This window comes from Glycine max, chromosome 5 (genome assembly GCF_000004515.6).
Source record: "Glycine max cultivar Williams 82 chromosome 5, Glycine_max_v4.0, whole genome shotgun sequence".
Lineage (NCBI taxonomy): Eukaryota > Viridiplantae > Streptophyta > Magnoliopsida > Fabales > Fabaceae > Glycine > Glycine max.
Window position 1 is genome coordinate 34629468 of NC_038241.2, and position 118348 is coordinate 34747815.

At 31.3% G+C, this 118348-nt stretch overlaps 10 protein-coding genes, 1 non-coding gene and 1 pseudogene across 17 annotated transcripts; 7 read left to right on the forward strand and 5 right to left on the reverse strand.

The window, feature by feature from the left end:
• The first annotated feature begins 508 nt into the window (after positions 1 to 508).
• Positions 509 to 2389, forward strand: LOC100818071 (UDP-glucuronate 4-epimerase 6). Its single transcript, XM_003524882.4, has one exon. The coding sequence runs from the start codon at positions 689 to 691 to the stop codon at positions 1937 to 1939; it is 1251 nt and encodes a 416-aa protein (XP_003524930.1). The 5' UTR covers positions 509 to 688; the 3' UTR covers positions 1940 to 2389.
• A 2575-nt stretch (positions 2390 to 4964) lies between these two features.
• On the forward strand, positions 4965 to 102532 carry CHS2 (chalcone synthase 2). 3 transcript variants are annotated; one of them, XM_041015245.1, is made up of 2 exons: positions 4965 to 4981; positions 101385 to 102532. In XM_041015245.1, exons 1-2 carry the CDS (start codon positions 4978 to 4980, stop codon positions 102371 to 102373), a joined length of 993 nt encoding a protein of 330 aa, XP_040871179.1. In that variant the 5' UTR covers positions 4965 to 4977; the 3' UTR covers positions 102374 to 102532. The 3 variants fall into 3 exon arrangements, with proteins under 3 accessions (XP_040871179.1, XP_006580152.1, NP_001347353.1); XM_006580089.3 differs by lacking the exons at positions 4965 to 4981; positions 101385 to 102532 and adding exons at positions 96391 to 96865; positions 96943 to 98780; NM_001360424.1 differs by lacking the exon at positions 4965 to 4981 and adding an exon at positions 101014 to 101247 and having other exon boundaries at positions 101385 to 102373.
• Positions 19126 to 29121, forward strand: LOC102669001 (myb-like protein X). Of its 2 annotated transcripts, none has more exons than XM_006580086.4 (4): positions 19126 to 19440; positions 19903 to 20872; positions 26648 to 27770; positions 28078 to 29121. In XM_006580086.4, exons 2-4 carry the CDS (start codon positions 20795 to 20797, stop codon positions 28560 to 28562), a joined length of 1686 nt encoding a protein of 561 aa, XP_006580149.2. In that variant the 5' UTR covers positions 19126 to 19440; positions 19903 to 20794; the 3' UTR covers positions 28563 to 29121. The 2 variants fall into 2 exon arrangements, with proteins under 2 accessions (XP_006580149.2, XP_014631168.1); XM_014775682.3 differs by lacking the exon at positions 19126 to 19440 and adding an exon at positions 19485 to 19735.
• On the forward strand, positions 25233 to 25319 carry MIR9764 (microRNA MIR9764). The gene has a single exon (NR_126818.1). It is a non-coding gene; the product is annotated as a microRNA MIR9764 (primary transcript).
• LOC100819144 (HXXXD-type acyl-transferase family protein) lies at positions 45150 to 50213 on the forward strand. Its single transcript, NM_001254409.2, has 2 exons — positions 45150 to 45623; positions 49134 to 50213. Exons 1-2 carry the CDS (start codon positions 45201 to 45203, stop codon positions 50013 to 50015), a joined length of 1305 nt encoding a protein of 434 aa, NP_001241338.1. The 5' UTR covers positions 45150 to 45200; the 3' UTR covers positions 50016 to 50213.
• LOC100796392 (cytochrome P450 71D10-like) lies at positions 53595 to 57095 on the reverse strand (annotated as a pseudogene).
• Positions 63096 to 65554, reverse strand: LOC100819682 (chaperone protein dnaJ 20, chloroplastic). The gene is made up of 2 exons (XM_003524885.5): positions 65065 to 65554; positions 63096 to 63361 (listed from the first exon to the last, which is right to left on the reverse strand). The coding sequence occupies exons 1-2, from the start codon at positions 65467 to 65469 to the stop codon at positions 63212 to 63214; spliced, it is 555 nt and encodes a 184-aa protein (XP_003524933.1). The 5' UTR covers positions 65470 to 65554; the 3' UTR covers positions 63096 to 63211.
• LOC100796921 (uncharacterized) lies at positions 73438 to 80444 on the reverse strand. Of its 4 annotated transcripts, none has more exons than XM_041015519.1 (9): positions 79642 to 80444; positions 78751 to 79185; positions 78006 to 78525; positions 75681 to 77053; positions 75544 to 75598; positions 74950 to 75458; positions 74460 to 74533; positions 74087 to 74227; positions 73438 to 73680 (listed from the first exon to the last, which is right to left on the reverse strand). In XM_041015519.1, exons 1-5 carry the CDS (start codon positions 80180 to 80182, stop codon positions 75558 to 75560), a joined length of 2910 nt encoding a protein of 969 aa, XP_040871453.1. In that variant the 5' UTR covers positions 80183 to 80444; the 3' UTR covers positions 73438 to 73680; positions 74087 to 74227; positions 74460 to 74533; positions 74950 to 75458; positions 75544 to 75557. The 4 variants fall into 4 exon arrangements, with proteins under 4 accessions (XP_040871453.1, XP_014631171.1, XP_006580150.1 ...); XM_014775685.3 differs by having other exon boundaries at positions 73438 to 73733; XM_006580087.4 differs by having other exon boundaries at positions 73438 to 73733; positions 74905 to 75458.
• Positions 84275 to 89031, forward strand: LOC100820218 (probable magnesium transporter NIPA1). Its single transcript, XM_003524886.5, has 9 exons — positions 84275 to 84526; positions 84651 to 84868; positions 84969 to 85025; positions 85822 to 85912; positions 86061 to 86221; positions 86396 to 86523; positions 86616 to 86753; positions 87372 to 87464; positions 88472 to 89031. The coding sequence occupies exons 2-9, from the start codon at positions 84742 to 84744 to the stop codon at positions 88640 to 88642; spliced, it is 966 nt and encodes a 321-aa protein (XP_003524934.1). The 5' UTR covers positions 84275 to 84526; positions 84651 to 84741; the 3' UTR covers positions 88643 to 89031.
• Positions 93004 to 94037, reverse strand: LOC102663074 (chalcone synthase 3). The gene is given in 1 exon segment (XM_006580795.3): positions 93004 to 94037. A coding segment is annotated over 1 exon segment (702 nt). The 5' UTR covers positions 93768 to 94037; the 3' UTR covers positions 93004 to 93065.
• Positions 102533 to 104995: 2463 nt separating the features above from the next.
• Positions 104996 to 113309, reverse strand: LOC100776393 (eEF1A lysine and N-terminal methyltransferase). Its single transcript, XM_003524890.5, has 15 exons — positions 112845 to 113309; positions 112707 to 112773; positions 112044 to 112225; positions 111478 to 111726; positions 110785 to 110868; positions 110636 to 110683; positions 110475 to 110539; positions 110087 to 110135; positions 109384 to 109642; positions 108709 to 108830; positions 108445 to 108525; positions 108245 to 108319; positions 107630 to 107820; positions 107330 to 107480; positions 104996 to 105511 (listed from the first exon to the last, which is right to left on the reverse strand). The coding sequence occupies exons 1-15, from the start codon at positions 113307 to 113309 to the stop codon at positions 105314 to 105316; spliced, it is 2286 nt and encodes a 761-aa protein (XP_003524938.1). The 3' UTR covers positions 104996 to 105313.
• A 540-nt stretch (positions 113310 to 113849) lies between these two features.
• On the forward strand, positions 113850 to 117544 carry LOC100777273 (geranylgeranyl transferase type-2 subunit beta 1). The gene is made up of 10 exons (XM_041015532.1): positions 113850 to 114695; positions 114779 to 114929; positions 115018 to 115134; positions 115429 to 115495; positions 115583 to 115679; positions 115830 to 115902; positions 116337 to 116470; positions 116546 to 116644; positions 116763 to 116838; positions 117322 to 117544. The coding sequence occupies exons 1-10, from the start codon at positions 114642 to 114644 to the stop codon at positions 117414 to 117416; spliced, it is 963 nt and encodes a 320-aa protein (XP_040871466.1). The 5' UTR covers positions 113850 to 114641; the 3' UTR covers positions 117417 to 117544.
• The last annotated feature ends 804 nt before the right edge of the window (positions 117545 to 118348 follow it).

Consider the following 118348-nt stretch of genomic DNA (forward strand, 5'->3'; position numbering starts at 1 on the left):
GCTTAAAAACTTAATTTTGTAAAAATAAGATTTGGATTGCTTCACTAATTAATTAACCATTGAGTATTATTCCATTCTTTGATCACTATTCCAACACCAAGGTTTTTCATACACCTTAGTAGATATTGTAGCAGCCACATTTGCCTTGTAAACATCGATCAAAAGAAAGGCTTAACCACCTATGTAATCTCATATGCTTCAAATGATCGAACAATTTTAAATAAAAATAAAACTATAAAAAAAGTTACAAATATTTTGAAAGAATCATTTGTAGAGTATTCACAGTTTAAGAATTACTCATATTTTAGACAAAAAAGTAAGCATATTAATATAAATAAATGTCAAAAGCAAGTAAATTTAAAATTGGAGATTTTGTAATCTTAACATAAAAGAAGTTTAATAGTATAAAAAATAAAGCTCAACATAAAAAGAAATACTGAAAATAATTTATAATTCTTAATATATATATATATAAAGTAGTTTAGAAGCATATTATATATAGAGCACTTAATTAAATGTCCATGCATGTGTGTGGTAGTGAGAAGGATTGAGAAAAAGAAAGTGGTGTCCAAGCAATGGCAATTATCTCTGGTATCCCTTAATTTATATGAATGTTGTCACAGAGGCCTTTCTTTTCCTTATGATGTTGCTCTTGTTCCTACCAAAGCAGCAACATTAAAATTAAAACATGGCATCTTCACCGGACACCAGCAAAACCATAAAGCTGGTGCGTAACAACAGCTACCTCCGCAGACTCAACATATCCTTCAAAATCCTCTTCCTCCTCCTCGCCCTCCTCCTCCTTTACACTCTTTCCACCCACCACCACCACCTCCCCCTCTCCTCCGCCTGGGAGAATCAGGTCCGCCACTCCGCCCTCCCTCGCCGCCCCAACGGCATGTCGGTGCTTGTCACCGGCGCCGCGGGCTTCGTCGGCTCCCACTGCTCCCTCGCCCTCAAGAAGCGCGGCGACGGCGTCCTCGGCCTCGACAACTTTAACCCCTACTACGACCCCTCCCTAAAACGCGCCCGCCAACACCTCCTGGCGAAACACCGAATCCTCATCATCGAAGCCGACCTAAACGACGCGCCGTTGCTCGCCAAGCTCTTCGACGTCGTTTCCTTCTCCCACGTCCTCCACCTCGCAGCACAAGCGGGCGTCCGCTACGCCATGCAGAACCCCCAGTCCTACGTGGCATCCAACATCGCCGGCTTCGTCACCCTTCTAGAAGCTTCCAAAACCTCCAACCCCCAGCCCGCCATCGTTTGGGCCTCTTCCAGTTCCGTCTATGGGCTCAATAATGAAAGCCCATTCTCCGAACTCCACCGTACGGACCAGCCCGCGAGCCTCTACGCCGCAACTAAAAAAGCCGGCGAGGCCATCGCGCATACCTACAATCATATCTATGGACTCTCCCTCACCGGATTGCGCTTCTTCACTGTTTACGGGCCCTGGGGAAGGCCCGACATGGCTTACTTTTTCTTCACTAAGTCCATCCTCCAGGGAAAGCCCATTGACGTGTACCAGACGCAGGACGAAAGAGAAGTGGCGCGCGACTTCACTTACATCGACGACGTCGTCAAGGGCTGCCTCGGCGCTCTAGACACGGCGGAGAAGAGCACCGGCGGCGGCGGGAAGAAGCACGGCGCCGCGCAGCTCAGGGTTTACAATCTCGGCAACACCTCGCCGGTGCCGGTGGGGAAACTCGTTTCCGTGTTGGAGACGTTGCTCAGGGTGAAGGCGAAGAAGCACGTGATCAAAATGCCGCGAAACGGCGACGTTCCATTCACGCATGCTAACGTGAGCCTGGCGTGGAGGGACTTCGGGTACAAGCCCACCACTGATCTCGCCACTGGTCTCAGAAAGTTCGTGCAGTGGTACGTTGGGTATTACGGGGTTCGCTTAGGGGTAGAAAAGGAAAAGATTTCGCTTGATTGATCCTTACCGTGCCACTCCATTCATTTTCACATGGGTTTTCTTTTCTTCTTTTTTTGTGAATAATTATTATTATTATTATTATCTACTCTTTTTTTTTTTTGAGTGGTGCTGGTGGTTATAGTTGTGGCGGCCCATGTGAGAATGCATAATCATGACATGACCCGGTGGATGGAAGGACATGAATATGAAGATGAACCTAGGAATATAAACGTGGTAGAGAAGGAAGAGACAAATGTTGAAGAAATAGAAAGTAATAAAAGCAAGGACAAGAGCAAGTGTATATATCTAATCTATGTGTGAAGTGGTGGAGGGGAACTGAGCTGTAATAATGATGGGTGGGCTCTACTTTAAGCTTTTGGAACTTATTCAATTTATTATGGTATTTTCAAAGTTAAGTAAAATTGTGTATAAACAATAATTATATGATATAGACATGCAATTTTCTTACAATTACATTATTATATTAATTTTCTGTTTATCTCATGTGTTGTTGCTATTAGCTTTTTTAATTTATTTTTAGAAATATATTAATTCGAGTTACATTCAATATTTGAGCTTTTTTTTATTAAATGGGGATAATAATTTTTTTCAAAATTATCAAAAAGAGGATAGATTTTGAAAACTTATCGAGTCAGGATATAAGTGGTGACCGAGAGACATAACTTTATGAGAGATTGCACAGATGTATATATATGACTAACAACAATGGTTCACAAGAAAGAGAAACTAATGTCATAGCTGCATTCTCAATCAAAGGTTCACATTTCATCTGCAAGTAGGTTTGAGAGATGGATTGCCTGGAACATGAAAAAGAAAACCAACAACTACGTAGATAATGAGAAACCGCATGCATGCTTGTCAGCAATGACTAAAACTCCATGTGGAACAACTGGCATGTCAATTGAAACCTTCGTTTCACTGATGAGCAGAAGATTTTGAACAATAATAACATGAGCATGCAAAAATCCGCACGCCCGTGCAAGTCTAAAAAAATTCCTCTACTTATATGCTAGTTGAATTCCGCACGAGTGTACAAAATTCCGTCTCCTCTCTTTGATCGTGGTTAGTTTCCATACAGAGAAAGAGAGATTCAAAGGTCAGTTGCAGTACACTTTTGCAACTGTGACAAATCCGTCTCCTTGGCATTATTACAAACTCGTAATAAGAAACTATATATGCAAAAAATAAAATTAAGAACGATGAAGTATTTAGATTTTAAGTTAGAAAAGATCCACCTTGGGACAAGTTTGTATTCCCCGAGCCATGACAGAATGGCGTATATTATCAAAGGATGTCATATTAATCATTGTTTATTCATAACCATGATAATTCAAATAAATACACAAACATAACATCAACGAGGAATCCAACAAATTTTAGTTATGTGATAATATTTATATATAAAAATCAATATTTTAGTTTATGGATTATACATAATAAATGTTTATTTTTATATAATTAAAATTCAAATAATAAATAATTTTTAATATATAAATTATATTGTAATGAAAATTCAAACAAATGTATAATTTATATTTTGAATTTCCAATGAACAATTTAAATTGTGCGATAAGATTTTTAACTATTTATAATTTATTTTTGAAAAAATAGTAAAAATTAATTTAAAGATGAAAATAAAAGAAGATAAATTGAGAATGATAGAGGATTAAAACATCCAAATTGCAAAAATAATAGTGTGTATAATACACATAAATAAAAGAATTAAATAATATTATAAAAAAATGTTATCTATTTATAATATAAAATAACTTTATATTATCATCTAATTATAAATGTTGAGAGAATAAAAAAGAAAACAAAAGAAAATAAAGGTGTCACTCTAATAAAGAGAAAGATGCCAGAATAAAAAAGAAAAGAGAAAGAATGCTTTCCATTTTTTTTTTAAAGAGAAGGAATATTTTTTTAATCCGTGTTCACCTAAACAATGTTACGAACAATCTGCAGTTGAGTCGTGATCTGGTTAATGGTGTGCACTGTCGTCCATGGAAGCATTTGTTGTTTCGAGCCTTCCATATGGTCCAACATCAGATACAGCATTATGACTTATGAGGATGAGAGTGAAGTTGTTGCCAAATAATATCAGCTCACGGGCTGGGCAGTCCCTGAGCATATGAATCCAAGTTTCACTTCCTCTGCTGCATTACACCTGCGACAAAAAAAAGAATGAATATTAAGGAGATGAAAAGAAATAGAAATATTCATGTCTACTTATAATGATCACGTGTAAAAACAATTTTATTTAAAATAATTATTTTTTGTTGAAATGTTTTCTTATTTATTCTTTCATGTGTCATTGTGTTGAGTTTGAAAAGTTTGAAAAATGTATTCTTTCTCTTTTGCTTTTTTCCCCTGCTTTACTCCCATGCTTCTTTTTTTTTTTTATACCAGTAAATAAGAACCTATCATATTATTATTAAATCTATTAAGCTTACACACAATTTATCTATATATACAGTTTTGGACCAAAAGTCAATAATTTTTTTATTAGAAACTAAATATAAAGTTCAAAAATTAATTTTAATTTTTAGGAAATTAAAATATATTTAAGCCTTTAAAATTTATTATCACAAAAAAAGAAGTTTACTTTTCCTTTTAAGAATGAAATATTATGACTAAACATTGGTCAAGACCTGCACATCAAAGTCAATAAAAGAAAGTAATTGATTAGAAAACTCCTGTATCCAATCCATGTCATGAAAAGTGACACTACAAATTTCTCGCTATTTCGGTGAGTTTGTTACAGTGGGCTACAATAATGTCATGAAATTTTAATTTAGCTCAACAATCCACAATTCTATTGTAGGTATGCTTTGTGTGAGTAAGACCACTTAATGTCATGAAAATAGCTTTTTATTCCTTGGTATGTCTTAGACCATGCTTCTTGCACTGATTTGCAATCCATTACAAAATTCACTCCTGTAAAACACATATCAGCAAACACTTGTATTGCCATCTAAGAATCCATTGCTTTAAACTTTAAAAAAAAGTGAGAGAGATCAAAAGAAAAGTTCAAGCGCATGTGTAAGATAAAACTTTGAATAAATCTCCCTTGGTGACTTCATTAAAGTCCTTTTTGTCTCCCTCCCCTTTTCTCTCAAGACTACAAACAACCTTGCAATACAATATACTCACTGTATCTCTCTCATGACTCCTATGTAAGTGTGTCCAAATCACCTTAACTGATTTTCTATTATTCTTCTCTCAATTGGTAATGCACCAATCTTATGGTATGTATAATCATTTCACATTGTTTCCGTCACATGACATTCTCATTTTTTTATTTCTCACCTTCCTTTCTCTCGAGTGTGCCTTTCTTGTATTGGTGCCTTTCTATTATTCTTCTCTCAATTGGTGATGCACCAATCTTATGACATGTATAATCATCATTTCACATTGTTTCCTTCCTAGGAACCCATACAGTGTAAACGAGATGAATATGTTTATGCTACTCAAATAGGGCCACACACAACTTATGTCATATCTCACATCTTTTAATGCTTATTCCACTTCAAAATACTAACTCTCAAAATAGAGGAATGAACTAGTCACTTGATACAAAAGCTCAACTTATGCATCATGACATTAAAGAAAATTCATAACTCTTGCGAGCCCGTGTTTTTAACATCCCTTTAAAGAATAATTAAAATCAAAATTATAAAAGATTTATTTTTTCATTATGATAATCTCTATCATGATGATCGGTCTCTAATTTTAATCAAAGACATGTCAAATTAATAATTTAATAAAATAATAAATATGATAATAAATAAAAAATAATTATTGTTGACTAAAATTGATAACTTTGAACATACGTAAAGGACTGTATCTGAATAAATATCTTTAATATATCATCAGCCTCTAAGCAATATTGACCAAAGAGAATTGTTGTACTTACCACTGAATCCCACGAGTCCAAGAATAATTTTAAAACGGGATCAAACTGCAGTTTAAGAAATAAAATAAACATATTATTTATTTTTCTAAGAAAATGCATACACATTTTCATAAAATACATGACAATTATATGACTTATTTGAATTACAAGAAACTCAAATTATAACAAACAACTATAAAAATATATATAAAGATAATTTATATTTATTCACATCTCAAATCTAAGATGATAAATGAATATAAATATAATTTACACTAATACTCCTACACCTTAGAACAGATCACAATCTCTGCCTAAAGAATCATACTATGGTGAAATTCCAAAAACAGAATAGATAAAAGTAGTGAATCAACATCACACTTAATCACAATTTTGCTGGGTGAAAAAATAGCCGAGTTTGTGGCAAGCCCTATGTTCCAATGTTTGGTGGATTCAGATGTAACATTTGTTGTATTTTTGAACTTGATGAATTTCAGAATCTGAACAAAATAATGAATACCAGTGAAAACACCCCATTAAAAGAAGTTGATATATAACCAATGAAAACAATGATCAAATAGACAATGTGGGCTTTTTCATAGGATATTCATAAATCAGTCCAATCTAATCAAATTAAAACAGAAAAAAAAAATTAAAGAAAACAAAATTATGTATTAGATTGGATTTGATTTCAGAATTTATTTTAAAAATTAATTCATTTATTATATTTAATATGTATTTTTATAAAGAAAGTAAAAATATAATTACAAATTGATCCGATATCATCCAAAAATTACAACAACGTTAAAAGTGTACCTGTGTTCTTCTACAGTCCATGCCTCCCCTCTCCCTCTCTTGGGCCGAACCGATGGTTCACGTGGTCGAGCAATGTCTGCTGGAGCAATGTCTGTGTTATAAATAGTGTGTTGGGGAGTATATATATTAACATTTCTCTAAATAATGTACGTACATAATATATTATTATATAAATTTTATTATGATCTGCTCAAATTATATGTTTATTAATTTATTAAAGTTTAAATTTAGATAATTATATCAATTAACTTATTTATAAGTAATTTCATAATTTTATTTATTAATATTATTACTAAAAAGTGAGATTTTAAATAAGTTTTTAAGAAGTATAAGACGACTTTGAAAAAGTTAAACTAAATTTTGAAATAATTTGTATAAGATAATTAAACCAAAATTAACTCTTGTATTTCAATTAGCAGACTCGCTAGTAAAAAATCTTTCAAAATCGAGTCCACCAAAGTTGTTTTTCCTTCCTACCCTTATAGACTTATAAACGCACTATATTCATCAACATTCACCTATTTTTATTTGAAAATCTCAAAGTTGACAAAAAAATAGATTTAAACCAATTAAAATATTTCGAATGATTGAATATAATAATATTTTTAGATATTTCAAAATTAATAAGTCCAAAAAAATTAGATTGATTTAACTAAGTAATTGGATATAATTTTTTTAATTTTTAAACAAAATATATTTTAGAAGTTATTTAAAAGATAAATGAAATATTAAAAAGTCACCAATATTATTATAAAAAAAATAGAGAGGGAAAAGGATGGTTTGGTAGATTTGGATCAATTGGATTGAAGATATATGTGTGTGTGTGAGAGATGTTTTATATATCAAGAATAATCATTATTATCTGTTAGATTAACATAAAATGTAAAATTTAAAATATTTTAAATTCAAATTAAAATCTTGTTTAATTATAAGATTTTTATAAAATTTATCAAATAAAAAATCAAATATTATCGAGAGCAGAATTTTATGGTACGATCAATAATAATCTTACCTTGTTCAAATCAAATTTATCTTTTATTTTAAATGTTTTTATTTAAATTTATATAATATTTTATATTTAATTCTTTAATAAACGTTAATATATATATATATATATATATATATATATATATACACACACAAAATACTCATGAATTGAAATTAATATGTAGCATTTCAAACTTAACATAAACTATTTAATTAACTACTCAATTCGAATTAATTATATATTAGTTAACTTATCAAGAGTAATTAAGGTTGTATCATATGGCAAAGTCATTGCACAACTTTTCCTATCAAGACTCTGCTCCAAAATTACTTTTTCCGTATAGAATATAAAAAATATATAAAAACTCAAACAACGTTAATACAATCGATCGTACGCTAACTCCCATGACCAAAACAACGTTAAAAAGCAAAATACAACACAAGAAAATGTAGGTCTCCGTAGAGAGCAAGACATGCATGCTTAATTATAATCTTTTTCATAATCTATATAGAAGAAATATATATGCAGCAATACTTGCAACATTGTTTGTGACTGGGAAGATGAATGTTAAAGTTGTTAGTAATTAGCACCTTACTTTAGAGCGCTCAACTGTCAACTTGCAACTTCCAAGGTTTTATTGATTATCATGGCTGTGAGGATTGTGTGGCATAATGTGGCGACACAAGTGTTATGTTGTTGGTCTAGTAAATTACTTGCTAATCAACTATAGTTGGCATGAAACATCTTATAGCCTTATAGGTGCCGCAGGTTCTAACATGTCATAGCCTAGTCATGACTAACAAAGATCAATAACATGAAATCATTCCTACCATTCATCATCATGCAAGACCACTTCTTTTTTTTTTTTTTAACAAGTACAAGATAACCAAGTCATATCAGTATGTTTATACTACTACACTTGGATCAAGACTTCTGCACTAGGACAAGATCTCACCTTATTCCAGTTCTATATATACTGTTCTATAAAACAAGAGAAATGAAACACACATATTAATACTCAAATCATAAGTAATCACTTTATAAGCTAAGCAAAATTATAGAAACTTAAAAGACCCTCAAATTAAAGTCTTATATGAGTCACAGCTAAATAACCCTACTCTAACAATTTTCTAAAACTATATCAATTTTGCTGCAAACAAAGAACATAGTCATAATCACAAATAACCCTCAAAATAAAGAACATAATCATAATTAAGTTTGATCTAATTAACCTAACTTTACAATAGTCAAATTTATTAATGAGAAGGAATCAAATTACATCATTATAACATTAGCAACTGTTTTGTGATTCTTTAACTTTTAATTGAATAATATTTTATTAAAACTCATCGTTAAATTAGAAGTTTTTTTCACATAAATTTCATATACAAAATTTTATATTAATCTAAAATCATTTGTTATCTCATTTATATAAATTAAAATCAACATAATATAAATATTTTAAAATATACTTAAATATGAATCATTTGATTATTTTTTTGTTGTTCAATTTTGACAAGATTTAACACAAACGATATTAATAATATATAAATATAATTCAATAGTTGGATCAATAAAAATCATATTTTATATCAAGTTATAAAAATGATGTAATAATTATTAAAATTACATCGATGTAATTTGATCTCTTGTTTCTATTATTAAATATTATTTTTTAAAATAACTTTGAATTTTTTTTTTAATTTGAAAAAACAATACATAAATTCTCGTCATATAGATAAATGAATTTTATATTCAAACAAATTATTTTTATGTATGGTATTTTAAATTCACTTAAAATTTAAAATACCTCTCTCCTCTGTCCAAAAGTTTTAAAACCAACGTCATTAATATGATTTTTAAAAGTGATTACTATAAAGTTAATAAATTTATCTCTGTATCAATTTATTAAAAATTATCATTAGTATGATTTTTAAACTGAATATGGTAGACAACAAATTTATCACTATTATCTTTCAAGCATATAGGTTATATTTTAAGTTTATGATAAATAATAATAAAAAGGTTATTTTTAATATTGATAGCTTCTTCTAAAAATATTGAAATTCAATTTAAAAATAAAAATAAAAATAACGTATTGAAAGAGATAAGACATTAATAAAAACTCCTATAAACACTATCCTTCAAGAAATTGTTTATATCACAATATATATTATTTATCATAAATTTAAAATGTAATTTGTAGGTTACTATCTATTAATTAACAACTAATAAATTTTAAACTATTTTTACTAAAATAGAATAATTATTAACAATTTTTAATATAAATATTTTAATATTATCTAGAGACATGGAATTTTATTATAACCGAGTGAGAATAAAAATCTTCACCATTAAATCAAATCATGAAATATTAGAACTAAAAAATAAAAGTTGTGTAATTTTATTTTAAGTGGTGCTGTAATTATTAAATTTTTAATATTAATCATTCATGTATGATTGTATATTTTTAATTTACTCTTTCACTCTCTTATAGAATACAAGCACTCATTTAACTTGATATATTATCAATATAGTGAGAAAGGGGCCGGGAGAGATCTTAAACTAAAAAATAAGATAAATGTTAACCAGTGACATAAAGAAATAGAGAAAAAGATTTTTGTATTAGGATACATAGAAAAATATTTTCCTACAAATTTTAAATGAGTTTTCATATAATTTTTAATAAAAAAATCCTTTTAATGTCATAATTAGTACCGGAAAGTAAGACCGAAAAATTAATAAAGACCCTGCAAAAAAGAGGAGGCCAACAGCATCTTTTGGTAACCTCTTCCTTGAACCAACGGTGGCCTCATGCAATTTTATTCAAAGGAATTCCATTCTCATTTATTTCAAAGCTTTAGTGGCTTGAAAGCTGAAATCACTATAAAATTAACAAGCTAAGCATAGGTAAATGAATATATACACACACGCGTGCACGCAAAAGAACAAAATTGCCGTGCTTGAATAATGGGAATGTTCACCACTACCCATTAACTTATTCATGGGTCATGGCGTCCCCGCTAGATTTTAATTCGATCTAATCATAATTTCCAAAAAGTGATTTTGTGTGCTTTTATGCCTTTATCCTATAGTATATCAACATAAATGGTTACAAGTCGGATCAATTATGGAGGACGTGCAAGACTCTTGTCCACTAAAAAAAATGAAAATAAGTCAACTCATCCTAGTGTACTACAAGGTTAAGGTTGGGGCCTCGTAAAATCCAACCCACCTATGTTAAATTCATTTATCTTTTGAATGGATTTATTTGATTGTTCATACAGGAACAAGAGAATGCGTGCAAGCTATATTAACACTCCCTTTTGGGATTCAACTTTGGAAGCTTCCTCTAACTATTTGTAGTAACTCAAATGGACAAGAAAATTAATTACTGGGCTTCTACCACTGGTTAAGCTAAGTTCGATTCTTTGAACCTGGGAGCTGCAATGGGTTATAGTAGTACATGCTTTTTTGCCTCATATTAAAAGGGAGAGGGGATGCGTGAATGTTACATATATATAGTTGCTTCAGTGACAACGATTGTATATATATATATATATATATAGCTGCTTTATGACAACGTTTTTCATGTTCATTTCCCTTATGAGAGGTTACCATCCTTTGACTGAGATGAACAGCCTAAAACATAATTCTTCAATGGTTTAGGACATGATGAACACAATAGATACTCTGCAGCTTGAGCTTTCCCATCATGAGATGGAGAGATTCTTGACTTTTGAAAAATTATACGGTTAGCTAGTTCTACATGAGGAATGTCTCAACGGGATGATTTTTCATAACAAGTTGGCGCTACTACCCATTTGAACACAAAGCACGAGGTCTCAAAATATTTTTCCATAATTTCAAAAATAAAAATAGTATTTATAATTTGAAAAACATCAATAATTTTGTAATAAAAAACTTCATTATCAATAATTTTGGCATAAAAGGAGTAATTTCTTATGACTAAAAACTGTCTAGTGTGGGACATCATGGGGATTGAAGGCAACACTTAAACATGCAGTATTATATTAGTTTAACACCGTTAATTGGAAGTTGAAAACACGCTTATGATATTTTTTAGGATAAATAGTCACTTTTATCTCCGAATGTGAAATTTACTTATAAATATATGTTTGAAAGATGAAAATATAAAATTTAATCTCTGAAAGTATAAAAAGTGCGATAAATATATTCGGTCATTAACTTTCGTCTGTCACCATTAATAAATAGTCTACGTGGCACAGAGAGACAAATTTGTCACTTAAATGATAGTCGATGTGATCATCTCTAATTGTTAGCATATGTACATATTTGTCATATAATATTTTTTTTTACTTATCATTTTTCCACTTCACTAATAAATGCGTCTCTGAAAGATGAAAATACAAAATTTAGTTTCCGAAAGTGTAAAGGTGCAACAAATGTATCAAAACATTAAGAGTAGATTGTGACTAATTAATATAATTTTTAAAAAAATTATAATGATTGCGACAGTTTTTTTAACAAACTCGTAAATTAAATTGAGTCTAAAATAAAAAAGAATACTCATTTTATAAACTATAAATAATTTTTTTACACTCTCATGCTTGATGAAAGGTAAAGGTTCAAGTAAAAAAAATTGTTTATTGTAAAACATTGTAGTTAAATTAGATCCATGAATAATTTTTAGGAAAAATTACAATTGTAATTACATTTTAATTTGTAAAAAACATTCACCTCCTTTGAAATGATTTTTTTAAGGTTATGATTTTTTAAATGATTAGCCAATAAAAAATAATTGTATATGATTTAAAAAATAATAATTTAAAAATCAACAAACTTTTGTAATTTGATGTTATTGCATATACTATTAGACATCTATATTTTATTATGAAAAAATTATAAAAAAATAATTAAATAAATAGTGTTTGATTAAACAAAAACAATGGTTTTCTTATCGTTTTATAATAAAAAATAATAATTTCTTGTGTTAATAACATTTATTCAAGAATTAACAACTAAATGATTTACATTTTTTTTGTAGTTGAAGAAAATTAAGAAGAATTCCCCAAAGCAATAAAATTTCACTTTCATTGGTAATATTTATGTACTTCGCATTTTTTACACTTTCAGGAACTAAATTTTATATTTTTATCTTTCAATGACACATTTGTCAGCGGAGTGAAAAGACAAAAAATAATATATATATATATATATATATATATATATATATATATATATATATATATATATATATATATATAACAAATATGTCCATATGCTCGCAATTAAAAAAGATCACGTTGATTATCATTTCAGTGATAAATTCGTCTTTCTGTACCATGTAGACTATTTTATTAACGATGACATATGGAAGTTAATGTTCGGATGTGTATATCGTACTTTTTACACTTTTGGAGATTAAATTTTATATTTTTATTTGTCAGGGACATATTTATCGATGAATTACATCAGAAATAAAAGTGGTTTTTTATCCTATTTTTTAATCATATTAAAGTTTGATGCATCAGTAATTTTATTGATCAATAATATATAAAAATAAATAAATAATTGGTTGACCTTTACGGAATTTAAAACAATTGTTTAAAAATTTAAATAAGTTTAAAGATTTAATTAATAATGTTTTTCATTTCATATATTGAAAATATGATCAAATACAACTGTATATTAGAAGTTAAAAATTGACATCTAAAAAAATTTCACTTGTCAGTCCACACAAACAACCACTCAATCAGCTTTCTCCATTGATAAGTCCTTGGATTCACAGGTCCTAATAAAAAGACAAAAAATCCAAATTAAAAATATTAACAGATACGTGTTTTTTTTTCAATATGCAATAATGTTATGTGAAGTACTGAAAATGATAAATAAAATAAAATAAAATATAAATATTTTACAAACCGTGTCTCACTAGAAATTTGACACGTAGGTGGATAGGTAGAAGTAGTGACAAGCTGGGGTGGCGCCACCTGGAATTGTCGCAGTGGTAATGGGAACCAATGCACATGCAAGTGCTTTTCATGCATTTTTCTTCTTAACTCTGTAATGCACTTGTTCACTTGGCGCGTGTTTTCACGTTAGACTAACTTTACTGGGTCTGGAGTGTGATTAGTTTAATATTAGATAATAATTTATTTCAAGTCTAAAATTATATTTAGATGATTTTTTATATATTTAATTTTATGTTGGACAAAAATTTAAAATTAATTCATGTTTATAATTAATTTTAAAATAAATTAAACATGTCTAAAATTATTTTAAAATTTTTTTTCTCTCTTTATTAGACTTACTCATGTTTTTATGAAATTTATCATGTGTTTGGATGAGATATTAAAATTGGATAATTTATTTTGTAAAGAAAATGTAAATTCTTTTGAGTGAAATGACTTGTTTGTCTAAAATATTTAAAATGAAATTTAAATGATGGTATTTTTATCGGGCAATTTAATTACACTAAATAAGTAGAATTTAAAATACTGCCAAAAAATAAAAAATTTGATTTTTTTTTTTTTTAAAGATGTTCTCTCTCAATTCTCACCCTATCTGGTAACTTCATAGAGGAATGACAATGACATGATGTCGAGCATAGAAGAGAGAGAAAGATGGTGACATTAGTGTCACACATGGTGGAGAGAGAATGACTCTAACAATGATGTCACATGCGAAGGAGAGAGAGAGAATGTCGATGATGTTGGTGGCGGGACGTGACAATGACAATGGTGATTGAAGGTGGCGGCATGAAGATAGTTATGGTGGTGGTTTTGATTAATGAACTGATGCATGTTGTAAGGAAGGAGGAATCAAAAAAGAAAGGTTATCAAGTGTTTTTTTTTTATTTTTGAAAAACTATTATGATAACTTATTTTTTTAAAAAAATATATGAATTTCATTTTGATTGATGAATATCATAAAAAATAAATCTTCATTTTATCTTAATTTAAGAAAATAAATTTGTATTTATCCTCGTACTCTTGGAAAAATATGAATTTAAAAATAAAATGTTGCATGTAGAAGTATTGAATTATCCCATAAAAACTAAGAATAAAATAAGTCATTTATAAAATAAAATAATTATAAATAAGAGCAATTCAAATATATGATATTTCAAATTCTTTAGAATTTGGAAATCTTTCATCCAAATATAAGATTAAGAAAATTATACATGTTTCTTTTCTATTTTAAAAATTTACACAAATCCCCTAAATGCTATTTAAATATTTTTTGACAATAACAAGTTATATGTGTTGACAATTTGATAAAAAATTACTAAAATATATTTTTTCGTCTTCATAAATATAAAAATATTTGAAATCCGTCACTTAAAAAATTATCTATTTTTATACTTGCAAAATTAATTTTTGTTATTTTTTATTCGAAATTAGGTTTGGATATATCGAAACCTACATGTATGTTGGGTAAAAATGTAAGGTTTTTAATTTTTTTTACATGGTTTTTAACTTTTTTTAATTAAGATTGTCAATAGATATAACTTATTATTGTCAAATGCTTAAACAATATTTATAAAATTTGTGTAAGTTTTAAAAAAAAAACATATGTAATTTACATAAACCTTAATAGATAAATATGTAATTTTTTAAAACCTTAAAAGAGACGTGTATTTTTTTCAAAAGGTGGAAATATATAATAATTTTCTTAAACTTGAAGAAGGTACGTGTAATTTAGTCTTTAATTTAAATTAAGATAAATTTAGATAGTTTTATATTAAATAAAAAATATATCAAGTTTTATTTATAAACTATTTTTATAATAAAATTATTTAAATATAAATTACATCGATCACTTTAAAATTAATTGTATTCAAAACTTATTTTATAACGCTCATCAAACATGCACTCGCTCGTATTGTATCCCACATCTTGAGGGGAACATGTTTAACCATCTCATAAAAAAGCTTCCAAACGAATTTTGATTAGGAATAAAACACATATAAAATAAATAAATAAAATTATTTTATTTAGATAAATTAAAAAATGGAGAAACTCTTTCCCATATAATTTGATGAATAAAAAATAAATTATATTAAAAATATGTATATGTAGTTAAAAATATTTTAATATTATTTTTAAATTTGTATGTTATAAAAATCATTTAATTTTTTAGGAAATTAAAAAAACTACAAGTGAAAAAAGAGATAATTTCCCTCGTTTCGTATCGATTTAAGGGGAAAGTTTCTTTTGTGAATTTCACAAAAATAATTACCACTTTCTTATTTATTTTTTCTCAAACAAGCAGTAAAATTTATTATTTCTATCCTATTTTATTTATTTTCATTTTCTTCTACTTCATATATATTAAAACGGACACAATGTAAAGTAAATTAGTTTAATTTTTTATATTGCATAGAATGTGAAAATTATTAAATATTTTTTAAAATAAATATTACAAATAATATACTATCAAGAAAAATTTTATATAAATTTAGTGAATATTTAACTTAAAAAATAATTTTATATATTAAAATTTACATAAGTTGTCCTTTAAAAAAAAAGAACACAAATTTTATATATGGAAATTAATTTATCAATAAAAATAACACTGAAAAATAATACTAAACTTACATAACTTTTATGTATAGAAATTAATGCATCAATAGTAATAAACATTGAAAAATATGAAAAATTACAAATAACATTAAACAAATATCCTCTCTCTCTCTCTGTATCTACACAAACACACACATAACTATACAATCTCACAACTTAAACTTCATATAAGTGAAAACTGTATAAATAAACGGAAACAAATAAGAAAAAGATAATTCAGATGTATAATTAAAACAAGAATAAAAGTCATGTAATCAAATGAGTAGGAATTTTTTTTAAAAGATTGAGGAAAGTGGATAGAAAAAATACACAAATGAGAAGAAAATATATTCCAAGAAAAAATCATGTATAATAGATACATGCTCTATTTAATTTGTTAAAAACTATAATACTGACTAATAATACATAATACATATAAAGTAAAAAAGAAAATATTTTAACTTATACATAATACATATTGTTGTTATCAAGTTCACTTATTAACCAATACGATCTTATTCGTTGTCTAAGGTTGATATAATCTTTAAAATTCTTCTTTGGTGTGCAATAAGATACCTGTATAAATGACTCAACGATGAAGTCAATTAGGTTTGGAATGTTTATGTGTTTTGGATGAGTCAATATGTAACTTCCTTCTTTGGTTCTTGGTATATATATTGAGGGAGAGAGAAGTTAGTTCTTCCCATTAACCATCCTTTGCTAAATGGTCTTGTTTTTCATGGTGGAGATCGTGCCTAGACGTGCACGAACATGGGACATACGTCTGCATGGAAAATACTAGGCTAATTATATACCGAGCTCTTGTTTAAGCTATGTTGTTGAGTATATACAGAGTTCATCATTACCGTACTGTACACACATTGTTGACTAAAAACTAAATGTTGCTAGCTTACCAGAACTATGAAGAGGATTTGACTATAAGTTCATGTACTCACTACTAAAAAAATAGTTTTTTATGACACCTACTCTACGATGATTGTATAGGAACCGACTTAGAAAATGATATGGTGACATCTTTGTAATTGTTGTAAGGATCAGAGCACTTTACCACATACATGTTATTGAAAATCGCCTTAGAATGTTATATGTAATTAAATTTACTGAGGGTTTTAGTAAAAAATCGTTGTAGTTCAAGAAATATACACATTCTAAGATGGTCATTGTAACCGTCGTAGAATAAGCTATCCCTTTTTGCGACATTGTCTACAACGACGACCGTCAACTGATGTAGAATACCCCCGATAACCAATGTAAAATCCATGTTTTTCTAATAGTGACTATCATTTTGAATTTGAAGGAAATAAATAGAGATTTGAAATCGAAATACAAATCAAACTTACAAATCCTCGGAAAATAATCCACTCTCAAAAAAAAAAACCAGAGAATAAATTATAACAGGAAAACTCAAAAATACTTATATTTCCGAAACGACATTTTCTTCTTTTCTTATTTTGTGACCTGGATTTTAAAAATGTGCATTAGAATCATGTTTTCAACTTTTATCCAAGCATAACCGTAAATTTTAGTCTAACGAATTTATAAACTAGACAAATAAATGAAAAATTATCCATTACTTGACATTTTCTTAATGCAAGGAATCACATATGAGAGTTAGCAATTAATCTCTTTGGGTGTGTTTGATATAATTTATGTGAATCATAATTTTTAAGAATAATAAAAATATGTGTGATTGAGATTTTTTTTTGAGAATATTTATATATATTTCTTAAGAACAAAAGATTTTCATGTTAATTTTTAATATAAACTTATAAACTTTAATTATTTATCACATTAAATGATATAATAACAGTAATATGATATTTTTATCATAATATTTATTTTTTCAGCATAGGAAACTTAGGACTGGTTTGCTTTTATTATTTTTTGTTTTATTTTCAATAAAAATAAAAAATAAGTGAACAAATATATTTGGTTAGATATTTTCATTTTCAATTTTAGAAAACAAATTCCGTATTTTAGAAAATTCCGAAAACGAAAAAAAGTCATTTTCTGCATTTGCACTAATCATGCATGACACTTATGAAATTTTTTAGATTTTCTTTCCATTTGCATCATACTTTTCTTTCTCTTCGAAGCTAGTAACCGTCAATGACAATAACATGACCGTGCACTCAAACTTGCAATCTCTCCCAACTAGTGAATGCCATTGGATAAAGTTTCACAGTAATGAGAGTGGAAAATAATTATTGAAGAAAATCAGATAATAAAAATGAAAATGAAAAGAAAACCAACAACCATATTTTTCTAAATGCTGAAAACTTGAAAATGAAAATATTTTTCATAAAATAAAAATAAGAAATGAAAATAGCTAGAAAATATTTTCTCAAACCAAACACATCCTTAATTTCCCAACTTTCCCATCAAAATAATTTTATGGAAAACCTATGTAAAAACATTATCAGAAAGCAATGTTTATTGAAAATGTTATTTTTTAAATAATAAACCAAACACAAAAATTAAACATCTCCAAATTCAAATTCTTAGAAAAATTTAAAAATTCTTATATCAAATGTTCTCTTAAATATTCATATAAAATAAAATAAAAAAATATAACTCAATTGACAAATAAATTTTAAATGTGATTAAATCTTTTATTTAGGATTAGTCTTATAATTAATCCAAAGAATCAAAACTTGTAAAAAAATATTGAATCGGACAGAGAAATAAAAAGTTGTTGATTAATGTGTTTAAAAAAAATATTCATTTAAGAAATTATATCTCAAACAAATTTTTCTCATAGAAATAGACTTGTCCACTTGACATGTTAAATACACATACACTAGTACTAGTACATACATGGCGTGTGATGGCTTTGGAAGGCATTCCATTGTTTCCCTTCCTTTTTGTTCTGGTTTCGGCATTTGGGTTTTCAATTAATTTTCATCCTCGCGTGTAACTTCCGAACGGAAAAACAGCACATGAGCCCCCTTACTTAGGAATAGAGAGAAAGAGCAGAGAAAGTGAGAAAATAAAAATAAAAAATAAAGAAAAAGAAACACATGACCAATAATGATGAGATATATTGGGGACAACACACAACTCAAGCACAGAAACGCAAACAAATACCCATAACAAGAGAGAGAAAAGAAACCAAGCAGAGTGGTAAACAAAGGAACAAAACCCAGAATCTAGAGAGCAATAACGGCTCTAGCTTTGTGAATAGCATACCATAGCAACAACAACAACAACACACAGAACACACAAAGAAAAAGTACTTCCCCCAAAACCATATATTATATTATGATATGTACGTATAGATATACATAGTTTTGTGTATATTGAGATGAGATTTTTGTTCTCTCTTTCTTCTATTTATTCATGTGTGTGTGAGAGAGAGAGAGAGATCTTGTCCTCCTACAATAGTCACTTTGTAGCGGACTAGGTGATCTTATGCAACAAATTTCACTTGGACTCCTTCATCAATCGACGTTTCACTTTTTTTTCCCGTTAACGCTTCGAATCAGAGCTTATTTTTCCCCTTTTGATCGATACCCATTATTGCTTAGGTTTCAAAAAGTGTTTGATTCTCTTTATCCTCTTCAATTTTGCTGCTTTATGCTCCTCTTTTTTTGGGTGTTTAATCAACAAAATTTTCGGAATTGGGATTAGGGTTTTCATTCGTTGTGGGTATTTTCCGGGTATGTGTACTCAGCCTGTTTGTGTGTTTTTTTAGGGTTTCATTGGATCGTAACCGGGGGGCACTTGTCCAAATTGGAAATTTCCCGAGTGATTAGGGTTTTGATTGGAGGGTGTGATTGAAAGGAAGACTGTGCTTGTTCATTCTCTGCGTGGGGTTGCGTGAAATGGGCATGGTCTCTGGTCTTTTCAGGGGTTCATATTTTGGATTTAGAGTTACTGTGGTTGAGCATTTGCACTTGGAGATTGCTTAAGATGGTGTTTGACATTGCTTCTTTGAGCATGGAAGAAGATTGTCTATATTAATATCAGTGAATCAGTGATCAGGATTTGGAGAACCGTTTTTGGACACACTACAAAAAGCTGGGCCTTCTGGGTCTTCATTTTTGGTGTTTTTCTTCTTTGTCTTTTTTGTCTTTGCTGGGGGATCATTTTGGTTTAGGGATTTGACACAAAGAAAAAGCTGTTGATTCTTAGTTGGCTCACAAGGAAACTAGAGTATCCGATTTCAGTGGTCCTTTTTGGTTTCTGAAGCAGCCCTTTGAATTGATATAGTTAGTCTGAGCTTAACACTAGTGTAGGAAGCATATACTGATTGGAATTGTGTTGAACCATTTGTCGACTTTAAGTAGTTAGAACAAGTGGTTGCTGTGCTGTGCATTGATTTTGCATCAGTTTTTAGTTGTATAGTTTGAGCTGTTTGAATATTTTGGTGAAGGGTAGTAAACGTTGGTGGTTTCCACAATTTGTGTTTGTAGTAAGAGGCTTATGGAGGAATATTAAAGCTGGAAATGAATGCGGTGACATGGTGCATGGACAGGAGCATAGTTGCTGGTTCGTTCCCTTTCTGGAACAGGGCTACTGGAAACTAATTCAAGCACTCTCAAATTTAGAAGAATTTTACACTAGGCGTATTTGGATTTTGTGCAATGTCGCGCTGTTTTCCATTTCCACCACCAGGATATGGAAAGAAGGCTATAACAGATGAAGTGGACTTATTAAAAAAGGTTAATATACTTTTCCTACACTCACATTGTACATATAATTTGACATAGATTTAATTGTGATGCAAAATGGAGTTCTTTGTGAATTGCATAACGTTAAATGTATATTGATAGACTTCATTTTCTGAATGGAACATATAAAGTGCTGAATTCATTCATGTTCGAATTAATTTTGTACTCCTTAATTTTTCATCTGTTTCTTAATAATATAAATTCAATTTGTTTGGAGTTCATTGTAAAATTCTTGCTTGAAACATTTTAATTGGCCTCTTTTGTACTATCACAAATTATGAAAGTATCAGATATTCTTCTGTATGGGTGCAAATGAAGATGATTGGAGGCTTACATAGTTACATTACAGTATCTGTTTTGGCCTACAGTTATTAGTAGGGGTTGTGCACTTTGTTGATGGAAGTTGGTTCACGTGATTTACTGGAGTTTATCTGTCTTATATGTTTATAAGATGTTAGGTTTCCAGTGCTGTGTCCAAAATTTTGATTTTTGGACTGTTATGGTATGTACTCCTGAATATATAAGTTTCAAGAGGATTTAGTGGAGAAATTATGTCATTACTGGTGATCAGTGTTATCAATGGCAGATGGTGGAAGGCCAAAATTCTGCCATATAAACACGCCATTGCGCCTTATGGCGCTGCCATGGAGGGCGTCCCTTCACAAATTGAATATGGCGGTTGGTAAGAAATCTGCCACGCCATTCCGCCATGGCCGCTATTTAACAACACTGCTGGTGATGAGGAAGGGATATTATGATGATTAAAAGTGTATGTGTTCTGCTTGTTCTATGCCTGTTGTTGGCAATTTTATATATTTTTTTTGACAGCAGGTCATAGGATTTTAGTTTTTGAAGTGAATTTGATTTGTACTTTCATGTTAAAACTTAGAAGTGGAGGTATCATTTACATATCTATATTATTTTGGCATGCCTGTCAAAGTAAATACATAGTTACATTCCAGTGCAATCCGTTTCTCATAATATATGATTTTGTTATGGATTGTTTTGCTTGTTTTGTAGGAGTATGGGCTCTTCCAAACATTAGCCTGTGATTAATATTGTATAAGTAATCATTGGTAATCAAGTTAGGAGTCCTTTTGTTGTAAAATGATGAACTTTGTGCTTGATGGTGTGCCTTGGCACCTTAGGTATTGAAGCAAAAATTTAGTATTAGTAGAGATTGTCCATTTATATTTGGGTTTTGGAGATTCTTCTAATATTCTTTGTAATAATTGCTGATTTTTTTTTTTTTTTGAAAGCAACATCTTTGAATATCCTTGATATTGTCAGTCATAGAACAAAGCATTTCACTTCATCTAAAATGGATTTAGGGTAAGGTCATAGAATTATAATCATTTTTGGGGTTCAAATTGACTTAAGCAAGTTGTGGGAAATTGCTTGTTCTATGTCTTTGTTGAAATAATAGCTGTGAAGAATAAGGACAGTCCATGGTTAGATATATTATGCTTGTATACTCAATGGGAGGCTAATCAGATGCATACTCTAAGTTAATTACACTGGTGAAAATTGGTTCTAGATATTCTTGGGCCCAACCCAACCAATTGATTTTACACAGGTGGGACTGACTCGACTGAGAAGATGAAGATCAAGAATTCACATTAATTTGATTGTAAATAGTTGGGTGTGTGATTTTGTATAAATAATTCTGACTATTTTTAGTTTCTTGTTTTTGGCTTTTCTACCTGAACATACTTTGTTGTGATTACCAAGGAAAATTTAAGTAAAACCATTACAAAATACCTTGATCTAAAAATAGCCTTGGCAAAAGCTGGGTTTTTGACGTAGTACAATGGCATGGTTTGATTCTTGTAGCAGATTCCAACTATTGGGAAAAGGCTTTTGTTGTTGTATTCTTAGATGATCCTATAGGAAATTCTGAGGGTTTGATATATGTAAAATATACGAACTGTTTAATCTCTGGTTAGTTGGCTACCATGACTTCTTGAATCAAACATGACTTTTTTTCCCCTTTTTTTGAGCTCCATTATACTAATTTTATTCAAATCTCTTGATTTAAGCTATCTATCTGCACAATTCAGGAGACTTCTCATTCTTTCTGTTCAAAGAAGAAAGAGAAAAAGGAAAAAAATATCATTCTATTACTCAGCGTAGTTTTTTTTTTTGCCTTTTCTTCTCCTGTGATTTTAATGGATTTTAATCAATCATGAACCATTTATTGAATGGTAGAAGATTTTCTGCTATAAGTCATATCAGTGAAATTGTGCTAGTTTATTTTCTCCAAACATTTAAAAGTGTTCAAGTTTATTTTGTGGTGAAACTAGAGGTTGCTACAATGTGGTGATCAAGGTGGGAAATTTTGTATAATGTTCTTGTATAAATTTTTCTGGTTACATCAATTTATGTGCCCCTTGAGTTTGTGTTATGTTTACATTGATTAGATTAATAAGTTATATATTTTCAGGGCCAACTATGATTTACTAATGAAATCATCATTTAAGTTAGGGATGGCAATCAATTACTTCAGGTTGATTTTATATTAGAAAGAAATGAACTGATTAATATTTTGTGAAGTATCTGCATTAAATTCTCAATTTGACTGACAATGATGCTAGTCAACTCTTCCCCTTATCATTCTTCTTGTTAGGTGACATTCAAAATTGTTAGTGTAGCTTTTCTTTTTGGTTGATATGGTGTACGTTTTTACCCTATCATAACATTATTGATTATCCTGATACTTTTGCTGATAAAAAAAAAAATTATTGATTATCCTGTGTTGTCAATTCAGGATCTTAGTTATTTATAATGAGCCAGCTATGGTGCTCTCAAGATACTTCTTCTCCACTATTGTATTGCAAGTTTCATGAAGTGCTACTATATAAAAACGCAATGGGTGCCCTAAAATTTCTGATTGTGTATTGATGCGAGCCCCCCTTCTCCCCTGGTCCCCCCCTTTTTTTTTGTCTGTGATGCTTCTCTGAGTTCAGCAGTGACCTCTGGGCCTCTTCATGGGTAGTGACTCTGTCTCTTTGATCCATGCTTTATCTCCTGTTCCCCCACAATGCCTCTCTTTTCCTTGCTGGACTGGACTTCCACCAACCCATTGATATTTGACTATCTGGAGAGACTGGCTAGTGGCCATGTCTCTTTTTCTGATAATTTTTTTATTTGTTTCTTTCTATTAGACCATTTCTTTGTTTCAACTTTTAATTGGATTCTGTTAGCAGTAGCATCTCTTATAGGTAGCTGAGCTTTCCTATAAGAAGGAATTTAGAATTTGAAAATTTTGAGGAGAAAGAGAAAATAATAAAGCAGCATCTGTTTTGTTGGATAAGGATGTTTGAGTATAGAGGTTGAAGTTATGTAGATCAGCTAGATTTATTGCATTGGATGATTCATTAAAGGGAGTACATTATGCAGTACATTTACTTTTGTGGAGCAGGCTGTTAGCTTATATTTTTAGTTGATGGGAGTTTTAAGTATGATTAAGCCTTTAAGGTGATAGGAACTAACTTGAACTACATAATATGAATTGCATGATAATAATTACTGCGTGATAATAATTACTTTAGCATTTTGGTTTGATAATTTTTTCCAGAGTAGAGTCCTTCAATTGGTCCTCTATTTTTCTAATTTTTGTAATTTCTTCCTTCTGTTATTGAAGCCTCAACCAACCACCATTGTATATAGTGGGCAGTTTTCAAGTTTGTGAAAAAAAGTGAGGAAAATCCAGGGAAGATAATGTGGGCAGTTTTCATGTTGGTATGTGTACATTGCAGGGACATTCGTATGCATTTGGAAATAGAATGGATTATGGAGGTTAAAGTGTTTCACTTTGTACAAATATTTTCCTAATCAGGTTCTAATATTTGGAGAATTGCTAGTTTCTCCTCATTTACAAAGACCAAACCTGCTATGCTTTGTTCCCATTTTGTTTAGATCCTGTTTCAATATCGATTTAATGCTTATATAAGAAGTTTTGGTGATAAAATTGGTTGTTTAATGGATACAAAAAGTGAATTTAATGAAGTTTTAAACATTCTGCATGTGGGAGATCATGACTGCATTCAGTTGCAACCCATTCCTTATTTAAATGATTACATTTCAATAGTTTTATTTAGTCTTTCCTATTACTTTTTTGTAAGTCTCTCCTTTTACTAAGCATTATAATATAATTATTTTTGAACATTAGCAGTTTGTTGCTAACATTAAATTCATCAAATCCACCATGTAGGAGTTGGCCTGTAGAGCATATTCTTGAATCAGGTCGATGTCTTTAAAATCAAATTGGAGGTTGAGCCAGTGAGACCTGGTGTAGATTAATAAGCCTAGAGTACTCTGTGTAGAATGATGAGCCGGGGTTTTACTCCTTTAAAATGAGAAAGTTAGTGTGTATCCACTCTTGATTTGAATTATCCATTTCAAATCAAGGGTGGATACACTCTTACTTTCTCTCTTTAGAGGAGAGTCATGAAAGTACTTCTAAGTTTTCACCAAAAAAAAAAAAGATACTTGTCCTTACTAGAATTTCTTATGTTCTAATGACAGGAAGTATCTATATTACAATGCTGCATAAGGTCAAAATAACGTAAGTCAACTAAAAGGCACTTATAACCAAAGAATAAAAATCTTAGATGAATTATAATTTCTAAGAATATAAACTTTAAGTATAAAATCTTAGTAATAAGGTCTTGAAAGTGTTTGAATTAGAGACATAGCTGGTTCATGGTCAGACCAGTTCAAGTGATCAATCTAGTCTGTTTATTCAAACATTTCATCACACTGCATTGTAATGGGTGTTCAAAAACTAAATGGGGATAATTTCACACAAGAGGAAGATCCTAGAGTCTCATCTGTTTTGCTTAGGATGCTCCTATACAAGGAGTATCCTAATGAAGCTCAGTATTGTTATGACTTTGGTCCTGTTTGGTATGCTATTGTATTGACTATGGTGTATTGGATTACTTCTTGTTACTTAGAAGATGAAGAGCAGTGGCTTTGTTGTTTGTTCTTTGCCTTCATTTTTTTCAGGAATAAAATGATCAAGGTTTGTTCTATTTGCATTCATTTTGATTCAACCATCGGAACATAGAAGGGTATTTTCCTTGGTATCATTGAGGTTTCCTGGTCGTTCATCTATGGGTTATAACTGGACATGCATATTTTATTTTCTGGAGTTTTATTTCTAGTCCTTAACAAAACATGTCAGTTGCACTTCTCTGATCTTTTTATTTCAATGTGAGGTGTAGAATACAGAACTTCCGTTGAAAGTGTCATAGCATATCTTATTTGTAATATGTGCCAAAAGCCTTAAAAGAAAGAAAATAGGGATCAGAATGGTTGGCAGTATAAGAATGAAATTGTTTCTGTTGGGTTTAAAGAATCTAATAATTGGGAATGTTTAATAAGGCATCAAATTGAATTGCTATACTTTTATTTTTGACTTCAATGGAATTGTGTTTTCCCTCTTAGTATGGTTATAGTTGTCTGAAATGTTCTCTCCTAGAATCTAGAATACTTTGTCAGTAGACAGTGTGGATTGATGGACTTTGATCCTGTTGTTATTGTTGCGGCTTCTTCCTTGGATATATATGATTGCCAAGGAGACAGGTGCCTTTTTTTCTTTTTTTGCATGTTTTACTATTGATACTCTGGGCAATGGGGTACAAAGTTTTTATTCTTTTTTTTTCTTTGGTTGCTGTTGGGTGAAGAGGTTGTGAAGCCATTTTGGTTGATTCCTTATTTGATTATTGTTCTTAAAATCTCTTCTCACCATATGACTTGCAGGAAAAGCAGAAAGAAAAAAAACATAAGAAAGATAAGAAGGACAAAGAGAAGAGGGAAAGCAAGGAAAAGAGAGAGAAAGAAGGAAGAGATGGAAAGCATAAGGAAAAGAAGGACAAAAAAGAAAAACACAGAGAGAAAAAGAAAGATAAGGATAAGGACAAGGACAAGAGCAAAGATAGAGATAAAAGTAAAAGCAGTTCTGCAGATGACAAAGGGTTCCCAAGACAAGCCGAGGGTCTCAACGCAGGTAAACCCCATCAAAAGGAAATTAAGCAAGATGATAAGAAGGGTATCTTGTTTGAGAACAGACTCACCAAACAGTATGCTGGTAACAATGGGGAGAAGGCAAGAGAGAAAAATCATCTGGCTGAAGAGAACAAGGATTCAAAGTTCCTCCTGGAGTTGGACCGGAGGATTAGGGATGATGATGGAGGAGCTGACAATCAATTGGTTCATAAATTTACCAATACAAACCATAGAAAAGATGAGGGGACTGTTAGGTTGGTGGCTAAAGGTCCAGGTGGCACCAGGTCTGATGGTAATGAAAAACTCAAGGATATGGGTCTTCATGTTAAGAAGATGGATGGGCGAGGAATACAGGATGAGGTCCGGCCAATTGGAAACACACCACCAGTTCAGAATCATGTTGGAAATTTTCATCCTGGAGTTGGTGGAATACCCAAACTTTTGGGAAAGTATTTTGAAAGGAATTTGGAAGCAACAGTTGAAGGTAAAGAAAAGGTTAAGGAAAAGAAAGATGAAAAAAAAAAGGCCAAGGAAAAGACAGAAGAAAGGAAGGTTAAGGAAAATAAAGATGAAGGAAAGGAAAAGGTTAAGGAAAAAAAAGATGATAAACGAAGAGATAAAAGGAAAGATAGAGAGAAGGAGAAGAAAGGGCATGGGAAGGACAAAGACAGGGATAAAGAGAAGAAAAAGGAGGATAAAGCTAAGGAGCATAGTGAACTTAAAACAACAGAGCAAAATAAATTAAAAGAAAGCAACAAAGTTGGAATTATAAATTCAAATTCTTTCACACAGCCTTTTAGGAACAGCCATGGGAACGCTGTCAGTGGAGAAAATCTCAAGAAGCGGAAGGACATTGAGTCAAATGGAGTTCCACATGGTGAGTGTTACTTATGATGAGTCTTGTTCTCATTTCTACTCAGTGATCCTGTTAAGTTGTATTTAAAAAAGAATAAGATGTTTCTCTTATTGGATTTGGACTAGTATATTGCTGACCTAATAAGCTAATACCAGATACTACGTCCTATGAGATAACGGTGGGTTTTCCCTGATGTCACATGCTTATATTGATATTTCAATTATTGGTATTTTTTCAGTCATATTGACAAGTTTTCTCAAGTTTGTACACATTATTTTGCTGTTGACTGACAGGTTATAATTTTTTTATTTTTAATTTTGTTACCCAGTCAATGACAGTTTGCCCAATAAGTTTCCGAAACTGTCTTCCTCTCATCCATTCACTGAAAACGGAAGGGTATTGGAACCTTGCCAGGTTTCCATTCCAAATGCTTCAGATAGGCCACGAGAAGCCACCAGTGTTAAGGTAGAAAAGAAAGAAAGCAAGATGAATGGCATCATTGAAAGTCAGCCATTTGCAGCTTCTTCAAACAAGACTCAAACTGCCAATGTGTCAGCTGATTTGGTAACTGAAGCATCTGCAAAGCCCCTTCATCCAGATACCAAGTACCTAGGCCAGGTATATTCAGTACCTAAGGTGGAGCAGTGGTCTGATTTTGACGATCAAGAGTGGCTATTTGGCAGCAATGTTTCACAAGAAAGAAAATCTGTGGTGAAATCTTCAGAGGTTTGGGAGACACCTCAGGTATGGGCAGAAGCTCTGCACATAGAGCCAGCAGATGTTTTTGCTCTTCCATATGTCATTCCGTACTGATTAATTATTTAATTGTCACACGATGCTTCAAACAATTATGATGTGTGCACAAGGAACCCTCCTTTGACTTTCCGTGCCGGAGGACTGAAGCATGGGCTGGAAAATGATTCCTATTTTCTTGATGCATTCTTTTGTTAATTGCACACTGGCAGCGAGTAATGAGTGACTCATTGGTTGCCTTGATCTTAAACTGTTTGGATGGTGACTCTTGCTGCAACTGATTGTCTTGATTTTTTACTGATTGGAAGGGGAACATCTGTTGGTACTGCCAGATTGGGGGTGCAGCTCTCACCTTGTGCGTCGTAGTAATTCATTTAGACAACAGAGAATTTGTACAGGTTGTGGAGAGGGGGAGGGGAGAGGTACAAGCTTGTGCAACTTGTTTTTCTTTTTTTGCTGAAAGCTGAGCTGCTCTTTCTAATTGAGAATGGGAATTTGTAAGTGAAACTGTGGTCTTTGCAACTCCACCACAATTTTGATTTGTAACATAGAACTCTTATTTTACGAGAATATGTATGATAGAGAAGGGGAAAAAGAAGTAATCGGATTCATTTATTCAGTTTCCTGTAAATTTTATTGGTCATTGAATCATTTTGCTTTAGTGTTAATGATTATTGAATGGAATTATATCATAGGAGATAATATAACAAGATGGTCAAGCTTTTTCTCTCCAAGTTACTATTTTAATATATATATATATATATATATATATATATATATATATATATATATATATATATATATATATATATATATATATATATAAAGAAATGATGGTTTTAAATTGAGTAGAAGGGGGTGCATGGTTTGGATCTTTTTAATAGATGTTCGGGTTCACTTGTGTAAATTAAAGATGTGAAAGGTGACTTTTCGTTTTGTAAATTTGCTTAGCATATTTTTCTTTTTAAACAAGTTGCAAAATATCCTCTCAAATGACTTTAACAGCTTTCCTTATTAACCATATTTCATTAAGGAGAAGACAAGTCAATGCTATCCCAGTGTCGTGCAATTATTGCAACTAAGCGGTACCATTTATGGTCTTTCTGGGTTGTTGCATTAGATTTCCAATATTTTTTTTACGGTTGGGGCAGGGGTTTATAAATGTGGGTAAGTTACAAAGTACATCTATGCATTAAATGGTCGAACATGTCATAGTTAAGGAGGAATTTAACCTTGTGATTGCATGCCAATTTTGATGCTAAGATCAGCAGCAAAAAGAAGCTATAAGGTACTGACTACTTAGTCTTTTTCAATGTTCAGCTAAGTTTCTATCACTCCAGAGAAATCAAAATAACAACACCACCTAAGCCCAAAATATCTATGCAAAACGTTGAGAACAATTGACTTATCCTAAAATGTTCTTAACGGATGTTTCATTTTATTTTTATTTATTTTTTCTATGTAACACTTTCGCTGAAAGCAATATCGCCTTGCTTTGTGAGACACAAACCTGGTAGTAGAGAGGGTATGGTCCCATATCCTCAGTTAATTATGCTACATTATTATTATTTTTTTAAATCTAAGCTTTCAACAAAATTAAAATAGTGGAGCCTACAACAATTATACAGAGGGACCTGCTCCGTACGTACACACTCAGAAATTTTGTACCTAAATACTATATATTTGATTAAGCATTTGTAAGTGTAGACAACATAGTAAACCCCTATTTGATTTGAATCAATTTTTATGCAAAAAGTTTCTGATAAAAAAACGTTATCTAATTAAATTATAAAAGTGAATTACGGTTTAATTTGAATAAGATGATTTGGTTTTTGTATTTTTATTTCTAAACATTCAGTTGATATTAAATATGTTTACAAGTACATTGTAATCATTGTAACATTGATACCGTAATAAGGCATTCAAGTCAGCAAAAAAAAAAAAAAACGATAATTGAGATAATGAAATTATAAAGAAAACTAATAAATTGATATTGTAATTTTATATTTTTTTTATTGAAACAACTACGGTACTAGTTAATTTAATAGATGAAACTCTTTATGTTTGTTTGTGCGGGGTTTTTTTAACTTTTTGGTTGATTAAGAAAATAGACTTTAAGTAATTTGAAGTTTGACTGGGAAAAAAGTAAGATCTGACCATTATTTCTATCGAGAATTAAACTTAGATATTATCCAAACGATTCAACCTTAGCTTCATTATATTAATATTAATTATTCACATCCAATCACTTTGTTGGTGCTTAAAAAAATTCTGCCTTAGGTATTATAGTAACTTAATATTAGTAAGTCCCATGGTTAGGTAAAAGAGAAAGGTGATGTTGCACCTTCAAGATTTAGCAACAACAACATGGATACATTTAACAATATCTTTCCTTTTCTAATGGCTATCTGAGTTTTTTCTTTCTTTGTTCATCATCATGGGAATCCTCATTTCTTGACCTGATCCTTTCTAGAGATAAAACATTGAACTAAAACTTCCTACACTCTCACTATTGTTTCAAGCTGTGTCCCATTGCATTTTGTAAAGCTCAATCTGAAATGAACCAACATCCCATGTTTATCATATTATTTTTGGGCTTTGGCCCAGTAGAGTTATATCCAGCTTCTATTGTTGTTTTCGTTGATAAAGGAGGGCCAAGCCTAGAACTAAAAATCTAAGAAGATTACAAAGCTAATGAATTGAATAAAAAAAATCACTTTTGTCCACTGTGAATCTTTATGACGAAAATATCATGACAATTGAAAAAGACATAAACATTAATTTTTTTATCAGCCGACATGAACTTTATGATAAATTGTCTAGTCATTATATCTTTCCAAAAAAAAGTTTTAGTTGTGGAGGTAACTGTCAAACCGACGATCTAACAACAAACTTCAAACTTTTCTCTCAATGTCTTAGTCATCATATCAACACCATTATCATTAGTATGAATTTTGGCTAACTCCAACAGCTTAGCATTCAAAGCATCTTATATCCAATGATACCTCACATCAATATGCTTAGACCTTGAATGAAAGGTTGAGTTCTTACCAAGATGAATAACACTCTGATTATCCAAAAATAGTAGATATTTATCCTGAACAAAACCAAGCTCCTGTAAGAATTTCTTCACCCATAGCAACTCCTTACATGCTTCGGTAATGACAATGAATTATGCCTCTGTAGTAGACAAAGCTACACACTTCTGCAACTTGGACTGCCAAGTCATAGCTCCCCTTGCAAATTTAATCAAATAGCCCGAAGTGGACCTCTTGGAATCAATGTCTTTAGCCTTATCTAAGTTTGAGTATCCCACCAAAATAGACTTATCACCACCAAAACAAAGTCTCATATCAACATTACCATGAAAATATCTCAAAATCCGTTTCACAGCATTCCAATGCTCTCTACCTGGGTTTGACAAAAATCTAATGATTGTACCAACAACATGTGTTATATCTGGTCTTGTGCATACCATTGCATACATCAAACTTTCCACCACAAATGCATAAGGAACCCGTTGCATATCTAATTTCTCAACTTCATTTGATGGACTTTGTTTGGAACAAAGCTTAAAATGAGTAGCAAGAAGAGTGCTCACCACCTTAGTCTTTTCCATTTGGAATCTCTGCAACACTCTTTTGATGTAGTGTTCTTGTGACAACCATAACTTCTTCTCCTTTATGTCACGCATGATTGTTATACCAAGAATCTGTTTAGCAACTTCCACGTCCTTCATAGTAAATGACACCCACCTGCTTCTTCAACCTGACAATCCTTGAAACATTTTTCCCAACAATAAGCATGTCATCAGCATACACTAACAAGATAATGAAGTCATCATCAGAAAACTTTCTAACAAAGACACAATAGTCAGAAGTAGTCTTCTTGTAGCCTTGCTCACACATAAAAGACTCAAACTTCTTGTACCACTGCCTCAGAGCTTGCTTCAAACCATATAGGCTCTTTCTCAGCCTACACACATAATCTTATTTCCCTTCAACATGAAAACCATCAGGTTGCTTCATGTTGGTCTCTTCCTCCAAATAACCATGAAGGAAAACAATTTTTACATCCATTTGCTTTACCTCCAAATCAAGAGTAGAAGTCAAACTCAACACGATTCTAATGGATGACATTTTCACCATGGGAGAGAAGATCTCATTAAAATCAACACCCTTCCTTTGACTATAGCCCTTCACCACTAATCTGGCTTTGTACCTTAGAGATGTAGAGTTACTCTATGCTTCACCCTATAGATCCACATGTTATCCAAGGCCCTTTTACCCTTAGGTAACTTCACTAAATCAAAAGTGTGATTATCATGTAAGGATTTCATCTCATCCTTCATTGCATCCAACCACTTTCTTTTTCCTTCACTTTCCATGGCCTCTCTAAAGTACTCTGGTTCTCCATCATATGTTAGGATCACATACTCATTAGGAAAATACCTCCTAGAAGATTGTCTCTCACTGTTGGACCTCCTAAGTTGAACTTGAGGTGGTTTGGTAACATCACCAAGATTTTCATCTTTTGACATGTCATGCTCCTCTTCACCATCATCAGTGGGAACATCTACCTGATCTTGAGGTTGCTGGACACCAACATTATTTTGAAAATCAGTATTCAAATTCTAAATAGGCGGCTGAACTGGTTCAAAATCAGCCACACCATTATCTTCCTTGGGTGTAGACTTCTTCACCTTATCAATGTCTTCAATGGTTTGGTCTTTCATGAATTTTACATCACGACTTTTAACAAGCTTCTTCTCAACATGATCATAGAACCTGTAACCAAATTCATTCTCACCATAACCAATGAATATACATTACCTTGACTTTGCATCCAACTTGGATCTCTTATCCTTTGGAATATGCACAAAATCCTTGCAACCAAAAACTCTTAAGTGATCATACTTCACATTCTTACCAAATCAAATTTTGTTCGGCACCTCACTATTCAAAGCAACATCAGGACTAAGATTGATAACATGCATTGTCGTGTACGATGCCTCACCCCATAAGTGCTTGGGTAACTTTGCTTCAGAGAGCATACATCTCACTTTCTCAATCAATGTCATGTTCATCCTCTCCACCAAACCATTTAGTTAAGGAGTTTTAGGAGGAGTTTCTTATAAGCAATGTCATGCTGCTTGCATTAGACATTAAATGGTCCACAATGCTCACTATCATTGTAAGTACGAATGCGTTTTAGCTTCTTGCATGACTGCCTCTCAACTAAGACATGAAACTCCTTGAACTTCTTGAGAACTTGGTCTGTTGTCTTCAAAGCATAGATCCAAAGTTTCCTGAAACAGTCATCAATGAATGCACCATTAAAGGATTTCACCTTCAAAGGGCCACAAACATCTGAATGCACCAATTCAAGCAACTTAGATTTTCTGGAGCGATGATGCTTCTTGAAGGATACTCTAGTTTGCTTACCAACCATGCAATGAGAACATTTCTCTAAATCTACATTCTTCAATCCTGGAAGCATATCCTTCTTGGCTAAACAATTTAGCCCCTTCTCACTGATATGACTAAGCCTTTGGTGCCACAAAGATGTTTCCATATCCATAGCATTCACACTGTCTCTAGCAATCAAAGCTTTTGTTCAATACAACTTTGAAATTTTCTCCCCCTTGGCCACAACCAAGTTACCCTTGGTGAGTTTCCACTTTCTAGAACCAAACTGGTTATCATAACCAACATCATCAAGTACCTCTCTAGATATCTTTTTTGCAATCCAATCGGATAATTTGGAGTATCATGTGTGTAGAACCTATTGTCTAAAAAGTATCCTGATCTAATGGTGAATGAATCTGAAAAATACTCTCTAGTGGGTGTGTGAAAATCACAATGATTTTTCCTTTTTTTTATCTCTCAATGTTTTGTAACTGTTTTTCTTCACAAATGAGTCTCTCTCATCCTAATATAATCTCTCTCCACTTAAACAAGTGAGACAAAATAAATTTGCTCATTTAAGTCTTTACTTCATATAGAAAAGAAACCCAAAAAATCCAACATTAGTTTATGTCTTTATATGATTATTTTTTCATAAACATTTTTTATTAGTAATTTGTCGTTGTGAGAAAGTTTTTATGACAATTTTATATCATTATAAAATTAAAGTATTCTCCAATGTTAACGACAGGAAACATAGAAGCAAAACTAAAATTTTATGCATTTGTAGGGACTAAGTCACAATTTTTTTATGAGAACAAAGTTAAAATGATAACACTTCAGTGATCAAGTAGTTTAGGCTTATGGCCAAAACTATGATAGAAGTAGAAAATTTAATTAGGAGGCTAAAAAGAAAGTTATTTCACGGATAAAATTTAAAACAATTATATATAGTAATATCTTTAAAAAATAATTAAGGACATGGTTTGGTCCCTCCTTACAAGTCACAATGAATGACGCCCCATCCTTGGCTAGAAGTTAGCAAATGAGCTTATTTATCTATCATGGTTACGTTGTCAGATACAACGTGCCACTTGGCTAGAAATAAAGTCTGACGCAGAACACAAAAGTGGTGATGAAGTCTTCAGTGTTCATTGTTCAGCCTGAAATGATGGTATAAAATCCGATAAAAGAAAAGTTTATTTAAATTTAGTTTTTATACACTATTTATATTTATTTATTAATTAAAAATTACTTTCAAATAAAATTTTTAAATGACTATTACAAAGTTAACTATCTTACGATACTTAAGATTTCATTGTTAAATAATGGTAAAAAATATTTGTTAAAAAATATTTTGTTTTATTTATATGTACGCTTATATGTATTAACCTCTCACGGTGTATATAAAGATTTTGACTAGTTAGTGTTTGGTAGTATTTTTTAACACACGTTCTTAAAGTTCTTAAACACGTTGTTATTTTTAATTGATTAAAATTTATTAAAAATTATAAAATTTGTTAACAAATCTTAATAAAAATTATTTTTATTCTTAAAGTAATAAAATTTTCTTTCTTATACATTAGAATTGAAGAATGCACATTCATATCATATGTAATTTTAATTATTTTTTTTTAAATGTATGCACTTTTAATTATCGACTCAAACTTTCAGCAAATTAAGTTGGTTACTAAGATATGAAATAATATAATACATAATTGATCATGTATTTAATAGAGTATATTGGATCTTGCATATTATTTATTCATTTATTTCTCATTAACGGAATTTAATTTAGTTAATTTAATAAAGTGCGTAAATTATATTTATAAATTTTTTAGAATCTGATTTTAATTTCAACGGAGAAAAAATCATAAAAAATTATGATGGGATGAAGCCTTTTGTCTTTGTTTTTTGTTTAAAAAAAAGACCAAGAATAAAAAAAAAAACAATAAAACACAATCTAAAGGGTAATTTACACAGTAGAATCTTGAATCTAAATAGTACTAATGTAGTTTTCATGACAAGCTGAACCGTTGAACCAATGCTACAAATTCTGCTGGTAACCTCTTTAATTAGCTAGCCACTATATATAGTTAGACAAGTGACAGCGCATCTGCATGTATGCACCACTAAAGCACATCTTAAAACCTAAAATAACAAAACAACCTTCCCGTGCCGGCCTATTATAAACTCTACCTGTCCCAACTCCCTTATGACCCTCAGACCTAATAATTAAGGCTAATACGCTTATTTTTTGTGTTAACTATAAATAATAATTTTTAAATTTTTTTTATATTAAATATAAACAAATCTAGCTAGTTCTTATGTTACAACTGTACCTGTCATTCATAGTGAGAGACACATTACTTTATTTATTTTTTATTAAATGTATGTACATTAATTTTGTATTTTATTGAAGAATCTAGGGGTGAAAATGAGTATGGAAAATTATTTTACTTTGATAAATAAATTTTTTAATCTATTATATAAGAATAGTTGCAGTGTATTAGAAGTATTTTAATAATAAATATCAATTTTTCATTGGAGAAAGCAAATGAACCAACGTGGTGAGTTGGGACCATTCAGATTTGAGGGTCGATCTCCATATATGGCAACAGAATTGGGATAAGAGTGTGATTTCAGATAAATTTCTTCTGACAGTAGAATACACGGCTTGTTTAGCTTACACCAAAAAAGTGATATATAAATCATCATTCTAGTTAATTATAGAGTACTGAGAAACTCCTAGCTAGCAAGCTTCTGTTTTATTGAACATGCACTATATTTTTTTTATTAGACAAATATATATATATATATATATATACATAGAATAGAGTATCAGGGGTACCCCGCCCATATTACACCACTGTGTGTACGTATTTTGCCTGCTGTTGAGCTGTTCCACTACTCCCCTATTTATAATGTCTCCTCTGCTGCTATTTATAGTTTATACACAAATATACCCCAACACGTGGATCATTTATTTATTGCCTTCTAAGTTTGTGGGTCATTTATGTATCACTCTTAAGTCTTAACTACATTTTTTATGCTGAAGTAAGAAATTCTCCTTACTCTTTTTTTAGTATTGAAATCCTCATTAATTACTTTCAATAGTACAAAATTAAGAATCCCTTACTTATTTAGTATAAGGTATGTTCGGATAAATTTATCCAAAAAATGCTTATAGGAGAAAAATATATAAAATAAAATAAGTTTTTCATAAATTAAAAATCATGTTTTAGAACAACTCATGATTTTTATTTTACAAATCAATTCGTGCATGAGTTAATTTTAGTTTATGTAAAATATATTAATTTTTTTAAAAGTGTTTTTAGAGAAGTAAATGAATATGTCCAAACAATTCTGAATAGACGCATTTTTTTTCTTCTTTTAAATCCCAGACGTTGGTTTGGGAAAGCTATTTGCCTATTTCCTAATCGTGTGGTTTGGTGTATGAATGATGCAGCCGCAAACGTGTATCCATTAGTTAATAGAAGAGTTAGCTAGCTATCATAATTAATTATGACTTCGACATTTATATATATATATATATATATATATATATATATATATATATATATATATAAAGACACATATCTAACCCTACTGGTACTCTTCCTGTAATCCATTTTGGTACTTCCGGTGCCCTTAATTAATAATATTATTTGTTTGCTGATAAAAAATCTAACCCTGCTGCTAGCGGCTTGTAAAACGTTTGTTGGGATTCTATAAGTAAAACCTGGTTTCCTGAGTTAGGTTCATGTCGATCTCCCTGTTAGTTGTAGAAGAATATTTGTATCATAGAAAATGACTTAAATGAAATTTTAATCTTGAAAATATATCATTTTTTTTAAATCTTACTGAAATTTTTATCTTTTTTAGGTTTTATATTTAACAAAAATAGTGCATTTTCACCATCCAACATTTGACACGGGAAATTCTTTTTATCTCATGATCTTGGGTAGATCCACCCTTGAATTGAACCGGTCAGAAGCTCTCAATTGGGAGTTTAATTAGGTTCAAGGGAAAGATGATTGAGGGGACCAAGAGACTTTAGAATAGATCTCTATCTTATCTATTCTATGGTGGAAGGCTTATTTTGTATACAGACAAATTGGATTGAGAGGCCATGCTTACTTATTAGTACTAAATGTTGAAGCTAAGGAGATAAAGAGAATTAATTCATGGGATAAAGTATGCCCACTACTTATATTGAAGAGAAATTTTGAATGTCATGTCACCGAGAATAATCCATGCCCATGCTTAATTTCAATGCTATATTCTGGCATTTTTTTTATAAGCTAATTTGTTTGATTAAAAAGTGCTGGTGAATGAAGCAAAAGGAATGCTCAGCCTAGCACCCTATTGAGTGTACAAAATTCAGTATTGTGGCATTGAATCATGCTTATCTTACCTAAACAACCAAATAAATATATTGAAAATCTAACTATAATGATAAAAAAAAATACTAAAAAATAAAAATTAAAAAAAACATCACAAGCACAATATAATTAAATAACAAAAGTTTAGATAAAACTAATTACAAAACTTGAAAAAGCATCTTTAAACCTATTTACACGTAAAATGACCAAACCTTTTAACTTTTTTTTGGATAAGCCAAAAATCAAAATCATAGTAACTGTGAGCATCCAAAACTTTTAACTTGACAGAGACTTCGATCTATGGACAAAAACTAGTTAGCAGACATGTCCTGCACAAAGTTATCAGTTTTACCTTGAGCTCAATGGACAAAATGAAGTGTCTAGGTGTCAGCTATAAACCAATAAAACTACATCGAGTTTAAGACTTTGATGGCATATTAATTTAGCAACCCGGATTTAGTTACCAACATCAACATGAAATGTAGGAGTGTTATCTTCCCTTCAACTACTTTCTCTGACATTATTCATTCTATCAATAGGCAGTTGACACCAGTTTAAACTCGAAGAAGGTTGATGAACATGAAAGTGATGCCTGTGAGATCAGTTGGATACTTGCATGTTGCACCAGTAACACGAACGACAAAAAGGTTGGGTAATGGGGACAATGGAAATACCTTTTCTGATATTTTATTTTGATCCAAAGATATTTATTTGCTGGGGGGTTTCAAATTCCCGAAATTTTGACAAATGGAGTATTGACAACTTGCAATAAAGAATTTAACTTAATTGGTTGAATAAAAATATTTTGGTAAATTTTTTGACATTTTTATCGATTCTTATAAATAAACAAAAGATCTTGGATATCATGCTTTAATTTATTTTAAGTAAAAAAAGGTTTTTCTCAATTTTTATTTTTGATCTCACTTTTTGTTAGATCAATAATTGATAATTTGTTAGTTTTTATTTATGAAAGAAAATCATTTCCACCATTGTAGCTTTTTTTTATTCAATCACTAAATCAATTTTATAATTCAATACATATAATATCTATAAGAAGTGGTACTTTTATTTTTCATTATATGCATTATATCGTGTTTATTAATTAGTTGCATATTTTACTTTCCTATAAGTGAATTTTGCGTGTACTTTATTTATTCCAACTACTTATCATATGTTCATTATAGTACGTATAATTCCGCTACATAAATACTATTTTCTTAAATTGGAATTAAAAAATAATTTTGATATATTGTTACTGTAAAAGTTGTTGCCCTATATAATGATAGTCAAGATAAATAAATAATGAAGTTAAAAAATTATGATAGTGATATACAAGGACAGATTTAGGAGGGGGGCAAGGCCCCTCATGCTCCTTTATATACATGAAAAGAAAAAGAATAAAATAAAAAATATTAACAAAATAAAATAAATAAGTTAACATAGTAGTGACTAAAAGAAAATAATTAAGTTAACTTAGTGTTAATCAGTGTTATAAATTTTAGAATAATTAGGTTAACAAAGTGGGGATTAAAAATCATTACTATCTTTTTTTATTTAAAAATTAAAAATCACTAAGTAAATGAAAAAAAATTATACATTTGAAATAATGGACAACAACATTCTTTACTCTCATATTATTATTAGAATTATTTTCTTCATTCAATTTAACCATTTAATAATGATAATAATTTTATTCATTAATCATTCTCAATCACAATAGATAAGAGTTCCTTTTCTTTCCGTCACTTTGTCTTTTGTCGTTGACCTAGAATGATTGTTATTCTACCTTGACTTTTGAATCCACTTCAACCTTCGCATATTGAATTTTTGGTAGTTTCAGCAAGATTATGTGTTGATAATGTTCGATCTATACAGTGTTACATATTTTACCTTTTCAGATATGAAAGAAATTAAAAATATATAATTTTTTAATTGATTATTTTTTAAAAATAAAATAAAAATAATAATTATTTTTAGCTGTCAATATATAAAGTTAATTATTTTGAAAATTTTAATGTCATTTTTTGTTTATTATGTTTCACCATTATTTTACTTTAGTATATTAAGTTTTTAAAGTTTTATTGTAATTATTTATATTTTTAAAATATATCATTTTAATAATTTTTAAAATTTAAAAGTTAACAGAATGTTTCTAATAAAATATTAAGAAAAATCAAAACCATATATTTTAAAAACATGAAAAGATCAGAATAAATTTTTTAAAATTTAATGTATCAAAATTGTTAAATATAAAGAATCAAAATAAAGAAAAGGCGTACTTAATGATACTTATAAATAGCGGAGTCGATTGAGATAATAAATAACTTTGATTTTTTAGATGAAACGTAAGATCGAATGTTAAAAATTAGTCAAATGATTAAAAGAAATATTATATGTATTAATGGAATTCCTTGGCCCTCCACATCGAAGTACATATGGCTCTTGTGAGCAAAATAATGGACATTAATTAATTGTAGTTGGCCTCGCCATGCTTGGGTTGAGCATGGTATTCTGCATTCTGAAAGCATGTTCCCCCATATTCAGCCATGCAAGCTGATGATAGACACCAAAATCTGATTTGAACTTGTGAGTATCTATTTGATCTTATCTATTCTGAAAGCATGTTCCCCTTATTCAGCCATACTGATTTTGATAGTCAAACATGAAAACTTACTTTAATCCAGATTGAGGTTGGAGTTGAGTTTTTTTTTTTTTTCAATTTGTTAAAGTGATGGATATAACGACCCTCTACTCTTCCCTCAATATATTAAAAATATAATAATTATTTAATAGGTAAATAATAAAAATTGTTATAATAAAAATTTAATAAAAAGGTAAATTCATATATTTAATTAAAAATGTAATTTAATTGTTAAAATTGTATTCTAAAATTATTTATTATTTATTGATTATATATATTATTTGAGTTAAAATGTAATTAGTATTTTTTATATAATTTAAAAAAATGTTAGATAGATTATCATTAAATTTCTTGAATATAATGAGAATGAAAACTATTCATGTGACGACACTTGTTTAGTATAAGAAATAAGAACAATAAATATGGACCATATCATATGAATGGTCAAGGTTATAAGTAGTTATCAGATTCACACGTAATAAAGTCACGTACATTTTTTTTAAATCTTGATAATACAAATATAATTTAGTGGTCTATATATATATTACTCGAATTTAAACTGCGAGTATACACACCTATCTTAGATTATCATATGATTATATGACTTAGATGATTTATTTTTTCATTCTTACATGGAAAACTCATTATCCCAATGTACATTTTAAACAATATTGGTAGTGTGATAATTTAAAAAATTCATTGGTAGTCACCGACTAACTGGATAAAATAACCAAGGTAATAATATAATTTGGGTAGTAAATAAAATAATTTAAAATTTATAATATTGATTTTTAAAAAGTCACAGTTTGAGTATTTATATACTTTTTACTTCCGAATTTCTGTAAATGCTTCCTACTAGCTTCTAAACCCTATATAGTTTAAGCCAAGAAGTCTTTGATTTCTTTGATTTGAGTTATATTGGATTTGATCTCCTTAAAATAATTAATCAAGTTCTTTAAAAAAAAAAATAGTCATAAATAAAATCGATAGATATTTTGTAATAGTAATATGATTATATATATATATATATATATATATATATATATATATATATATATATATATATATATTATAATTTTAAGCCGGTTCAAACGTTATTGAAAGTTGATGAAACACCTAATTCATAGAAATTATTCAAGTTATTTTGTTATTTAGGATTACAAATATACAGACTGACAGAGAATCCTCTACTGGGTATAAATACGCAGCTGCAAAGCGTAAGAAAGTAATGTGGATGACATGGATCTATTTTCCTCAATGAATCGGTTAGATGTCACCACTCAGCAGGCTATAATATTAATTGCCATGTGAATGTAAAATTGATCGCATTATTAGTAAATGAGTCCGGGCATCAAAGGGAAAGCAAGAATCGTAAAAGAGAATTCTCGCAGTTTTTCCATTCCATAATATCTCTTTTTTCTAAAGAAATTCGACGTAAATAGATGTTCTTCAGCCAACTTTTTCTCTAGCATCTTTTTCTTTTTTAGGTTGACAAAAGTCTCCCAATCTATTAGATAAAAAATTAATTTTACTCACGTTATATATATGATTGCTGTTGACTTAAGAGAGTTGTGAGTGTTGCTGACTTTTTTATACATGAAAAAAATAATACAAATTCTTTTGTTAAATAAATTATTTTTTTCCATATAAATGTAACAAAATTACACTATTGCACCAATCCTATGGGGTATTTGTTTCACAAAATCATCCTGCCTTCCCAAAAATATGAAGATAGGAATGTTTATATAATTGTTAAGAGGTTATCACAAAATATTTTTGAGTATCTTCCATTACCAAGAAAGTTGCATTCGCATGTTTACATAATTTTTATTCACATGATAATGGGACAGAAAAATTAGATTCCCATGAGAATCTAACGAATTATTTTCTAACTCTATTGTAACTTTCATTTTTCATTTATTATTTTAAAACCTCTAAAATATTTCTAGAAATGCTAAAAATTAACCAAACACGATTTTATATATGCTAAGGAATAATATTTCCAACTACAATATTTATAAAGATGTGATTCCTGAAAATATAAAATAAATTAAATAATTTTGTAAAACAAACACTCCCTATCAGTTATTCTTAGTCTCTCTTTATCGAAATCAAACTAGTTGATCGCCTCTAATATATAGTCTTACAATGATTAGTTAATTTAATTGGTTATCAATACATTTATCACTAAATTGATAAATATTAATAAAAATGGATGGATGGCTCTTTACCTAAATGTTTTTGGAGATCGGTTAACCGATTAATCGCTAATTAATAACATTGAATAAAATTTATGCCAGTTAACTAATATGTTAACAAATAACTACTTTTGTGACTATAGTAACTGAGCAAATTGATCATTTTTTATATTTTTATTTTTAGTTTGGAAAGCAAATTGACCAATTATCATGAATGTGAACTTTTAGATGAAATAAATTGATGACTATGATTTGACTAAAGGGAAGATACAGAGAAGTGAGAACTGACTCAACTGAGAAAAAGAGAGTTTTTGTTTTTTCGATTGCAGAAATAGAGAGTTGGAAGGCAAAATTTGAATCAGAATTTGGACAGCTGTGTACTTGTGTATAAAGAATGTATTTTTTCTTCTATAATCGTAATTAAGATATTAGGCTTCTTGCTATAAGATATTCTTATAAACTTTGAGACTAATTTTTTATCAGAATTTAATTATATTTAAAATTTATTCTTCTTCTTTAATAATGTATTTTGTAAGGATGAAATCAAAATAGATTATCTTCCATAAACTCAATGTGTAGAATCAACAGAATAAAGTTATTGCTAATAGAATGTACAATGTTTATAAAATAGGGCATTGTTAATAAGTGTTGTTATGATATTTATTAATAAATTAAAAATATTTTTTTATTAAAAGTTATATGAGAATGTATTTAATAATCAAAGAAAACATGATATCACGTATTTTGATAAAAGCTTCCTTCTTTTATTTTTTAATCAATGTTCTTAGTGTTTGTCTAAAAAATAATTTATTCATTTATTTTTATCTGTCTTGTTTTTATATAAACACAAAAAAATGTAATATTTTTTTATTCAAATAAAATTAGTGTGGACTTTTCTATTATATCCTCTTCAATTCAATTCTATAAATAAATGCATAAGTGTAAAATAATTAAAAATTAAGTTAAAAATAAGAGTATAATTGATAAAATAATAATTAAGATTATCTTGAATTTTAAAAATAACAGTTAGATAGAAACCAAATTTTGTAAAAAATTCAACAATTAAAAAGAAATAGAAGAATATCCTAAAAAAAGAAATAGAGAAAGTATATGGAAAATGCTAACGAAAAGTGGAAAGTTTTTAATAAAAAATGGAATATTACTACTTCTGAATCATAATAAATGTTGTCTAAGAAAAAAAAATTAAAATAAATATTGTGGAAGAATATATTCTTCCAGGATTTCCAATACAAATTTAATAATATATTTTTATTTATTAATTTTTTTAGCAAGTATCTTTAAGATATTTATTACTCTTTTTATCAAAATAATTATCATTTTAATTTATTTTACATTGGTCAAGAAAAAATAATAAATAGATGAGAGAATAGTAATTTTATAAAAATAATCTTATATTATCATTATAATTTATTTATAAATTTTGTTGTTTATTAATATTACAAGGGATACAAGTGAAAAAAAAAATAACTAATGTTACATTAAAAAATAAAAAACAAAAAACTAGCATGATAATTGTTTTGAAATTTTTTTATTACACAATAGTAATGGAATGGATAAAGTAATAATATTTTACTTCTTCCATTCTTATTCTTAAATATAAGACACTTATAACTAATTGACATGTATATTTAAAAAGTTAGTTAATTTTGTAATTGTAATTTAATCTAAAATTACTCTTAAAATTTTCGGACTAATTATGTTACTTTTTTCATCTAAATAATTAATATATGGAGAGAATAATAACAGGGAGTTTCAATTTTTAAACCTAATCTCTTAAATTCTTCAATCCTCGTAAGAGAAAGAAAAAAAAAGATGATTTATAGCATTTATTATTTATGGACTAAAAAAGTTTGTTACTTGAATTACAAAGTCTGCATTTGGTACGAGCCAATGAGAATGAAACGCATAGTAAGTTTGCATTAAATGTCGAACCAGCCATTCCATGGTCCTTCACTCCATCACTCTATATATGATGGTAGGCAAAGACTGAGTTGAGTACTAGAAGCAATTAAAGCCTCTTTTACAGTTCAGTCTCTTGTTAAAGCAAAATGGTCTTAGAAGAGTGTGTAGTGCATGATGTGAGGCTATCCTCAGTTGGGCCAGGCCGGGCCACCAGGTCGGAGGTGTTCCACAGCCCGGGTGGCTTGGACTTGGCCATGAAGCTTCACTATCTCAGGGTGGTGTACTTCTTTGCTAGTGAGGCTGCACAAGACCTAACCATCATGAAAATTAAGGAGGCCATGTTCACTTTGCTCAACCATTACTTCATCACATGTGGCCGCTTCCGGCGATCGGATTCCGGTAGGCCCTTAATCAAGTGCAATGATTGTGGAGTAAGGTTCATTGAGGCCAAGTGCAGCAAAACCCTAGATGAGTGGCTAGCCATGAAGGATTGGCCCTTGTACAAGTTGCTCGTCTCTCACCAAGTCATTGGCCCAGAACTATCTTTTTCTCCTCCTGTTTTGTTGCAGGTTCTTAGTAATTTCCCTACACATACTATACTAATTTATATATTATGCATCACACGTGACACACACTTATTAGTTATTATTCATTTTTTATGTATGACAAAACCTATAACTACTTTCATAGGAATTTTTTAGTGTTTTTTTAATCAGAAATGGAATATTTCATTTCTATAATTTTCACACTCGAAATCAAAGTACAACCAATTCAAACTAATTGAGATAAAGGTTTTTTAATTGTTAATATTTGAGTAATGAATAAAATTAAAGGAAGATAGAGACAAAAAAGGCCACAATCAAATTAAGTAGGGGAAGATTCTCTGATTCATCTCTAAATTTCTTTTGAAGGTTAGTATTGATTATTCCATCCATTCTAAAATAAGTGTTGTATTTGTGAAACAAAATTTATATCACATTTAATTTTTTAATGTAGTATTAATTCTCTTTTTCACGTAGAAAAATGCTAGCGACGCTCCCTCTAATATTATCTTTTCAACACTATTTTTACTATTGATTGAAACTTGTTAAAAAATGTAAGTTTTGGTGGGTCTCACTTATCTGATTTTTTTTTCAATTTAGATATAAAATCTATCAGAATTGGTAATTTTAAGAAAAATTCAGTCAACCATAAAGAAAATGGTAGAAAGAGAATGACTTTTCATAATACTCCTAATATATGTCACTTTAATTTTTAAATCTAATATTAATATTATTTTTTAACTATTTAATAAGAATAATTTTATAAGATCATTATTCTCCTTCATCTTTTTATTATCTGTATAAAATTATCTAAGATAACACTTATTTTGAATGGAGACTCTAAGTTTTAAATTTAGAGTATATATTTACTTAATATTTCAAGAGATGATCTACTTTGTATACTAGTTTGTAAGCCACGAAGGATTACTAAATACAGTAATCGATGCCTCAATAAAAAAGAGTAGCTATTAGCTGGGGTTTAGTCCTGCTACGCTAGTGACTACACCTCTACAACACGTATTTCTCACTGACTCTTTTATCCAATATTTGATTCAGTAAGAAAATGGAGAAAGATAAATATTTGAAATTTAAATAATATTTTTTTTAAAAGAATAAGAAAATTTGAAAATCATATTTTTCTCTTTAATTTCTATTTCCTAAAAAAATTTAGTTTGTTATAATTTTTTATTAAAAAAAATAACAGCTAGATATATGATAATATACACAAAACAAATCATACAATGGTAAAAAATTATTCTCAACTATAAAATTTTTAATTGACGATTAAAATATTCCCTGTGTACAACATAGTTCCGTAAAACTTGCGTAGGGACCCTACCACTCTATCGGAATTTTGACCAAAACAGATAATTCTATTTAGAATTTATTAAATAAGAGTATTTTTTAACTAATTTTTAAATAAGTATAAGTCGTAGGAATTTTTATAACTTTTGAATATAAAATAATAATAAAAATTACTATTTCATTTTTTTATAATAGTAAAGTCGTAAAAAATTAAATAATTTTATTTTTTTAATTATTAAAGTTTTGATTAATATTTTTATTTTTAAATTATTTTAATTATAATTTTATATTTCATGATTATTTTTTCAATTATTTTAAAATTAAAAATAATTATAATTAGTATTTTTTATAATTTATGACTTTAAACTCGTTGAAATAATAATTATAATTAAAATGATTAATTCTTCTATAATCCATCGAATTTTATTTTTTATTCCTAACCATTAATTATTTTTTAATTAATATTTTATTAATCAATAATAATTAGATAAAATGGACAAAGAATTAATTTTAATTATTTAGGTTCCTTTTCGTTTCTAAATTTAACAAATAATAATTTACAAAAAATATTAAATAAAACCAGTTGTATCATATACTTATCTTCAAAAACAGAGTAGTAGAAACACAATAATATCAGATATAAAAATATAAAAGAAAAGAAACAATGTTCATTATTTGTGTAAATACATTTTTTTATATTGATTGATTAACATATTAAAAATAAGTATGTTAAAAGAAAAAAAAGAGAGAAAAATAAACTTATACAAGAAATTTAACATACACGATGCATGATAGAAAAATAGAGTAGTAGAATCAAAACATAAAATTATAATTAAAATAACTTTAAAATCATTCAAAATTAATCACGACTTTGAAGTGGTGAAAATTTTACAGCTTTATATAAATATTTTTTAAAAAAACTAAAATCATTGGATTTTTTTACCATTTTACTATTAAAAAAACATCAGTTTTTTTATGACTTGATACCTAAAAGTCATAAAAATTCCTACTCTGGGAATTAATTAAAAAATAATTGCATTTAATAAATTTCAAATGAAATTATTAGCTTTTGGTCAAAATCCCCTCTTTATCCTGTCCTGGTTTGGTTGAAATAGTGACCTGCTAATTAGTCGCCATGCTTTTTCTGGTAGAGATGTTAATACCATCCTATCTTCATAAGCTACCATTACATTAATTCACATAGTAGTACGTAGTATAGTATGGTATGGTGGACAATTCCTTTCATAAGAGAGATAAGGTTGATCGTAACTATTCAACAAAAAAAGAAAAAAACCCCTTTTAATTAATATTTCTGTAGACTGTAGGGTAAAAGCCCATTGCTTTCGGTATCATTGATACAGACTCCTATATACTGTTCAAATACATTATTACTTGTTTTTTATATAAAAAAAAATCCGAGGTAATATTTTGATTTTAAGTAATGTTAATCTTCTTATGAATTTTTTAACACTTAATAAATAAATATTGTATGAAAAATTAAATACAATTAATGTCTTATAATTTAAAACATTTAATATTTAATACTACATAGAGTAACAAAGTGGATATTGTAGGAGTATTTAAACCTATCTTTAAATGTTATCATACGCATATTTTTGGTATACAATGAAGTTTATCATTAACACGTTTTTTTAAGGAATCATTAACACGTTTAAATTCGATAAAGACTGTTTTCCTGAGGACTTTTAATATAATTTTACATATTATACACAACAAATTGTCAAATTAAACACAAGTTATCGAAAAGAATAATACGGTAAAATTATTATTGTTTTTATTTTGTAATGCTTAATACACGAACAAGGGAATGACAAGTTCAGAAAGATGTTTTCCTAATTTGCATTAAAAAAAAGATGTTTTAAAAAAAATTGAGAGATGTCATCTTAGGTGAGAGGAGTAATTTTTAATCATTAAATATAACCTAAAGTTATTTAAAAGACGATTACATTAATATCATTGATGTCTGATCTCCATTTTTAAAATGTTCCATCCTTACTACAATGTAACAATGATGGTAATTAGATGCAAGATTTTACATTAAAAAATTAGAAGCAAAAATTTGAAAATCTCATTTAGATAAAAGAGTATAAATACGTTTAATTGTTTCTTTTTACTTGGTAGAAACGAAATATATATAAAAAAAATCTGAAAATTTATTTCTAGGTGGTTATTCCTTCTATCACTATAAATCATAAAGCTTGGCTCTTGCAGGTAACTAAATTTAAGTGCGGTGGAATTTCATTGGGTCTTAGTTGGGCCCATGTATTGGGGGACCCGCTTTCAGCTTCAGAATTCATTAACTCTTGGGGCCTAATATTGAAAAATATGGGCCTACAACAGCTTTTTAACATCCCAAGATCCATCCCAACACCCAGACAACCCGGACCAGAAAAGGATCCAGTTTCAGCAAAACGGGTCGACCCGGTGGGGGATCATTGGATCCCAGCCAACAACAAAAAAATGGACACATTCTCCTTCCACCTAACTAGCTCCCAGTTGAACTACTTGCAAGCACAAATTTGGGGTCCAAGTCTTGACCAAACCCCTCTTTTTGAATCCCTATGTGCCATGATTTGGCGTTGCATGGCCCGGGTTCGATCAGGATCCGAACCCAAAACCGTGACCGTGTGTAGAACCGACCCGTATAAGAGGTCAAATGATATCATTGGTAATAACCAAGTGATATGCAAGGTTGAGGTTGAAAGTGAATGCTCAATTGTAGACACTGATTTGACAATCTTAGCTAGCATGCTTGTGGATCAAGGAGTGGATGAGAGGAAGCAAATTGAGGAAGCCATTGAGAAAGACCAAGGTGTGAGTGATTTCTTTGTGTATGGTGTCAATTTGACATTTCTAGACTTGGAAGACACCAATGTGTATGACTTGCAATTGAAGGGACACACACCAAAGTTTGTTTACTACACCCTTCAAGGGGTTGGAGATGAAGGGATTGTTTTGGTGTATCCGTGGCCAAAAGGTTCTATCGAGAATGGTGTTGATGGGAAGTTTGTGACCATGATTATACCGGAGGATGAAATGGTGAAGCTTAAATCTGAGCTCAAGATAATTGGTCTTCTGCTTGAGGATAATTAAGTTTTAATGAGATTAAGTGTTTATCAACGAATAAATTTCTTTTTTATTAAGTATATTTGTGAGCAAGGGAAACTTTTAGTTTGTAGTACATAGTGTATTACTTTAAAGTCATGTGTGTCTCACGTTAAACGTAAATGTGACATGGTGTGATTCTTCTTCCTGCGTTGTTATTAAATAAATTATTTCCTTTTAAAAAAAGAATTTAATTGCTTTGCTTTACACAAAGAATTACTATTTCTCACCAAACAGGCATTTTAATATAAAATACTAAACTAAAAGTAAGACACGTTTTTTTTACAGCAAAACTAAGAGACACAAAAATTTTAAAAATATCTCTATTAAAATAAATTCTAACTTTAAAACTAAATAGACCTTATTAATAATACAGCTTGGTTCTCTTTTTTTGAATGGCAAGCATGTCCTTTGACTTGCTTGAAAGGATTGTTTTAATTTTGGTGATGCTATGTGATTTGTATCGCGGGTGAGGTCTCTCCTCATAGGGATAAGGCCTTTGGGGTTCTTACTTATTATGCTAGGAATGCCTACTTGAAGGGATTTGTTGGGGTATTCGGTATTCCATGTAACTTCCTGCACTTGTTTTTCTGGTTGATGCAGATTCAATTTCACAGCTAGTGATTTGGATGTCTGCACCTCTTGTTTATTCACCCCTTTATAAAATATACTTCCTCTTCGCCTTTAAAAAATTATTAATGTAAATTATGAGAGTATAGATTATCATGAGTCATGACATTTGTTTAAAATATTCATAAATTTTGTTGATGATTAATTTTTATAAAAAAATCTCTTATCTTAATTATGATCTTTTCATCAACAAGACATGAAATCAAAATTTTGTTTGAGAAAATCGAGTTTAATTTTGTTCAAACTATCACTTATTGACATATATTAATTATGTAAGAATTTATTAATATTATTTTCATAATTTACATTATTTTAAATTCTCATAATAATATAAATTATGATAATAATATCAAATACTTTGTCACAATTAATAAATACTAAGAAATGTTAGTGATATTCTCATAATTTTCATTTTTTTATATTTTTTATTTAATATAAATTAAGAGAGATAATCATTAAATCAAACTGAAAACTTATAAAAATAGTAATTTCTAATAAATCATAATCAATTATAAAAGATACTAAAAAGGGTGTAAAAAAAATATCACCAGCTTATATGATAGCAAATGTTTTGTTAAAAAAACACATTTAGATTATCATTGGAATGTTCAAAAAAGTTAGTCTTTGTCTATGGAAAATTAATTGGAAATGGAATACTTTCAATAAATATAAACCAACAATTGTATTTACTAACGGTGAATTTAGACCACGTGTTACTTTGTTGACTCTTTAAAACATCAATTACTTTGAAGTTTTTTTAGTATAGATTTCTCTAATTTATTGTAAATTGAGAATATGTATATTTAATGTTAATAAAATGGTATAAATGCGGAAATTGTGTTTTTATATATAGAAGAATTTTTAAGTAACTATTATTTATTATTAATTATATTCAGTAAGTTTTTAATTTTCCGTCAAAAAATAAATTTTTAAACATTTATAACAAAAAAAATAATCAACATATATATTTCACCCTCAATAGTCAATTCTTCAAGAAAAAAACATAAAATTAATATAATGAAAAGACAATTCATTAAAATGGTTGTTAGGAGTTCGAGATAAAATAATATGCCAAGTTGTAGATTGCAATTAAAGAGCACAAATCTGCATAAAAAAAATTAAAAAGCACAAATCAATGGTCAATGGTGCAATTAAATGTTTTCATCCTAAGGCTATCTATGAAGTTTCCTTTCATTTTCCATATATTATATGTTTATTTATGAGCATTGAAGATTTAGTTTAAGTCAAGTTGCAAATCTTAAATTGACTTGGAAGGATGTAATTTGTAAGTATAAATCAGCTAGAGTTTACTTTATTTATTTGGATTTAATTTTAATACTAATTGACTTAATATTATGGTAGCTAGCTGCTAGGAATTTATCCTTATGATCGAGACAATGATAAACAAAGACAGCCTCCATTACTTCAGCCACACAATCATACTTGTGTCACCTAATGATGAGTTAAGACAATGAGTTATTAAAATGTTAACTATTTGATTTTATTAAAATTAAATGACTTAAATCTAATTTGACTTTTCATATTTTTTCTTTTCATAACTTTGATTTGTCTATTTTTAAATTGAGATATTTGAATCTTCTATTTTAAAAAATTTATAATTTTAGTTCTCTCATTTTAGAATAGAGACAATTAATCATTCTATTTAAAAAAAAATCACAATAATTCTTTTATTTTAAAAAATTTGTAATTCTTATCAAATTTTTTATTTTATCTCGTTTTATTTCTTTTTTTTTGGCTCAATTAAATCTTAAATCTAATATATTCATTTAAGGTATCATAAAATATAATTTAATTAATTACAAAGTAAAAAATAAAACAAATGAAACATAGGAAAAATTAAAATTAAATCAAAATTGTAGATTTTTTAAAATACGAGAAATACAATTACTAATTTTTTAAAATATAAGAATCAAATGTTTACATTTTGAAATAAGGAGAACAAAATTACGGATCTTTTAAAATAGGAGAACTAAATATCTCAATTTTAAAATAGAGGAATCAAAATTATAAAATAAATAAAAGAAATTTTAAAATTATATTTAGCCCATTATTTACATAATGAAATGTCGCCTATACATATTTATCCTTGACATAGTGATAGAATACAGCCATGTAATTCAAGAGGACACCCATCAATCTTTATCTTTTGCTACATTATTGGTACGAAGTTTAAATCTATCACCTTCACTAATAAAGGAGTACTTCACATAATTGCTCTCTTTGTACATATTTGGAAGTGACTACTTTTTAATCGATTTTTTTTAAAAAAAAATATTAGAAATAATTAATTATTAATAAATGATTACATTTTAAAAATAAATTGAAGAATAAAAAAGATAAACTAATCATATTTTTTATTAAACATACCTAACCGTGTGTTTGTTTCACAAAATGATGTTGTATCAAATTTTTATAAATATTAATGTGTTTGTCTATTTAATATTTATAAATTTTAAAATAATTAAAAAAATAAGAGTTGAAATGAAAGTTATAATTGGGTCAAAACATACATAGCTTCCTACAACCGCCATAGAAATATAACTTTTTCACCTCTTATCACATGAATAGAAATGAATTAAATGATGGTAGGACTATTATTTTAATGTGAATAAACAACCCTCAAGAATATTTTTCAAAATTCACAAACATGAAAATATTTTATTCTCAAATTCACATGGCTGTGAAACAAATAGGCCCGCAATCATTTAAGCATATTCTTGAGATATTTAAAAATGTGTTAGACTAAATGTTAATATTTGTAAATATTTTCAAAATTAAAATAATTAAAATAAAAAATAAGAATTAAAATGTAAGTTATAATTGGATTACAACATAACTTCCTACAATTTCATGGAAATATATTTTTTTCACTCTTCATGAAAATAAAAGTTACTTAAATCATTATAACTATTTTCCTTTAAGGAATATTTTTTTCCAAATTCATAACATACATAAGAATATTATATTCTCATAAATTCATTTTAATTCGTGAAACAAACACGCTGCAAGTCACTTTATCACCCCACGTCGTTCTAATACACTTGATAAAGATAAATAAACACACCTAGCCAGTTTATCATATAGTTTTTATTGATGGCCAAGTTAGGATGTTGGGTGATAAGGAATGGGAATTAAGCAAAGATCATTTGCTCTTTTGACAGTTAGGCCAAAAGACTCATGAGTCATGTCCAATTCTTGGTGTATTGCTCCATTTGGCAGCTCCCAAACAAAATGGTAAAGCAAATTGGCCACTGACAGCAACATGTAAGGCATGGAAAATGCAGCTCCAGGACAAATTCTCCTTCCAGCCCCAAAGGGGATGTATTCAAAGTTTGTGCCACTGAAATCATAAGAGTTTGATTCTCTCCCAATGGCCCAAGCATTGATAATGACTTTGCTCTTTGCAGGGATTTCATATCCATTGATTACACATGCCTCACTGTTTTCTCTTGAGACTAATAATGCCTCAGGAGGTGTAGCCTTTTTGTTTCTTTTATGACTGAATTTAAGTATTGACACTGTCTAAGGCCTGTTTCATCCACATAACCTTTCACATTGAAGACCTTTCTTATCTCAGTATGTGCCTTTTCCATAACCTTAGGATTTTTCATATGTTCTGACATTGCCCATACTGTAACTGCTGTTGGTGCAGCTGTCCCACCAGCAAACATGTCCTGAAATTAATTAACCATCAATCTAATTTAGAACATTAATAATAGAGTAAATTAGATTAATATCTATGACATTGTCAAACTCCTTTTTAATGTTTACAACAATTTTTCTTATGAAAAGCATGATCACAATTAAGGAGTTAGGGTAATATATAAAAAAATATCAAAGTAATATTTTTCAAAAAAATCGAAAGAGCTGAGTTAGTATCGAAATAAAAAATAATTAGGAGAGATTTCAGAAGGGATTTCAAGGAATAGTATAATTTACTCTTAATAATAAAGCTAAATATGTGGTGTAGCACAATCCAAAGCTGATACCTCTTTCCGAAAAATTTAATTACAACTAGTATTAACGTTTCAAATAAAAAAGGTTCAAATAATATTTTAATTTATTAATTTTTAAATATTTATAGGATGAGCAACATAAGAAACTGCAATGTGAGAAGAATAAGAACAGAGAACAAAAGTTGGCGTGAGAGATGTGGGAACATTGTCGTGAACAAAGGTGCGGTGAGAGACGTAGAATGTAACGAAACATATTTTGACAATATTTTAACTATGTATAAATATTTTAAAAAACAATATCATAATTTAGTAACATTTAGTTTTATAAATGTTACAAAACGGTCTTATTCGTAACATTAAGCAGTTAAATGTTGCTAAAAACATATGTAGTAGTGGCTTATACGACATCGCATGGCAATGCCCAAAAATTAAATAAAAACAACGTAGACCTCACTCACGTCTTTGGGAAAGAAACAAGCAAAATGGGCATAGGGTATGGGCACCAGTAAGTTGAAGACTTTTCCAAGAAGGCAATAATTTAGGGACCCCTTTAGAAATTGGCCAAGGAATAAAAAGTGTAGCCAATTAGCAACAGGGGGAGTGATGAGGTGGACCCAAGGGATTAGGGTATAGCCGTATAGTTCGTTCTGTTTTTTCCTGGTATTAATTGGTAAGCTCATTTAGATATTTAAGGATGAACCAATCCAATGAAATATAATAGGGTGAAATAAAAATCCCATTCAATTCCATATCTTTTAATTTAAGAGGAACAAAAAGAAGAAGAATAGAACAAAATGAAATAAAATATATTTCAATACTTCTCTTTCTATTATACTGATAGTCATAAAAAAAATGTCACTTTTGTTTCCAATCTTATTTCACTCTTTATTATCAATTTAAATATATTTTATAAAGAAGGAAAGGAAAAGAGAGAGTTGTTATCCACTTATTTTATAGATAAAGTATTTTAACCGGTTAAACTTTAATTTTCTTGATCAGGGAAGTATATCTTTCTAAAATGCTCCTAAAAAAACGAGTATAGTACACTCACTTATTTGCTTATAAAAAATATTTTAATAACTTGCTACTTCAATTTTCTATATATATATATATATATATATATATATATATATATATATATATATATATATATATAAAGTGTAATTTATTATGTTAGTAATTTAATATCTATGTATATAGTTGTATATATGGGAAATCTTCAAAGTAATCTTAAAGAAAAATGCATACCGACCCAGATGAGTGCTTTGATGTTGTTGTGGGTCATGGGAATTTCCAAGTCATCTCTCTTTTGAGTTTTGAGAAGAATATCAATAAAATCCTCGTGCGTCACTCCATGCTTGTTCCTATTTTCCTGGTGATCCTTGACCATATGTTCTAGGATCTTGTCATTCTCTCTCTGTGCTCTTTCAACTCTAGTTTTCATTCCTGTACGTACGTGAGCAAAGGAAGCACTTTGATTGAAGGGTAGAAATCAGCAATTGAGAAACCTCCCAATAGCACTAGCATTTGCTCCATCGTTGACACGAAAGCTTCTTGGTCTTTGCATTTTGTACCATTAGCTGCCCTTGCAATTATAGCAATTGTCACTGACTCAATTTCCTTAGTAGTAAGATTGATAATTGACCCTTCATTGGCATAGACATTTCTAACAAGTTTAGTTGCCTCTTTTTCTCTTGTGTGCCTTAGTGATTAAACATGCTTTGCATTTAACAACTCTGAAATGCAAAATTTTTTAGTTGCCTCCAAGCTCTTCCGTAAGAAGAGAAGGCTATAAATGTCGCTGCTATCATAGACAAAGAATTTGGAAGCAAGAAGATGGGGCCTATTGGCAAAGATGGCATCATGAGTTTTCATAATCTCTTTGGCAATATCTGCTGAAGAGCTATTATGTGTGGCTTTTCACCAAGTTGTAGGTGCATCAAGGGTCCATGTTGGTTAATTAGCCAAGTTTGCCAAAGTTTGGTGGGGAAGTGGCCCAAGAAATTGGTGAATGTTGCCTAGAAGAGGCAGTTTCCAGGTGGCAAGTTTTTGGAATTTGAACGATTCAGAGTGTTGAACAATGCAAGTAAAATGCAAGCAAAGGTGAATAGGAGAGAGAAGGGAAAAAGAAGCTCCATGTTTAGAAATAAAATGTTGTATATGCATGAACGGGATTGTAAGTTCTTCGGGCTTATAAATAAACGAGTGGTTTATCACGTATTGGAACAAACTCAACGTAGGGGCAGATTCATATATAATTTTGGATGGACCAACACAAAAAAATTGAACGGAGATCCTCCATGTCATTAGACACCTGGTGATTGAAAAAAAAAAAAGAAAAAAAATATAAATATTATAGAACTTATGATATGATAGAAAGATATTAGAAAGGTGTTTAAAATAAATTAAAAAACTGTTCCCTTTTGCGATTTGAAGCAACGCATGAAAAACCACGTACAACACAAACAATTTCGTACCACGTGCTTACTGTTGACAAGATTAATGGAGATCAAAATGGAACATGGTAAAAAAAAATTGCCATGTGGTGCTCCAAGAGATGTTGAGACGTCAAGAGTTATCGTTTTCGATGTATATTTATCGTTTGCCAATCTTTTAAGTTTATTTATTTGATTTAAAAATATATAATTTTTTTAAAAAAATAACCTATTCACAATTATTTTTAATCAAACTATGTGAGTTTTTAGTTCTTTACTACACCGTATGAGTAGGTTTCACCCATGGAATTAAAATTATTTTTCTCTTATTTATGTTAAAATGAGAAAACAAATATTTGTGCAATCAATTGGCATGGTTGATTTTTTCATTAAAAAAAAACTTGGGATGGGTGATTTAGAGAAGACGTGGGGTTTAATTTCCACCCTTCCAATGCACATGCGATACTTAAATTTTAAGATTTTTCATTTTTTCCATATTCCAATAAAATTAGTGGTGACTCACTAAAGAAAATTGCGAAGATCAAACCCATTAAATTAATTGTGACAATCATTTTTATCTTTAATTTGTTGATTTGTTAATATTTGTGTTGTCTTTTAAGTTCTTTTAAATCCATAGACCATAGTGTTGAATTGGTAACTTGGGGCTATTTTTAAGAAAGTTATTGTCATAAAAAAGGTAAATAAACCTGGAGCGATGGTAGGGACCAATACACTTGGGACTATTTTTTAAGGATACGTAATTCTATACATAACAATTAAATTTGAACTCGTAAATACTTATCTGATTCCGATTTGATGTTTACGAGAAAACCTGTTTTAACCATGGTCGAGTTCAGGTTTTTCCTATTTTATAGAAACACCAACGCTTATAGTGTTGATGCTTTTGGCTTTAATACACACATTTATTATAGGGTATAAGTATGAATGAAATGTTGTATATGCATGAATGGAATGGTAAGTTCTGCAGGCTCTATAGATAGATAAATGAGTGCTGTGTGGTCTATCACATTTTGGAACAAACTCAACTTAGGGACAGATTCATATATAATTTTGAACGGAAACGATTTAATGCCATTTATGCAACAATTGTACAAGAAAAATAATTTTGTACATTCACCGCTTGCTTAATTAGAGTAGACAACATTGGAAATCAAAATGAACCGACCGTGGGAGAATGCATCCATCAATTATCAGTCTAAACTTTTAAAAAGAGTTTATGTTTGATATAGTAATTTGATCTTGACATTTTTACAGTCTAAATAAAGAGTTGTAACACTAAATGACGGGGATTTATAGATTTTCCATATTTCAAACCCAAACAAGATTGTTTGCAATAAAAAGATTTTACGTGTTGTTCATATGTTTTTTGTCAGAAGGATTGTTAATGACCAATTTGGTGGAAGATGCTTTGGTTAAGAAGGCTTTGTCCTGCACTAGCTCTTTTATTATGCTGATGTAGCAAGTTTTTTGGTTGCTTAGTCTTAGTTTGTATGTTGGGCTTGAGTCCCTTTTACCCAGTAAAAAAAACTTTAATCAATTAAAGTCAATTTTGACATGTAAGTTTTAAAAATTAAACTCCATATATTTTAAAAATGAATTTGAGTTATCCTCCCTCCATTTGTTTCAAATTATAAGAAATAATTAACTCATTTATGATTAATAAGAATATTAATTAATTTAGTTATTAACATTAAATTTATTTATATTTATTATATTTTTTTAAAAAAATTATCCTTAATTTTATTGAAAATTCATTCGTCTTTTCCAATTTGCATAAGAGAGAAAGAAAGATAATTTAAGGTATTTTAGTCAAAAATAATTTATACACAAGAGATATAAAATGAAGTTTTATAATAAAAAAAATATTAACTATGTCGGACCGGTTAGTTTTGCATGTTGCTCGTGTTAGTTTAAAGATTTTGGGTTGGACCGGTTAAACCAATTGAACCGTGAGTTTTTACCGGATTGTACGGTTTTTGAACGGTCTTTATCCTAATAGTTTTAAGGGTGTGACGGACCGAATAATAGGACCATATTTATTTGAACCGGCCGGTTTGATTTAAAAAACTGTGATTATATTTCATATTGTATCAACTCGATGCAATATTTTATTATATTTAGAACATACGGGTTTTAAAACAAAAATCCTAACAATATATAAATAATACTTTGTATAACGCGAATTTATATTTTATACTGGTATGTTTTAGTACATTCTGGGCTTTCGATATTTACTCTGTCTATTGGTATAATTATATTCACACAAGAATTACTCTCTAATAGAACATTATAATTTTGCCCAACAAGAACGGATTGAAAAATATGTTTGTGACTTTAAAAAATGAAAACAAAATTTTATCAATATTCTTCTCACTTTGAAGAAATTACACATTACTCCCTTAGCTCTTAAAATATACACTGTATTATTCTCTTGAGTGATCAATATATTCACACAATACTCCCGTTTCTTTTGAAAATTACACTTGATTCTCTTTGAGAGAGCAATATATATTACACTAATTTATTTTGATGTTAATCTTAAAGGACTATTTTGGTTCTCTGCAACACTCAACATCATTACTCAGAAAAAAGAAAACACAACACACAGGATACAAAGTGCCACAATAAGCTGTCGATCGTACACAAGAATGCCTCGTTCACTTGTTTCAATGATTTTGGTGAAAGTTATTCTTGCAGTTGCAACCATGATTATTGTTCTATTTTCACATGCTGTGAGCAGCCAACAGATCTGTCTTGGATCATGCGAAGACACTCCAAGCTGTGATGCCCACTGCAAGTTCATAGGCTTTGGGAAAGGGACATGCTTCATAGTCTCACCTGCATATTCCAAGTGTTGTTGCTCCTAAGATGGTGGACAATATTTTTTACTAAGAGTTTTCTTCATATATAGGGTTGCAAGTAAGTAATGTATTTTTTAATAATTATTAGTTTCATTGTTGGAAATAAGAAAGAGGATTGTAAGGAGGGCCATCTCACTGGATTGACCTTTTGTTGATGAAAAACTTACTTTGAAACTATTACATGTGATCAGAAATTAGAATCAAATTCTTCTTTTCCCATTCCCTGTCCCCCAACTGAAATTATTAGTTGTCCTAACTCATGACTCTTAAATGGGAAGAATCCCCCACTCACCCTTAACTTCAAGGTTATCTTAAAGAAAGTTATCTCAAGTTACAAATTTGCAACACTTTGGCATTACAACTTTTATTGATAAAAGCAAATTAATCCTCCTCTTTCTTTCTCTCTCTTTGGTCGGGAGAATGGCATGTGGTGTGGGTATGGGCATGGGAACGGGAAGTACAAGGGTGTCTCATGGGAATTCAAACTCATACAAGACAACATGGTATGTACCATTGACAATGTCAAGTTAATTTTAATTTAAAGTTAAATTAATCAATATCAACCGAATAATTATTGGTACAAGTAAAATTAAATTCATTTTTTTTATACGTAAGATTTCAAATTCAATTTTTATAAACGAAAAAATATATATAATTACCACAAAGAGGTAGTTAATAAAATTTTCACACACAGATTAATTATCAGCCAAAACAGCTAACCATGTACATAGTTTGCATGTTAACCAATATTTAATCGATATCACGATTTACTACCAAAACTTACACGTGTCAGGCACTGAACCAAGCCACAACAATGCTCACAACTCATCACTTGGTGTAACTTTTATGCGTCAATTTTATTCACAACATCTTGAAATATGCTTAGATGCATATTACCTTATTCGTATTCGTATCCATTAGCTTCCGAATCATAATGCTTCATTCTGTATGTTATTTTGCTCATTCAATTTGGCCAATTTCGGCCAGTTTCCTTGTCATTCCTACTTCCAACCACTGCATAATTAATCAAACCAATAGCTTTTTCATTTATGAATGTTGGGATAAATGTGTATGTATAATATCAAATTGATTATGTTATCAATTTTAATAAAAAATTGTTTTTTATTTAATTATAATATTTATTATTTTATTGAATTATTAATTTGACAAATCCTTGATTAAAACTAGAAACTTGTTATTATTATAGAAATTATGATAATAAGAAATAAATTTTTTATAATTTTAATCTAAATTGTTCTTGATAATAAAATTATTGTGAATAGAACATCAACAATCTGAATAGATGATCTTTATTGGATAAAAATTAATAAATCTCATTTATTAAATTACATTTATAGATTATGTACATGTGGATATCATCATTAAACTGACTCAATTAAGAATTCCTAATAATTAATATTACATTGATATGTCAATAGAAAATTTTCAACAAATATAATAGTTTTTTTTGACATGATATTATTCTAGTAATTATAAAAATTATTTGTTATATTTTAACTTGGGACACCTAATGTCTTAGGACACTGGATGAATGAATATTAGATATGATTAAATACTTGTAGAATCAATGAGTAATAAAAAAGAAATCTATCAACTCTAGGTAAACAGTTTGAATTCTATGATAAAACTAAGATGTTGACCAAGACAATTGAATGGAAGGAGAAAAAAATTTCTTAAATCATTTATTGATTAAATATAATGTTTGAATTTATTAGAGTTTGACAGTAATATTATACTCTAAAGACTTTAAATGATGGAAGAAAATATTACACCATTTTTTCTTAACATAACACGTTTGATGAGGGGCTTTCAAATTGTATAATTTGTGTAGTTTAATTCAATCATATTTGACCCTTGACAAACGAAAGTTCCTAACGACCAAAGTCCAAAACATTTCGAAAAGAGAGAAAAAAAAATAAAGTCCGAAAATCTTACACATAAACAGGCACCCCGACAATCTTCTCACGCCAAAAATAACTACCATATGACACGCTTCATGAGGGCCTTTCAAGTTGTATAATTTGTGGAGATTAATTCGATCATATTTGACTCTTGATATTAAACCAAACTTCCTAATCCTACTGGTTGGTAACCAAATATTTTTCCACCTTACACATAAATAGGCAACCCAAAAATCTTCTCAGCCGAAATAAATATCATATAACAGTTTCATGAGGAGCTTCCAAATTGTATAGTTTGTGGAGTTTAATTCGATCATTTTTGGCCGATCAAAAAGAAAATTCAATCACATTTGACCCTTGATACTCGTCCATTTAAATGCATAAACGAAAACCAAAGTTCCTAATCCCACTTGCTGGCAACCAAGGTCCAAACTATTTTTCTTCCTCCCACCCTACACATAGGTAGGCACCCCAAATTCTTCTCACAGCCAAAATAACAACAATACAGAACAATCCATAAATAAAGTATTAAAAAAAATTGTCAAGACATCGCTACATGTCAGTTGAACAGTTTTTCAAGAAAATAATTTCAACTTTTTATTTTACTCTTTTTTATTCTCCCTTTCTCTTTAGTTTTTTTTTCTTAGAAAAAATTGTGCAATACACAGGTCTAGCTGCTAGTTACACTAATAGTGTGTCTAGTTTAAAATCACTTTTAGCAGAATTGATTAAAAAATCAAGAGTGAAGCAATAAATAGTTACATACTAGCTTCAACTTATTTATAAAGTCGCCATGATTTTATGGACTAGACTCAAATCTCACTTGTTATCCTCACTTTATTTGAATCCCCCTTAGAATATTCAAACTTACAATTGAAATACCAACTAACATAATTTTCAATTAATATTCACATTTAATTTTGCATTAAGAAGTTAATTCTAAATCTAATCAATTGAGTTAAAGTAATTATAAATAATTTTTGCATTAAATAAAAAAATTATACTAAATTTTGTTACTAACTTGCTTTTAGAATAAAATCATCTAATGATCTAAATATAAATCACTTAACTTCAAAAGCAATTTTATCTAAAATTAATTTTGTTCAAAATCAATTTTGCAAATGATAACCAAAACACACTAAAATGGCTAGAGACGTTAATTCAGCCGACTATATGGTTAGCACGCTGAAAACTGTGAGTAGAGCAATGGGCCAAGGGCACGTTTTCTCAACATCAATTTTATATCTGATTTGATCTCGAGTAGGAAGATGTACACATTATCTATTATCTATATATACAACTAGTTACATACATATAGAGAACTAAGGAAAATCCAGGTCATGATTCATTTGACAATTCATCCCTCTGCTGGCGCATTCGTGCTGCCCATGACATATTCCCTCCAACATCCTTGCTGTTACTTCTTCTCTTCAGCTCTGACAGTTGAGATTTCCACCTGACTTTCCATTCACTTTTTTGTTCAACCACCTGATTCAAAACCAACAGCTTAGAATCAGTGAGCAAAACAATTATTGTTCTAGCCAAACACCTCTACCCCCTTTTCTTCAATTTAAAATTACAAGGGGAAATAAAGTGAATTAGACAACTGAACAAGCAAATACAATAAATTAACATGTCCCTATCTCTTTAGGATGCATTATTCATGAATTCCCACTTACTCGTTAACACGATAAAAAAAAATGCCGAACAGTAGTATATGAATAAAGAAATAATTAAGATCACACTCAATCTCATTAGCAGACACGTTTCATCATCATTATTGTTAATTGTTAATAATACTAATATTTATATCCTTTCATACTGTTAGCTTGCACAGACTTTTAATGTGTTGAAGAGCCAATTATACATGTTATACAGCAACAACACACTTATTCAGTTTTTACGGTGGTGAGCTGGGATTGAAGTTAACATATTCAAAAAGATTTAATTTTTTTTTTGGAAAAAGAACAAAAGCCGTAATAGAAATCCAGAAACAATGTATTCCTACCAGGAAAACGTCATAAGGAAGTATCTGCCGGAAGCCCTCATAATTTATGAAAATAGAATGATTGGGTGTCTAGGTACAGTGCAGAAGTTAATAGATATTGCATAAAATAACACAACCTCACAGCAGGAAGAATCTGTTATACCATCATGAAAAAGAAATTTAACTTGTACAACAGACTTTCATGTGCTGAAGAGCCAACTACAACACACTTGTTCAGATTTTGGGGCGGAGAGGCTGGGATTCAAGTCGACATATTCAAAAAGGAAAAAAAAAATGGAAAAAGAACAAAAGCCAGAATAGTCCTCATAAATTATAAAAATATCAATTATGGATAGGTGCAGAGCAGAAGTCAAATTTTGTAAGGGACACATTAAATATTAATATAAGTTCACAAACAGCAGGAGGAATCTGTGATACCATCATGAAAAAGAAATTCCAACAGAAGCAAGGTGACCGCTACAACTGTAATTTTTCGAAAACAAAAGGCATAGAACAGAGAAAGAATCAAGTTCCTATTACTAACTTATAAAAAGCACCCTGAAATATAAAATATCAGAATTCAAACGTGCATGATGAAGCAATTCCCATTCCAGGTCAAAGTTACAGTCAATTTCTTTGTTTGCTGACAATATATCAGATTAGATTAAATTCAAATTCAAATTTTGAACCACCGAGCTAATTTTTCAATTGTGAATCCTAACTCATCAAATCATAAGTTTAGATACACAGTGAAAAACAGGCCTAGTATGTCAAATAAACGATGTATAGAGCTCAATGTAATAATTTTAAACAAAGTAAAGGAACAACCAAACAACATGCACTAAGCAGCACTATACCTAATTCCCTGTTCCTTTTTATTTCACAATTTAACCTTATTTTAATTTTCAATATCTTTAACGAGGACTGTTAAAAGAAAAGCCACCCAAAAAAATAGAAAACACAAGAAATCATTGAATCATATCATATAACGAACAATTCAAAGTCATTTGCAATTCATCCTACACTTGCCAAATCATACAATTCAAATGGCGGCAAATGGTAATGGTTAGTTCGTTAGCAGGAGGGAGGGATCAAACCCGCCAACAATCCCTCCTTTCCTTCTTTCTTAACCATCCAACCGACCTTATATCTCCTGAAATGGCGAATCATGTGATTCAAATCAAATGAATGGAATAATTAAAACCTGATCGTGATAATTATAGCGTCGACGAGCGTTGAAGGCCAAGTTAATGCCCCTGGCCATGTCCTTATCGTACATAGCTCTTCGGGAAGGATCAGATAAGGTTTCGTAGGCCTCCTGCACCTGAATAAACCTCTTGGTGTACTCTTCGACCCGACCCGGTGGCGACACGTCAGGGTGGTACTTTCGGGCGAGTTGCTTGTAGGCGTTCTTGATCTCCGTTACCGAAACCGATTCGGGTATGCCCAGAAGCTCGTAGAAGCTCAGCTCCACCACGAAGCCCTGGTTCTTATTCAGGGTCGCCTTGGGAAACGCGATTCGGGTCGCGATAATGGGCCTGTTGGGCCTCAAGAACACTGGAGATACGGTGGGCACGCTTCCCGGTACGGTTAAGCCATAACACTGCATTATCTCTCTCCCTTTCTTCTTCTCTCTTCTCGCTCTTACTACTTGATTTTGTTTGCGTGTGTTTTGCTGCTATTACTCTTTATGACTTATCGATTTTATATGGTTCTCATTTCATTTTTTATTTTATTTAGTTTTGCGTGATTGGATTTCACCAAAAAAAAATAAACAAGTTTTACGTTTGTGGTTAGCTGTTGTTTTAGCCCTAAGTAAACAGTGGGAGGCCAAGGTGTGGCCTTTGTATCATTGGGTGGGTTTTACAAATCTAGATTTTTTTTTTCCAAAAATGATTCTTAAACATCTATCACATATATTTTAAACCAGAGAAAGAAATATGATAGATAATGCATATGATTAATAGGAAGAGGGAGACTGAGAAAACTTAATTATGTGCTTGAATTAGCATTACTAATTAGTAGTATTGCACATCCGTTACTCTTTTAGTTGTTTTTATCGCATGTTTTAATCAACATTACTAAGTAATGAATACAACCATTAAGTTATTAATTGACTAGTTACACATTATTTGTGAAATTTGATATGAATTTTGTATTAACAGATTTTTATATGTAAAGTTTATTTTTAATTGATGTGAAATTTAATTTTTTTTAATACGTTTATAAATAATATGATAGATTACTTTTTTAATATATTTAACACATGTTTTAATACCATATTAGAATGTTAGTTTTGATCCAACATATGTGAGAATTATTCCCACTTTTATATTATATTTTTGTAATATCTTTAGTTGATGTAAAATTCTAATTTTTTCTAATATAATTTTTCACGTCTAATATTTTTAAATTTGATGTATAAATAATATGATAATTGGCCTTTATTTTGATAGTCTACACAAAAAGATATAAAATTTAATTAAAATATATTGATAATGTAAAGTTTTTTATTTAGGTTTTCACAATTATCGTCTTTCCAAGGCAATCCTTTTATCACATTGTAGAAAATTATTAGCCCCTTACATGATCAATTTTTCGATAAAATATAATATATCCAATTTTAAATTTTTATAAAATATTTTATTTGATTTTAAATACGTATATTTATTTATTTAGGTTTCACGTGTCAAATTTAATATTTTTAAATTTTTTCATTGACACCAAAGTCATCAATAATTGATCCACTATTAATTTTAATTAATATTTTTTACGATGTAACATTTAGGATAAATAAAACCCAAATAGATAGTGTTCCAACATTAGTATTATTTCTTTTTATCTTCTATATTATCCATATATGTTTTAGATTTACAACATTCAAATAATACTGCCTTGTTCTACCTCGAGTAAGATTAGCTTTTATGAAAGCTCTATGTAGGAGGGGAAAAAACATTTATGTCAGTAACATCTTTTATTGTTGTGGAAAGTTGTTATCTTACCTAACTTCTTTGTTTAATTTTATTTAGACATGTAGACTCTGTTTCAAACAGTTGACAAATTAATACCATTGCCCACTTTATTAACATGTTTAAGCCCACTTGTTTTCTAATAATTATTAAAAACAATGTTGTTTTAATAATCATAGCAAAAACCAGTTCTATAAGTAACATCTTTTATTATTCTTAAAAGTTGTGATACCTAATTTTCTATATGTAATTCTATTTTGACATGTAGATTATACTTCAGACAGTTGACAAATACCATTTGGCCCACTTTATTAACATGTTTAAGCTCACTTGTATTTTTTAATAGTTATTATTGAGTATTATCCTTCTTTTTAGGAGTTATTGAACCTTGTGCTTAAATATACTTCTCAAATCTACATCACTATTCACTAACATGTTGCCTACAGTTTCGAGTTGCACACGGTTTAAAATCTCCCAAATTGCAACCTTACAAACAATAAAAAACATACGTAACTAAAAACCTTCACCGTTTTTTTTTTTTTTTATAAGCGTATTCGAGGGATTAAAAGTTGATTTCTCACAATAATAAACATGAAAATGTCATATTCTCATTTTTCTTTTGAGTTTTAAAAATTATTTTTGAGAAAGTTATAACTTCTATTTTCACTATCAACATGTTTGTTTCAAGTCATATAAAATTAGTTCCTTGCCGTAATTGTGAATTTAAAAATATAACATTTTCATGTTTGATATAAATTCTAAAAAAGTATTACATTTTCTTATGTGAATATGTGATATTCTCATAAAATGAAAAAAAAAATTAACGTAACTTTTAACTTCTATCTTATTTTACCTCATTTTAAATATACCTAGAAATAACTTTTTGGTTATAATATTTATAAAAATGTAATTCCTGAAAATATAATATCATGCCTAGACATAAGAAAAAGGCAATGAATTATATATCTATAATAATTGATCATAAAATGAAAAAGAAATTGAATCTCTGACATCCAGTTTATTTAAAAATATATCGTAGCAACAAATTTAACGTAAAAAAAAAATCTTTTATTTTTATTTTTTGTGTCAAACAAAACAAATCTTGAGTTGTTTCTGGATGGAATGGAAGATTTGGTTGTTCTTAAATAGCAATCAAGTCCATTATTGACTTACAATACAATATGTTAATAAATCTAAATTAGAGAATAAGCCGTTTTATGTATGCAAAATGGTTAATGACAATTATTATAATAAAAGCATTCTCTACCATAGAATTCGGCGTTGGGGGTCAACCCGGCGGCTTCTATTAAGAAGGCGGCGCAAAGGAGGGGCGGGCGGGCTGCCACGACGAAACAAGGGAATGAAAGGCTATATATCATCCTCAAGAAAAATATTAGTACCAAAATATTAAGTACATAATTTATATATGAAATCTTTTTAATAAAACCTAAAAAATTGAGAGAGAAAAAACAATGAGAGTCATCACCAATACAGATTCAAAATTTCACTAAAAGATGTATCCACAACTAATATCCAATCATATTTTAAACATGATTACCTTTAAAAGGATAACATGTGAAAAAATTAAAACAATCAATCATAAGTACATATTTTGTAAAAAAAAAAACAAAAATTAAAGATATAAATATTTTTAAGTTCTCTCAAGAAATAGAAATAATCTAAAAACAAACAAATTTAATCACGCCTTTTATTTGTTATCTACAATTGCACCTTTAACATTTACATTCAAACAATATTTTGTAACACTTTTCTAATTTAAAATAAGTCATACCTTATGTCTCCCTAGTTTAAACCAAATATGTCAAAAAGAATTTTTTATTAGAACTATTAAAGCGATGAACTTTGATATCAGAGCTATCAATAATTGATTTAGGTCATTTTTGGATTTAAACTTAAATTTTTTCCCCCTCAGGATATGCTTGCGACGATAACTTTAGAAAAACTATATATAATAAACTTTTGAATAAAAGTGCAATTCTTTTAAAAAAATATGGAATATTCTATTTTATTTTGAAATATGTATATTAATATTAATCATACCTAAGGATAAGACTTTAGATGTGAGCTGTTGGTATTATTTTTATTTAAGTTTGAAGTTTCTCTTTGATATATGTTGAGTATTAACATCTCATTGGTTTGAATAGATTTGATTATTGAGTTTGATCTCATTAAACAAGATCTTGATTTGTGGATGAAAAAAATATAATTACGAGAAAAAATTATAACAAAGATTATCAATTAGATTTTTCAATAAAAATTTATTATCAATAAACTTAATAAATATTTTATATCAATATCATGATAGAAAAAAAAATATTAACTATTAATACCATTTTTTATTATATGAACTATGAAGGTTGGATTTTAAATCTAATTGCAAAAATACCAAAACTACAATAAAAAAAACTTAAGTCTTGTTCTATTCGTAAATACAATATTATAACTAATGATTAACACACTATTGCAATTAATAACCTCTTTCAATAATTGTCAATTTTCGGGTTTGAACTTTTCCTATGGGGATAAGCTTTGGAAGATAACTTTAGGGATAAGGGGGGGAGTTATATAATCAATTTTTGTTTGATAAAATATAATACTGTTATAAAATTTTACAAAACATTATATTTTTTAAATGTGTGTATTTATTTATTTGTTAGAAAAAAATTAATTGAATCTCTAACGTCCGGTTTATTTATAATCGTATTATCAAATCTTATTTCTTCCGGTTTTTTTTTTTGGGTACAGGAGGAAAGGAAAAAAAAAGTAGATGTTTGTTTCTTCCATATGAATAGTTGTATCATTAAAATTTTGTTCTTGTATTATACCTTTTGTGAGATTTTTTTAACAATAGTTTCTTATGATTTTTTAATAGTTTATTTTTTCTAAAAAAGCTATTGTAGAAATATCTTACAAAAGGTATAAGACAATAGTTTTTTATTGAAAATATTTTTTTAATTTATCAGAATTTTAAAAATAAAAATAAATTTTTTATTTGAGGAGATGGATTAAAAAGATTTTTTTTTAAATTTAAGGGACTAAAAACATAATTAGTCTAAAATCTAATTATTTGGTTCAAGACACGTTTTGGGTGCTTCAGAATACAGGGAATTTCAATTTGAGACTCCAAAGTCCTTAACAAAACTTGATATTGCAAACAAAATATTTATCTCTATCTTTTGGTTTATATTCTCTATCGGACATTTTCAAGTCGTTAACTTTTAAAAATATATAGGTTGTATTCTTGTGTTGTGTTCGTAAGTGTTGACGTTAGTGTTACAAACAAATAATTTGGATAATCTTCAAGAGGAAACCTCTTTGTCGAATTCATATGTCCTCACGGATTCAGACATTGGAGATTCGGTTCCGAATATTTTGATTGCTAATTTGCACATTTATTTTGAACGTACTGGTAAAGTAAACTAATAAGGTCGCCGCCTTTGGAGTACTCGTTTGTAGTTAATTTCTTAGTAAGATTATATAATTTTACTATGGTGATTATGAAAAAAATTATGTAATTTAAAAATCTGTAAATTCATAAACATAGTTGTGGATCATTTCAGGAATTTTAATATTCATTTTTTTATCATATTATTTATAAAGACTAAGGAGTATTTACTGATTTGGTTAATAATTATATATTTTTCGTTAAGTAATACGATTGATTAGTTTTAGTGGGTGCCTTCTTCACAAGACTCGAATGAGGAATATTGCTTAACAAAATTGAGTTTAGTATCATTCAAACTAACAATTTGTTGGTTAATATTCATTTTAAAAAATAAAGAAAAAAATAGTTTATATTTATTTTTGAATTAAAAATAATAACTTTAAAATGAATATAGCGATTAGATTTCATAAAATAGTAATGATTCATAAAAAAATATTTTGATGATAAAATCACACATTTGAGTAATGATTAACTAGTACTTTAGCTTTTGCAATACAAAGGATAAATATCTATTTTATTTTATGTAACTAAGCTTTACAATAAATAAATATTTCCAAATATATCGATTATATTTAAAATTTATAATGAACAATTCATATGGTGGAATAAGAAAAATATTAAAATTAAATTTAGAAATAAAAAAATAGATTGAAAGAGACAAGAGGTTAATAATAATAAAAATCCTAAAATGGCTCTAATTGATAAGAAAAACAGTAAAATGGTTCTCACGGAAAAAAAAATCCTAAAATGTTAACGCTTAAGATAATTATTATAATCTATGTAGAGAGATTATTTTGATAGTTCATATAAAAAAAATACTGCAATTCTTTTAAATTTTGATTATTTTGTATACGTATCAAGTTAATTTATTTTTTATTATTCACAACTTATTTGAATTTTTTTTAAATATGAAATAACTTTGAACTTTTTTAATTGAAGTCCAATAATTGAGAATTTTAAAAAATTAATTGAAAGAAAATATTGTATTACTCTTGAAAAAAAATTATTTTAGAGAGCGTAGTTTGATATTATTCTAATTGGATATACTAAAGAAATACTGAAAAAAAAATTAATACCTTATTATAACTATTAAGTTATATTAAAAGTTTGTAAAAAATATTAATTTTTTTTATTTTAAATGATTTAATGTCACATTGGTTAAAGATAAGAAAAACAAAAGTGCTAGACGTGAGAGATAATCCTTACCCTGTGAACTATTTTTTATAGTTGAATTAAACTCAAACTTACATTTTAAGACAATATTAAAGTTTATCTTAAATCTATTAATTAGGTCATCTACCATATTATTCACGCACTAAACCTAAAAGTACTAGACGTGAGAGAACCTATTAAAAACAACTTAAATTTCACATTAAGATAAAGATAGAATATATAAGTCAAAAACAGCTCTCATCCCATGAGTTGACATTTAAGATTAGGTTACGACTAAACTCATGTTGTAGTTTAAAATATTTTTAAATTCAATTTGAGACTATGTTACAATAGAGTGATTAAATTATCATTGAGTGAAATGTCAAAATTACTTGCTTATTAAACTTTTATTAACGATTTGCCAATCAAAAAGTTAAAAGAATAAAGTAAAAATTGACAAATTATAGTATTGCTTCTCATGTGCAACTTAACTTTATAAGTTTCGTCTTTTTTTGTCACTCATCTTTGAATTCATATTAGATTATCCAAATCCACGTTGACATACTAGCTAACACGTAAATATTTACATGTTTGACATTACGCTAATGAATTAATTTTATATAAAAATTGATCAAGTTAAATAAATTTTAAGTAAGTTTCACATTGAATAACAAATTATACACTGAACTTAATTACTGACATAATTTTAAAATAAAAACATCAAACATAAATTTTTACTTAAAAACCAATTTTACAGGCATTCGTCATGGCCATCATTATGCATATGTCATCAATTGTTTTCATTACTTAGAAAGGCTGCTGTTGAAAAAAAAAAATACAAAAGCTTACTTAGATTAGTACGCCAATAAACCTGACGACAAAACGGGACCAAGAAACAAAATAATTAGCAGTTGTACGTCTTGGTTGTTTGTTTTTTCTTACTTGGCTTGGTTGTTTGTAAGAAAAAAATATCCTATCTTAAAATAATTATCATTTTAACAAGGAAACATTTACAAATGAATAAATTTTATAAGATTATTATTCTCTTTTATATATTTATTAATTTTTTTAATTTATGTAATACCTAGTGTGAATACCAAGAACAACAAATAGTACGAAACGAAAGGATATTACGCTTGTAGTAATTGTATTTCTGTATTAACAAGCATCTTCACAAGCACTTGATAAATGTAAATTGAGTCTATTATGAAAGAGTACTAAAAAACACAGACACTTTTTCAAAATACTCTATCTTTAATAAGGAAAAAATCATTAAATGACAAATTGTCATTTCTAATAAATATCAGCCAATAAAAAATAATATATTTAAATTTTAAAAAGTACAATAAAGAATATAGTCCTAACATCGCTCTTTATGAAAAGAAAGATCTTTAAATTTTGATTAATAGTATATGTATCCCATGGCTTAAATTACTTAGTTCTAAGTCATGAACTGATGAATACTTTTCAGAAAGCAATTTTTACTTCTAACGGGATCAGAGAGGGGGGGACCTAAAGGAAGAAATTAGTTACTAAATGAAAATGTAAGAAAGTGCCCTAAATAAAGAATCATAGCTAAAGCGAGGTTCCAAGAACCACATAACATAGTATGTAGAAAAAAGAAAAACAAACTTCAATTTAAGAGTTGGAATATTTATGTTAGACTCGACACACTTTGGAATTTCCATTAATAAACTTCCACTTCACAATCAAATATTAGTTTCACCAATTTTAACTTTGTTTTGTGCAGCAAGAGATGCATAGAACGACGTGATTTCACTCGATGACGATGATTAGCTACAAGCCTACAACTGAGTAGGTTGGTCATACAACTTAAATTAGGATTATTTTCGAGGAAAAAGTGGACCAACATTCGATCAAATATTCCCCAAGAGCCTAAGTCATCAACGCTCAATACTTCCCCCTCAGTTAGCCATTAGTTATTTGTATATGTTGAAGGGCACGCATCAACATGTTAAGAGCTCAACAATAACCTAGAATAGTACTACCCATTTCTTTTATTAAACCGTGCAGAACTATGAACAAACAGTGCGGTAAAGGCCTAAGCGCCAGCTGGAGAAGGCATAACATCAGTAACTAGACCAGGTGGTGAAGAGACAAGAAAAAAACGGAAACTAAAACACCAACAGAACTTCCAAGAACAAACTTCACACAATCATCTGGTGAAGAGAATTTGCAGCTGCTCATAAGATCATCATATCCAATGCTTAACCTAACCAAAAAAAAAAAAAGGATGGGAGCAGAAGGGGCAAAGAGAAAACGGGGCTGGGGACAGAAAAAAAAAGAGCACAAAACAAGGGGATAAACTTAGTTGTGACCCACCAACAGGAAAAAAAACCAGAATTTCTTTAGCACCTCTCAGCAACAAACTCATTTTTTAAACCCACAATTTAAGTTTTGACAACATATAAAATCAACACAACAAAAACTCAACTCAATCATTACGATGACACTGAAAATCGCTCAATATGCAAATAATTGTAAAGAATGTGATGCAAAAACATCAATGTGAGCAGGACAACATACAGAACTACGTAAAGCATGGACAAGACTGACAAAATAAAATTGAAGAACCTACACAAATAGAAGAACCACCCGATAGTTTCACGGAGAATTACCTGTTGAAATCATTTGCATTACAGCATTTACTTAAGTAAAAACTGTAACTCAGCCAGTTGCTCAAATGCAACATGATGAAACTCATTGCAGCAACATCCAGGTTCAGTTGATATAGAAGCTTTACCTAACCATGACAATTTCTTGGGGGGAAAAAAGGAAAAAAAAAAAGGAAAAAGGGGGGGTGGGGGGGGGGAGTGCAGGACAATATAAGACACCAGATGATGGTAAAAATATTGGAAAACAGTACTTAGAGCAAATGCATTCGCACATAATACAAAGCTAAGCAGGCAGCCTCCCATATTGCTCTCAACACTTACTAGAAGAAAAACAAATATGCTCTAAACCATAGAGCATCAGAATCTGACTGCATACCTTCAATTACACAAGAGAAAATCAACCCAGCATAACTGTATCTCAAAGCTCCAACAGATTTCAATGAGAATAACCTGCATTTGTTTTGGATATAACATGCCCACCATACCACAAAACATGAGTAAACGAAACGGAGCCTATGGGTGGCCACATCAAATAATGATGCTTGCAACTAAACAAGATCATACTACAAAAATTGGCCACATCAACTATAGAATCTAGATATGACAGACCAATGAGGAGATAAACTTAAATAGTCACTGAAAGTTTAGTTTAACATATTGCTATCCTTAGTCCAATAAGTTTTAGATGCATATAATCGAACACTGGCTAAAAAGGGTTTCTCCCTCTGAACTATCATTTTTGAAGAACTGGAAACCAATAATATTCAGACACCATCAAATTTTAAAAATAAATATCAAGACCCAAACATAGCAAAAATTACCTTCAATAAAAAGAATAGTATACTTAAAATAACATTCCAACATACATCAATCAAGCAGTAAAAGAAGCATGACATAAGCGCTGCATGGTTGATTATGACAAAAGCAGGACACTTCTTGAAACCTTAAACCACACCAACAGCTGTGGGATTCTACACCTGATCTTTACCAACCCAACCTGCAAAAGAAATAAACAACGGAAGATGTTCATAAGAGAACAGAGAATATTCTGGGGACCAATCAAATAGTGGAGGCACCATCCTCTGAGAATTGCGGTCCTCCTAAGAAGAAACAGTATATTCCTTGGAAAAAACTTGTCAGGAAACCTAAATGAGAATCCTGAATTAGAATATGCTCTTTATCCCATAATCATTGACAGGTGCAGAAATCTTCAACCACAAAAAACCATGATCTGTGCAATGCTTTTGAAATAAATCTACACTATAGTGACAAGAAATGATAGTAGCCTTGAGTGACACCACTTCCAATTCAAGATTGAATAACAGAAATCTATACTCATGGCTATGTTCTTTGATATAATTTAGAACCACCACTCCTGTAAGCACAGAAAGTAACCAAGCATTAATAATCATACAATACAAGTGGATAGTCTTTTTTTCTATATTCAAGTTAGTCATTACCAAGCCAAGTTTGCTTAATATTTTTCACTTCCCACTTTTTCCACTGATATCCATCCTGCATCAAAGAGGATTCTCAGATTCGCAACATTCAACTAAACATAATTAACAACAATGCTTGAGAATGGGACTTCCCATACCTGGGTTATCATCAGCTCCTGCATTTTCACTTGACCCTTCTGATTTGTAGTTACCATTCACTGAAGTCAGTGTCCCATTATCATTCAGGATTGCTGAGTCCTTCGCATTTATAATTGGTTCCTGAAACACATCTCCAAAGAGTTTAGAATTTTCTTCACTGGTAGCACTTTCTCCATCATTCAAATGATGCTTAACTTCAGCAGATCCAGAATCAGAAGGTGATTTTCCTTTTGAATCATCCTCCTTGTAATTTCCTCGTAAGGGCCCACTCCCATCAAATTGTCCTGATTTTGATTTAGATGGGGTTTTCTTTTGATGCTCTGATTTTTCACCTCTATTTCCATATTTATCACTGTAGTGATTCTTACCTTCAGGGGACTTTGTCAGTTCAAAATTTCTCTCATCCAAGTTTATATGGAGTGAAGTGCCTCCTTTGTCATGCTTATCTTCTAATGATATTGACCTTGAACGCCTTCTATCATGATGCTTTGATTTCTTATCTCTATTTTCCCCTGATTTATCTTTAGAACGACGCTTCCCTTCAACAGATTTTGACCTGCTCCTTTTAGTATCACGATGTTTTGACTTTTCATTTTTACTTTCATCCTCTCTGACATCAGTTTGATCCCTATTGTCTGTAGATCTTGATCTGGAGTGCCTTTTATCACTATGCCTCAATCTTCTATTTCTGTTTTCATCCAATCTCTCAGGAGAATCATGCCTATCATCCACAGATTTTGAACTCGATCGTTTTTTGTGCCGGGATCTACTTTCATCCACTTTTCTTGGGGATGACCGGCTCCTTCTGTGAGGCTTCTCATCCACAGATAATGACTTGGATCGCCTTCTCTCTCTGCGCTTAGACTTTCCATGCAAGACTTCTTCATTTTTGCTAGAGTGAAGCCTATCATCTGAAGATCTTGACCTTGAGCGCCTTCTGTTTCTTAGTTTTTTTTCATCAATCTTTGGAGAAGGCCTACTTCCTCTGCGATGACTTGGAGAGCCAGAATCAACACGTGACTGTTTCCTTCCTCTATGAGGTGAAGTTTCTCTATGACATTTTGGAGAAACAGGTGATTTCCTTGTATAAGGACTTACACTCCTACTTCTGTTTCTTCTTGAAGCAGATGAACGATGATCAAGTGATCTATCTGAATCTCGTCTTCTGTATCTATCACTATGTTCCCTAATATCTCTATAGGACCGTCTTTCCCTATCATAGCTTGAGTAATGATGGGGCCTCAATGGTGACCTAGAGCGGTGATCCTTAGAATGACGAGCAGGTGAATAAGAGCGAGACCTCCTCCTTCTCCGGTAACTGATAGGAGATCTTGACTTTGACCGAGATCTTCCACGAGGAGGAGAGGATGATCTGCCAAAGGAAATTAAATTTTAGATTAGACAGAGAGCTTTGTACAGAAAAACAGAATATGATAATGACTGGTAGAAAAAAAAAATTACAACAAGATTTTTCCCAATTTAATTCAAAATAACCACGAATCCATGATAAACGATAGACTTGCCAATTGCCAGGCCACCCACAATATATTTCTTTCTTCCATGTTAGACACCAGTTAATTCTAAGTACAAATAATTTATTCAGCCCAATTCTTCTTACCTTTTTTAGCATCTACATGCACATACATAACCCTACCACATCTAGCTAGAAATATAGAAACTTCATATGATTCAAATATTTCAAACTTTCTATGTTGAAACCTATAATAATTCAGGACAGCTGGTTGATTCAGTTAAGTCACGGCGATGGCATCAATTGAAATTCATATACAATTGTACATAACTTCTCTAATGAAAATCTCCCTTTCTAAAGAATCAGCACAAACAAGGAAAGCAGACCGATCAACAAGGAATTCTCCCAAGTATGTTAATTCATACTCTATTATTGCTGCGCCACCCAAATGACCTCCAATACTGCAGGAGGGCACAAGTCCCCATAACTCAGCAACTTTGCAATGCAAGAGTGGGGAGGTTCCTCAACTACAATGTACCTACTATTCCTCATGCACAGTTAGGATAGTTGGTTAAGTGTCGCATCAGTTGCAAGTTTGAACTAATTACAACTGTTCTGTAACAACATAAAAGTATTGTATCTTCTATTATCCCGAACATAATAAGAAATACAGAAACACTTCTCAGTTTTCTCTCTATTTTTCGCACCATCAGTTCAAACATTATGAGTTCATGTCTCCTACTTCCTATTTAGGACATCCCCGGAACAAAAATCAAACCTGGACTTAATTTGAAATAAAATCAGGACAATAAGCATATGTTATCCTCTAAACAATTGACAACAGTAATCAAACCTGGAGTTTTGCTTTGTCTCTTTCTCTTCACTTCCAACTCCATCAGGATTCAATTTCTTACTTATTTCTGCAGCTCGGGCTGCTGCTAACTCCGTGGCAGATTTCATGGTTGCAGCCCGGGTAGCAGCCTGCTGTGCAGTCATAGATTGTTGCATAAGCAGTGCTTGCTGGAATTGCATCTGTTGCATTGCAACAGCTTGCTGCATCATCAGAGGAAGAGATGATGAAGCAAGTGAAGAATTCGCAACAGATGGTTTCTGTGGAAGTGATTTTGCCATTTCAACATTTAAAGGGCGCCCCCCAACATCTATGTTGTTTAATGCCAGAGCAGCAGTTGCCTCTTCAGGCTTCGAGTATTCTATATAGGCAAAATGCTTTGAATCTGTGATTGCACATTCAACAACAGTGCCACAGAATCCAAAGAGTTGTTTTAGCTGTTCTACAGTGAGAAGAGGGCTAAGATTGCTAACTTGAAGGGTTTTCTTCAATGCATCATCCTTACTAGCCTTTTCAGGTGAACCTATTGTGGTAGCAAATACAATTAGAAGAAAAAACTAGGACACAGTAAAACACAACAACAAAAAATAATGTCACAATCAAACATAGTGCAAAATTAAGGAGAGAGAGCTTTCATCATATTAGAAATTAGTGCAAAATTAAGGAGAGAGAGCTCTCATCATATTAGAAATTTAGAATTGTGAAATGATAAACGTACCACTAAAACAAAATTAAGATAACAGCATACCAGCGGAATCTTTCGCAGACTGAGCTTGCACCTGAGCTGCATGTGCTTGAAGGGCTTGAGCAGCAACTATTGCCTGAGCGGCAGCCATTGCAGCTGCAGAAGGTGCCATAGGAGCTTGGCTAAGTGTTCCCATTGAGGTTGTCGCAGCCAAGGCAGTCATTAACAAATTATGAGGTGGGTGATTCAACTTACAATCAACTTTCGCACAACGCCCATTAAGGTAATCACGACAAACTTCCCCAAGTGAGGCCCCAATTCCAGGCAAAATAGCACCACCAGAAGCTCCAGCAACAACCCCCGGAATCATTCCCAACAATCCAGGGAATGCCCCTGAAACTGACCCAGAGTAATTCGGCATGTTGGGCATAGTTTGATTAACGAGATTTGGAAATGAAGATGCAGGAGCTAAACCCAGCAGCCCTCCAGTACTATTACCTACAAAACAAATCAAAGCATTGGAAATTGACCACCAATAAGATCATTCAAACCAAAATACAGACATATAGACAGCGACGAGGTTATCAACACAACACCCCGCCTATGCATAGCCAATCTCAAGCCAATGTAATGAGAGAGGGTTGTGTTAAACCTTCGGCAGCCAACACAACACTCGTTGATATTAGATATACTAAACACAGATCACTCACGACAAGTAACCATGGTGTCATTGAACCATGTAGCCAATCTCACTTGGTGGGATAAGGCTTTTGTTATTGTTTGTTTTATCACTACTCATAATTACATCCTAGTCAAACCAACTTATTATCATACATATAAAAGGCAACCAAGTGAAACCAAACCAAGAACAACTCAAAACAACCACATTTGAGGCAAATGCATACACTACATTCAAAAAAAGAAAAAGCAAAAACCATAAAGCATATGTAGTACCTGCTGCACTGAAAAACACAGGAAATGGGCTCCCCATGATAGGCCTCCCATTACACTCAACACTGACCATATAATTCCCTCTCTTAGGCACCACATAAGTCACAGTATAAGTTCCATCCCCCATATCCTTCACCATCCCCTCTTGCTCAGTCCCTCCAACACCCAACCCGGGAGTCACCCTCACCTTTATTTGCGCGCCGCCGCCGGAAACCTTCCTCTCATCGGCGTCCTTAGTCACCACCACAAACGAGGACGGAGCGCACGCGGTTCCTCCGGCGATCCCGGTCCCCGCAGCGGTGCACTTGGCGGGCTCCACGGGGCCAATGGGCTTGTGGGCCAGGTCCTCGTACTCCTCCTCGGAGTCGCTGTCCGAATCAGCAACGCTCCCTCCTCCCTTGTCGTGTTTATTCTCCAAAGCCTTGAAGGTGGCCTCGAACGCCGCCTTCGCCGCCGCGGCCTTCTCCGCCTCGCTCTTCAGCTTCGCCTCCTCCGCCTGCTTCATCCAAATCGGCTTCGCAGCGCCCGAACCGCGATCACCCATCAAACCCTACCTTCGAAAAATTACCACCAATCGCTGATAGATAAATACTAGTAAAACCTAATTTCGGGGAAGGGGGATTTTCGATAAATTAGTGCGAGAACTACCCTATTTCAATAATAATAATTTCCAAGATTTGGAAGATTAAAGAGAGAGAGAGACCAGAGAAAAGGCGTTGAATTGAATGGATTTTGAGGGCATTGAAATGATTGTTAGGGGGGTTGACGGAAGATGGAGGGTAGATTGGGAAAAGAGAAAAATGGGAGGTGTATTGTACCTGTTCGTTGGTGTGACGGCTAAGTTTGGTGTTGGAGCGTTGGGCTTGGGCTTGGGCTTGGGCTTCGGCTTCTGAAGTCTGATGGTAGGAGAATCAAGAATGGGTCAGGGAAATGAGATGTATAAGGAACATGCTTTACAGCACGTGTTATAAATAAGACTGATTATATTTTCAGAACCCAAAATTTTAAACACAATGAATAATTCTCTATTATTTCTATCTTTCTTTTCCTATCATACTACATTATCAATCAAATTAATCACTTATCTTTCATTTTTTTCTTTTTTTTCTCAAGTTTTAAACAACTCAAGATTATCCAATAAATAAATAAATTGTTTTTTTACAAGTGGGAAAATACCGTAAATTAACCTTATGTTACACCTTAAATTGTTGATTGCGAATTTAAATTATAATTCATGTGTTCATATAATTCTTCTTATAATTTATAATTTAAATCATATTTATCTAGTGTGAATTTATTCATAGAAAACATATCAAATAAAAAGTCTTCTTATTATGAGTAATGAGAGCTACAAATATAATATAAACCATTAGATTATATTTGAACGGTTGGAATTAAACAAAAATGCACATGATATTTTTAAAGTAGTTATATGATCACAATCTAATATTTAATCTTCATCATCTGCGTATGATTATAAAGTTTAAAACTATAGTTCTTACTTCTCATAGTAAAAAAAGTTTTTACTTCTTCACAATTGTGACAAAGTCCTTGTGTGTGTTTAATCAAGCATTTGGGATAGAAAAATTCTCTAATGGGTAAAGGACATGGGAAAAGCGTAGGTGCAGTGAAGTTCTTTTGGATAGTTTGAGAAAGTTATGAATGAGAAGGTGATAAAGCAATTTGAAAATTCACCTGTATTAATGATTTTTTAAAATATCTTAGTCGCTTAATTATGTTTGTCATTGTTTTAGTTTCTCCCATCAAATATCATTGTTTTGTGATAATGTGTGATAAAATATTGTTGATTTGAGATATTTTTTCATAAGGCATTACAATTTTTTTGGGGATGTAAAACCATTAAAAAAAAAGTTTTAAGAATTGAAAAACATAAATAAATAGAGATATCTAGTAAAAAAAATTCAACAACCTCAACACACAGTTTAGTGGCCCATTGAATCATATTTAAAACACAAAATCAACAACTCAGTAAAAAAATTCAACAACCTCACATAAAAAAGTAGAGATATGTAGTAAAAATATTCAATAAGTAAAAAACTCAACTCACATAAATAAATAGAGACATGTAGTAAAAAAATTCAACAACCTCAACACACAATTTAGTGGCCCATTGAATCATGTTTAAAACACAAAATCAACAACTCATAATAAGTAAAATCATCAAAAATAAGCAAAATCACAAATCACTTAATCCATGAATCAAAACCCTAAGCACCAAAACTAGATAACCCATAATATTTGAACCCTTCGAACCCTGATTCCCTAATTCACTTCTTAAGCAAACACTAAACCATTCCATTTTAATTTTTCGTGCACAAAGCATTTCATTCCATCGGTAACACCATGCATAGAGCGAACATGAGATGATGATGGTGGCAAGATAGTGAGATGACGTGACGGGTTTTAATGTCACAAGAATTTTCAATTAAGTTGTTGATATATGTATTGTGGATTGTTGATTTTGCTTATTGGATCACCTTTTCTATTTCTTTCACTTCAAAATTTCAAATTTTCTTTTAACAGTTTCAGGTTACCAAAAAATTTGCAGCGCCTTAAAATCGCTAAAAAAAATATCTTCGACTAATAAATTTTACCACGTATGTCAAACTAGTAATTTAAATGAAAAATCAAGGGTCATCTCATCATTGTTTAATGGTAATATTTGATGGAAGAGGCTAAAAATAATAATAAACATAATTGAGAAATTAAGATTGACCAAAAAATTATTGAGGAACTAAAAGTGAATTTTATGAAAATATAAAAGACTAAGACTAAAAAAAATTGAGAGACTAAGACTAGTTAAAAAAAATTAAAGGAATAAAAATATTTTTTGTAAACAGATGATAGACTAGAGGTATAGTTTTAAAAAAAAATTACACGTGAATGTCACGTTACTGGACAACAAAGAGCAAAAATGTTAACGTATAAATAGTTCGATAAAAAATTTGATAAGGACTACAAGCAAACATTTGGAAAGTTTAGAAATCAAAAAGATATTAAACCCTATATATGATTTATTTGAATTGAAGGTACTTTATTAAAAAAATACTCATAATTAAAATACAATCAAACATATAAAATAAGAGATACAGATTGATTCCTATGATATTAAACCAAAATAAGATAATATCAAAATGATATAAATTTATCAACATTTATACATTATCTTAATATACATTAGAGTTTTTCTATTTTAAAATAAGTTTTATAAAATATTTTTTAATAAAACAAAATAAACAATGTTTGATGTAGATTTTATTATATAAGTTTGGATGATAAGTTTTGTAATAATAAATTTATATGTTAATAATATTTATTATATTTTAAATTTTGCTACTATAAAGTATGTGTTTATATATAATGCATTAATAATATTATATATTACATTAATAATTGTGTTAAAGTATTTGATTTATTTCTTTTAACTACTTTTAAATATATTTATGTAAAACTAATAATAATAATTGAAAATAAGCATATTTTTATATATGTAGTCAAAATTTAAAATAATTCATAATAATAAATTTTATAATCATTGAATAATCTATCTTTTCTTATTTTTTTCAGCCTTTCCATTCTATAGCTCGAAAGTTGTATACTCTCATGTTTTCATTAGGCCATCAATAATCAATCTTTTATATTCTATCTAACTTCATCATCTTAATGCACTTCAGACTTAGGACTATGTATTTTTTAGTTGTCATTGATTTAGTTTATTTCAGGATCCATAAATTCAACTATGAACCGACTCAATCCAAACATGATCTAAATATCTTATTGTCATGTTTGATTATGTTATGTCTTTATCTAATTATATCTTATCATATCTAATTAGTCCTTATGGGAACAATTATATATTATATTTATTAAATATTAATGTTATTTATATATTATATTTAATAAATACAACAATAAATATTATATAAGGAAATTCCTACGGAAAAAAATGTTTCTATAAATTGGTTTTTTAAACAATAATAATAATAATATCATATATATAGGTAATGATGACTTTTTATTTTAATAATATATTTTTAATATATATATATATATATATAAAATATGAAAGTTCATGCATTGAATAAAAGTGTAATATATTTAAATACCATTACAACTAATTATATACAAATAAATTTAATAACTGTTATAACTAATACTATATGAGAAAAAATACTTACATTTCAATACTATAATAATAACACTAAATATTATATTAATTAATATTTATTCACAAGTTTAATTCATACACATGCGTAAGCACGCATGCACATACTTACCCACGTCCACGTGTGTATATATATGATACATTATTTGATCATATATTTACATATATAATAAAATTATTGACTTTTGTATTAATTTAATTATTAGGAATGATTTTTAATCAATTGACTCACAGTTAAAAATAATTTCTTCATATATATATGTGTGATTGTGAAACATGAATTTTCCATTATATACTTTTAATGTTATTATTAAGATAATACATGACTATTAGTATTGATTATTCATTAACAAATACAATTCTTATAATATTCACTATTATTATTACATGCTACTGACTCTCAAAAAAATAAAAGCCACACACAACTCAGCACAAAATTGTAATAAATATTACCAATACAAAAGGTGTCAGAAAACGTGAGTTGCGGAGAGTCCTAATTTGAGGTAATTGTTTCTGCAACGCATGCGTGACACCCATACAGTTGCGTCTTGTGTCTCCATTCCAATTCCATGATCTCTTCCTTCCTCACCTTTGACATCCACAATTAAGGCTTCAATTTTCATGCTCAGACAACCCTTCTCTTTAGTTTTGTGAGAGTCATGATTTTCTAGCCATAAAGTTGTATGTAAGGTGCCCAATAAGGTAAATAGCATACCCCTTCTAATGTTTAATGTTTCTATGTCTATACATGCATATTTAATGTTATACAATTCATTCAATTAATTTTCTTGTTAATGCATTTGTACGTTGAATCAATGGCTTGTAGGGTCAAGGGATTGAATTGGACATCTTGGCCCTGCAATTGTTCGTATCATCGAAAGATATTTTTTTGGGTATCATTTGTATGATAGTGACAAATGGGGGCGTCTTCGGACAACGTAACTGGGTTTGTTTTGGCTGTCTGTTCCAGCGTTTTCATTGGCTCTAGCTTCATAATAAAAAAGATGGGCCTTAAAAAGGCTGGTGCCACAGGGAAAAGAGCAGGTTCATGTTTCCTCACATTTTTGTTTTTGGTTTGCTAGGTTTCGAATTACCCTTTCTTTAATCATTGATATATACATTTATTTTGTTTTAATTTGATCAGGCGCGGGAGGACATGCATACCTATATGAACCTTGGTGGTGGTTTGGAATGATCTCTAGTATGTGATTTTTAGTTTTTTCTTAAAAATTATTTTGGTGCTGCATTTACTAAATTATAATATATCATGTAGCATTTTACCTGCAAAACACATTTGACAAGGCCTAATCATAAGCTACCTATTTTAATTTAAAGGGGATTTCTTGTGACCAATTGTATTGCATGTTTGATTTAATTCTTCTTTAATTGTCTGTTTGTATTTATTGTATTAATTCATGATACAAGCTTTTTTCTGTTGTGCATTTAGGTCATGTAGCTTTTAGACAATATATCAAGGTTTGGGTGTCTATGTAAAGCCGAGCCACCTTTATTATTAATTTTTCAGGTTGAGGCTGTGTGTTTTAGCTTGAAGCAAAGGAATAAGATGCTTGAACTTTTTAAAGTTTTTCAATTGGAAAGGTGTTTCGTTGGTTGTCTTTATCAGCTAATTTGACATTTTACAATTAAGATTATAATGGAGGGTGCAAAAAGATAAAGTGATGCAGAATAATTTCTATCACATTTCAAGTCTAGTGGACTACCAAAAATTCTTGAACCCAACCGATTTAAGTTTAATTCTTCTTAGACCAAGAAAATTATTTTTATTACTTTTAACTTTTAAGTTCTAATACTTTGACAATGTTTCCTTTGACTTTGGATTCAAATGTCTTAGTACATACATATAAATTTCATAGAGAAAATTTTCCATTATAACTCTTAGTACTCTTATAACTATAAATAACTAATTTGCTAATGTCCGCGACAATCTTATGAAAATTTCATCAACTAATTCTATATGTATGCTTACATTTTTGTAGTGATTGTTGGGGAAGTAGCCAATTTTGCAGCTTATGCATTTGCTCCTGCACTACTTGTAACTCCTTTGGGAGCTTTAAGTATCATTTTCAGGTAAGGAACATGGTATTCTTCATAACATTAATTATTAGGATGTTTCTGCTTTCTTTGACACAAATGTGGATGCACATCTTCATCCATCAAATTTTAATTTGGATGCTGCTTGCATTTTAGAAAGTTACAAACTAATATCATGATGCAGTGCAATACTAGCTCACTTTATCTTAAAAGAGAGGTTGCACATATTTGGTGTGCTTGGATGTGCTCTTTGTATGGTGGGATCTACAACTATTGTATTGCATGCTCCCCATGAAAGAGTTATTCACTCTGTTAAGGAAGTGTGGCAACTTGCTACAGAACCAGGTAATTTTCAATTCCTGATTGCTTGGTTTCAACATACCTTTTACCATTGGATCTTGTAAAAAATCAAAGTAGGAGGATACAAGATGAGTGGGATGCATATTAAGGTCTTAATAGATTCAAGGCATTCATTTATGGTTAATTAAGCTGACATTGAGTTCTTTCCTTCATCAACAGGCTTTCTAATCTACATGTGTATAGTTGTGGTTGTGGTTTGCATCCTTATTTTCTATTGTGCTCCACGATATGGGACAACCTATCTGGTTATATATGTTGGAATATGCTCTCTCACAGGCTCAATTACGGTATATCGATTATGTCTTCAATGCTCATATGTGTCATGTAGGTCATAATAAAACTACCCTCTACAAACCTAATGTTGTTCCTTGTTGCATAGGTTATGAGTGTGAAAGCAGTGTCAATAGCTATGAAGTTAACATTGGAAGGCAACAACCAATTCATTTACTTTCAGACCTGGTTCTTTACGATTATTGTGATAGGATGTTGTCTTTTGCAGATTAACTACTTGAACAAGGTAAACTTTGACTTACATATATTAGTACATTTACTGTGGCAGTCATTGTAATATGTCTTCCAAAGTACAACTTAAAATAATTATGTCAAAGTTAAATATATTTTAAAATTTTTTTATTGGTTATTGGAGTGCTAATGTTGAAAACACTATTTTGATTTTTCTATGCCCTTACTTAGTGATTAGGTGGTAAGTTGTAATGCTTAAGAAATTTAACTATGCTTTTGCAATCTTTGGGACTTCTACCATCATCTAAATGACCTTGTTTGTATTTCTAATCTAGTTCGTGGCATTTGGAAAAGTTATAAACAAAAGATTTTGTATTGCTTTTCTTAATTGGCATTGAACTATTTCATTCCCTTTCGTTGCCGTTATAGATGAATAATACTTAACATGCAATATTTTAGAAATGGCATGCCATATTTTTTACATTAGGGATTTCCAACTAACTTACAATCGAACTTCATTTTAGCATTCGCTTTAGACTTTCTTTAATAATTAAAACCAATAATGTTAGAATCATTGAAATAAGTGTGCTGAGTTTGTATTTTAAGACAATATGCTTATTAGTTACCAATTATGTTGTAAAGCTATTTTATTTATTTTGGAAACATGTTTCAGGCTTTGGACACCTTTAACACTGCAGTTGTATCACCAATTTACTATGTCATGTTTACATCATTCACCATCTTTGCCAGCATAATCATGTTTAAGGTAACTAATTGCCTTCTATGATTCCATATATATATATATATATATACTTTTGTTTAAAATGTACCTGATGATACTACTAAATTATGCAATCATATAGTAGTTTAAAACAATAACAACAACAAAAGCCTGTTTCCACTAGATGGAATCAGCTACATGAATCAAAAGATACCATTGCGTTTTGTCAAAAAACCAATTCTTCAAAAATGCTATTTAGGATCTAAATCATTTTTAAAAATTTTACTTGGAGTTTTTATTAGTTTTCCTCTACTTAGTTTTAACTATTGGCGATCACTTATCTTTTCAACTCTTCATATAGACATATGGCTGTTTATGGAGATAAAACACAAACTACCTCTTTTCTTGTTGTGCAGGGAAAAGTAAAACTGAAATGAGAAATATGAAAGTGTGAGAAACTTAGTCATCCATAGTATTGGACCAATCATAACTAGAATTTAACTTGCATAATAATATCAATTTGAATACAAGTTTTGAAGAACTTGGACAACTAAGATCTATTAAATCAGACAAACTGAATTTAAGATTATATCATATAATTTTGGCAAATTATTGCTGAGCCAGCGATCTGCTCCTAGTTTTAAGTTTTGGTTGCCAATGGCATATGATTCATTCTTGTTTGGTAGTTGTTTGAAAACATATTCCTTAAAATGTCCTCTTCGTGTAATTTCATATTTTGTTTTAAAAGCATGCATGTTTTGTTTGCTAGTACTTAGTAGCTGAAAATTCTAAGACAAAGTTTATTTTGTTTATTTGTTATTGTTCTATTTTATTATTTAAAGGACTTTTTTTAAGAAAAAACAAAAATGACATTTAATTCTCACAGTATATTACATGGCATGATTAACATCTACAATTGTCAATTGATCAATTATCATTATTGCTATTGTCTTGTTAGACTCATTTGTATTATTATGAGTCTTAAATAATATCTTCGTCGGAAGTTTGCAAATGGATTGCAAGTCATTATCTGCTTTATTTATCTGCTACAGGAATGGGACACACAAGATGCATCTCAAATTGCTACCGAGGTTTGTGGCTTTATCACAATTTTATCTGGGACCTTTCTTCTTCACAAAACCAAAGATATGGGAAATAGACCCATAGAGTCTCCTGTTTTTGTAAGTACTCCACAAAATGTTAGTAGTCACTCAGGGACTTAATAGCCATGCTTCTTTTTTTTTTTTTTAACTCTGGTCTGGACGACAATGGTATTTCACCTATGTTTCCAAGCTAAGCAGACAGCTTTCAACAATGGAGATTAAGCTATGGTATTTCAAGGAGAAGAAGGTCAGTGAATGAGTGGTATTGGCTGGTTCTAACAAGCTTGTAATGTCAGAAAAGGCAAAACAGAAATATGAAGCGTGAAAGATTACAAGAAGCATTTCAGAAAATATTAGAGAATAATGCTGCAATTTAGTTTCTTGTAATTTTTTTATTTTATTTTCCCTTTAACAATTTCTATGAGCAGATGATTTTTATGTGAAATTGTGAATAGCTAATACTCTGAAGTTGGTCTTCATTAATATGAGATCACAATCCTTGAAATCCATTTGAAGGTCCTATTATGGTCTTCATATACTTCAATGTTGTCCTGATTCACGCGTAAAGGAAAAAATTGAAATATTCATTTGAGCGAGAGTACATGTATATTAAGATCTTTAAAAAAGAATAAAGTCAATTTAAGAATTTCTTTTCTAGCTAGGCCAAATATAATTTGATTCAAGAGTGAATTAGAAACTTAGAAAATAATAGAAAATTACTATTGAATAAGATAATTTGTTACTCATTTTCATTATACTATAGTTATGTATGTTTATAGCAAGATCATATACTTTTGAATCTGAGCTGACATAACATAGTAATTGACAGTTTTCAGATAACTAATATAGCAACTATCATATAAAGAGTTGAAAATTCTTAAGACACTAGAAAGTTCTTGACTCTAACATTTTCCCCTCAAATTCAAGGGGGACTTGAGCTAAAGAAAAAGGATCAACCACTCTATGTTTGGTGTACAATTCACGAAATCAAGTACTTTATAAAGCTTTAGTAAGAATGCACACAATCTGACCAAGGCGCAGAACTTTCTTGAGCACACTTTCTATGACAAAAAGGAGATTCAACTCCATTTGCTTAGATCTCAATGACAGGATACGAGTCAAGGAGACTATGCTAAGATTGTCACGGTAAACAAATGGGGGGGGGGTTGTAATAGGAAGGTGAAGTTCATGCAGAAGAGACTGTATCCAAGAATTTCTAATGTAGTGTTGGCCAGATTTCAATTTTCAGCCCTACGTTTGAGCAAGCAACAAAGGCTGCTTGTTTGTCCACCTAGAAACCATGGGACTTGAAACAAGTGCAATAGTAGCCCATGGTGAAGGGTTCCTAGCAGATACACTACAGAATACATTTGGCCACTTTCCAATGACCTAGTAGTCGAGAGAGAAATTGACATATTTTGTTCACACTAGCTAGTTTCACCAACGATGGACCTATAGAGGTGAGGGTTTTGGAGAAAATCAGGTCCAAATTGTTAGAGTTTGCACTTTGCAGCCTTTAGGCTTAGGGGTGAAGGTACCTTTAGCTGAGGACATATTAGCTTTGTCCAAAAATGTCTCTAATATATATTCCTTAAGATAGAAAAATAGAATCATTTTCGAGATACGTGACTTCCATACCCAAGAAGCAGTCCAAAGTATCCCAGTATTTGAGTGCAAATATGGAGCTTAGTTTGGTTATATACTGTTGAATCAGATCATGAGAATTTCCAGTAATTAAAATATCATCAACATACACTAGAATTTATGTGCAATGTTGGGGAAGTGGTTAGTATAAAAATATAAGATGAATCACACTTGCATGAGTTGAATCTAGTCCTAGTAATTTAGAAGCAAAGTTAGTAAACTTTTAAAACCACGCCCTGTGTGCCTGTTTCAGGTCATCTAATGCCTTATGTAGCTTGCATGCAAGCAGTTTGCCAGCAGTCTCAAAGCCCAGTGCCTAAGCCCTATAAACTTCTTCAACAAGAAATCCATTTAGGAATGCATCATCCAGTTGCTGAATTGTCCACTTATCAGTGACAACAAGAGTGATCATGATCTTAATCGTGACAAGATTTACAACAGGTGAGAATGTTCCACTAACAGTATAGTTTTGAACTGTCCCAATAGGGTTTTCTTTGACTTGAAAGATACATTTACAACCTACAACTTGTCAGTGAGGTTAAAGAGGAACCGGGGACCAAGTCTTTTTAGCAGTAAGTGTAGAATATTCATCCTACATAGCCTATTTGATTGAAGAAGGTTTAATGTGAGTGGTTAAAAGTGTGGGCTTGTGAATGCCTTACTTAGACCTTGTTTGCATAGGATGGATGTTTTGACTTTTGAGCCCGAATAGGAGGAGGATTAGCAACACATCTGAGAAAGTAGAATAAGATGAAGGCATAGAAAGAGATGATGATGTATCTTGAGATGAAGGTTGAGGTGGAAAAATAGGCTATTGTATGTGAAGGAAGAAAACGAGGGTGAGATGAAGTGGTGAAAAGATTGTATGTATGGGAGAGGTAGAGAGAATGCGGATGATATGCAGTGGTAGTGGAAAAATAAGAACTGATAGGAAAATTTTGGATTCGCTGAATACTATATCTTTTGATATATACTACGTAGAATTTGCAATCAAGAGAGACACTTATAGCCTTTACGTTGTGTAAAATACACCAGAAAAATGCATTCGGTTGAGTGAAAAGATAATTTATGTGCATCATAGGGCCTCATGAATGGATAACATGCACAACCTAAGACCCTAACTAAAATGATTGTCTGGAGCAGAATTGAATAACACTGTATGGTATTGCATCGTTAATTTAGGAAAAAGGAAGAGGATTCATTAGACAAGTGGGGTTTAATTAGAAAAGCATGATTCTTCTACAACATCGAAATGAAATGACAGAAGACCACTACACAAGCCTCCTGTAACTGCTAACAGTATTCTTGGATTTATGTTCTGAGGTCCCAAACCTACGTTTACAAAAGAAAAATATTTTTTCATATAGATCTAATTAATGGTTCATTTCATAAAAATATAAGAAAAATAATGGTTCATTTCATACACTAAGAAAATATGAAATTATTTCTAATTAAATTAATAACAACAAATCTAATCTGTCAATTCAGAAAATAACTCTATATACTGATTTAACCAAATATTTAATTCGTCAAGGACCAGTCCATACATCTCAGGAAATAACTCTACTAATTCTAACCTTGGATAAATGTTATACATAGTGGTGAAGTAGTTAACTATTGTAAGCTCAATAATGTAAGGTGCTGTCCATACATTTTGTGTCAACTATGATTTAGTTCTTTCAGTAATCAAAGTATAGGAACTACATTTTCTTAGCTATTATGTCTTTACTTCATACTTATCGAACCCTTCTGTATAATTTTCTCTCTCAGCCAGATAGATATATCACGATACACACAAGGAAAACTTTAAGCCAAAGCGGTCTAAGTTAATTGGCACAACTCTCTTCACACAATTAAGCCATAAACCAGATTCACACCATTCTTGTTGGATAATAACACTTCTATAAATAAAATTATTCATATCCACAAATGATCATGAAAACATTGAAGATTACACCATAAAGAAAATAATAATAAACACAAGAACTTGGTTCGACACTTTTTGCTTACGTCCACAGAATTGTCTCAAAATATTTTACTATCACAAAAATAATAACAATTAAGATTGTCACCCATCTCATATAATGTATCATTCTACATACCTAAGTATCTCTCTCAATTGTTACAAGAAATCATAACACTTTTACACAAAGATACTTTTTTTCAACAAAATAACTTTGTTTCACAACTTCTTTTCTCACACACTCTCTCTTTATGTATTATTTCTCCACTGAATTTCTTCTCCATTTATAGTGAAGATTGTCACTAGCTATAATAAATAAATTTTCTTGAAAGTTGAAACAAAAACAACTTTCAATGCATCCATTCAATTAAGATTCATTTAATAAAATGCAATCTTCTACTTTATATCTAAATCACCTAAATCTTAGTAATACAAATTTAATTTCAAATATGCATGCATCTTATCTTTTGTCTTGAAACTCTGCAAGTTATACCATTCCATTTATAGCATTTATAGTCCATCACAAAGAATCTTTCAATGAAGATGAAATTGGACAAAAGCTATTCACTTCGCAACTGTATGGATCAATTATGTGTAAGCTTAATTGCATCAATAACCTGACATGTTCTTGTTTACTGGTATACAAAAAGAATTATGGGACTGAGGAAGGCTGGGTCAACAGATAAAAAAAGGAGAAAAAAAAGGATGGTCTGAATAGACAGTGACATATTAGTACAGTCCAGTCGACGGGGCCGAAGCCAAAGATAACACCCCAGGCCTTCACCGTCAAGTCCATTTTATAGACTTCTTCCCAATCTGATGCATGATAAATAACACACATGCCACTTGACATATTAACATACTCCTGAGGACATGTCTAATAATCGCTTCCATTTTTTCAGGTTTCAAGCCTAACTTAATTAGCCTCGACTTGGTCTAAAATTGCCGGTCCACCTTGAGGAGATGGAATGTGAGTCCAACTTCGCCAAGGCCAAGGTGGCCATTAATAGCCCCTTCGCTGTCGGGAAGGATAGTCTATACAGTCCAGACAAGCTGAAACAAAGGCTTTTCAACTGGTAAGGGGTCTGATCCAACAATGCCAGCAGCTGCACCATCTCCGAACAAGGCTGCGACTGCAGTGATCTCAGACCAAACCAATAGCACGCGAGCACCTTTGTTGTTTTCGACGAGACGGAGCCACCGGCAAAGCAGTCTTGTTGGTACATCAGCACCAGGCATGTGGACACCGCTGATGGTGCAAAAGATGAGATGGGTAATCTTGGACTTGGGTTGACCCCATTCCTTGATTGTCTTAGTTGCAGCCTCTTTTCCCAACTTTGGTACCTCCACAATCACCATGTCTTGCCTTGTATCCAATGAAGGTGTCATATATGCACAGACACTCGGATTCTCCTTCAGGATCTCTTCATTTAATTCTGCACGTTGTTCCTGATGGATGTATATATAGACATAGAATGATAGAATGATGCATAATTGAATTGAAAAGGATATACTTCCTGCGTTTGTGGTGTGCACCCGCATGTCTATGTAGACTGCGGACTCTCTCCTTATACCAACCCATTTTTTTTTGTTTTTCTTTCCTTTCTTAATGATCATCAAGTTATTATTTTCAATCATAGTGTTATTTCCGTTTCCCCTTTTTAACGTGAATAGTTCATTATGTTAACACTCATAAGTATAAAAAAAATGTTATAAGGGATTTATGTTATAATATTGTTTTTGAAATATTAGTCTGATTTATGTTATAAGTATAATTTTGATCATGTAATTTAGTCACTTTTTTTTTTTGTTAATTTTGGTTCTTCTACTATTTTCTTTTTGTTTTAAAAATATTTTTGAAATAACATGTTTTATTTTTGTCATTAATCCTAGTCCTTAAAATGTTAGTCACGTCAGACTATATATATATATAAAATGACATTTCGCATGAGAGTTGATCATGTTAGCTAATAATGAGAATGGTCATTTTTGTCCATTACATTATTTTAAATTCAAATAAAAGTCTCACTTAGTTATAAAATTTTTATAATTAAGATTTATTAAATAAAAAATCAAATATTTTAAAGACGTAATTTATGTCAAGATCGTCACCACAATCACCAGTATCATGATCGTCATCATGATCACCGTCGTCGCCACCAACATGACGGTCACTCTCCTTACCGCAACATGGTATTTATGTAATATAGAATAAAATTGATGTAATATAAATATTTTAAAATTAAATAAAATATGAATTATTTGATTATCTTCTTGTTGTTTAATTTTGTTGTTTAATTACTTGAGCTTCAAAGATATGACAACAAGAGAGAATGAACAAAAATTTCAAAGGTATTTAGTTACAACAAAATCGTCAATCATGCCCAAAAATACTTCCTTTGCCAAAAAGCCTCACCCAATAATATTTCAAGGTATCTTACACAAATGAAGTTCCTCACCACATTGACTCACACAGTTCAATTCCTCGTTCAGATCCTGAAATTCAACAAGTTCACAAAATGCAACAAATACAATAAATGGTGCAGCTGAATCCACCAAACAGCATGACTCATCAAATGAGTGGATTTGAATATTCTAATTTTACCAACCAACAAGTTCTCTCGAAATGTAACAAATGTTACCACTGAATCCTCCAAAGAGTGTGACTAATCAAATGAGATGATTTGAAAATTTTGATATTGCATATCAACAAGTTCAAGAAATGCAACAAATTCAAAAACTGCTAAATCCATCACACATCACGCCTCATCAAAATGAGTGGATTTGAAAATTGTGATATGTATCAACGAGTTCATGAAATGTAACAAATGCAAGAACTGCTTAATCCATCAAATAGCATGATTAATCAAATGAGTGGATTTGATTCTGATATTGCATATCAACAAGTTCATGAAATGCAACAAATATTGCCGGTGGATCCATCAAACAACACGACTCATCAAACGAGTGGATTTGAATATTCTGATGACGACATTGGAACATAAGGCTTGCCACAAGCTGCACTATTTTTTCACCCAGCAAAATTGTGATTAAGTGTCATTATGTTTAGATGTTGATGCACTACTTTCATCCATTATGTTTTTGGAATTTCACCATAGTATGATTCTTTAGGTAGAGATTGTGATTTGTTCTAAGGTGTAGGAGTCATGAATAAAGTAATTAGGTGTTTTGACAATTACATTATCAGTACAACTTGTATTTATATTCATTTATCATCCTAAATGTGAGATGCGAATAAGTATAAATTATCTTTGTATGCATTTTTATTGTAACCAATAAGATTGTGATTTGTTCTAAGGTGTAGGAGTTGTGTGAACTTATAAAGTAATTAGGTGTTTTGATAATTGTATTATTGGTTACAAAGTTGTTTTTGCCATCGTTCTATTTTTGAAATTACTTTAATTGACCTTAATATATAAAGTGTTTTTTTCTAATTTATTTTAAATATAAATATACATTTCAAAATTATTATTTTTAATATAAATATATGTTTCAATTTTTTTTTATTTTGTTTTAGCTTTTTAATTGACATCAATATTTAATGAAAGTATACACGAAGAGTTTACCTATGAAATTCTTCAAAATATGAATGTTGAATAACACATAGGGTATCTATTAAATATTTTTCTTAATGGTTTCATCAAATGTCATGCACAATCTGTTATATATGATACGATAAAGTACTTATCTTTTATCTTCGTAATTCCATCATGCAATAGGTAGAACTTTTTATCCTTATGCTTTAAGTATATTGTTGTATTTGTGTCGTCATTTTATTTTTTTTGCTTTTCACGTAGTTGGAGGTATGGAGGTAGTAGAATATTGTTTTTTTTCTTTTTTTTTTTAATCTTATAAGGCGAGTTTGATGACTTCTTGTATAACCTTCTTTCCTTATAAGTGGCACACTTTCACTTTCAAATTATAAGATAAATCCTTTTTAGATGGAGCTTTTAAATAATTTGATAAATAAAGTGTTAAGGATAAATAAAAAAACCAATAAGATTCAACATAATTGATAGATGATTGGGTTTTTTAAGCATGTTAACAAAAATTAAATTGATTTTCTGATTATGTATATGGAAAAGATTTTATTAAAAAAAAATAAAATCACCTCAACTATGAAAGGGAAATACCTTGCTTCTAGAGAAAAAAAAATGTATAGTTTAATTAAATTATAGTTATGTGTCCATATTCTACGTGGTTAGGAGAGAAAAACAAGAAGATGAAAGAGAATAGAAAAGATGTAAGTGTGAAATACTATTTGATCAAATCCAACTCCTACATAAGAAAAAAGAAACAAAATTAAGTAGTAGAACCTTTACAAAGTTGTAATTACGTAAACCAGGTAGCATTGGAGAATGCAAGAAATCTCGTTGCAATGTAACAGAAAATGAAATAGATAAGTCATGCCCGATCACCACTCTTAAATATAACTTTTCATATTTATTATACTTATTATAAATTAGAGATATACAAACCCAAAAACAAAAATCGCCTAAAAAGATTAGCTATTATTCTGGAAAATAAAAATCGGTCGGAAAATTTTCAGTCTCAGCTTTGGAATTTTGCAAGGGAATCGAACACGGTTGTCAATCCTTTGGTCAGCTTCTCGTCACTTCATTCGTTCCCCACTGACTTATTATTTCGATATTCTTTTCTCGAGAAAATTTCACTTTCCCGGAAAATCACTCCGCTCCTCCTCTCACTCTGAAAAGGTAAGCATGCTCCATCCTTCTTCTTTTTCCTTATTTTTACAGTTTCCGAGAGAATCATTCGATTGGTTAATTGCTAGGTTAAAATCGTGGATTGAAAAAAGCAAAAAAATAAAAAATAAAAATTGAAACAACCTGCACGATCTTCGCGTTCTCGATGCAACCAGAATCGCTATCGGAAAAGGTTTTGGTGCTCGCGGAGGAAGAGAAAGAGGAGAAGGAAGAAGAAGAGGAAAAACATAGCGAGAGCGTCGGTGTAGAGATTATTGGTTACCGATGATTCCTCCCAGGCGGAAGAAATGGACCGAGGCGGAGGAGAAAACCCTAATCGACAAGTACGGGGAGATGGTAGCGGACGGTTCGCTGGCGAAGATGCGGACTCGGGAGAAGAAGTTCAAGCCGATTGCTTGTCACGTGAATTCGGTGCACCACGTGCGCGATCCCGTTGCGTACCCTTGGCAGTGGAGTTGGAAGGACGTTTCGACGAAGGTGCAGAACATGCGGCACCAGTATTTGCTTGTGAAGCAGAAGATCAAGAGGCCTGAGTTTTCGGGGTCCGGAGGAGGAGGGGATTGTGATGATGGGAGTGAGTTTGATTGGGTGGAGGGGCTTACTCATTGGTCTAACTTCCTTAGGTATAAGGATGTGTTTGGGGATGTTGCACTTGCTGTTGGCGGTCATGGTGGGAATGAGTTGATGGGGATTGAGGATGGGGATCACGGGGATCGTGATGGGGATAATGGGGATGGGTTTCTTGCTGGTGGTGGGGGGATGGATATGGTTGAGTTTGGGCAGATGGGTCATTCTGGGGATGGGGATTTTGGGGCTGCTTTGGATGGGGTGGACAATGAGGTGATGGGGTTGGGATTTGAGATTGAGGGGGAGGAAGGGGAGGTGAATTACAATGGGAGTGGTGGTCGGGAGAGGGAGGATGCTGCGGAGAATGGTTTTGTGTTTGAGGAGGAAGGGGAGGTGACAGGGTCAAGTTTGAAGAAGAAGAGGAAGGTGGCGAAGGGGATGGAGAAGAAGGCGTGGCGGATTCTTGCTAACCAGCTGGGGCAGTTGAGAGAGATGGAGACGCGGTTTGAGCAGCGTGAGGTGGAGAGGGAGCGCGAGAGGCAGAGGAGGGAGAATTTGCGAGTGGAGCTTGATAAGCAGTGGGAAAGGAAGCTTGAGGAGAGGGAAAAGGAGAGAGAGGAGAGGGAGAAGGAGAGGGACAAGCTTAGGAGGCAGAGGATGGCAGAGTGGGAAGCCATGGAAAAGGAAAACGAAGAGATGGAAAGGAAAAGGAGAGAGGAAGAGTTGATCCATGAGAGGGAATGGGAGGAGAGAATGAACTGCAGGAGGCTGGAATGGAAGAAGAGGGTTGACGAGATGCTGAGCCAGCACCGAGCAGAAATGGGCCAGATGCAGACTCGTTTTCTTCACGAGCAACAAAATCTTACTAACCAATTGCTTGGTATATTCTCGCAGTGGCCTGCCCAACCTTCTGGCCTATCTGATCATACTAGTGCTAGCAACCATTATCTTTCACAAATGATGCAAAATTTGCATCATGTGAATGGAATTGTTCATGGTGACGCTAGGGTTGAGGGAGATAATCAAGAAGATCAATTCATTGTTGATGGATGATGTATCTCTGCCATTTTGTGTATCTGTGCTGGGGAGTCCAGGAACATTTCTGTTACAAGAAGTGGCGAAAAGTGCACATAATTGTTGAATGCATTCTTAATTGTACTTTCTTCATTTAGGTATTGTTGTATACTATGTTTAGTTTATAATATTTTAGTGTAACTAATCGATATAAATAATGTTTTTTGTTCCTTGTGTTCGTCTGTACTGAACTATGAAACTCAGAAGCTGTGAGTGTAAAGGCCACATTTTTTGTCCAATACATGCTTTAATGCTTCTATTCAAACCATCTATTATCTGAAGCCTATAAAATGTAAATACATTCAAGGAGTAATTTTCTGTTGGTTCTTTAATGTGCAATCCAATTCATTGTAATGCTAACGAAACAGCAGATGACATCTAGGCTTATTGATCCTTTGCTATTGTTTCCTGCTATACTTTAGCTAAGTTCATGTCCTATATTCTTTCCAAATATTCTGTTATAAGTTAGTCCTTGCCATGTTTTAACCCTTATGCACATGTCAGATGTGTTACTGTGCATTGGTAAAATGAAAATTTAAAGGGGTTCTTATGGAATAAAGAAATTGAGAGATGTATTTAGATATACATTTAATTATCCTTTTTCCTCCTTACATTTTTATTCTTACAAAGTTCACCTATACTCTGCATGTTCTGCTGTATATCCTTAGTTGCTGAATCTTCATATTTGATTACAAGATTATAGTAGGACATATGAATGAAGTTGATTCATAATTTTACTAGAATTTCTATACTTTTTTTTTCTCTTCATGTTTTGATAAATGTTTATTTTATTCAATATTAATAATTGGTATACTCACAATCTCACATCTCATGTCGTAACAGAAATATTCCTGTATACCAACCTGTTGGTACCCATACCAATGTGAATATAAAGATAATGAGGGTGAGTATTCGCAAGCAATGCCCATTCACAACTTTCAGTTCTGTTTACTAGAGTTTCGTTTGTTGTTTAATCACGAGACGTAACATTTACAGTTACTAAGTTAAACTATTTACATTGTCTTTCACTCGCAACCATGTTTATCCCTATATTGATTTGTAATTATCAAATGTTGTTGCCTCATGATAAATTTGGTCCACATATCCCAATTAAGTTTGGATAAAATTTCTTAACAAGCATTTATAGGTGAAGAAAATAAGAAAGTAGAATTAATCGATTTTCAATTAAGTTAAAGTGAATATATACACCTTAGTTTTTGGAGAAGTTAGATGAGAGAACTTGTTAAGAAGTTCAGGGATATAAGTTACTTTAAACTTGTTGGAAAAAAATGATTCATTGATGTTCACATTTTCTTCTGAAAGTAGACAAACCTTATGATAAAATAATAAAATTAAACCAACTCCCCAATTCCCGATCAAATTGTTGTTCATGGGAGCTCCACTTTGAGACCATGTATTCTTATTTGAGAACAATTATGCATACTAAAAGCCCCACCCAAAGATTTAAGAATTTTCTTTGGTTTTATAATTTTTGGTTGGAGGAGGGTAGGGTTGGGATAGGGGGAATAAGACACTTACCCAGGTTTTGGGTGCCATATGAAGTATGAACTACAGCTACAGCATTATTAAAATCATTTATTGACATGGTGTACAATAAATGTTGACCCGTTATAAGCATACTTGTGGTGGAAATAAATTTGAAAATATGATCTTGAAAACTCTGGTCATTCATGTTTCACATTTTTTTCAAATCCTAAAGTTCAAGGATTATTTTGGAAGGCTTTAAAACTAACATGTTTCACATTTTCAAATCATCTCTTGCAACGGTTAGCATGGTAGAACACAGATCATCTGCTGCCTCTGCAGCAAAAATCATGAATGAATTTATGTAAAACTAACACAGATCATGTCTCGGCACATGCAATAATGCCACATTAAATATCTCACGCACTTGAGCAAGGATCACAAAACACAAGACATCTACTAGTTATTTCCTTTAAAATTATGAATGAGGTACTGATCGATGAGTAGTGTAAAATTATTTAATAAAACTTTTTTTTAAATAAAAAATAAAATACGCAAAATTACTTTTTTATTATTTTTTGTCGAGTGTCTTTCCACGTGATAAATCAGACTAATATTTCAAAAACAGTATCATAACATAAATCCCATATTTATACTTATAACTTAACATAAAACTTATGAGCGTTAACATAATGAAGTAAAAATGATATTAAAAAAAAAGAGAGAGGGAAAAACGAAAAATAACACGTGATTGAAAATATTTATTTTTCTGAAAACTCTTTATAAAAAATAGAAAAGTAATTCCAAAATAGGTTGGTATAAGAATAAGTAGAAGGGGAGAGTCAGCAGTCTACTTAGACATGCGGTGGGAGCACACCACAAGCGCAGTCAGAGGAAGGAAGCATGCACTGCATCTACCATTCAATTATGCATCATTCTATCATTCTATGTCATGTATATAACCACCCTTCCAAACCCACTTTGCAACATCCATCAAAGCCTTTTCTTTCGTTGCTACTACTTCACTTTCATTCTTTGCTTCAGAAAATTAGCTAGCTAGCTATCTAGGATGGTGAGTGTTGAAGAGATCCGTCAGGCACAACGTGCAGAAGGCCCTGCCACTGTCATGGCTATTGGCACCGCCACTCCTCCCAACTGCGTCGATCAGAGTACCTATCCTGACTATTACTTCCGCATCACCAACAGCGAGCACATGACTGAGCTCAAAGAAAAGTTCAAGCGCATGTGTAAGATACATACATATCTCTCTCATTTAGCCTATCTTCATTTCATTATATGATACGTATGTTGTTTATTTTCAACATACATCTTTGATTTGATTAATAATACATACTAATGAAATTTAATTTATTGTTTGGATCAGGTGATAAGTCAATGATTAAGAAGCGATACATGTACTTAAATGAAGAGATCCTGAAGGAGAATCCGAGTGTTTGTGCATATATGGCACCTTCATTGGATGCAAGGCAAGACATGGTGGTTGTGGAGGTACCAAAGTTGGGAAAAGAGGCTGCAACTAAGGCAATCAAGGAATGGGGTCAACCCAAGTCCAAGATTACCCATCTCATTTTTTGCACCACCAGCGGTGTCGACATGCCTGGTGCTGATTACCAGCTCACTAAACTACTGGGCCTTCGTCCCTCCGTCAAGCGTTACATGATGTACCAACAAGGCTGCTTTGCCGGTGGCACGGTGCTTCGTCTGGCCAAAGACCTCGCCGAAAACAACAAGGGTGCTCGCGTGCTTGTGGTTTGTTCTGAGATCACTGCAGTGACGTTCCGTGGCCCAACTGACACCCATCTTGATAGCCTTGTGGGTCAAGCCTTGTTTGGAGATGGTGCAGCTGCTGTCATTGTTGGATCAGACCCCTTACCAGTTGAAAAGCCTTTGTTTCAGCTTGTTTGGACTGCACAGACAATCCTTCCAGACAGTGAAGGGGCTATTGATGGCCACCTTCGAGAAGTTGGACTCACTTTCCATCTCCTCAAGGATGTTCCTGGACTCATCTCTAAGAATATCGAAAAGGCCTTAGTTGAAGCCTTCCAACCCTTGGGAATCTCTGATTACAACTCTATCTTCTGGATTGCACACCCTGGTGGACCGGCAATTTTAGACCAAGTCGAGGCTAAGTTAGGCTTGAAGCCTGAAAAAATGGAAGCTACTAGACATGTGCTCAGCGAGTATGGTAATATGTCAAGTGCATGTGTGTTATTCATCTTGGATCAGATGAGGAAGAAGTCTATAGAAAATGGACTTGGCACAACTGGTGAAGGCCTTGATTGGGGTGTGCTCTTTGGTTTTGGCCCTGGACTCACTGTTGAGACGGTTGTGCTCCGCAGTGTCAGTGTCTAATCAGTAATCATATTTTGTCAAGACAACAAATCTTTCTTTTTTCATATGTATTGTTGGCTGATCAAGGCTTATTCTGTCTTTTGATTTTTTTTCCCTGCCCTGCCTTCATCAAATGCTTCTTTTTGTATACCAATAAATAAGAACTTGTTTTACTATTAATTCATTTAAGCTTACACACAAGTAATCTATATATGCAGTTGCAAAGTGAATATCTTTTGTCCAATTTTATCTTCATTGAAAGATTCTTTGTGATTGAGCATAAATTGAACTATAGAACTGTCTGGAACCAGGTTTATTTATGGGTCAATTGTGTAACGAGTGTTGTGTATGAGTTATCTGGGTGTGTCAGAAAAATTATACAGAAGATCACAAATCCTTTTTTTTTCTTATGTATTGTTGCTTGTTTAGTTTGAAAAATATATTCTTTCTCTTTTGGTTTTTCCCCTGCTTTCATCACTTGCTTCTTTTTGTATACCAGTAAATAAGAAGATGTCATATTATCCATTCGAATAAGCTTGCACACAATTGATCTATACAGTTGCAAAGTGAATACCTTTCATTTTTTTTCCAATTTCATCTTCAATGAAAGACTCTTTGTGATTGTGTATAAATTGCACTGTACAACTGTCTGGAACTAGGTTTATTTATGGCTTAATTGTGTAATGAGAGTTGTGCCGATTAACTTAGTCCAGTTTGGCTTAAAATTTTCTGTCTTAGGGGAGTTATCTGACTGTGATAAACATTATATAAAAAAGATCAATAAGTATCAAGAAAACCCAGTAGCCAAAAAAATGCACTTCCTACATCATCTAACAGAGGACTCTTGTTGAAAAGAGGTGGAAGCCTTACTATGGAGATTTACACTTATGCAAATTATGTAGGTTCAGTAAGTGATATGTTGGAAAGCCGGCTTAATTGTGGTCACTCCTATCCCTTATTTATAGATATGTTGGACCGCAAGAGGGAAAGAATACATTTTTCAAACTCCACATGATTTTGGACATAGTTCTCTGCAAGAAAGCAAAAGCTCCACATGATTTTGGCACTGTGGACTTCGATAAAAGTGATGATGCAAGACATTTTCCAAAATGCTTAACCCTATACTTTGTTTAAGTATTACGATTACAAATTTATTGTTATCACTGATTAAACATTTCTGTAGGCACTAGAAAATTGATGAGAACTTGTATGTTTAAGTGTAAGGTCTTGGCTAATGTTGATATGTAGCATGGAAAAAACAGGGCTGTAGTGTTTTGCGTCTTTTTAGCTGCAGGCTTGTAATGTTTTGATGAAAAATATTATGTGGTTCACCAAAATAAGAAAAGGGGGGAACTCGCCTAATAAGAATGGCCCCATGCATAAAACCGAAGCAAAGAACTTACCTGCCATTCAATTTTATGAATATAATGATTACAAATCCCCTTTACAATTCATCTTTAGAAAGTTGGTTTTGGGTCCCGACCCAAAACCAACTTTCTAAACTTTGGGTTGATTATTTAATGAGGAATGAAATGATTATCGGTGAGGGTGGAGATACTTCATACTAATACATGTCTGTATCAGGCAAAACAGTTGTGCGCATGGTTGACAAAACATAACTTTTCTAGTGCCAAAATTATAGTATGGCTTTTCTAAGTGATCTTACCTGATTTAGGTGATATATACTTTTTATATTTTGCAGGCTTGCCAAGGGAAAAGGAATTGCTCCATCAAAATATCAGACTCTGTATTCGGTGGTGAGTGGGTGACCCCTGTTGTCTGTGGAGGCATGATGCACAACACCATTGAGTGATGGTTTCTTTCAAGAGGCTGTAAGCAGCTTCTAAAACGAGGTTCGGTGTGAACCTTGTGAACACTAGTCAACCAACTGGACAATGTTACTGACCAGAAATGGCCCTTAATTGTGTTCACCCTATTGTGTATATGTATGACAATTCGATAGATGTCATGTTTTAGTACATAATACTTAGTCTTTTGACTTTGGACAGCAAATAAATAACTCTGCTGATCAATGATTCTCCTTTGTGCATGCGATACCATGGGTTCTTTGATCTAAAATCCAATAAATCATACATGATTTATTTAAGACAGTGAAAATATTTAAAACTATAAATAGACTATTTACTCTGAAAATAAACAGTTATATTTCATCAACTTTTTAAGTACTTCCAACATAAGGCTTTTCATAAAACGAAAATTTTTACAACTAACTTTAAAAAATCATCAGGACGGTAACTCTTCACTCTCCACACCAAAACAGGTTTTCCAATAGTTGTCAGAAAGCAATTTCCTATAAAATCGAAGTAAATGACCTAAATATCTCCTTGAGTTGCAAATATTTATAATACTAATTTTGTTCATATACACGGACAAGCTTTTAAACTATTTTCAGGAAGGATAAATTTAGATCTTCCCTTCAAGATCTTTCTACAAATCATTCATTCTATTTACTAAATACAAAAGAATTAAATGCATTTTATATTTCCAAAACATTCACTATTTTACTTAATACTTAGTACTTTATAAAGTATTAAGATTAGTAAGATAAAGAAGAAAATAGTATTACTTTTCCAAGAATTGTAAACTTTCCAGTAAGTTTTTTAAAGACCAGTCAAACAAATCTTAACGAAGGAAAATTCCTAGAGGATAGTATTCACAGCGAATTATTCCAGGGAATGTTATCCATAACCCTTAAACGTTGAAGCAGACACCCATATGAAATAAAGGGTGAATGCGCTACAATATCATCACAACTCACAAGTCATTTATTTATACATCACTCAACCATTAAGTACTATTGATGAGTACTAGACAGTTCAGTCCGCAGATCAATGACAAACATTTGGCTGAAATCACTTCCGAATTTGAGATAGCAAGCATTCACATCACACAGACGAAGAATATCATGCTCATAACTATGGCAAGGAAGGAGAGCAAGTTTCACTTCAAATGTCTTATCTTTTTGGTCGCATTGATAATGTTTTGACCTATCTCCGGGTGTTTAAACTCCAACAATTTATGAAGTTTAAGAGAAGCTTCAGAGAAACAGCTATCCTCAATACAGGACTCAGATTTGAGGGCAAAATGAACTTCATTGACGTCCTCGTCAAGCTGGAGGCAGAAGAGGTGGCTGAAAACCTATGTGAAGACAACAGAAATACAACAGTGATATTACAGAACAACTAGACTCTAAATACAGGAAAAAAAAACATAAATTTAAGTTGACAAGACATTGTGTAAAATATCTTCCACAATCAACAAAACCAAAAGTTATGCTGAATAAATATTTATATACAGCAACAACATCCAGGGTATATAGTCAACAACCTAAAAATATGTTTCTTGTTAGTAAATAGGCTATCACTAATAAATATCTGAATTTTGTGTTTGTTTTTTGATAAATTTTCTTTGCATTGAGTTTTTTTTTTTTTGAAAAAAACTGATAACAAATGGAAACAAATTTAGGGAGCAAATACAAAATTGCTAATTTATAAGAGACTGAAAAAATGTTTCAGAGACCAAAAACAAAATTGTTATTTTATCATGAAGAAAAAACGAAGAACAAATTTATTAGAAAGCAAGCACAAAATTTGGATGTTTATTAGAAATCACAAACATATTTTAGCTACAAATGAAATATAAGACTAGAAGGAATAAGTTTAATTTTTTGTTAAAATTTAATACAGAAACAGTTATGCGTAAAGCATAAATTATTGATATAGCATTTGTAATCTTCAACATAGCACCCATCCCACTATCCCAATCCATGCCACAATACAAGAATGATACCTATGGGTACATCCATCTTAACATTTCCAATCCTATAGGTTTCACATAGTATCGAAACAATGTATATACATCAGTACCACTTGTACTAATCTTATTAATATAATACAAATTAATTTTGCTGATAAAAAAAAGTACTATATTGGGATTACAGTTGTGAAGTTAAAAACACGTAAGCCATTTCACAAAGGAAATATGCTCAGATACCAGCTTGAACTCTTCAGAATAATAAGAATTGCTAGAGAGAATTGATCTCAGCACCTATGAATTTAGATTAAAGGATTACAATTCAATTCCCTGATAAAAGATAAGTCCTAAATTTTGCTGATAAAAAAAAGTACTATATTGGGATTACAGTTGTGAAGTTAAAAACACGTAAGCCATTTCACAAAGGAAATATGCTCAGATACCAGCTTGAACTCTTCAGAATAATAAGAATTGCTAGAGAGAATTGATCTCAGCACCTATGAATTTAGATTAAAGGATTACAATTCAATTCCCTGATAAAAGATAAGTCCTAAATTTTAGAAACAAGATATAAGGACAGTATCTATGCAAACAAGGGCTCAACAACTTCAAAGTAATAGAAAATGTTCATTGAAATACTAATGTTTCGTAACTGAGTTACACCAATTATAAATTGTGTCCTAAAGTCTCCATTTTCTAGCCTCTCTGGAATTCTAAATCCCCCCCTTTAAGCACAAAAGATTCATATGGACATTTCTCATAAGATTAGTACTCTAATGCTGAGTAGCAGAATGGTAGATCTAACTAAACTTTGTCTCTCGATGTCTGTAAAGTTTTATAAATTCAGAAATAACTAACAACCATAATCATTTCTACTTCTCCCAGCAACTAGTTATATTTGGGAGGGTTTTTTTTTTATAAATATTGGTTAAACCCACAAAATTTGGAATACTTTTCTTTGAAAAGTTCACCGGTTTTAGCAAGAATAAGGTGAGTGAACTTTTCCCGATTGTGTATGATTGGATAAACAATACCTAAAGCACCTAAGAAACTGCATTTAAGTTTTGTACAAAAGAGAGAGGGAAAAAAAAGAATAGAGATTTGAAACACATCTGTAATAAATATCTGATTAAAAGAAGATACAGCATCAGACATTAAAAATCAAAGTCCAAACTAAATATTATTGTACTCATTTGTTTTTACCTTTTTCATTTTTGAGAGAGCCATATCCTTAATGGCTTGGGACCGTGACACCAAATTGACAACAAAGAGACCATCCTCTGAAAGTTTATCCTTTACGGTCTCAAGAAAAGACTCATCCAAAAAATCCGGAGCAGGGCATGTCAATCCCGAGCTGTACAAAATATGTAATAAATAAGTAGGATTCTTTAAAATCATAGAAGATAATGATATTATTATTTCTAATCCCTTAATGACCTAATACCATTTTTTCCTTGGCCATTCTATAATAGTTTAATGTCATAAATGCATAATTCAATTCACCTTGGGTCTGAAGAGTCAACATCAACAATAATTATATCAACTTTTGTCACTTTTACACCAGCATGAGACACAGTTGAACTTGCATTTAGAGCAGACTCAGTATTACTAGGATCATTACTTTTTCCATGAATCTGAGGTGCTCCAGAACTGTCAATCTCTCGGACAAATTGGATCCCATCAGCTACATGCACCTGGATTCCCCAAAGCAACAAGATTAAGTGGCCAATGTTGTGATCACCCCATCACAAGATTAATTCAACAAATTCTTAAATTATATTGTGGTTCTTAATATTCTGCACACAGCCCTCACCCCTCCCAACAAATAAAAACAGAAGTCACTTTATCTGCAGTTGCCATATTTTCATTGCCATCCATATTTTAAACTGGTGTTTAAACAGCAAAAAAAAATCATGAAATCAAAATAATTACTTGCAAGAGTCAACATTGTATGATTCAAATAGGCATGGATAATCTTTTCTTAAAACTAGTTACTGTTTCATGTGGATATTTCCTTTGGTGTAAGTTAGCAATCTGGCTTTACTTTGGTTAGTCCTAATTTAGATTTAAGCCCCCACAACACCTCAAGAGAAAAGACATGAATGTATATTTAACTACCTTTAGGCGTTTATCCTCAACAAAACTGAAGTAGTCCCTTGCAATATCAACAATCATGGGGTCTAACTCCACAGTCTGTAGATAAAAATTATTATCAAACCATGTCATATCAATCATTCAGAAGAATAAATCATTCGGGACTAAATCTGAACTCTAATTATTTCCCCTCCCTAAACAACAGGAAAAAAAATATAAATTACCTCAATTTCCAAAAAGGGGATACACCCGTGAAGAAACATGGAAAGTAAACCAGCTCCAAGACCTATTATTACTGCTTTTACCTGAGATATGCCACTTGAATGTATCAGCAATAATGAATGAAAGAATGTTTTAGAGCATCTGAAGAAAGTGAGACAAGTTAATTTGGCATTTATTTACAATTTGCTATTATTGGAAACTACAGTCCTTAATGTACCAAGGAACTAGTAGATTCATGCATCACATTAAAAGTCAGAAATACTTGCCATTTTCCCACTTGATGCCACATTTTCCATGTAAGAAGATATTAGCGTGAACCCTGAAATAATCCCTGTATGATAAGAACTAGCTACATAGCCATGATAGACGGTCAACTGGCTGCTTGCTCCTGCAACATTGGAAAAAAATATTACAATGGCAAGAGAGTTATAAACAGCAAGTAAATATTGCAAACTAGAAAATGAATAGTTTCAAAACTGTAAAAATCCTATCTCTCTCTCTGTTGTTAAACCATTTTTAACACCATATTCATCCAAAACCATTTTTCAGCATTAGAAAAGCTTAAAAAAAAAACTATATAGATAACCCAAAACACTGTCTACAACTTTTTTTATAGAAAAAAAATTAGCAAAATGAAGGGTAAATTACAAGAGATGATTCCTCTTAGGCCTCGTTACATTTATATTGAAAATCAATTTCACACACCATGTAGGCATGCACACATCCCAATGTAAAATATACAGCTAAGATTAATTTGGACACACATCTCAATCATGTTCAACGGTTCAAAACCAATTCTACAAAAATATAAAATAAATGGAAACTTTATGATATGCAACAGTAAATTAAAAAACTCGGGATTTGACAATAATGTTGAAGCAACACTTGCAGGAGTTGAACAGTAATTTTAAATAAACCGGAGGCAAGAGGAAAATAATTACCAATACTGTGTCTCTGAGATCCACTTTTTCTAGATTTGGAAGATGCATTGTTTTTCTTCCTGCCTGTCTCACTAACCAATTTAGTAGGTGACTGTTCATCTTTTAGCAGAGCTTCAGACTGCACCAAATTTGCAGCTCTCTCAAATACAAGGCGTCGAAACACCAACTCTCTAGAAGGAAAAATACAACTGACTTCACTATCAACATTTTCATAAATTACATCTTCAACAATAATTGATCCAGTTAATGAAGATGTGACCTGCAAAACACATAAGCATAAATGATATAATGAGAATGTTGGGATCATTTAAAATCAAGCAAAGCCATCACGAGAATGAGCATCCATGTAAAAAGTAGGAATCACAAAAGTAAAAAGACTAGTGAATAAATACATTTTTGTTTCTTATTGATAAAAACAGCATTTCAAAAAACTGAAATAGAATAAAGAGGTGAAATTACTCTTAGATCAATAAAGCAGGTGGATAAAAAAATAAACATAATAAGAAATGAGCCCAGTAGGGTCCCAACTCCCTCTAATGAACAATGGAACCAAGGGCCGAACACCATAAAAAGAAGCTCGGTAAGAAGTTAAGAATGAAGTTTCTTGCAGAATACTAGAGTAAATCTCACGGCCTTATTAGACAGAGAGTTCACTAGATCAAAATAACAAAATAGAGACAGTATTATGTATATTGTTAAAAACCTTGTGAATGATGTTTCGCTCCTTGATCCCCTCACTTGCCATCATGAAACTGTAGGCATGTATTCAAGAACTTGTGAGAAAAAACTGAAATTCATAGTGTTTAAATGTGTGTTTGCTTCAGCCTATGTTTGCCAACTTCTAGAGAGAGATTTCACCCAAAAAAATAGATTACTTCCACAAAAATAAGCAAAACCAAACATGCTATAAGTATGACAACAGCACCTGAAAAAAATGGTTTACAGTATAGTAATTACTGTAATGCACAATGGAACATGTTTGGATGCTTTGGCATGAATAGAAAAACAGGAGAAAAAAAATGAACATTTATGTTAACATTGCTCGAAATAAATGAAAAATCACAAAAATGCAACTGGTACAAGATACAGACGGTATTTTAGCTCCATTCTCATTTTCTGCAGGTGCCAACTGCGTAACCAATGGAGACAAATCCTTCTGAAAAGGGATAACAGACACAATTCAGTAAAAAGCAACAAGGTTAACCTGTTATAATGGCATGTCCATGAAGCATAACTTATGAGGATGTTCTACCTGAATCTCCTCCATGCTGGTATCCGAATGGCTGGCATCCAAGTAAACCTAAAGTCACGGATTTGCTTGGAAGCTTCAATTACAAAAGTAATTTGGCATACTAAAAAATACCAACAAATTATAATTTTATAAAATTGATAGCATAGTACCATTATGAGACGAGCTGCTTCAGAGCTTCTGACCACCATCCACTGTCCTTCTTCAGAATAGAAAAGCCATTCACGTGCACGAGTCTGAGATTTAACATTCAATCATGAAATTCAAACAGAATTACTGCATAATTTGATGCCCTAAGTGTAAACTGCAGATAGATATAAAAAAGGAAATCTGAAATCCTGTGGAATCAGCTCCATAAATGCATATTGATGCACATTGCAATCCAAAAAATTAAAAAACAAAATCAGATGAAAAAAAAATAAAAGAAGAACTTGAGAAATACTAGAAACTCCAATCTGCCAGGTCACAAAACAATACAATTACACTTTTATCATTTTTAGTATGAACAAGGTTGAGACTACTAAGAATAGAAATTAAAAAGAATCAGAAAATTTGAAAATAAAAAGTATCCAATTGTCCGTTGTCCTTCCTAGTTTCAAAAAACATTGTCAGCAGCAGATTCTAGTCAAAAGCAAATTAACAATGGTTCTTTTACTTCCAATAATAACTATTTCACATTTATTCATTTGTTAAAACTACTGTGCTTGAATCTCCAGAGAAGGATCACTGATTCATTCTGAAATTCATGAGCATACCACGAGAGTTTTTTTTTTTTTTTTTTCTTGTTACGAAGTTAGAAGGAATGCATGAACAAAAATTTAAAAGGGATCTCTGCTAAAACACACCTTAGGCACAATGAAAACCCCACAGTGATAGGTAAATGGGCTGGCCTGTTCCTCGGCATCAAGAATTACAGCTCTGTAAGAAAAAGTGGAGTACCCTTGTCCACCCAGAGTTAGCTGCAATCGCCGACCTTGAGATAGCTTTGTCAACTCCTCTTGCAGATCTTCCACAGAATATAATAAATTGGAGCCGCTGGAGTATTTTTCACGAATTTGATTCTCATTTTGAAGAGCCTCATGAAGTCCAGAAACCTTGCACAAATGTGAGGGGGGACATAAACATAAGACTTAATTCTCTGTACCAATAGGCATTAGTACTTCATAACTTACACACATCAAATCAATGTCATAATATTCAGATCATTTTCTCTCTATTCCCCCTTCGCTACATAAACCCTACAACTTTAACAAAATAACTACCCCTTCTCTATTAATAACCTAGAGTAAAACTATCTATAGTTCTATACCACTAACAGATGTAGCATTAATCATCCATAAATCCTTATTTTAAGAAAACTCCTATGTCCACGAGAACTAAACAGAAAGTACAAATAGCCCAGATAGTCTACCTGTTTTGAATTGCAATGAAGTGAAGAATTATGGAGCAATGATGTAATCTGGTGCACTAAAGTAGACAGCTCCTTCTCCACAACCACCATAAATGTTTGAAGGCTAGGTTTGCCAGAAGACTTTAAAGGTATGGCATCAACACTCATTTTCCACCCAAGTCGGAACTTTGAGAAAAGTAGATCTGGAAATTGTGAATTAGCGATATTTATCCTCCAGTGATACCAAACCAAGCACGTCAAAAAATGAAAAAGAAAAAATGCAAAAACAGTTCTAGAAAATCATTTCATTGCAATCCAGAGTAACAAAGCACCCCGTCCAAGTGCACTACAATTAACTCTAAAGGTAACACGGGATAGCTTCTTGGTAGCATGTTTCTTTTTTAGCAAGATGTCAAGGAGATTGGAAGGGCTTTGTGCAAACCCTCTTCTTAGAATCATTCACATTCAAGTATTCTTTTCTTGTGGCTAATACACAAAGGAAAGTCTAAAATGTGGGTACCACATATGAACCTTGTACCATGAATCTTTCAGTAAGAGTAAAGGAAAATAAAACGTCTGCAATTGAAACACCATCACACCTTCTTAGTGCTTTCAATTGTATTCTCTACGTATCACATGTTTTTCACTTATTATTCATGGTGAAACAAAATTAAGGAAACTTACTAAGTACGTGAGATTCAGCCAAGGTAAGGCACACAAACTTTCCCCCAGGCTTTAAAACTCTCTTCACCTGACAAAAATAAAAGGGCTAAGTTACCAAAAACATGAACTAATAAGAAATAACAAAGTAGAGAAACGTACCTCTGATAAGTACTGGTTCCCCAATTTGGGGCCAAGTTCGGGCTCCATCAAAGCATCCAGTCCACCTTTGTCAATAACCGCACCGAAGCTCTCATCCTCGAACTGCATGGCGGTCATGTCCATGATGCGCCATCGCATGAGGGGACGGTCGCGGACGTTGCGGCGGAGCATGTCGGAGATGACGACCTTGGAGAAGTCGATGTTGGTGATGGCGGTGTGGCCGGCGTCGTAGAGGTGCTCGGAGAGGCGGGAGTTGCCGCAGCCGGGGACGAGGAGCTGAAGCGGGAGAGGAACGGTTTTGAGGAGGGAGAGGAGTGGGTCCCTGAGGTTGGGCCATTCGGCGTACCACTCGAAGGAATCACCGCGAAGGGTGAAGAACTTGTCCCAGTTCTCTTTGCTCGTGAAGTCTCCTAGGGTTTCCAGAATGTCTTCCGGTGAACCTTTCTTCTTCCCCTTCGAACCCATTCTTCTGTCTTCTCTGCTTCCACTCTCACTCACTTCACAAACCTCTTTTATACTGCTGCGCTTCACTTCACTGTCTTCTGGTCAAGACAACTTACTTTAGGCTAAAGTCTAATTAGCCCTCCTAATCTCAGATATTTTAGGAAAATCATCAACGTCTCATTCAATAATCAAAATTGCTAACTCTGTCAAAAATATTAAAAAAAGAATTGCTAAGCAACGTTACTTAAATAAGTAACACCAACTCATTTGTTTCAATTGAGCACCATTGATTAACTCTATGATGTTTTTTAAAGTAAAATCATGGACATATTAACTGAAATAGCAAGTGAGAGCCCTCAAGTCATGGTTTACAAAGAGTTGGATTTGAGGAGGAGCTTCCTTAATCCAAATCCAATCAAAAGTAGAAAAAGTAGTTCTAGCTAGACGGTCTGCAACATTGTTTCTCGTTCTTCTAGTATGAACTAACAAAGTATCCACTCGAATCCTGTAAAACATCCTCTAACTATGTACAATGTTATAGGAATTTGTTAGTTTTTGAAAACAAAACCACAACGGTACCTCAACTAACTCTGTAAAATTAAAATAAGCAATTGTGTTGAAAATGCTATTATAAACTAATTTCAGTAAATACAAATATATGCCCCACATGCTTACAATTGTATACAATAACATTTATTTATTTATTTATTTGTGGAATGCCGCGGTGATTTGGAAAACCATTCTTAGTCCACAACGTTGGCCTCTTTTCTTTCTGGACGACATTGAACTGAAAAACCTGGAGAATGGTTATGGTTGGGATACCCGTTTTGGTGTAGCCATGAATTATGTGTTTAATTGTAGCTGGAGCATGGATAGATCTGTGATTTTCCAGATTGACAGGTTGCACAAACAAGTGTTGGAAGATATAGCAAAAGGATATGACATTACTCTTAACCGTGGTATCCAAAGTACAAATTAATACCGCTAATTATTTGAAAGACAATTCAAATAACTATAATATTAGTCAACAATATGATGACTTGGCCACAACTAAATTTTCCATGTTTTAATAAAACTTTTAATTGGGGCTAACGGCGTTGGTTCGCTTTCGCTTGACCTTGGCACAAACTAACAGAGCATTAGCGTTTCTACTTCGTATCACTGCCGCGACCCTTCTGGATTCCGACGGTGACTTTGATTAAGGAGTCCGGTAAGTTCTCATTTTTTTTTTTTTTGTTCAATTGGAATTGGTTCAGCCACATCCTTCATCCTCTTTACTAAGATGGGTGCACTGCAAAATTTCATTTTAAATCTTTGATTCTAATATTTCTGATTTTGTTGTGTTTTCGTGAGATGGGAGAGCTGGCCACTGAGAAACATGTTCGATATATATTATCAGTTGAAAAGGTGTGCTGTGCTTCCCATTTATACATGGATGCCTTGCAAACTCTTCTTTAATGCTTAAAAGGTTGTCCTTTTATGGTTTCCAGAGGAAAGATAACTTTGAATCTGTCGTAATGGAGCATCTAAGAATGAATGGGGCATATTGGGGATTGACCACTCTGGATCTTCTAGGAAAGCTTCATACCGTCGATGTTGATGAGGTTGTTTCGTGGTTGATGAGTTGTCAGCATGACTCAGGTTCTTCCGTGTTTTATTTGTTCCCTTACTTTCTTTTAGACATCAGTGTCATTCATAGTTTCTTACGAGAAAATGTGTTGTTGTGAAGGGGGATTTGGTGGAAATGTTGAACATGATCCGCACATCCTCTATACACTAAGTGCTGTGCAGGTGTTGTCTCTCTTTGATAAGCTGGATGTTATTGATGTAGATAAGGTCACAAGTTGTATCCTTACACACATATTGCCTCGCTTTGAAGGTCCCGTTATCTGTATTAACAAATATTTTGTGCTGCAGAAGAAGCTTTGTTATTTTTGCAATTTTTTAAACTATCGTAGTTCTGTTTTTTTTATCAGGATATGTAGCTTCAGTTGGCAATATACTTTGATGTTATGATTCAATTGCTTGATATGTTTCTTAGAAAGAAAGAATTTTAGTAGTTTGATACTAAGACTACAATAGTAAAATTTAATAAACTAGGAAGTATACCGGATCTTGTGTTTCTTACTATTTATCTCAGATATTGTCAGCCTGCAAAATGAAGATGGATCCTTTTCAGGGGATATGTGGGGTGAAGTTGATACACGGTATTTTTCTTAAGATTCTTTTTTATTATTGATCATGTAAGAGCTTACTGTATTTTTAACTAAAATCCACTGAATTATTTGTCCTAGGTTCTCATATATTGCTATTTGTTGTCTATCAATATTACATCGCTTGGATAAAATCAATGTGGAGAAGGCTGTGAAGTACATTATTTTTTTTTTCTTCGTACCCCATTGCCCAGAGGCTCTTCGCTATGCGAAGGTATGGGGGAGGGATGTTGCACGCAGCCTTACCCTTGCATATGCAAAGAGGCTGTTTCCGGATTCGAACCCATGATCAACAGGTCACCAAGACACAACTTTACCGCTGCACCAGGGCTTTATAAGTTGCAAAAATATGGATGGTGGTTTTGGGTGCACTCCTGGTGGGGAATCTCATGCTGGTCAAAGTATGTCATAAATTATTCATGATCTTTTGTTAGTTATTAATTTCCCTACGTTACTTACTCAATGTGTGTACTAATACTACTTTTTCCTTCAAAGATTGTGTTGCTTCTTTCCCACATGAAGGGAGTGCTTTATGTGGTGAAGGGCATAGTTTGAAATTTTAATATGTTGCTTAAATTTCTGGGTATAAGAATCTGTTTTCTCCTTGGCAGCACAGTATAGCTATGCAACCTAGTACTTACATTATCCAACTACTTGGTAGTTTTCCTGATAGAAATTATGTACTTTCCTTTTGTTCTTTTGTGGTCAAAATTTACTCATGTTAAGCCTGAATTTGTCTGTTTGATTTTTCTATTTTCTGAATTTCAAATGAAAGAATGAAATGGGTTGTGGACTTGAATCATCCTTCTAATATATTTGCTTTTCCTATTCTCAGTTTTCTGTTGTGTGGGGGCCCTTGCCATAACAGGGTCGCTAGATCTTGTTGACAAAGACCTACTTGGTTGGTGGTTATGCGAGCGACAGGTTAAATCTGGAGGTCTGAATGGGCGTCCTGAGAAACTTCCTGATGTGAGTAAATCTTTTCAAATTTAGGTTTAGTGCTGTAGATTGTCCTTTCTCTTACTAGGTTTTAGATCTTCTCAGGTCTGCTACTCATGGTGGGTTCTTTCTAGCCTGATCATGATTGATAGGGTACATTGGATTAGTAAGGAGAAGCTTATAAAGTTCATCTTAGACTGCCAGGTTAGTTAGTTGAGTGTCTTTTCTGTGTTTATAAATCTGCATGTTTTCTTTTTCTTTTTGGGGTTTCAATTATTGTCCGGTAGTATTTCTGAAATATTATGTATGTTGAAACTGAAAGGACACAGAAAATGGTGGAATTTCGGACAGGCCAGATGATGCCGTGGATGTCTTTCATACATTCTTTGGGGTGGCTGGTAGAGTACCTCCATCATTTAGCCTTTTTTTGTTCCATTTGTTGTGCTAAAATCTTGTTATCTAGGGTTTCCTTGGTTTATTTGGGAACCACCCAATCTCTCCCATTCCCATGACTCAATGTGGGAATGATAGTAACCAGTGACTTCATTCGGTCATCCTGTTTCCAAAAAGAGAGATGAAAAACCATTCTTATTGAATCCTTGTGGATTCATGTTGTGAAGTTGCTAGCATCATGTTCAGAATTCAGATAAGATTAATCGTATTGTTCAACATGCTTATAATGATTCATTAGAACTGGATATTTAACATGATTCTATTTTAATTTTAGTTGTTTGGAAGGTTTAAATGGGCATATATGTGAATTATAAGCTAGACATCCCTATTTATCCTTTCCTAACAGTGCCTATTGCTTTTATTCATGTGTTTCATATTTCTTTTACACTATAAACTAGGGACGCTTAAGTTGTGTTTTTTTCTTGCAGGACTTTCTCTTCTTGAATATCCAGGGCTGAAACCAGTAGATCCAGCTTATGCTTTACCTGTTGATGTTGTAAATAGAATTATTTTTACTAAATAAGGACTTTAGTAGTTAAGTTCGATGATAATTTTCCAGTAATGACAAAATCTTGGGTTTGTAAGACTCACTGTTGGGAGTTGGACCCCCTCCTCCCATCCCCAGCCCAAAAACAGTTAATTTCTTAAAAACAGTGTTAACATTTTGAGCTTCTTTTAGTTAAATTGCTGTGGTACGACATGTAAAGATTGATCAGTATTGTAGTCAACCATCAAATTTATGCTACTAGTTACTACATAGAAGTATAATTTCTTTTGTTAATATAGACATAGTTATCATGCCATCGTTTTGGTGAATTTGTTCTTTTCTAAAGTGTTTTTTTTTTCTTAAAAAGAAGGAGAATAAACAGAAGAATTCATTCACTGAATACAATTAAATTCAACCTTCTAATATGATTAGAACGTCTTCTAAGTTCAGCTGCAATGCAAGTTGCAGAGTGATAAAAAAACTCCAACAGAAGACAAGATTTTTTTTGTTCTTTTAAAAATGTAGATTGATCGAAATTAATGGCTTATAAACCGTGGACAGAGAGAAGGCCACCTTGGCCACTGTTGTCGTTAAAATGATCATTGCCACTGCTGTTTTTTTGGCATTCAAGTGCGTGCTTCTACCCTTCATTTTAAGCTCATGTCCAGCTTCCACCTAGCCTATGTGGTCTTGAAGAGTTAATATCCTTGCAACTAACAGGGATTTCGTTCACTAGATTACGTATTTAAACCTTATTTTTCTTAAGAAAAAGTGTTAAGTAGACAAATTTAGTATTGTTTGCTTCGGAGTTCACAAGTCTTGCAATTGGATAGTTTCTGTAATTTTCAACTTCATCTTTTTGACACAACTACAGAACTTTACATAAACATAAAAAAGACCATACCTCTGCCAAAAAGATTGGCCAACTTGAAAAATAAAAGTTCAAATATTCAAATTTTTTTATTCAT

Coding starts and splice junctions, on each gene's coding strand:
- LOC100818071 (XM_003524882.4), top strand. CDS start 689: ATGGCATCTTCACCGGACACCAGCAAAACCATAAAGCTGGTGCGTAAC.
- LOC102669001 (XM_006580086.4), top strand. CDS start 20,795: ATGTCGCGCTGTTTTCCATTTCCACCACCAGGATATGGAAAGAAGGCT. Junction 20,873..26,647: donor AAGTGGACTTATTAAAAAAG/GTTAATATACTT, acceptor TATGACTTGCAG/GAAAAGCAGAAAGAAAAAAA. Junction 27,771..28,077: donor GTCAAATGGAGTTCCACATG/GTGAGTGTTACT, acceptor TTTGTTACCCAG/TCAATGACAGTTTGCCCAAT.
- LOC100819144 (NM_001254409.2), top strand. CDS start 45,201: ATGGTCTTAGAAGAGTGTGTAGTGCATGATGTGAGGCTATCCTCAGTT. Junction 45,624..49,133: donor CTCCTCCTGTTTTGTTGCAG/GTTCTTAGTAAT, acceptor TGGCTCTTGCAG/GTAACTAAATTTAAGTGCGG.
- LOC100819682 (XM_003524885.5), bottom strand. CDS start 65,469: ATGCAGTGTTATGGCTTAACCGTACCGGGAAGCGTGCCCACCGTATCT. Junction 63,362..65,064: donor GCTATAATTATCACGATCAG/GTTTTAATTATT, acceptor GTTTTGAATCAG/GTGGTTGAACAAAAAAGTGA.
- LOC100796921 (XM_041015519.1), bottom strand. CDS start 80,182: ATGGGTGATCGCGGTTCGGGCGCTGCGAAGCCGATTTGGATGAAGCAG. Junction 79,186..79,641: donor TGTGTTTTTCAGTGCAGCAG/GTACTACATATG, acceptor TTTGTTTTGTAG/GTAATAGTACTGGAGGGCTG. Junction 78,526..78,750: donor GTCTGCGAAAGATTCCGCTG/GTATGCTGTTAT, acceptor CTACCACAATAG/GTTCACCTGAAAAGGCTAGT.
- LOC100820218 (XM_003524886.5), top strand. CDS start 84,742: ATGGGGGCGTCTTCGGACAACGTAACTGGGTTTGTTTTGGCTGTCTGT. Junction 85,026..85,821: donor GTGGTTTGGAATGATCTCTA/GTATGTGATTTT, acceptor ACATTTTTGTAG/TGATTGTTGGGGAAGTAGCC. Junction 86,524..86,615: donor CTCTCACAGGCTCAATTACG/GTATATCGATTA, acceptor CTTGTTGCATAG/GTTATGAGTGTGAAAGCAGT.
- CHS2 (XM_006580089.3), top strand. CDS start 97,139: ATGATTCCTCCCAGGCGGAAGAAATGGACCGAGGCGGAGGAGAAAACC.
- LOC100776393 (XM_003524890.5), bottom strand. CDS start 113,309: ATGGGTTCGAAGGGGAAGAAGAAAGGTTCACCGGAAGACATTCTGGAA. Junction 111,727..112,043: donor TTCATTGCAATTCAAAACAG/GTAGACTATCTG, acceptor CATTTGTGCAAG/GTTTCTGGACTTCATGAGGC. Junction 108,831..109,383: donor ATCTCAGAGACACAGTATTG/GTAATTATTTTC, acceptor CCAATGTTGCAG/GAGCAAGCAGCCAGTTGACC.
- LOC100777273 (XM_041015532.1), top strand. CDS start 114,642: ATGGGAGAGCTGGCCACTGAGAAACATGTTCGATATATATTATCAGTT. Junction 114,696..114,778: donor ATATATTATCAGTTGAAAAG/GTGTGCTGTGCT, acceptor TATGGTTTCCAG/AGGAAAGATAACTTTGAATC. Junction 116,645..116,762: donor AGTTCATCTTAGACTGCCAG/GTTAGTTAGTTG, acceptor TGAAACTGAAAG/GACACAGAAAATGGTGGAAT.